The 140,501-nt window shown below is 38.0% G+C and overlaps 12 protein-coding genes, 1 long non-coding RNA gene and 3 pseudogenes across 28 annotated transcripts; 10 read left to right on the forward strand and 6 right to left on the reverse strand.

Moving 5' to 3' along the window:
* The first annotated feature begins 6,091 nt into the window (after nt 1-6,091).
* On the forward strand, nt 6,092-13,747 carry LOC133724415 (developmentally-regulated G-protein 3). Its single transcript, XM_062151135.1, has 10 exons — nt 6,092-6,270; nt 6,895-6,948; nt 7,038-7,211; nt 8,645-8,716; nt 9,772-9,831; nt 10,526-10,635; nt 11,448-11,747; nt 12,256-12,447; nt 13,237-13,288; nt 13,407-13,747. Exons 1-10 carry the CDS (start codon nt 6,229-6,231, stop codon nt 13,455-13,457), a joined length of 1,107 nt encoding a protein of 368 aa, XP_062007119.1. The 5' UTR covers nt 6,092-6,228; the 3' UTR covers nt 13,458-13,747.
* Nucleotides 13,748-15,738: 1,991 nt separating this feature from the next.
* Nucleotides 15,739-18,157, reverse strand: LOC133717751 (cytochrome P450 704C1-like; annotated as a pseudogene).
* A 6,717-nt stretch (nt 18,158-24,874) lies between these two features.
* LOC133724416 (uncharacterized) lies at nt 24,875-28,550 on the reverse strand. The gene is made up of 3 exons (XM_062151136.1): nt 28,354-28,550; nt 26,811-27,053; nt 24,875-25,330 (listed from the first exon to the last, which is right to left on the reverse strand). The coding sequence occupies exons 1-3, from the start codon at nt 28,369-28,371 to the stop codon at nt 25,283-25,285; spliced, it is 309 nt and encodes a 102-aa protein (XP_062007120.1). The 5' UTR covers nt 28,372-28,550; the 3' UTR covers nt 24,875-25,282.
* A 5,535-nt stretch (nt 28,551-34,085) lies between these two features.
* Nucleotides 34,086-39,498, forward strand: LOC133724418 (UBP1-associated protein 2A-like). 2 transcript variants are annotated; one of them, XM_062151139.1, is made up of 2 exons: nt 34,086-35,701; nt 36,724-39,498. In XM_062151139.1, exon 1 carries the CDS (start codon nt 34,218-34,220, stop codon nt 35,688-35,690), a length of 1,473 nt encoding a protein of 490 aa, XP_062007123.1. In that variant the 5' UTR covers nt 34,086-34,217; the 3' UTR covers nt 35,691-35,701; nt 36,724-39,498. The 2 variants fall into 2 exon arrangements, with proteins under 2 accessions (XP_062007123.1, XP_062007122.1); XM_062151138.1 differs by lacking the exon at nt 36,724-39,498 and adding an exon at nt 36,141-36,486 and having other exon boundaries at nt 34,089-35,701.
* A 1,108-nt stretch (nt 39,499-40,606) lies between these two features.
* On the forward strand, nt 40,607-45,973 carry LOC133724417 (ABC transporter F family member 5-like). Its single transcript, XM_062151137.1, has 9 exons — nt 40,607-41,721; nt 42,182-42,523; nt 43,048-43,188; nt 43,311-43,490; nt 43,627-43,782; nt 44,622-44,723; nt 44,824-44,952; nt 45,351-45,455; nt 45,558-45,973. The coding sequence occupies exons 1-9, from the start codon at nt 40,822-40,824 to the stop codon at nt 45,651-45,653; spliced, it is 2,151 nt and encodes a 716-aa protein (XP_062007121.1). The 5' UTR covers nt 40,607-40,821; the 3' UTR covers nt 45,654-45,973.
* A 997-nt stretch (nt 45,974-46,970) lies between these two features.
* LOC133725146 (polygalacturonase-like) lies at nt 46,971-52,967 on the reverse strand (annotated as a pseudogene).
* A 753-nt stretch (nt 52,968-53,720) lies between these two features.
* On the forward strand, nt 53,721-67,619 carry LOC133724419 (ABC transporter F family member 5-like). Of its 6 annotated transcripts, XM_062151140.1 has the most exons (11): nt 53,721-53,917; nt 53,978-54,019; nt 55,290-55,652; nt 63,768-64,109; nt 64,630-64,770; nt 64,896-65,075; nt 65,212-65,366; nt 66,171-66,273; nt 66,374-66,502; nt 66,976-67,080; nt 67,183-67,619. In XM_062151140.1, exons 1-11 carry the CDS (start codon nt 53,861-53,863, stop codon nt 67,276-67,278), a joined length of 1,713 nt encoding a protein of 570 aa, XP_062007124.1. In that variant the 5' UTR covers nt 53,721-53,860; the 3' UTR covers nt 67,279-67,619. The 6 variants fall into 6 exon arrangements, 4 of the variants coding, with proteins under 4 accessions (XP_062007124.1, XP_062007127.1, XP_062007125.1 ...); XM_062151143.1 differs by lacking the exons at nt 53,721-53,917; nt 53,978-54,019; nt 55,290-55,652 and adding exons at nt 60,252-60,390; nt 62,976-63,286; XM_062151141.1 differs by lacking the exons at nt 53,721-53,917; nt 53,978-54,019; nt 55,290-55,652 and adding exons at nt 62,713-62,854; nt 62,952-63,286.
* Nucleotides 57,569-59,704, forward strand: LOC133724420 (ABC transporter F family member 5-like). The gene is made up of 5 exons (XM_062151144.1): nt 57,569-57,708; nt 58,181-58,337; nt 58,438-58,563; nt 59,042-59,146; nt 59,249-59,704. The coding sequence occupies exons 2-5, from the start codon at nt 58,260-58,262 to the stop codon at nt 59,345-59,347; spliced, it is 408 nt and encodes a 135-aa protein (XP_062007128.1). The 5' UTR covers nt 57,569-57,708; nt 58,181-58,259; the 3' UTR covers nt 59,348-59,704.
* Nucleotides 67,620-69,039: 1,420 nt separating the features above from the next.
* Nucleotides 69,040-79,889, reverse strand: LOC133725157 (polygalacturonase-like; annotated as a pseudogene).
* Nucleotides 79,890-84,718: 4,829 nt separating this feature from the next.
* Nucleotides 84,719-90,185, forward strand: LOC133718711 (uncharacterized). Of its 2 annotated transcripts, none has more exons than XM_062145608.1 (10): nt 84,719-84,900; nt 85,252-85,308; nt 85,706-85,807; nt 86,203-86,256; nt 87,053-87,085; nt 87,162-87,194; nt 87,542-87,592; nt 89,076-89,129; nt 89,675-89,737; nt 90,030-90,185. In XM_062145608.1, exons 1-10 carry the CDS (start codon nt 84,780-84,782, stop codon nt 90,071-90,073), a joined length of 612 nt encoding a protein of 203 aa, XP_062001592.1. In that variant the 5' UTR covers nt 84,719-84,779; the 3' UTR covers nt 90,074-90,185. The 2 variants fall into 2 exon arrangements, with proteins under 2 accessions (XP_062001592.1, XP_062001659.1); XM_062145675.1 differs by having other exon boundaries at nt 84,720-84,870.
* A 1,890-nt stretch (nt 90,186-92,075) lies between these two features.
* LOC133718952 (uncharacterized) lies at nt 92,076-94,617 on the reverse strand. 2 transcript variants are annotated; one of them, XM_062145814.1, is made up of 5 exons: nt 94,497-94,617; nt 93,622-93,729; nt 93,074-93,211; nt 92,865-92,973; nt 92,076-92,460 (listed from the first exon to the last, which is right to left on the reverse strand). In XM_062145814.1, the coding sequence occupies exons 2-5, from the start codon at nt 93,723-93,725 to the stop codon at nt 92,317-92,319; spliced, it is 495 nt and encodes a 164-aa protein (XP_062001798.1). In that variant the 5' UTR covers nt 93,726-93,729; nt 94,497-94,617; the 3' UTR covers nt 92,076-92,316. The 2 variants fall into 2 exon arrangements, with proteins under 2 accessions (XP_062001798.1, XP_062001789.1); XM_062145805.1 differs by having other exon boundaries at nt 92,865-92,979.
* A 2,518-nt stretch (nt 94,618-97,135) lies between these two features.
* Nucleotides 97,136-99,488, forward strand: LOC133725166 (serine/threonine-protein kinase UCNL-like). The gene is made up of 2 exons (XM_062152301.1): nt 97,136-98,240; nt 98,862-99,488. Exons 1-2 carry the CDS (start codon nt 97,830-97,832, stop codon nt 99,486-99,488), a joined length of 1,038 nt encoding a protein of 345 aa, XP_062008285.1. The 5' UTR covers nt 97,136-97,829.
* Nucleotides 99,489-106,278: 6,790 nt separating this feature from the next.
* Nucleotides 106,279-109,711, forward strand: LOC133719679 (uncharacterized CRM domain-containing protein At3g25440, chloroplastic-like). 7 transcript variants are annotated; one of them, XR_009851505.1, is made up of 6 exons: nt 106,279-106,906; nt 107,239-107,470; nt 107,563-107,607; nt 108,209-108,337; nt 108,476-108,689; nt 109,341-109,711. XR_009851505.1 is itself a non-coding variant. In XM_062145924.1 (4 exons), the coding sequence occupies exons 3-4, from the start codon at nt 108,221-108,223 to the stop codon at nt 109,563-109,565; spliced, it is 342 nt and encodes a 113-aa protein (XP_062001908.1). In that variant the 5' UTR covers nt 106,279-106,906; nt 107,563-107,607; nt 108,209-108,220; the 3' UTR covers nt 109,566-109,711. The 7 variants fall into 7 exon arrangements, 2 of the variants coding, with proteins under 2 accessions (XP_062001908.1, XP_062001855.1); XR_009851527.1 differs by having other exon boundaries at nt 107,271-107,470; nt 108,449-108,689; XR_009851477.1 differs by having other exon boundaries at nt 107,271-107,470.
* A 3,070-nt stretch (nt 109,712-112,781) lies between these two features.
* On the forward strand, nt 112,782-114,882 carry LOC133720183 (uncharacterized). Its single transcript, XR_009851737.1, has 4 exons — nt 112,782-113,076; nt 113,257-113,298; nt 113,930-114,231; nt 114,624-114,882. It is a non-coding gene; the product is annotated as an uncharacterized LOC133720183 (long non-coding RNA).
* Nucleotides 114,883-130,727: 15,845 nt separating this feature from the next.
* LOC133720828 (brefeldin A-inhibited guanine nucleotide-exchange protein 5-like) lies at nt 130,728-133,778 on the forward strand. Of its 2 annotated transcripts, XM_062147335.1 has the most exons (8): nt 130,728-131,149; nt 131,550-131,656; nt 131,750-132,185; nt 132,466-132,596; nt 132,677-132,718; nt 133,017-133,113; nt 133,230-133,310; nt 133,433-133,778. In XM_062147335.1, exons 5-8 carry the CDS (start codon nt 132,678-132,680, stop codon nt 133,634-133,636), a joined length of 423 nt encoding a protein of 140 aa, XP_062003319.1. In that variant the 5' UTR covers nt 130,728-131,149; nt 131,550-131,656; nt 131,750-132,185; nt 132,466-132,596; nt 132,677; the 3' UTR covers nt 133,637-133,778. The 2 variants fall into 2 exon arrangements, with proteins under 2 accessions (XP_062003319.1, XP_062003390.1); XM_062147406.1 differs by lacking the exon at nt 130,728-131,149 and having other exon boundaries at nt 131,540-131,656.
* Nucleotides 133,779-135,993: 2,215 nt separating this feature from the next.
* LOC133740529 (uncharacterized) lies at nt 135,994-137,985 on the reverse strand. The gene is made up of 4 exons (XM_062168492.1): nt 137,782-137,985; nt 136,655-136,773; nt 136,454-136,555; nt 135,994-136,341 (listed from the first exon to the last, which is right to left on the reverse strand). The coding sequence occupies exons 1-4, from the start codon at nt 137,794-137,796 to the stop codon at nt 136,131-136,133; spliced, it is 447 nt and encodes a 148-aa protein (XP_062024476.1). The 5' UTR covers nt 137,797-137,985; the 3' UTR covers nt 135,994-136,130.
* Nucleotides 137,986-140,501: the final 2,516 nt, after the last annotated feature.

The raw sequence follows: 140,501 nt of genomic DNA on the forward strand, positions 1-140,501 counted from the left end.
TACGGTCTAGTTTGACAGAGAAAAGATTAGTGACTGTGGGAATAGCAGGTGAAGAAGAGGATGAGGAGGCCATGGTGGTAGTGTTGGGTTACTGAGGGGAAAGGTTGGAAAGAAAAAAAAAACAGAGGATCAATTGCTGTTTAGCGTTGTGGCTGTGATACCATGAAAGATAGGATAATAACAGAGAGAAGTCTGGGAAAAACTCACACACCGAGGATCCATTGTATTGCCGTATTTATATTACATCATACACAAGCTATAAGGTAAGTATTAAACATAAAGATTCACAAACAGATTTACAAAGAACTAAACGTAGGCAGCAAGTAGACTTTGCCTCTAAGCTTAGAATCAACTAGAAGATTTGGACTTGATCTGCAAGGAACGAAGACTCTGTTCATCACTTGCATCCGAACCAATATGTATGTGAGTATTCAAACTCTCTCTTATTTACATATAGTCGGCAATCTAAATCCATTATTTAAGAATTTAAAAGTTAAATAAATCATTAAAGATAATTTTTGCAAAAATTCATTGGAAACAAAAATCATTTACCATTCGATTGCATCAAACTAGTGGACGATTGTGATGAGAATGTTAACTTTCACCGTAGTTAATTGTTCATTTGTTGGATGTAATCAAATGAGTGAACGATTTTTGTTGACATTGAATTTTTGCAGAGATAATCTCTAAATGTTGGTTTAACGTAATGGATTTAGATTGCCGACTGTATGTAAATAAGAGAGATTTTTGATGCTCAAATACATACTAGTTCATATGCAAGTTTTTTTTTTTTTTTTTTTTTTTAAGACAGTAGATAATGGCTTCCATTGCATCCCAATAGCAAAATAATTACTTTAAATGCATGAGTTATAAAATATTAAGCCCACTACATAGTAAAATGGGTAAGCTAGACATGTAGTTCTATATATATATATATATATATATATATATTTATATTTTGGCTGTGTTGCAGCTCCCAGATGAAGATGGAGCAAAGGAGAAAGTCATGTATCTTGATTTCTCAAGAGCTTGTAGTCTTAGGCCAGACAAAATGCTTGTGATAGCAAAGAGTTTTCCCTTGTATGGAGACAATGTATTGAAGAATGTGACGTATGGTAGAATTTCTCATGCAGAAATTTTCAATGAACAAAATAAGTTTTTTTTTTTTTTAAAGTGTAAAAATTATAGTACTAACGTAATTCAGTCATTGAAATTAAGAGAGCGTAATCAAATCGATCTCCTGCAGTAATCTCAGAATCCAAACTCCAAATTATTACAATGCTTGAAATAAAAGTAGATAGAAATAAGCCATCCTGCTGCAGCTTGCTCCCTAGCTTCATCGCTTCATCATTCTCCCAAGGAATCTGGCTTCACAGCTGCAGAGGTCACTGATGCAGAGGCTGGGGCTGGCTGTCTTGCTGCTGGCTTCACAGCTGCAGAGGTCACTGATGCAGAGGCTGGGGCTGGCTGTCTTACTGCTGGCTTCACAGCTGCAGTGGTCAATGGTGCAGAGGCTGGGGCTGGCTGTCTTGCTGGCTTCACAGGGGCCGAGGTGACTGGTGCGGAGGAGGTCAGTGCGGGGGAGGTGACTGGTGCGGGGGCTGCAAGCTGTGGGGAGGTTGGCTGCAGTGGAGCAAGCCTATCCAAGGCAATTGAACAAAATAAGTTATATGTTGAAGCAATTGCAAAAATAAGTGATGATGGAAGGTTTGGTCTTCTGATATTGAATGTTGTTCCAATTAATGCTCCAAACTTCACTATAATAGCACTTCATGCTCTTGCAAGGGAAAAAGAGATTGTGTCATTGTGAACTAAAATGATGGTCAACCTCATGATGAAACTTAAGGGCAACATGATGACACAAAAAATGTTTATTTCAAGCTGTCCAAGGATGAAGTATAACAGTTGACATTTGAGATGTCTCACTTTCTCCTTAATAGTGATGAGGAAATAAACTTCCCAATAAAAGGAATGACAGGAGCAACAATTGCCAGAGCTATTAAAGAAATTTCCTTCTCAATTGGTTCACTTTGGTGTGCGCTAGATTATGGACACTTGCATCGAATTTTAGGACGATGTACAAGAAGAAAACCATTGGCCAAGATGAGATGATAACAGCCTTCACTCATCTGTTTTTGTACGCAACTGCTTTTATTCTAGAGCAATTGAAGGAGTTCAAATGACCAAACAGTAGGAGTTTAAGCATTGCTGGCCTTGTTATAGCTACTTTTCGAGCCTTGTTTTGGGATGCGAGATCACGAGTAAGTGGGCATCAAGAGAGCGCAAATGGTTCATGTGGCCATTCTTCCCTGCCACTGTGGGATTGATTGTAGAAGCAAACCAAGTGGCCGTCTACGTGACATGCATTGTTCATCCAGAAAAGTCTCTAAGAATGGTTTTCTCTGCCCTTCTTTTTCATGTTTTCTCTGCCCTACCTCAGAGCAGGATAGCATTTTTCGCCCACATGTTTGAATTTGAGTGTAAAAAATCTCTGAAAGAAACATTTGATAGTTACAGATTAAAACTCACTTATAATGCTATCAAATGTTGTTCAGATTCTCCAACATATCAATATCAAAAAATGAAACTTTTATGAAAAATATTAAGAAAATTTTGAATCGGTCAGTGTCAAGATAGAAACGGTCATAATTGTATAAAAAAAAAATGGAATGTGGAGAGCAGTTTCATTCCATACAAATTAAAACTCCTTCATAATGCTATCAAATGTTGCTCAAATTTCCAATCAGTAAATATGAATTGGTTTGCTTAAATTCCCCCTTCATAGTTGTTCTATTTTTAGCTAACTTTTTTGCAGAGATATTCTTTTTCATTTTTCTTGAAATGTGATATTTTCAAAAGCTTGTCCAGAATATTAACAAGTTTGTTGGCCATGGACACCACTAAGACTCTTTTTTTTTTTTTGAGAAAATAAGCCATCTATTAATAACCAAACAGGTTACATATCATCGGATCCAACGTTCCAGACCGTCAACGAGAGGGACAAACATGAGCTAAAAAAGCTCAACCCCAACCCAATTTAACCTATAACCAGACCTATGTATAACGATACAACCCTGCCACCTGCATTAAGATGAACTGTTTCCACCCGTTCGGACACCGCGTTCTAAAACAACCAGACCACGTGTAAGGGTGATTCACCATCACGCTGATAACCAGAAAGCACCGACAAACGACCAGAAACATCAAAACAACCAAGACACCAAACAAAGACAACGACACTACCTACTACCTAGAAACACCCAAACCCTCGCTCACAAGAGGAGGGACTTATTTTCAACAGTACAACCAAAACCAAACAAGGAAAAACTAAGCAAACCGAAAGCAAAAGACCACCAGAGAGACCCACGAACAAAGGCCCGGCCCAAACACCGGCCACCTCCTCCAGCAACAGCAAGCGCAGCAAGCAAACCAATCCCGCCTTCAGCGAGCCCCATCACCACCACGCTGCCGCCGGTGTTCCCCAGCACCACCAAAACACCGCCAAGCAGCAACAAGCCACCGCGCCGAAGCCTTCAGTCGCAGAAAGGCCTTGTCACGCCATAGCCAGCCCCAACACCAGGCAGACGACCACAAAACAAACCCAGACCAAAGCGAAGACAGATCCCATTCGAGATCTCCACTGCCTTGCTCCGATCTGAATCGCCACAGCCACAACCCACGCAGGATCGATGACGCCAGAAACCATCACCGGAAAGCCGAAGACCGTCGCTGCTGAACCACTGCCTCCGCCCCGGATCCGAGAAAGACAGATCGAGAACAATCCGTACCGCCCGAAACCGAGAAAAATCCACCCTCCCTGGACCACACCGGTGCCCTGAAGGCCCACAACAACTCTGAATCATCAATCCTCTCCCGGGCCAGAACACAGCGGTAGGGAACGCCGACCGTGTTCGGCCGGGAGAGAAACACACACCGTCGGGTTTTTTCCTTTTTTCCTAGGCGCGTGAGGCGCGTTCTAAGTGGCTAACCCCGTATGTTTTAGCACACCGGCCACTAAGACTCTAAGAGCACAATGTAGAGAATAAAAAAGTATACCTTCTGCGAGACGCTTCACCATAAGTATTTTACACCCTCTATTAGTAATTTACACTTTGAGTGCAAATATCTCAAAAAAAAAACGTTAATTTTTTAAGAATCTTTTAAAATATTCATGATAGAAGTTATATAGCAAGGTGGAAGAGAAACACTTGTAAGGTGGAAGAAAGATGTGGTGCCTCCGTTGATGCCACTACCTCTATTGCGTCTCGATTGAAATGGTGGGTTGCCTACCATATCATTAATTGAACAATGAGTCAGCATTGGGAATAGCTAGGTAGCTTATATTCTCTTGAAAGTGAAAGAATTGTGAGTGCCTAGAGTAATTTTTTTGAGCGCCTGAGGTAACATTTTGGTTACTCTGTATATATGCTCAATGTCCTTGGTTTGAAGTCAGAACTTGCTAATGTCCATTGTCTCTGCAATTCTGATCTTTGAATGATTTTTTTGAATTGATTCCTCTTGCTAGGTCTAATTCTAAAAAAAATTGGAAGTTGAAAGAAAAATGGAAAGAAATTTGGATGAAAGAAAGTGTGCAAACTACAAACACAATGTTTATGTATAAGATATATAAATTATGACTTGATAATTTCATTTAGCAAGTACTGATCTTTTAGTGTCTGAAGATATATACTGATAATTTCGTTAAGCTAATATCACTTGGTGTCTGAAGCTCTAGTTATGAGCTGAAGGCAAATCACTTATATTAATTATTAATTGCCATAGCAATCCAGCTTTTGATCCATTTCAACCAATTAAGTAGTTCATTCAGACAAGTAATCCTAGATATCAGATGGCACAAATGTGGCTATTGCTGCGTGCTCATCTATGTTTATGGAGTCCAAGCCACATTTATTTGCATATTCTGAGGACCTGACAAGCCAACAAACCCGAAATTTCATCTCAAAAAATTTTTGGGGAGGGATTTTGCATGCTTCTATACAATGGGAGAGGGTAGGGTGTTGCCCATGTTATTCTTACTCTCATTCATGTTTTTATTACTCCGATTCTGATGGAGTTGAAACAATAATTGAAGGACAGATATGCAGATTCTCTATGAAGTTTGAGTGGGTTGCTGCGGACTACAATCCTCCATTAGGTGCATCACTTGGTCCTAACGAAGCAAGTTCTCATGCTGCGGGGCTCACACAAGGTACTGTTAGTGGTGTAGAGAGACATGATCGTATTTTTATGGCATGGGTTGAGTATCAGATCACTTCAGTGAAGCACAAATAAGAGAATTGCTTCAATCATTTGGATCACCTCAACAAGAAAATCTAACGAAGAAGACAACAACACACTATATTTAGCAGACGACGTTATTTATGAAAATTTTAGACTAGATTGATGAAATTGGACTAGTAGAAGAGAGACTGCAATCTGGCGAAGAAAATAACAGTAAATTAGAGAGACTGTAAAAGTACTAAGGGAAAAAGATGACTTTATGAGTTTTTTTATTTTATTTTTTTTTCTTTTAATTAAAAGAGAATCAAAGTGTTTCACTATGCAATCATTAATAGGAATAATAAACAAAAAACCAATTGAAAACAAGATACATAAATTATTTTTTAACAATCCTAATTGAATACTCATAGACTTATGAATTATACAAGAATATTTAGAACACCATAGAATTCTAAATACAATACACCCCCTAATATTAATTCAATTATAATAAAACGATTTAATTCGATATTCTCTTAGTTTTTTCAAAGGACAAAACCGAAAATTTGCATTGAAATGATCGGTTTTAGTTAGTTCGGTTCGATCTTTGTTCTCCGCCTTGATGCGGTGAGATTTTGGCCAGTTTTCAATTTTTCGATATCTAAAAGTTCAACCTCTCAACAAATTGCAAATCAACATACAAGAAGCGTGTTAAGATGTTAATCTTTGTTTAGAAGAAAAAAGAAGAAAAAGAAAAGGGCTGTAATTACAAATAATAAACAGAAAAGGGTAACAAAAATATTTACCAAGATTTCGAGGGGTGTCGAGTGTAATTTAACCCTACAATATAACACCGCATTTCTTTTCTAGCGCCTTCTTCTTCGTCTCTCTCTCTCTCTCTCTCGCTCTCATAGAGCAGCACCACTTCTGCAAAATCTTTACTGTTCGATCACAACCCTTCCATACTCCTCTACTCTCTCTCTCTCTCTGAGCTAGTCTGTTTCAACAATGGCGACTGTTATGCAGAAAATCAAGGACATCGAAGATGAGGTACTTTTCCTTCACCGCAATCTCTCTTGTTCTTTATCTGCCAATTAGAAACCCTAGAACTCTAAGCTCCGTTTCGTTAGTGAAAATTCAAAGAAACTAGCACTGTTTAGGCGGCTTTAACCATTCTTTGTATTCGTGTTTGAGATTATGAGGCTTAATTCAGTTTTGTGTTTGCATAGCTTAGTTCAGATGGTTAAGAAATCAATTCGAATAACAAGTAGAATAGAATGGAAACTGTACAAATTTGCATACGCGGTGATACTTCTTAGGCTAGTTCGGATTTAATCTCCATCACTCAAATCTAATCAAGAAATTGAAATATTTGAGTGTGGCTTTTGTTTTCTTGTTGAATTAATGGCCCTGCTGATTGTTAAATTCAACATAAAACTTGAACAAACCAATTTTGGTTTCTTTGGTTTAGTTGTGAACCTACCTGATCTGTATTTCACATTTTTTAGTTCGATTATGAATATCTGTAACTCGAGTTTTTTTATTTGATTTATTTCTTTTCAATCAACTGTTGAAATGTGCTATGTTGTTTTCAATATGCTGCATCTGGATGTTGTAAATTCTCTATTGCGATTTAATTAGAATACTAATGTATTTCTTTTTTTTTAACTGCAGATGGCTAGGACTCAAAAGAACAAGGCTACTGCCCATCACTTGGGTTTGCTGAAGGTAAGTCTAATTGTCTTCTTTGCAGTGTCATTTGTCATTAATTGGCCTTTGAGAAGTGATCCTGATATGGTTCGTTGGTTTGTTGCTAGGCTAAACTTGCAAAGTTAAGGAGAGACCTACTTGAGCCCACAACGAAAGGCGGTGGTGGTGCTGGTGACGGTTTTGATGTCACTAAAAGTGGAGATGCAAGAGTTGGTTTGGTGGGTTTCCCTTCAGTTGGGAAATCTACTCTGCTGAATAAATTGACTGGGACTTTTTCAGAGGTAGAGTATCTCATTCTATACAAATCTGTTTGATACATTAATTTTCTTTTGTATGTAAAGTAGAAGCATATAGTCTTTGATTGAGATCACTTATTATGTTTAACTGCTGTGACATGTCTGATGTCTCTACTATTGGGCCAAATTCGGACTTCTAACTTTTTATGCAATATGCTGGGATTCTTTGCCTGGTGTTTGATGACCATATTGTACTTTTTCAAAGTCAGGTTCTGGTTCCAAAACTTTTGTTTTTTAGAAGCTGTAGCTGTCAGTCTAGGGATCTCCAGTGGAAGCAACTTCGTAAGAGACACATAGGTTTTTTTTTTTTTTTTTAATTAAATACTAGTGTTTTTACCACTTGAATTTTTTCTTCAAAAAGTGTTTTATATAAAGCACCTTTTAGCTCTTGTGCCAAACACTACCAAAAGTGCTTTTGATATTCTGAGATCGCGTTTGTCAATTCTAAAAGCAATGCCAAATGAGCCCTTAATGTGCATGAGGAACATGTCCTGTTCTTTCCTAAACTCCATCTCATCTTTTGAGTAGCCATGATCCATATTTGGATGGAAATGTGCATATTCTTAAACCCCTGTTAGATGTTTTATTATATGGTTAATTATTCTTTTATATTGAAAAGTTATTGATGCAAACATAGTGGACAATATGTCCACTCAAACATGTGTCTGACCTCCAACCAACCTGATGCCATAAACAACATAAAAAATGAATTTTAGAGACAATATTAAGTCAAAATAACATACTACATTATCTAAAGTAGACAGGTGAGGGATTAAGAGACTGCTGCCTTCCACTTTGCATGGGTCAGGAAATGACGTCCCAAAATTCACAGGAATATGTAGACCTCAGTGATGCTAAAGACATGCTTTATCTCACAAGCCCTTCACTTCCACTCTCACAAGCCCTCTTGTTTCATGCCATTCGCACAACCCATAAAATAGCCAGCATACAACAACTCCCCACATTTTTCTATTTCCCCTCCAAAAGCAAAATGCTTTACTACAAGCATGGGATGCAAAAGTTAGGAGTCATCCCTTTATATTAGTGTCAGTTTATGTCAAAGCTATTTTCCCAATGATAGAAAAAGGTGGTCAGTACATTCAGCCCCACTTCTTCACATACGTATTGATTTGAACAAAAATTAGGCCTCCTCCTGTGAGTTTCTTTGTAATTTGGGTCTTTTGCAACTTTCCTTCTATTTTAGAAATTGAGTTGGGGGGTTGGGGTTCTTTATTCCTCCATTTGAGACTAATGTGTATGCAAGTGATGAAACTTAAAAGCTTGCTTGCTGTGTGAGATTTGAATGATATTTTCATTCTTCACCCTTGGAATAAGATATTGGTAACCAAAGATTATGAAATATCCTATTTATTAAAATTCTTGATCTTCTAAAGTCTGTATGGTGTGTATGTTTACAGGTTGCTTCCTATGAATTCACTACCTTAACCTGCATTCCAGGTGTGATTGTCTATCGAGGTGCAAAGATTCAGGTAGTATTTCTATTATTTCTGGTTATATATGACCTATTACCATTTGGTTATAATAATCTAGATTCTAGAAAGAGAAACTAATTATGCAATATTTATAACTGTCTTATTGTCTTGTATATCAATTGTGTGTGTGTCAACTGTCAACATGCATATGACATTCACACCTATAATCATGCTTTTGTATATATAAATTTTCCCCAACATAAGCTTCCCAAATTCCCGTTCCTATAACATGATTTTTGGAACTCAAAAATCTTTGAGAGGTTTTGTTTCATGAATGACTGAGTCGGAAAATTAGAAAATTCAATAAAATATATCGGCTTTTGGTGTTCCACGAGCTGTATAAAGTGTTTTATGGTCTAAAAGTCAACAATTTTTGTAGTCTTTTTCGTCAGCTATATATGGCTCTTTTAGAGGAGATTTGACAATTGAAAAGAAATGTGCATATTCTCAATGTATTTCTGCTTGTATTTGGATTTTCAATTTAATTTTTGACTTCAAAAACAAAAGGAAATGATTTTGTGAATGGTGAACCACAATTGTAGGTAAAAGCTGAGGTGGGTGGCTGCTAATTAAGCTACTTGTTTTTCTAGATTTTTGTTACCTTTGCTTCTTTTTGTTATTCATGGTTATTATGTTGAGTTTTTCAGAAGTCATTTTCATTGTATTCTTGTAGCAAAACTATATGTACAACACTATTTATACCACATTCCTACACTCTAATAGACATGCAACCCACACATGTAGAATATAACAATTTTGTAGTTTATGAGTGGGCTGTGCCGTTCTTAGTAGCCACCACTTACAGCAGAATATATGTTAGGCTGCGATGTACATAATATATATACACACATATAAGTAATTATCTAGATTATGTTGGATCATGCCTTGACAATATATCTTTATCTTTCAAAATGTATGTCCTGGATTTCATGGGGGCCGAGTTTTTTGAAATCATGTCGCTCATTTTTCACTTGTTGATACAGGCTCATGGGGTTCCCCTATTGTTAGTTTTTGTTTTTTAACTGTTGCAATTCTCATTCTCTAATTTGCAGCTGTTGGATCTCCCTGGAATTATTGAGGGTGCAAAGGACGGAAAGGGTAGAGGAAGACAGGTAATGTGTGGAAATTTATCCCACATTTATTTTGAGAAGACCATATATGATAAATTTCAATGCATTTATTCATTATAACCACTTCAGTGTATGATATCTGCATTCCGCTGACCCCTATGATTTTTGTCCCCAGTAAAGAAGTAAAGGGGAGAGATGAGAGAAATGAGAAAAACAGAATTGTAGATGAAAGGGAGAGTGGAAGTAAATCAAAACTAAAATCCACTTAGATGAATTAAATGCTCCTATATGAAAGATCCCCTAATGTAATTCCATTGGGGGCTAACCGGAGCCCACTTGGGTCCCTTTAGCCCTCATTTGCTCATGCAAAAGAAGTACAGTTTGTGGTTAATGAATAGACTAAAAATTGCCAAACAAACAAATGTTGAACATTGTCTTCTTATATCATATCTTCATTGCTAACAGAAAGATTGGTTTTGGTTGTTTAAACCTATAGGCTAGCTTAAAAATGATGTCGATAGTTATGAAGATAGTAACCAATATATTTTGTAAAAACTGCCTGTGATACATGCAGCTTTCTTTATGAATGCCATTGATATGTTTAGTTAGATTTGCAATAACAAAGGCTTGAGGATTGAGATATGCCTGATATTGTATTGTTAGGATAGAAAACAAGTGTTTATCCTTTCTGAGTTTGTTTGTGTTCATTTGGCCTTTATGGCTTTATGTCATCCAGGTTATCAGCACTGCTAGGACATGCAATTGCATATTAATTGTTCTAGATGCAATAAAGCCAATAACTCACAAACGTCTAATTGAGAAAGAGCTTGAGGGATTTGGCATAAGGTAATCTTTGTTGTTCCCATTGTTTTTGTCTGTATAGGTTTAACTTTCATATAAGTTTGTAAATCTGTATAAGTTTGATGTTAACAATATTTGTCAGATCTTAAAAGCATCAATGCATTGTCAATGTTGTCCTTTCATACAAACAATAAGATAACATGTGTATGTGTACGTGACTTTCAGAAGTTGTCCTTTATCAGTCCTGAATCGAAATATGCTAGCTTTTAATAATGTGGTGTAGTATGGTACCTTTTGTTTACAATATAGAAATTTCATTTTCCAGTCTTTATGAAGTATTGATTTACCAATTGTCTCCCATTTTTTGAAAACAGAAGTTGTATATGAAACCTGCCTAGGACCTCATACCCGCTCTTCTGTTGAATACATATTCTTGAGAAAGTACCTAACTCTATCTGGTTTTGAAAACCGCTTCAGGTGTCTTCAAAAGGTTTAGAAGCTATAGTGCATACTGCTTTTCGAATGGCTTTTTCTTTCTTTTTTTTTTTCTCCGCGGGTTTGAACAACAGGAGCTTGTCACTTTTTCAGTCACTGAACATAGCATATTGCCATTACATTTTTCTTTTGGTGCATACGCCTTTGAGCTACTTAAACAAACAAACCCAAAAAAAAAAAAAAAAAAACAAAAAACTCAGTCGGTTGTCTCCATGCACACAAACACATGTAGGTAAATGCTCACTAAGATGCATGTACATGTATATGTAATCTTTGGTCAAGGTCTCTAGAGCCTTTTTTCTTCTAGATCCTCTTAGAGATTTTCTACTTCATATGATTGGCTAAATGCTTATTCTGAGCAGGTTAAACAAGGAACCACCTAATCTGACCTTCAGGAAGAAAGAGAAGGGTGGGATCAATTTCACTTCAACGGTTACCAACACACATTTGGATCTTGAAACCGTGAAGGCGATTTGTAGTGAATATAGAATTCACAATGCTGATATCACTCTTAGGTTTGATGCAACTGCCGATGACCTCATAGATGTAATTGAAGGCAGTAGGGTATACATGCCCTGCATCTATGCTGTGAACAAGATTGATCAGATTACTCTTGAAGAGCTTGAGATTTTGGATAAACTTCCTCACTACTCTCCAGTCAGGTAACTTTTTACGTATGACCAAATTTAATAATTCTGCAGTGAATTATTGTTGCTAATCTAATTATGAAAGTAAGAAAATATTGAATGTTCTATTTCTCCTTGAAGACTTAAGCTTAGTGTTGTGATTAGTATCTTGGAAACTTTAATGGCCTGCTGGAGAAAATGGCCCAGTTTCCAAAAATTTCTGCGAGAGAACTATTCCAAAGTATGACAATTCTACCATGTGTCAGTTATTAGAATTTTCTTTATCATTGTAAAGTATGTAGTGATTAAGAAACCTTGTTATGTTTATTATAACTACATTAAGCACCAGGTTTTGTGTTCAATCATACTGTTAGTATACAAAGCATGAAAATAAGGAATAAGTTGTTTTTAATGAGTTTAGTCAATAGTTCTAGCTTGTAATCATCTGTTAATTTCGACTTGAATTGTGCAGGTTCATATTTCTGGCATTACTATTTTAGTAGTTTCTTGACTTGTAATTGCATTTGCCATGACTCATCTGCAGTGCTCACCTAGAGTGGAACCTTGACGGTTTGCTGGAGAAGATATGGGAGTATCTCAATTTAACTCGCATATACACGAAACCTAAAGGGATGAATCCAGATTATGAAGACCCTGTGATCCTATCATCTAAGACAAGGACAGTTGAGGATTTCTGTGAGCGAATTCATAAAGATTTTATTAAACAATTCAAATAGTAAGTATCCTCTCCTAGAATTTCCTAGTTCCATTTTTTTTTTCGTTGATAATGCTCTGGCAATGGGAAAAGGTATTTTCTATAGTTGTCTCGTTATCTGTGCAAAACTACAGTTTCAAAGTTGACGATGTTAGGTTACTTCTTGGATATTAAGGGTTTTTCCATCTTTCCTTAATCTAAAAAAGTCAACAAAAACCTCTAGAAAGGAAATATTGTATTCTTGGCATCTTCTGTCAGCTTTGAGTTGGTTGATTTTCGTATTAAGGTTTCGATTTGATGGCTTTATGTTACTTCTTGGACATTGCAAGTTTTTCTCATCTCTTTTGTTCTGTTGATATGCACATCCTACAACTTTTTTAAACATTCCAAAATGTGGGATTGATATATTCTATGTCTTCAGTGGCATTAGCATTGTTTTCCTGTATGCTCTTTCTCCTTCTATTTGTTAGATTCAGTGCAGTTATGGTTTTCCCTTCTTCTTTTTTATCTTTTTTTTTCTTATGGTCTAACAAATAGAAGGAGAAAGAGCATACAGGAAAACCGCCCATTTTGCCGTACCAGATTACTGTTGAATACAATATCTGCTTAGACTACGGTAGTCAAACTTTTGTCTCTTAATTGATAAAATGATATTAAATAGAAGGTATAGTTCGAAGTCATTGAGGACTATCACTATTAGATATCCAAAATGGTAATGAGAACATTAAAACTGACAGAGTTTTGGATCAGGGGCTATCAATATACCCCATCTTTAGTCATGAAAGTTAACATTGCACTTTTTTGTTGCAGTGCTCTGGTTTGGGGGTCTAGCGCGAAACACAAGCCCCAAAGAGTTGGAAAGGTTGATTTTATCTCAATTCAGCATGTTATCTCTTCTGTTTGCTTGTACTTCATTTATTAAAATTAATAAATATTCCTTGTGTTAATCAAATGCATGTATTGTGTTGGTTTGGCAACAGGAGCATGTGCTTGAAGATGAGGATGTTGTTCAGATTATCAAAAAGGTGTGATTTGGCAGGTACTCAGAAATATGTGCAACCTTAGCATCAAGATGCCGTTTGTAGGACTAAAGCTTTCGAGTCCCATCGCTTGTACTTTGCAGAGTATACAGCACTCTTTTTGTCTGTTCTTTTAGTGGTAAGGGTAGTCAAAGTTTAAGGCAGCTTGTTAAGTGATATCAGGGAATCTTACTGCACCTTTTTGTGATCAAAGCTATTCTTGGTAGTGTGTTCTTTGTGATACTAATGAATATCATCTACTATGAGGTTGAAAGATTGCGCATATACGGAAGGAACTTTTTGACTTTTCTTGTTATGATATTTAGTTCTTTGCTATGAGTTAAGCAACAACTTGGCTCTTTTATTTTCTTGATGAGAAAAGTAAAAACTTGTTGCATTAGTTTTGAGTTGTCACTACTATCACAAGCTGGAGGTCCTCGTACTAATGTGTAATGACCAATACGGACCTAACGATCAAAGATTTTATTCCCTTATGTAAAAAGTAGATGGACAGTGATGTGCATTTTTTATTTTTTGTTTTTGGCAGGAGGGTGATGTGCAGTTAGGATGGGGCATTGAGGTTTTTTATTTTTTATTTTTTTTTTAGGAAAATCAAATATTTTAGAAGAACGAAAGGAACAAACCAAGCAAATTCGGCCTATAGAAGGCAAACAAACTAAACAGAAGCAACAAGCCTAAAACAAATCGAAAAACAACTTGCAAAATCCAAAGGGCAGAACACAAAACCGAAGCCTTCAAGAGGAGGTGTTGATTCTCCATTCCACGATAACAGCATGATTAGTTGAAGAATGCATTAGATTCAGGGATAATAATTTGCTTCTAACAGTGTTGATAATTGCCTCAAGAATATCCATAGAAGGCTTGCAATCATTTCTATAGATTCTCTTGGGGCATTGAGTTACCAGACAACAAGAGCCAAGTAAATATTTATCACCTTTATTTTATTTTTTTGGGCATAATAAAAGAATTACCCCACGTTCGGTAGCAACGCGTAGCATGACTTTTCCCTGTGTAAATGGGAGATTCCGACTTACCTAAAGTAGCTCGTCACCAACAATATCTACAGTGCAGGTCCCCAACATGTATCCGAGCAGGATTTTTAGCATAAACCCTTGCTGCTTGGCATCTTTAGAGAAAGATTCAAAATCACTCCTTGCTTGTTTCTTCACAATTAATCCATCTGATTTTGGATTCCTCCAGTTGGCTCAGAGTTGCTCAAGAAATTCCAGGTGGAAACAATCGAACTTGTTCTGGGGATTATTTGATATTTTTGAAGTTTCAGGGTTTTAGGATATCAAGCCTGTTGAACTAAAGCGGTAGCTTATAGCTGAGCAAAACGTGCAAGGTATTTGATGTCGAGTAGGTCAGATCATATCCCATCGTTCAAGACAACGCATGCATCAAATCCGCTCTTCCCATAGAATCTCAACAGTATGGAGGACTGTACCATGCAGTAATGTTGATAGCTCTGTTAAGATTCCACCAAGTGATGACGAGCTTCAGATTCGATTTGAATTCACCAAAGAAAACGAACACGCTTTTGGATCAGATAATGAAGACAGTGAAGTTCTTGAAAGTTTTTATCTCCCCCAAAGTGAAAAGGTCATTACCATCCATGCTTCTGAGTTATATGGCGAGGATACTACAAGTATTATGCAATCTCATTCGGTATGCTTGATTGTGGACTTTGTTAACACCCATTTCCCTCCATTAGATAAAGAAAAAATGCTTCCTATTATTGTGGACAAAATAATCAAGTTGGTTCATGACTCGATCGGCTCCTTTCCCTTACCTCCTAATCGTGTGATTGTTGTGAACCGATGTGATGTGGTTACGGTTTACCACTGTATAGATGGTCCCAGACGCCATTTTAAACGTACAAAACACGGGAAATGTTGCGTTTGTATGGATAAGTATGAGATTGAACTTGATGCTAGTCGACTGCCTTGCTTGCACGTTTTCCATGGAGCTTGCATTGTTCTTGTTGCCCCATTTGCCGAAATCCTATACCAGCTAAAATAGCAACATGGTATTAATAATTTGGCTCATCTGTGGATGTCGTATTTGAGCCCGTTTTCTTCTGTGCTTTGGAAATTTCTCTTTTCTAGCTGTGATTCTGGTTATTCCCAAAAACAATATCTAAACTGCAATTAGGTGCCGTATGTTTTTTCCAATTTGAAGCCCACCTCTTTTAATTTAAAAAAAAAAAAAAAATCATTGAAACATCAGCGACAAAAATCATTAAAAATGACATCTCTGATAAAAGTGGGAGCATAAAGAAGCTTTTATTGTCACAAGGACTCAAGGAGAAAGCAACAATACATGTTTATTGCACGATAAACATTATCTAATAGGCAATAGAGTTTTATTGCAGTGAAAGATGTGTGAAACAAAACATATAATCCAACTTTCTTCATGCTCAAACTCTTGGAGAGGCATTAACATGAAGACCTCCATCGATATGGAGGGTCATCGTTGTCTTGTAGTTGACCTCTTTTTTCTCATCACTCATCTCGAATTTGTAGCAACCTAAAAGCACAGCTGAAAAGATCTGCATCTGCATGTAACCATATTTTTTTCCTAAACAAATTCTTGGACCGGCCTACGTATTCATAAAATGTCATTAGTTAGTATCTGATAACTCAGCGATTATCTAGCAAATAACAAATTTGTTTTTATTTAGATTTCTTACATGGAAGGCTGTGAATTTGAAAGGGCTTTCTTCTTGAAAAATGCCATTTTCGTCAAGCCATCGGTCTGGCCGAAACTCTTCTGCATCATCACCCCATAGAAATTTCATCCGGCCCATTGCATAAGCTTGGTATACCACCAATTCTCGTTTTTTAATACTAAACCCATCTGGCAATGTATCATCAGAAAAACAAACTCTCGCATCCTATGAACGAATGAAAGCACATCAAAATTATTAACTAAGAAGTAATGGAGCAACTCAAATCCTAAACTGCAAAAAGAATATTAGCCGGCCTTGATATTATGCAGTACATTTATTCAATCTGTAAGTTACCATTGGAACAGCAGGCCGGATAGAGTCTTAGTGTCTCGGTCAAAGATGCATGGAGATATTGCATTTTGTTAAGCGATTCTTCAGTAAGGTTGGCTGCAATTTCGTCGGCGCTTGAAGTATTATTCAGACCTGTTGCTTCTCTAACTTCCTGTGCGATCTTTTCTTGTATTTGAAGATGCTTGCACATCATATAAAGAAACCATGAAAGACCACTAGCTGTTGTGTCTTTTCCGCCAATTATAAAAAAAAGGACCATGTCTCTCAAGTATTTTGGATCAGCTTCTCTGGTTTCCAATAGCCTTAAGATAAAGTCTCTTTTCTTTAACTGCCAATTAACCTCAACATATCAGCTACATTAATTAAATGCGCGCTATATCAATTCAATTTAGACGAGACAGATAGCCTGGAGGTAACTCACAGATGGCTCATCTTCTGAATTACCGATTGTTTCAATCTTGCTGTTTACTAGTTTGTATAAGAATTGATCCACCACTTTCATATTATTCCTTATCACTGCTTCCCTTCCAATGTTTAAGAATCGTTTGATCCTCCAAGAGATGTCAGCAATCCGATACAGGACAGCTTCGATGGCTCTTTCATAAGCCTTCGCAAACTGGATACTTTCTTCATTATTTATTCCACACATGGTGTCTAGATCGATACCAAGTAGAACCTTGACGATCGAGTCAAAGGTTGCTTTTGTAAACAAATCCTTCCAACAAACCGCACATTAATCTATCTGCATAACAAACAAAACAGCAGTGCTATGTAATTTTTTTGACACATATTGCAAACTCACTTGGATCTCTATTGCTGCATCGCGGGTTACAGCTTCAGAGATTATCATAGCAAGCTTTACTGCATTGGTTTTGAGGATTTCACTGCTGAAGTCTCTAAGTACTTTGGTTGAGAATTGAGAGCTTGCTGCCTTCCTCTGATGCCGCCATTTTTCTCCATCCACAGCGACGATCCCGTCACCCAAAACATCTGACAGAATGTTGTACAGGTACAATCCCTACAGAGAATGATCAAGAAGAAGTGAAGTAGCAAGAATGGTGTACGTGCAAAGTTAAATATTATTCAACTAGCTTCACCTTACTCAAGTGACTTCCTCTACTAGTTGAGAGTTCAATAACACTTATAAACACTCTAACACTGTTCTGTCTTCCAATGTGTGACACAAAAGACTATATTGAAAAATTCAAAATAGAATAGATTAATTTCTCCGATCCTTTACATACCTTGCCATAGTTTGCAAAGTTTGTTTTAAGAATGTATTCAACATTTGCAGATCCTGCAGTGTAGACAGCATATCTGAACAAGTCGAGCATCCTATAAGTTTTGTACTTGCATGCAAGCTCAGTCATGTAATGGTGCAGCCTTGGAACATTGATCAGTTGGTGTATGACAGTTCCGGCAACAGGAGGGTATTTCTTGTTGTTCTTCCGCAGAAAGATTACTGCCAAAACAAGTACTGCTAATAAACCTATTGCAATGGGAGGTAAAGGAGTGGAAAGAAAATCCATGGCCGGTCGACGTACTAATGGGATATTGAAGATTATAGAATACCTCTACGATGATGTAGTTAAAACCAGAATAGCAATATTGATTTATATTATCAAATCTACGTAGACTGCGCACTAGTGTTGAGAATGAGAACAAGAGAACAAAGAACTCAAACACAATAACTGGATTGAATGACTTGATTCTTTATTGAATAACAGTGGCTATTTTATAGCCTTACATGAATAAACAGAATAGCTAGAAAGCAGCCCACGTTTACAGAAACGTGGTAGATGCAACAAGGAAAAATCAAAACAGAAATCCCTGAAGAAAGTGTCAAAGCTGTGAACAACCTCCTGAAGACTAGGGACTTATTTAAACTGAAACTGAAACCCAATCATCAATAATCCCAAAACTACCAGGAAACCAAATAACCCTTCAATCCTTCCCTTAAACTTACTGGAAATTGCAGTCAGTTTACATCAGGAACTTTTCCAACACCCAGCAACTCTCTTAACTTCAGAAAAGCATCGAGCTTCAGTGGTTTGGTCATCAAATCTGCCACCTGATCCTGACTTCCACAATGAACCAAAGCAATCGTACCTTCCTTAGTAAGATTTCTCAAGAAATGATACCTCACATCGATATGCTTGCTACGCCCGTGCATCACCGGATTCTTAGACAGTTTGATAGTTGAGCTGTTGTCACATCTTACATGTGTGCACCCTCCATCAGAATGCCCCAATTCATTCAAAATCCTTTTTATCCAGAGAGCTTGACAAGCACACATTGCAGCTGCCACAAATTCTGCCTCTGTGGTTGATAAAGTCACTATTGGCTGCTTCTTTGAACTCCACAAAACTGCTCCAGAGCTCAGCAAAAATACATACCCACTTGTACTCTTCCTATCCTCCATATCTCCAGCATAGTCGCTATCTGTAAATGCAAGCAATTCACCATTTCCTCCTTTCTTGTAATGAATTCCAAAGTTTACAGTCCCTCTCAAATATCGAAGTGCCCTTTTTGCTACTTGTAGATGAAGCTCTGTAGGTTTAGACATGTATCTACTTATGAGGCAAGTGACAAACATCATATCCGGTCTTGTGGCCGTGAGATACATCAAACTGCCCACCAATTGCTTGTAGTACGTTTCATCCACCGTAATGCCGTCTTCATCTTTGTTGATTTTGCATCCAGGAACTATTGGATTATTAACTGAATTGCTCTCCATCATACCAAACCTCTTCAAAACTTCCAGTGCATATTTCTTTTGGCATATGTAGATACCATCTGACCTCTGTAACACTTCAATCCCAAGGAAAAAAAGCATCTTCCCCAAGTCCGACATGTCGAACTCTCTCATCATGGAACTCTTGAACTCAGACAACATAATTTCATCATCACCAGTAAATATTAAATCATCAACATAAACACTTACAATGATGATCTTTCCTTCTCTGCTTTTCTTAGTGAACAATGTCTGCTCGCTGTCACACCTTTGGAAACCTTCATTGATGAAGTGTGCTTCGATTCGGCTAAACCAAGCTCGTGGAGCTTGCTTTAATCCATACAAAGCTTTATGCAACTTGTAAACTAGATGTTCGCTGCCCCTTTTCTCATAACCCTTCGGTTGTTCAACATAGACATCTTCGTTCAGCTCACCATGAAGAAAGGCCGATTTGACATCCAACTGAAAGATTTTCCAGCTTTTCTGCGCTGCTAAAGCAATAATCATCCTCACCGTATCCAACCTTGCCACCGGTGCAAAAACCTCCGTGTAGTCTATGCCATACTTTTGTGAGTACCCTTTAGCAACTAGCCTTGCCTTGTGCTTATCAATGTCCCCATGCTCATTGTACTTCGTTTTGTACACCCACTTCACTCCGATTTTTTTTGCTCCAACCGGTAGCTCAGTGAGTGACCAAGTCTTGTTCTTCTCTATGGAATTGATTTCACAGTCCATAGCACATCTCCAATTTGCATTCTTTACTGCCTCTTCGAAATGAATAGGATCAGTTGACACAACTAATGCCATGTTTGCTTCATCTTCAGATAATCCTTCCCCAGTAACATAATCTTGCATCCACACCGGAGGACCCCTCTCTCTCCCTTCATCTTCCCCTACTTCATCTCTAGTTCTATCTCCCTCACCAATCTCTACACCACTGTTTCTCTCCTCACCATTATTAACATCTTCACCTCCACCATCACTCTCCCTATCTACCTCACTGTTTTCTTCATTCTCACCCCAATCCAAGTCTAAAAGAATTTGCTTCTCATAAGACACATCCCAATCCCACTGTTTTTCTTCTTCGAAAACCACATCCCTACTCACTACAATCTTCTTAGTGATAGGATCAAACAATCTATACCCCTTTGACTCCTTGCTAACTCCCAAAAATACACAAGGAAAACTTTTATTATCAAGCTTACCTCTTTTCACATCTGGAATGTGTACATGAGCCAAACAGCCAAAGACTCGGAAGTGATCTACTGAGGGTTTTATCCCGCTCCATGCTTCTTGTGGTGTAATATCTTTTACTGCCAATGTCGGACACCTGTTTAGAACATAGAATGTCCAAATCACTGCCTCCGGCCAAAATGTCTTCGGAATTCCTTTGTCAGAAAGCATCGATCGAACCATGTTCATCACTGTTCTATTTTTCCTTTCGGCTACACCATTGTGTTGTGGAGTGTATGCCGTGGTCAGCTGCCTCTTGATTCCCTTTCGCCTGCAGAACTCATTGAACTCGTTGGAAGTGAATTCTCCTCCCCTATCAGTCCGTAAACACTTCACAAGCATCCCTGTGTCCTTTTCCACCATTATTTTGAACCTTTTAAAGCAATTCAGTGCCTCCGACTTTTCAACCAATAAAAACACCCATGATTTCCGACTAAAATCATCAATGAAACACAATGTGTACCTCTTTCCACTATTAGACTCAGGTGAGATAGGACCGCAAATATCGGCGTGAATCAGCTCCAATTTCTGACTTGCTCTCCAAGTGCTTTTCTTCGGCATGGCATCTCTATGTTGCTTGCCATTGATACAATCCGTGCAGGTCATGCTTGAGGCAGGAAATTGGGGAAGTCCACGTACCATCTTCTTCCACTGCAGGGTTCTTAGTCCTTTATAGCTCAAATGGCCATATCGTCTATGCCAAAGGTAGGAGAGGTCTTGAGAGCTTGTGTGAAAACATCTCTCTGGTTGAGCTTGTGTAGGGACTTGAACTTGAGTCTGTGCTAGCAGGATGAACATTCTGTTGGCACTCATTAGGGTTTGAATGATTAAACCCTTCTCTGGATGGTAGATCTTACAGACTCCTCCCTGAATTAAGATTGCCAAACCTCTCTCTTGAAGTTGTCCTATGCTCAAGAGATTATTTTTGAGCTCTGGAACATAGTATACTTCATTGACAATATGATTAACTCCATTCAATAATAGCTTCACAATCCCTTTTCCAGCCACACTCATTCTACTATTGTTTCCCAACTTATCTGAATGTTGAAAACTTTCATCTAAATTGGTAAACATACCTCGATATCCACACATATGATTGGAGCACCCTGAGTCAAGAAACCACGCATCATCCCGTTTCACATCATGTAATTCAACATACGACATCAGTAGCATCTCATCCTCTTCATTCAGCTCTGCATAATTGGCTTCCTTGTTCAAACTTGGACATTCATATTGGAAATGTCCAAGTTTGTGGCACTTGAAGCATTCCACCGTGGCCCTATTAAACACTTGTCCTCTTCCACGACCTCTTCCTCTGTAATTGCTTCTTCCTCGGCCTCTTCCTCCAACTCTTTCATCATAGACCCTCAGTGCTTGGTCATCTCCTTCATTCTTTCGGAACTTTTGTTCATGAACAAGTAGTGAACTCTGCAACTCATCCACTGAAAGACGATTGATGTCTTTCGACTCCTCGATCGAACAAACTATGTAGTTGAACTTCTCAGTAAGTGTGCGCAAGATCTTCTCAACGATCTTCACATCAGGCATGTTCTCTCCAAGATTCCTCATATCGTTTGCCACCAGCATCACCCTTGCAAAGTAATCTGTGACAGATTCTCCAAGTTTCATCTCCAACACTTCAAAATTCCTGCGAAGGATTTGAAGTTGAGCACGCTGCACCCTAGCGTTTCCTTGGTACTTGACCTTCATGGAATCCCACAGCTGCTTTGCCGTCTCCTTCTGAGCAATTGTCTTCAGAATAGACTTGTCAATGGATTGGAAAAGATAATTCTTGGCCTTCAGATCCTTTAGCTTTGTCTCCTCCAAGGTTTTTCTCTGTGCACCAGTTAAAACTTCTCCAGTAGCAAGTTCTGCATACCCCGTCTCAATAACACTCCAAAACTCCTTTGAACGTAGGAGATTCTCCATTAGCATGTTCCAATGCTCATAATCCCCATCAAACTTTGGGATGCAAGGTTGCGCAAAGTTACTTGACTCTGCTGCCATTTTTCACTTCCTGACTCTGTGTTTTCGAAATCACTCGAAAAGACTGCAGCTTTTCTTTCAGGCCCAGTGGGGGCTCTGATACCAGTTTGTTGAGAATGAGAACAAGAGAACAAAGAACTCAAACACAATAACTGGATTGAATGACTTGATTCTTTATTGAATAACAGTGGCTATTTTATAGCCTTACATGAATAAACAGAATAGCTAGAAAGCAGCCCACGTTTACAGAAACGTGGTAGATGCAACAAGGAAAAATCAAAACAGAAATCCCTGAAGAAAGTGTCAAAGTTGTGAACAACCTCCTGAAGACTAGGGACTTATTTAAACTGAAACTGAAACCCAATCATCAATAATCCCAAAACTACCAGGAAACCAAATAACCCTTCAACTAGTTGGTCGGTGTATGGCAATTCTAATAACAGTACGTGGGAGGTGTCAGTTCTTCTCCCCCAAAGCAATTAGTGGTACAGGGAATTAATTGCAGCGAATCTGTTATTGATTTAAAATGGTCAAAACCTGATGTAGGATGGGTAAAACTCAATGTTGATGGAGCTAAATCCAATTCTGGTAACATTGGTGCTGGGGGTGTGCTTAGAGATCAGAATGGAACCTGGATAAAAGGGTTTTCTTCATACATGGGATATGGCAAAGTCATTGAGGCTGAGGCTTGGGGGATGCTTCTTGGTTTGCAGATGGCTTATCAATTGAATATCCCTAAAATTATAGTTGAATGCGATTCAGAATTTATTGTTCAGTTGTTGAACAATGGTGTTGATAACCTTCATCCTCTTAAGATTGTTATCGATTGCTGCCTACAAATGAAAGCTGGATTTGAAGAATGCATTGTGGCTCATGTGTATCGAGAAGTTAACATGGTTGCAGATGTGCTATCTAAGTGTAGTTTGGACACTGACATAGGCACTATCGACATGGAGCAACCTCCTCCTCAAGTTATCAATGTCTTCCTTGATGATTTGAGTGAAGTTCCTAGATCTAGGAAAGTTTGTAATGCCTTAAGTTAGTGTTCTTGTTTTTGGGTCTTTTTAGGCCCCCATCTTACCAAAAAAAAAAAAGCATTTAGTGGTACAGGGAATTAATTGCAGCGAAGCTTATGGGAACTCGAGCTTCCACAAAAAAAAAAAAAGCACTTATTAATTGCCACTGTACTGTCCTCCCCAATTCCTGATTAAGATATGCAATGAGGACCATGACACTAATGCTTGGGTCGACTAATGAAGAGTATAGAAATCTATAATAATAGGTTATTACCTTGTTGGACAACTTTCAATAATTCAAAAACTGTTATTACACTACGTCTTGCTCCGGCCACTTCATGAATTTCTATAATAGACCATATAACGATCCTTACAATGGTCAATTACAATGAAATAATTGAAATTCAAAATCCCAATAACATATGGATGAACGGAATTTCCATGATGGGCGAACAATTGGGTGAGGGATTGGGGCCATTCCCGCCCTCTGCCGAAAACTTTTGTATGCCCTTGCAAGTAATGGAGCAGGGAGCCTTTGCTCCCAATCCCAATCCTGGTTGGAGTAGGAAAAAAATTTCGGTAAACCTGAAAATCAAATTAAAGTTTGATTTTTCGTTATTTTCTTCACATTTTGAACTTTCATATCAAGTTAGAGGAAAGTTCACCCTCGAAAAACGTTCTTGTTTGGATTAAGAGAACTCATTTGATAATGCAGTGATGATGTTATCATGACATGGGACGTAAAAGAGAGTAATCCAGGTTATGAGATCACATCGGTGACCTTCTTGTTCGGCTTGGTGACGAAGACATACAAAACATCATTTAATCTCAGTCTGAGATTTGAAAATGGCGCCTGCAATGCCAATATGGTGTAGGCCTCGCATGTCCCCGCCCCCTTAAACCCGTGTGTCAATCCCTAGAGTGAGTCTTCCTATTTTCATCTAATTTATGAACAAACACACCATTATTATTGGCCCAAAGCCTAAAACATAGAGATTGGTAAATGAGATGGCCGGATGAAGATGTTCTTAACTACGCAGTACCTGTCAATTTTGAGGTTCTACATCAAAAAGAAGTCCACGGTATATTACCGCATCGGTACGTCAATGGTAAACTAAATTTCTACAACAGTGGACTAACTTCTTATAGTTATAAGCTCGAATCAAGCCGAGATAGTCTACCAATGCATATAATTAATCTAGCGTTGTACCCAATTAGTATGAGTACATTAATGTGATGCAGACGAACTATCTCAATATGTGATAATGGGACTTTGAGCTGTTTCAAGACCTATTTGAATAAGCGGACAAATCCAAACAATAGCTAAGCTGATCCAAACCATAACATTGAGTGACGTTGGCATTTACTTTCACTTGGTGCAAGTAAAAGTTAAATCCAAGTGTTAGGAGTTAGGATCTGTTGCAATGTGGAGCGACAAAATTGCTCCCTTAACATTAATGAACAAGAGTGTACATCAGGAATGTACAATTAGAGCACTTGGATAGCATGCTCTATTCAAAGATTAAGTCAATCATGCGACTAAACCTTTACCGTCAAACATTTAACATTGCTTTCAGCTGAAGTATTAAGCCAAATTTCAGGTTAACCTCTTATCTCTTGTACAAACCATTTACGTACAGGGTTTGTTGCAGAGAGCAGAAACACACAGGAAAACAAAATTTGAAAGATTGCTAATAACCAAATCCAGCAATACATTACATCCATTTTTCCTTATGAAATGAGAGGTTGGTGTGAGAAAAAGAAGAGATTAACAAGTAGAAACGGTGGAAGAGATACAAGGAGGAGTGTTATCTCCCAAACGTCATCAAGCTTTTATGCAACAGTTGAAGTAGCTGAATATGCTTCGTCGAGCCTGTTAAAAACAAAAAAAAACAAAAAAAAACGATCATATGAACAAAACCAGGTGAAGAACCGATCTTTTTTATCAATAAGTAGCTCAACATTAACTAAACAAGGAGAGTTCATCATCATTACTGGGCATAAAAAAGTTGACCACTATTAGTTAGATCATTATATTTTCTTCCAAAATGACATGAAGAGGAGCAATAAAGCTATTATTTACATGGACGCCATGAGAAACATTATGAAAAAGATTCCTGTATTATTTTATTTACTAAACTCTTATGGATGGTTACATAAATAGATCATCAATTACAAATCTTGTGTATTGACCCACAGACAATGATATCTCCTTTAAATAGCATTGCCTAAGAAAGCCGGTGCTGCATGTGCACCACTTGGTCTTGCATGTAGATATCTAGGATCACTCAATAAATTCTTATCCTAACATACACAGAATATCCTTCTCTTGTTTCTTTAATTGCCTATTATTTTTATGGCCTAGAACATCTTATGCATGTGCAACCACTTTTAAAATTCAGTGTGACCTTAATATATACACACGAACATTCTTAATCATTTCTATATGAAAATTTGATAACCTTATGATTCCCACCATAATGGGTTTCTTACAGGAACCTATCAAGAAATTTAAAAAAAAGAAAAAAAAAAGATTTTAGATTTCCTTTATGAGTATTAAAGATCAAATAGATATATTTGCATTATTTATGTCCATGACCTGAGATGATCTATACCCAGTATCTAAAGTTTTAAACCCCCAGAAACAGAGTGATAAATTCTTTTTGGCTTAATAATCATCCTGGGATTTGTATCAAAATCACAGAATGTTTTAAGTTAATAAATTTGGCTACACTTTTACAATTCTTTCTGTAAATGGTAATGAAATCATCAAGAGAGCACGACAAGCTGAGAGCACAAATGTATTCAATTGAAAACTTGGAATCATACTAAAAGCACATTACAAAAGTAATAAATGCAATAAAATCTATGACCAAATCAGGTGTTTTATGCTCTGACCTGTGCAACAGCAGCAATACTATGGTTTTCTCTATCTTATCCTTATTCTAATAAAACAGACAAAAGGCACAAAGTAAAAATGCTTGACAAAAACAGGAATCAATGGTCAACCATACCTGTAACCCACTGTTGCACTGAACTTGATTTGATTCTACAGCTACCTAATTATATAAGTACATGACCTACTTTAACTAGCTTGGTGAATAAAAAGAAAAACATCAATACTGTATAGATAGTTGCAACCTACTCACCTACATTGTCTAGTCAGCTTGTTAAATAAAGGGCTTTCCCCACCATCTACCAGAGCTACCACATGCATATCTCTCATAAATAATGTTCATAAAGACACCATCTCTCCATTTATAAGCAGACCAACTACTGCTTGTATAGTTGTATCCAATACATTATATAGATCACATCAAACTAGCACTGAAATGAAAGCAAAGGAATCTTACAGTTGGGGAGTGGGTGCTCTGATCGTAATGAGGGTGGTGAATGTCATTGTGGGCAGCACCCACATTGACAGTGTTTGAGGCAATGAGCTCTTCTTCATTTCCAAGACTTGCTCTGGACACATCTCTCTTGTTTTGCTTCCTCATTTCCCTGATCTTGGAGAAATCAAGGGAGTAGTCTGGCACTTGGCCGCCCTTCTGATCCCAATCCCCAAATTGTGGCACTGATAACCATGGGGCATTTTTCTACGTCAAGCAAAGTAATAAGTCAATTTAATTGATTACATCAAAAGACTAAAAATTTCAAATTACGATGTGCTTAACCATTTAGGATAGAATAAAACTATCCAGATGATATTTACAGACCACATTGGTAGCCACATCTCTCAAAGAAATTGGACCATCCACATGAGTTAGATATACACATGTAAGAGATGCAATGCCTGTATCTCATCCATATGTTATTAGTCTTTTTTATCTAATGTTACCAAATAACAGTTTGGGATGTGGGATTTGAACTTGGACCTTAAATATCAAGATAATTCTTATCGCTGAAGCTATAGCATTAGCTGCATTACCCAATAACATTACTCTATACAGTTTACAGTAAGACAAAGAACGGCCTTTTTCAAAGTCGGAACAAATGACTATTAGTAACTTCAAAAGCCACAAACTAAAATCCATGTTGGTGAAGTTAACATAAGATAGCCATCTTACATGGATGTTCAGGTAATGAAGAATTGAATACTCGATAACACAAGTTATAAAGAAGAGTCATGTAATGACAATTCATTACATGCCATTTTAAAACTTCCAACCACACAATTGAAAACTGCATGAAGTGATTGTAATTAAAAAATTTCACAGAAGACCAACCAGAAGAGAGTCAAATGGTAAGACCAAAAACTGTAGGATGTTGGTTTATGTGGTAAAGAATAAACAAAGAAACTTGATTGGTAATGACTCTATTTAAGAAACTTGATTGGTAATGACTATTTCTCAGGTTACATACTCTGACAACAAACCCCTGAATTTCAACTCTTAAACTCTTCAATAATCATTCTTCCCAATTGTTGAACTGATCCAAAACAGCCTAAACTGATCGTGACACCCATTGAAATTCAAAACACCCAAATCACATTAATAATAATAAAAAAAAGGTGTAATCTTTGACCGTTTCCAAGCTTTGAATGCATGAATGAGTACCCTCTATCTCACTGTACCAACAAAAGTCAAAATCAAAGCAACTTTAAGTATTCACACCAAAAATTCTCCAAAATTGACCAACAGATTAAACAAACAATCAAAACCACAAAAACTCCATTGAAAAAAAAAAGTGAAAATCCACACTGGTTTCTGAGTCCAAAGGCTCAAACTTTATGCGATTCAAGTAAGTTCCTCACTTGGGTTCCCTTTGTTTCTCTCACTTCAATCAAAACAACCCAGAAACACACATAAAACTAATAAACACAGACACAAAACTTCCCCAACTTTCCCCAGAAACCAAACAACAAAACCAAGAACTAGAATGAGATAAAGAACTCACCTCCTTTCGATCATCCATGAGATAAAGTCCTCAGATTCACAACAAGATTGCAGAGCTTGACTGTTAGCCCAAAACAAATACACAAATACAAGAAAAGAAAGAAAAGGTGTAGACTTTATAAGAGCTTTGGTGAGAGCGAGATGAGGAGGGAAGTGTGTGTGTTTTTGCTTTTGCTTTTACAGTAGCTATACAGCAAAGCGGACAAAGATGGTGCATATATAACTATTTGTTTACGGCAATGGCCCTGATGGTTGTGATGAATTACGCAAGTGCCACTATAGGGACACGGTTTGGTTACGTACTTTACTGGGGTGCCGTCTTTGTCTGGGTTTAGTTTGGATGATGGGTTGGAGTTAGGCTGAGGCGCTGAGCTGTGCTGCTTTTTTATCAGAGAGAATCTGACTCGACGACGACAGCGATGAAACGACGCACCCCAGATCAGCTTTGTCGACTCTACATAATCTTTTTCTTTGTTTTTATTTTTATTTTTTTCTCAATAAATAAAAATGAAATTTTCAATTAAGTTTTACAAAATAACGTCCTAAACGGAAAGTAGAGTAGTGCACCAAAGGGGTTTGGTTTAGCGGAATTTTGGTTGTGCAAGTTGGATGAATATGAACTGGATACTCAAAAGAGATTCAGCGTTCAATCATCCGCTTCTGCAAAACACATGTTTGAGAGAGTTTTATCCAAATCAGGTCCCGACTCAGAATGATAAAATAGTTTGCCACCATTTTTGTAACAAAAGAAAAAAAATTTAGTGCTGGCTGTTGCATCTTTTCTCTAGAAACAGTTAGCCCCTACATAGGATACGGATATCTTTGCGATAGTGTAATCCTTACTTAATTGGAGTTTCGCTTGTCCGGAGTTCAAACCTCGAATCACTCTATAGATCTTTTCTTTCCAAAGCTCTTGCCCCTCCCCCTCCATCTCCATTTCTTTCCTATGCAGGTTTTTTTCTTTTGTCTTTTTTCTTTTTTCTTTTTTTTTGATTCATAAACCTCACTCCAAAACCCAATTTTTTTTTCCCTCGGATTGGCTACAAGCTAGCCCTCACTTTCTACGCCTCAATCAGTGTAAAGTCCTCAAATTCAAAATTAGCCGGTCATATGGATGTTGTGTTGACTTAATCCTGATTGTGGATGGAGGAATTAGAACTTAATTAAGTACTAAGGAATCGTTGAGATCATACAACTCACAACTAACAACCATCATTAACCTATGAGACTCTCTCCAATAAGCATCTTTTAATATGGATTCATTGAGAACTTTCAAGTTCAATCTTTAAAATAATTAGACATCAATATTTAAAATATCATCATACTTGTCCAACGGTTGAACTTGAAAGTCCTCAATAAAGATAGTACTCATGGAGCATTTCTCATCAATCCTCAAGTGTAATCAGACACTATGAACAACTAATATTGATACAAATATCTTTATTTTCTCTGCATATAATTCTCGATTGAGGCATCAAAAATTATCTTGTGTGTAAATAGGTAGACTTTGATTGAAATTTCAATGTCATACTTGTATAGTAAATGCTGCTCGGGTAATTATGGAAGTACACATACACCTCAATGTATAATCAATATTTATCATTTTCCAGTAATTGTTAATGAAATGAGATATTATATATTAAGCGCATCTTTAGTAGACTCTTTATTTTGGCTTCTTAGCTATTTTGGATAGCATGTTTAGCTTTTTATCTATTTTAGCAGCAGCGCTAGACTTCTAAATGACTATCCATTATAACTTTTAGCTATCTCGCTCTCTATATTTTCGCTATCTCACTCCTAAATATAAAGAACAAGATGAAGCTCTCTATAATTTAAAGTTTTAAACATTCCTTTTAAATTATTTTATGTAATTTATAAATGCATTTAAACTATTTAATCTTCATTTGACATTTGATGGTACATGTATAATAGAAGAATCAGATCACATTGCAATTAAAGCTGTTGGCTCAAGATGTTATTAAAATGCTTATGTTTGTGGCACTGTGTTTGACTATGACCTTTTGCTTGCAAGTGCTATTGTGCTAGCTGGTCGTCCACCCATGTGGCCATGTGTGAAGGTAATTCGTTAATGGTGGTGGGGATTTGAATGATTTCTCGTCTATTTAATGGCCTGATTTCTCTCGATATTCTTGCTTCATGCCCATTTTGAGACATAGTGATTTTGCTGTAGTTCTTTTTTTTTCTTATGTATATTGTTACACTCTATGATAAGTCTCAACATAAGTGCATTAAGGACCACAGTTGCATGTTTAGGCAAGTAAATTTATGCTTCGACGATGCTAATATTGAACTGCCTGCAAAATTTTTACTTTCAATTGAAACAATTCACATTACTTTGATCCAGGGACCTTGTTATTGGTTATTATTTTTGAGATGTTGATGATTTGCCTTTGGCTTCTGTTGGAATTTACCTACCTGTCATACTTTCTCAAGTTCAAGTTCTACACTTCATTGTTATAGTCCAAATTGCTGGTAGAACACCGTTTTAAGTCTGTTTTACCTGCAAATTTAATTTCAAGTCGTATTCGGTTTGTATTTTTGAATCAAACCAAAAAGGCGGCAATATCATTCATCTCAATCCAGAATGATCATTACATACTTTTCCGCTGTCATCTCAAGTCATTTTCAGTTTGTGTTTACTCTCAATCTTATTCAAGATGACTTATCCATTATAGTCGACTCTTCTCTCTAAGGTTTCGGCTTTGAGAAACCCTAAGGTCGGCTTCTTCCTGTTTCTTAAGAACGATCTCGTCAGGCTGTGCCCAGATATCGGCACTAGCCTCCGGCATCGCTGATGTTATGTGGTATGTTGTCGAACGGGTGTCTTGTTGCTATTGCTCGGGAAGTTTCTCAGGAATGTTTCTTGCTCCAAGTATTGGCATGGTGGTCTTGGCAGTGGTCTTTGGTGCAAAGTCCCTGAGCGCAGTTGTTTAGTTCGTGGGGCGCCGGATTGTGGCGAAGTACGATTGTGGCCAGACGAGATCGGGGTGCTACGGGTAGTGGCAGCTATGGATCGTGGTGAGGCGAGATTGGGGTGCTACGGGTCATGGTGCTGGCTTAGGTCGAGACGATGTAGGTTTGAGCAGCACAGGGGCGATGTATTTCGGAGAGGCGCTGATCGTTTGCTGCGTGGTCAGGCGACACAGATTCGGTGCCGTTCATGCTACTGCTGGGTGAAGGCGATGGAGATTGGGCCATGTCGGGCCAGTTTTGTTGGGCTTGGACATTGGAGGCTTCTTTGGGCTGCTATGGTTTTTTAGATAGTTTTTTTTTTACTTATTTTTCCAATAATTTTCTATCTTTTTAGGGGGCTATGCACTTTGTTTTGTGCGCCCTAAATGTCTTGTGTAGATGTCCTAGCGAATCTTCTAGAGTACTAGATGGCAAATGAGTGGATCTATCCTATATACCACTATGGGTACTATTTCTTCTTGTCTGTCTATAGATGGCAGCAGAAGAGTACGTAATAGTCATAGACTTGGGATGAATGAAATTAAAACCCGGTTTAGGATAAATAAAAAATAAATAAAAAATCTTGAATGATAGTAAATTAGTAATTGCTTCAGTTATATAATTTAAGAGAATATGAGTTTCCTTCATTTTGTGATATTGTTTTTTTTTTAATTGAAGATATGAACATTATTTCTCTCCTTTTATCCCTCTCTCACTCCCTTAATGGTTATAGATCTTATTTGCAAATTTCTCATATTTAAGCCTCTATCGTCATCATAGTTCGAACGTCTCTTCTATATTATGATCACATCCTCATCTTAGATCGCGATCATCTTTCTTGTCACAATCGTACGACCTCAACATTGCAGTCAAACTCCCCACAGCCGTCTTACAAATTGTAGTCGTCTTCCGGTGCTCACGGGATCAAGCTATTTCCACAATCTTCAAAAGAGTTTAAGGTAAATTAAGTTTACGTACTACTCTTCTTTACTGTTTCTTAAAGTAAAGAACATAAAAAAAAAAAAGGGAAAAATATATAAACAGTACTCCAACTATTACCCATTCTAAATTTTCATACCCAACTTTTCGAAACTATCACATTAGTACCTGGAGTACCCAATCCAACCCAATTTTCGTACACGCCGTCCATGATGACGTTAACTCTTCTGACAGCTGGCATAATTTAAGGGATATTTTGGTCACTTCTCGTTTTAACTCAGAATTTTTTTTTTAATATTTTTTTTCCTCTCTATTTTTTAAACCCAGCAGCTTTTATCTTTAAAATAAAAAAAAAAAAAAAAAAAAACTTCTTCTCTATCTCTTCTTCTTCCCCGAATCCCCTGATAAAGTCTCCGCCATCTGGTACGGACTTGTGTTGATCTCGCTCACCGTGCTTGGGGTCATCAGCCAGAAATTCAAAACCCAAAATCGGGTACTGCCTCCTTTCGCCGATAACACGTTCTTCAAAAACGAGCTCCATGTATTTGAATATGGGTTTTTTGTCGGGCTCTGTTCTGTGTATCTTTGTAAAATTCGGGTTTGGATTCTGGGATTTGGTGATGGGTGCTAATTTATCGTGTGGTGTTTCGGACATGGAGGCAATCTTCAATCTTCTTCTGGTCTTCTGCTTTGAGCATGGAAGCAAAGAGAGAATCTCTCTCCCTTCAGTTGACTGGGTGTTCTCGACCCATTCTTCACTCCGGCTTCGAACCCAAGTCAGAGCTCACTCCAAGTGCGAGGCCTGAATAGCTGGAGCAATTCCCTCACCGGCATCACCCTTCCATCTCGACGGGAGCTTCACCGGCAGTAAGCTCAAACTGATTTGGGCTGCCCCCAAATCTTCTCTTTACACCCTAAACGGATCGCCTGCAATTCTTTCCTTTTTCCCTCTAATTAACCACATTTATGGGAATCAAGTTGGCCTCCAGCTTCATTTCAATGAATCACCACGACAGTGGTCAAGACCGGCGGACTTCGATCTTCTTTTGGGATGTATCAACTCCATAGAAATGAGTTCACGCGCCCACGCGCCACCACTACAGACAATCAATTGAAGTCCCAGACTTGGGTTCTCCAACAAGACCTCAAGAAATCCTGGAAGTGCAAAATGAGACTCGGGCTCTCATTTCACCCACGGTATGCAACAAATCGAAGAGAGAAAATCAGCGACCAAAGAGGCCACGAGAGGAGGGAGATGAGATTTGCGACTCTGCTTTGGTGGAGGAGATAGATAAGGAAATGACCCAAATACCCCTCTAAAATTAGCAAGTTAACGCTGTCATGGACGGCGGGTACGTATGTTGGGTCAGACTGGCTATTTGAGGTACCAATGTGATAGATTCGGAAAGTTAGATATGAAAATTTAGAATGAGCCATAGTTGGAGTACTGTTTATATTTTTTTCCCAAAAAAAAAAAACAAAATTTCGAAATGTTAGAACTGGGAAAATAGTACTTAAAAGAAAAATCTGGCACAAATAATGATTGTGGTATCCAGATCAAGCTGACTCGATGGTATTCTTCTCTATAATAATGGATGTGGTCTTAAAATTGAGTCCCTCTATTGGAAAGATGGAAGAAGCAAAAAAGAAAAAAATTCGTAAATTATTATTATTATAAAAATTTTTAATTGGTCCCGTGTACTGATGGATCACTAGTGAAAGATGAACCACACACAAAAACTACTCTTTATAGCCATAGAGGCAGAGGCCCGTGACCATTTAAAGGTTATTATTTCTCCTTTGAATTACCAAATTACCCCCGACATACTAACAAGTATATCATAACCCTGCCGTCTCAATCATCTGCTATTTCTATTCGGCTGCCGTCACCACTCACCCCCTCCACCCAAAACCAAACCCTAATCTCTCTGTGACGCCACCACCACGATCTCCATGGCCAGAAAGCGAAAGCTCGATTCCAACTCCACCGAGGCCTCCGAGCCCGCCAAGAAGCAGCAGCAGCAGCAGCAGCAGCCGGAGGTCGTCGAGGAGCCGAAGCCCCAGAACGAACCGGCCGAGGAGGTAGAAGAAGAGGTCGAGGAGGAAGAAGAGGCTGAGGAGGAAGAGGAGGAGGAGGAGGAGGAGTACGAGGAGGAAGAAGAGGTTGAGGAAGAGCCTGGCGTTGAGTACATGCAGAACACCGAGACTGTAACCGTGACGACGACGACCAACACGTCGGTGGATCCAGTTCAACCCGTGGCCGGCGGCGAGGAGAACGGCGGCGGTGAGGATGATGAGGACGAGCCGATTCAGGATCTTCTGGAGCCGTTTAGTAAGGACCAGCTGGTGAGTCTGCTGAGGGAGGCGGCGGAGAGCCACCGTGATGTGTCGGATCGGATCCGGAAGGTTGCGGATGAGGATCCGATCCACCGGAAGATCTTTGTCCACGGGCTTGGGTGGGACACCACCGCCGAAACCCTAACCAGCGTGTTCACGGAGTACGGTGAGATTGAGGATTGCAAGGCTGTGTGTGATAAGGTCTCTGGAAAGTCCAAGGGTTATGGTTTCATTCTCTTCAAGACGCGGTCCGGGGCTCGGAAAGCTTTGAAGCTGCCGCAGAAGAAGATCGGAAATCGGATGACTGCCTGCCAGCTGGCCTCGTTGGGCCCGGCCGCCACGCCGAGTGCCCCTGGCCCTGCTGCGGTGGCCCCGGCCCAGCCGGTTTCGGAGTACACATTGAGGAAGATTTATGTGAGCAATGTTGGGGCGGATTTAGATCCTCAGAAGCTGCTTATGTTCTTTTCGAGGTTTGGAGAAATTGAAGAAGGGCCGTTGGGGTTGGATAAGGCGACTGGAAGGCCGAAAGGGTTTTGCTTGTTTGTGTACAAGTCGGCAGAGAGTGCAAAGAGGGCTCTGGAGGAGCCGCACAAGAATTTCGATGGGCACATTTTGCACTGCCAGAAGGCAATTGACGGTCCGAAGCCGGTTAAGTCTCAGCATGGGAACCAGCACCACCACAATAGGAATAAGAATTCTGGTTTTGGTGGTGGAGCACCAGCGGGACCTGGCCATATGATGGCCCCAGGAGGTGCTGGAATTGGGTTTAACCAGGGGGCTGCATCAACCCAGGCGTTGAACCCGGCGCTTGGACAGGCCCTGGCTTTGCTTGCTACACAGGGGGCTGGCCTAAATCTTTTTGGGACTTTGGGAGCTCAAGGTGTGAACCCTGGTGTGCCTGGTGGAGCACATGGAATACAAAGTGGGTATGGCAATCAGCCAAGTATAAGTCCTGGAATGATGGGAACCTATGGAAATCAAGGGGCATTGCAGGGAGGCTACCCCAACCCACAGTTGGGCCAAGGTGGATCAGGAAGAGGGCCACATGGTCTTGGGCAATATGGTGGTGCTCCATACACGGGGCACTAGATGCCCCTGAGGTATGGCAAAGTTACTCTTTTTCTTAGTGATTTTAGTCAATCGCCCACTTGAGCACAAAAATAAAGCAGTCTTTTTTGCACTGTATAGTTTAACATAATTTTTAGGAAAATGGTGGAGTTTTTAGAAATTTGAAGGGTAGAAGGCACTGATTTCAATCTATTGCGTAGTGTTGATTGATGCTTTGAGAATTTCCGTAATTGCGTTTACTTAATATGTTCTTGTTTTGTCCTGCTCTTACTAGGATAGTTTCTCTTGAAAGTTGTCTACCATTTTTGCAGCCATTTGATAGTGTTGTGTCAAATATAAATAAATGAATATTGAAACTAGTTCTTTCTTTGAATTTGAACTCAATCTTGTATTCTCTTTAAAGGGATTTTGGGTTCAAAACCTTTCATCTCTTTTAAAATGTTTTTCACATTTTTCTTATTAAATGTGCAGATTCAACATAGGTGCATCAGTGTTTTTTACTGGTCTGGTGATTCTTCTGAAGTTTAAAAGGAGCTGATGGTTGCTACAAAGAGCAGAATCTTAAAATTGTCAAATGAAATTTCCGTTTTATCCTCTTTTTTTGCCTTCCTCTTCTAGCTCTTCAAAGTACTGTAGGTTTTTTTTTTTAATTTGTTTAAAAGCTCAAGAGTTTGAGAAATTGACTTATAAACCTGTCTGTATTTCATGGAGTCAGTGAGGTTGAACAAAATGCTTTTTAGATTTCCAATCCTATGGATTAAATGAACTTGGTATGTAGTTTTATTTCTATAATGCTTATTGGTTTGTATTAATGCTCTTTCAGTGATTTTTTTCTTGGTTTTGAATAATTGTTTGTGATTTATCACCACAATTTTTAATCAAATTAATCTATACCATCTTTGATTGATATTTCGAAAATATGTCTTTGTTGGAAACTGGCACTGATTGGTGATGTAGTGTGAAATTGTTGAGTACCATCAGATTTCAAACAAGCCTCTCTCTATATGACAACATGATCTTATGGTTTACTACAATATTGCATCCCCATTGGCAGGTAATTTAATGCAGGTTGAGCGGCCATAATTACTACTATGGCTTTATTTGCCATCTGTAATGATGGAAAAAGTTGGTCAGATCTTCATCTACTTTTGAAATTCTGATTCACAAAGATTAGTGATAAACTAAGAAGTATTCCTTGGTAGGAAAAATTGTAAAAATCTTGAAGGTCTCTAATAGAAGATTGATGCATTGTGATATGGGATTCCCTGGTGTTATATGGTGGTTTTTGTTATTGAATTGCAAAAGTATTTCCCCCATATTAATAAGCCACGACTCATCTATATATTGGCCATTTTTCTTTTTTAAACAAAATGGATTTTTTTTTTGATAATTCAATGTTGAAAGGTTTTTTTTTTTTCCCAAAAAATTAGTTTGTCATTGCAGCTGGTATGGAGTCTTCTAGATAGAATAATGTTGTTAGCAGCTGGCCTTTGAGTTTTCCCATTTAAATCATCACCATCATCTTGATTGATGAGACCCATTTGCAAGTTGATAGATGACAGACTTATTGACTGTTCTGAGCAACTAGTTTGTTGATGACTTTTATGGAATGAAGATTAGAATATGACCTTATTAGATGGTTCATGAGATTCCCCCATCTTGTCATCCCTCTGTCCTTTGCTTCATTACTCATAGTTTCTATATGCTTTTGGTTGCTCTGGTCAGGGCATACACCTGAACCACTCAAAGCATATTCTTTAATCAAGGTGACTGTTTTGAACAAGCGTTTTTTAGGCACGTCTGGGGTATTGTTTTGCCTTAAACCAACGACCACCCATCTGTCCACCACTTGTGCCAGAAAAGCTTGAGTCTCCATTTAGTATTACATTTTTGATTTTGTCATTGTACTGATTTGGACGGTTTGTTGAATGTGAATTAAGAGTGGTTTTACTTATTTGACATGGTGGTTTTAAACTTTTTATACTCATTTCTTTTTAAACTTTTTCTACTCATTTCAAGTCTTTTGGTCAGTTGTTGGGAAAGTGTTGGGGATTTAGTGGCTTATTACTCAGGTGAATACTACCGTAATTAAGTAGTTGCACATGTCTATCTTCACGTCTTTTTGACAACTTGTATTTATAGAGAATCACTTGTGATCTTTTAGAAAGGAAAATTATCTTTTCAACTGTATCTGTCCCTAGAAGAGAAGAAAAACTCTTTTTGGGGACAACTTGTATTTATAGAGAATCACTTGTGATCTTTTAGAAAGAAAAATTATCTTTTCAACTGTATCTGTCCCTAGAAGAGAAGAAAAACTTATTCTTCTCTTACCTGACTGTTGCTGCATGCTGTTAATTGTAGCATCTTTTGTGTCATTCCTGACCTCCCTCACTCCTGTTGATAGAATAAATATCAAGTATGCAGATTCAGTTGTCTGGTATCTCCTTGATTTGCTCTGTCCATTTGTTTTGTCTTGACACTCGGATTTAGGGGTGTCAAATAAAAAAATGCCTCCCGGGTTTGGGTCTCCGGCATAGGGTTTGCTTCCATCTATTGAGTTCAGGATAGGCTTGGATTTCAGCATATGCGCTGTAAGTGGAGTAGTTTGCTCTATGCTAGGCTCCTAGCAAAATTTAAAAACTTGAAGAGATAACTTTTTGCTGCTTTCAATCTTATTTCAATTTTGGCATCCTAGCCTTCATAAAGTTATGAAGCACTAAACTTGAATGTTTTGTAAACTCCCTACTGTAGGTGGAATAGTTTGTTTTATGCTTGTTGGGATTTATTAAAAGATTGCAGCTACGATCTAAGTGAAATTCATTTGAACAAAATTGTTTTCTTTGTTTGTTGTGGAATTTTCTTTGTGATTTTTGTTTGGGTACTTAAAGCTACTTAATCTTTGTGTCCTATTAGTAATCACTGTTGATCTTTGGTTACTGGTCTAAGTTCCTATTGTAATAGGCCGAAAGAAGAGTCATTGCATGTTTCCAGGTGTGGAAATGTAAATTGCACATCTTTGGTGGGTCATCAAGGAATTTGGTTGCATGGAAGGAGTAACAAACGGGCTGTTAAGGTCGGTCCAAGGTCGGCAAATAATACATTTAAATTGAATAATTGAAACAAGGAAAACAAGCGGGAAGAGAGTAGAATGGAAAAGAAACAGAGTATTGCCAAGAATGAAGGCTTCAAAAGGTATTGGTTTTATGTTTTAACAGTCACAAATATCTCGTCAAAATGAACTTGTGGATCGGGTTTGAGAATTGGCAGAGGTACGTCCAAACCCTCATTTTAAAGGTCCTCCGTAGAGTTGGTGAAAGTACTGCCAAAGCGGTTGGAATAGAATCGGGAAATGAGGTCCTCCGTAGGGTTGGCAGCGGTTGGAATAGAATCGGGAAATGAGGTCCTCCGTAGGGTTGGCAGAAGTGCTAAATGAAAGCTTCTTTCAGAGCAATTGCAATAGAATCCCGATATGAGGTTCTCCACAGAGTTTGCAGTTGCAAAGTCTCTAGGGATATTGGTCAGTATATATTTTCAAGTCGCGCATGGATATCCTCAAAATGAACGCCGTTGCAAGCAGAAGAATCGGGTAAATGAGGTCCCCCTACGTTTTCAACCGTCAGAGAGATATCCTTACATGAACTTAGAGCGGTTGCAAGAGATTCGGGCAACGAGGTCTTCCATAGAGCTTACAGAAGTGCCACCAAACCCTGAGATGCAATAGAATCCGGACGGATGACCAGCCAAGGCAACTGTTTGATCAGTAATCGTGCAATGCCATGTGTTCAACTGTAAATTCAGATACGGTGTTTGATATGAGAAAGTGGAGTTTTAGGGTATATGATTTAGGTTGATCAGCAAGTTTTGAAATGAAAAGAGAAAAGAGATTGTAATCAAGCTGCCGTAAAATTTGGAATGAATCGTTTTAACAATGTCCTTGTTCTTTTACAGTTTTTTAAAGCGTCTCTTTAGTGAGCTGTTAAATATTTGACTTAAATAAAAGAATAATTATGGAGCAAAAAAAAATTTCTTTTTTATTTACAGTATTAGGGCAAAACTGGAAAACAAAAGTCTGTGGGAGTGTCTGTCTCGTTTTGTATAAACGTGGTTCGAGGAGACTCACAGGTTGAATAACACGTGGCACTAAATGACAGGACGGTCTCAAATTCTTAAAATCTTTGCTGCAGAATGTGCACCACGAAATCTGGTATTTGATGCTGAGGGCGTTATCGTTATGTTGTAGTTTCTCTTGGCGCCAATTTATTCAGACTATTCTTCTTTCACTCTCTTCTTTTGTTGCCTTACGGAATAATATTAGATTTGAAGAAAACTACAACAATGAGTCCTTGTCAATGACCTTTCTCTTGGTTCATCTGTTTACAAGAACACAAGTGTATGGTGTAGTTAATCCTCCCTCACCATACATTCGACACACGCACCGAGTATATGCCCTAACATGAAATCATATGCTTCACTAGAAATCACAGAAAAGTATGTTAATACAATAGAAATTTTCGATAACATACCCATTCATAACCCAACCGATAAAACACATAGTTAATTTTAAGACTTTGACATTTAGGAGATTTTACTAAACACTTAATTATCGATAAACACACAAATATTGTTGAAACATAAGAGTTATTTAAACGATATATCTCGCATGAATGATATGACAATTTTACAAATCTACTCTACTCTACTATAATATTATTCTCCTCTGTATAAATTTTAGAAACAATATACCACAATTTTGCACGTCCACAAAATAGGCTCCAAAACCATGCTTTACATAAATTTCAGAAAATAAATTTTGGTTATGTGATAGGGACCCTAAAACCCCCAAAACGTAAAACATCTCCATTTTCTCGCCATCTCTATCCTGTAAATTTCGCCCTTTTTGTCTCTACTGTTCTCCTATGGCTTTAAACCTCCACACATTTCACCACTATCTTCAACCTCTCTACTCCTTCATCCCCAGAGAGTAGTTTCTCTCTCTCACACAACACCACCACCACCACCACCACCACCAGAGAGAGACGCTCTATCTTCTCCACCATCCCCAAATCCATATCCACACGCCAAAAAAAAAAAAAAAAGACTCCACCTTTCTCTTCTCCCTCAACTTTCCCTCCCTTTTTCTCACAGACCCACCATGGATTTAGCCTCCAAGCTCCACCGCCTCGACCTCCGCTCCTCCTTCCTCGCCGGCTCCGCCCCCTTCGACGCCCGCACCACCTCTCTCCCTTCTCGCCTCCGCTCCCTTTCGCAACGAATCTCCGCCCAATCCACTAAAGCTAACTCCAACTCCATCAAAACCACTACTTTATTCAAACCCAGAACACCCACTTCTCAGATACGAACATGGTTGCCGGCTTTGGCCGTCGAAACTCCGGTGGCCACGGCGGAGGAGAACGACATTGAGTCTTTGTTCTCGGACGATTCCGGGACTGGGAGTAATGAACGTAAACGTGGCAAGAAGAACTCGAATTCTGGGGCTTCCGGGATTTCTTCTGGTGTTAAGCTTGAAAATGTGAGGAAGAGCTATAAGGGTGTGACTGTGTTGAAGGATGTGACGTGGGAAGTGAAGAAGGGGGAGAAGGTTGGATTGGTGGGGGTGAATGGGGCAGGGAAGACAACCCAGATGAGGATTATTGCTGGTTTGGAAGAACCGGATTCGGGGAATGTGATAAAGGCGAAATCGAATATGAAGATTGCGTTTTTGAGTCAAGAATTCGAGGTTTCGATGAGTAAAACAGTGAGGGAGGAGTTTATGACTGCTTTTAAGGAGGAGATGGAGGTGTCAGAGAGGCTGGAGAAGGTGCAGAAGGCGTTGGAGAGTGCTGTGGAGGATATGGACTTGATGGGAAGGCTTTTGGATGAGCTTGATAAGCTTCAGAATCGGGCGCAGGAGTGTGACTTGAGTATGGTGGATGCGAAGATTAGTAAGTTGATGCCGGAACTTGGGTTTGCGCCGGAGGATGGAGATAGGTTGGTGGCTTCGTTTAGTAGTGGTTGGCAGATGAGGATGTCACTTGGGAAGATTTTGCTTCAGGTATAGAGTTTGTGTTTTCAGATGAAAAATGTAGTTGTTGGAATGTGAGTTATAGCTTGGAGTTTTGCTTGATTTGTTTCGACATGCTTTCTGTGCTTGTTATTGTAGTTTGCTGTAGTGTGTTATTGCCAAAAAGGTGTCATGGAAAATTGTTATTTGTGGTCAACAAGGAAATTGCTTGCTTGGTTTCTGATAATGGAGATGCTATTTCAAGTGATATTTGCTTCTTTAGCCATATGATGCATGCTTAGTCTGAAGTTGGTTACTCTTTATCATGATTGCATTTGGGCTAGCTTGTTGTCATTTTTAATCTGTGAGATTTATTAATCATTGTGTGGAAGTGGCTATCAACTGTATGTTCAACACTATTCCTGTAAGATATGCTGATGTGCGGAGCACATGTATCTTAAAATGTATATTGGTTTAGTTGTTGATCAGAGTATAATGGCTTTATCTTCAGGACCCTGATTTACTACTGCTGGATGAGCCTACAAATCACCTTGACCTTGACACCATTGAGTGGCTTGAAGATTATCTCAATCAGCAAGATGTGCCAATGGTTATCATATCTCATGACCGAGCTTTTCTCGATCAATTGTGTACAAAAATAGTGGAAACTGATATGGGTGTCTCCAGAACGTATGAGGGAAATTATTCTGAGTATTATATTGCAAAAGCAGCATGGATCGAAAGTCAAAATGCTGCTTGGGAGAAGCAGCAGAAGGAAATTGAGCACACAAAAGATTTGATACATAGGTTGGGCGCTGGAGCAAATTCTGGCCGTGCGTCTTCTGCTGGAAAGGTACATTGAGATTTATCTGTGTAGCAAATTGATTTACTTAAAATTCTAAAAGAAACAAAAATACCAATCTAATCTGGACAATTGGTTAGCATTGAGTTTTGTTGTTTGACTTTCTCAAGGTACTAAAATACAACTAAGCTGCTATGCTCTACATTCTTCTCTCTCTGTTGTGGAACTTAAGGGCGGGTACAATATTCTTTTCAAAACAAAAGCACTTCTTGGATTTTTTTCTAATCATGCTTGCTTATATTAAATGTAGTCTCTCATTCAATCATTCTTGTACAACTGCATTAAGATTGTTGCTAACAAACTGCATCTGCTAAATTCTTTTTATTTTTTCCATACCCATTAATTGATAATACAATACCAAACATATGATTCTTGCTTTATCTCTCTGACGTTTGGTCAAGTCTGTATGCATTAACAAGATTGATTATCTACTCACCAGGTATTTACATAGATCATTTTACTGGCCACCTGCAATTCTTTATTTAACATTTTTAATTTTTTCTTGGGAAGAACAGAAGCTGGAGAAACTTCAGGAAGAGGATCTTGTTGAAAGGCCATTTCAGAGGAAACAGATGAAGATCAGGTTTCCTGAACGGGGAAGAAGTGGAAGATTTGTTGCAACACTTAAGAATCTGGAAGCTGGCTTTGGAGATAAGGTGGGTTTACATATTTTGATCACCAGTAAAAGTGCTACAAGCCATTTTTTTTTTTCATCTTAAAAAGATACATTCATCTGCAAAGTGTGTGGTTAAATTGCAACCATATCTGTTGTGTACAGGTTCTGTTTAGCAGAGCAAATCTCACAATTGAAAGAGGAGAGAAACTGGCCATTATCGGCCCAAATGGATGTGGCAAGAGTACTTTGCTGAAACTAATGCTGGGTTTACAGAAGCCAATTGCAGGTGAAGTTCTGCTTGGGGAGCATAATGTCCTACCAAACTATTTTGAGCAAAATCAGGTGTGTACTGCCATTACTATTTGCTACTTTGGAATAACTAATAGCATGGGGTTTCATCTTAGTAAAAGAGGAACTGGATTTGTAAATTTCCTTGTCAGACTATATTGTTGGTTGACCCATGTTCATGTCTTTTTAGGCTGAGGCACTTGATTTAAATAAAACAGTGCTTGAGACAGTAGAAGAAGCAGCAGAGGATTGGAGACTTGATGATATAAAGGGTCTCCTTGGTCGTTGTAATTTCAAAGCAGATATGCTTGATAGAAAGGTTTCCCTCTTAAGTGGTGGTGAGAAGGTAAGTTGAAGATGTTTTATTTATTATTCTCTATAAAATTCTTATTAATGACTTAGCTTTTATGGGATACGTGTAACATGCTTTGTTCAGAATTTTTTGTTCAGAACTACTAATGTTGACTCTGCATCTAGTTCAGTGATTTTAATTTATATAGAGATCTTTTGTGTTAACTGTCAGTTTTTCAGAGTCCTATTGAGCACGGTAATTTTATTTAATCATTCATGATTCTCATTGGCATGCCTTTGCCTCTCAAAGAAATTGTGACTTTTGACCAGGCCAAGATGATACAAGTAACATTTTAAGAAAAAAAAAAACAATGTAAATGAGGCACAATGATTTCATAGACATGAGTCTAGGTCATAATTATTGCTCACAAAGATGAAGTTAGATGTAGGACTTACTGACACTTTATCCCATCCTAGTAACATTTATGGTTTCTTTCAAACTAGTTTCTCACAAGCATGTGGTTTATATAATATATGAGCTTTTCACTTTAACCAGCTTCATCACTGTCATAACAGGCTTTATACTTGTTGTAATATGATTACAGTCCTGCAAATGATATTCATCAGTTCTTTGTGAATAAGTGTTTTTATTACATTGTCAATTTTGTATAATCTTTTTCTCCTTCCATTGAGGCTAAACTTTTCTGCTGTCTAATGCTTTGAACTTCCTTGCATTTTCCTTTGTTTCTGCCACTTTTTTATTTAAATACAACATGCCTTCACTATACATGGAAGCAAATGTGTCAATACTTCAAAAGAATCTGTCTCTCACTTGAGAATCAATTAAGGCTGAATTACTGTCAGGTTTAACAGTTTGTCTTTCACTTTTGTTAGGCACGCCTTGCCTTCTGCAAGTTCATGGTAAAGCCATCTACTCTGCTAGTTCTGGATGAACCCACAAATCACTTGGACATTCCTTCAAAAGAGATGCTTGAGGTATTTCCCACCTTTTTCTTTTCATTCTGTTTTCCACAATAAATGGTTTATAGTACTTTAGTATCACTTACCTGCAATTTGGTTCCTATTGTTCTTTCAGGAGGCAATAAATGAGTACAAAGGCACTGTTATCACAGTTTCTCATGACCGATACTTTATAAAGCAAATAGTTAATAGAGTAGTGGAGGTTAAAGACAGAAGACTGCAAGATTATGCAGGCAATTACAATGTAAGTAGTCTGTACTCTCAGCTTACTTGGGCCTGAAAGTGTGTGATGTCTGGATAATCTTTTCGTTTTTTATTTTATTTTAAAAAGTTGTTATAAAAACGAACCAAGCTAAAATTGGTGATTATATAACAGCTTTTTGCATATGGAACGCAGCCAACACCAGGCATTATTGAAATATTTCAATTTGAGAGTTAGCAGAACTAAGAGATTGCGATGTGGGAAGCATGGGATCTGTTTATTTAATCCAATCTTTTATCTGCAATCTCAGTAGAGGAAAATATTCCTATAGAGTAGCAGTTCTGTTCAATTTGGAGTCTGGAGTTCATTCAAAATTGAAATAAATTATGCAGTTGCTTATTAAATCCGTGATTGTGACCATGAAATTTCATGATGTGCAGTACTATCTAGAGAAGAATCTAGATGCTAGGGAAAGAGAGCTTGAGCGTGAGGCAGAGATTGAGGAGAAGGCTCCTAAAGTCAAAGCGAAATCAAAGATGTCTAAGGTAAGAATGCTTCCATCATGAAACCAAAAGAAATTTCTATGTTTTGTTTTGTGCAGTAATCTGTGCCAATCCGATATTAACTTGCTTAGGTTATCATTGTAGGCTGAAAAGGAAGCTCGGAAGAAGCAAAAGATGCAGGCATTCCAGCAAGCAAAGGCAAAATCGAAAGGAATAAAGAACGCTAAGAGATGGAATTAAAGTAGTTTATTTTGAAGAGGCCCACTTTACCAGCTAGTCGATCATGTATGTATATACCAGTTAGTACATTAATAGATTTCCAGGAACAAGTGAGGCTGCACCAGAAATCCTGTACCTGAAGCATCTGCTTTTTGGCTCATTAATCGCAGAATATGAAACACAAGTACGTGCTTGTAAAATCTAACCCACATGAGAGCAGGAATACAGGGTTTGATTGTATTGCATAGAATCTGTAAATTTATTGGCCACAATTAGTAGACTCTATTCACATTTGAAAAACTGGTTGCGCAGTCTTCGTTTATTACAAGATTTTTCAGATCCTCTTGTGAGCAATATGAAGCAATCCTTATTAGAATTTTTTTTTTGGGGCAAAAAAAACTTATTAGATGAAAAAGAGGAAAAAGATCTTTTTAAAAGAGATACTGAACATAGATTAGTACTTTGTTATGATGTTCCAATTAGTTCAGTTCTTTTATCCAGTGCAGTTAAACTTGGTGTTTGTATTTCAGGGATACAAAATTAAATCCCAACTTTTACCACATTATAACAAAACCAGTCTATAAAGTCGGTTAATTGAAATAGAAAATTGATCAAGAATTCATTTTGTGAACTACACTGAAGCATTAAAAGATTGATTTATAAAAAATGTGATGCTACCCACCTTTATCAAGTGGGGTTGCCCTTCTAACCCGATGGCCTTAGGGGCGTCTTCACCGAAATGAAGAAACCAAGCCAACAACTGCATCATTTCACACAATAATCACTTAAAATGCCATGCTTACATGCTTAGGCAATAAAAACATTGTTGTAATTTCTTATAATATTAACATAATAGAACTTTTTTTCAATGAGAAAATTACACCATAAGAAGTTAGAAACTAATGCACAGTCACTTATACTGGAATTATCCTAACTAACTGTTTTTCACAGACCAATTGGATTCACGACACGTGGCCATCTATGCTTGATAAGCTTGATGAAGAGTAATACTCATATTACCAGAACCATTGACTCTCAACGTTCCCTCAAACACAGCTGGAATTTTCAAATCTGAGTTTGCCAAATGTTCTTTGAACTAAGGACCATGAAGACCTGCTGGGTTCTAGTCAAATTTCAGATTTGATTTGTTTGTAACAAACAACTTTCTAAAGCCATCCACCAGAAAATATCAGCACTAGCTGTCTACACTATTAGGCATCCTCTTATCTGCTAAAGCAAATGCTAAAGGCTATAATGTCCACACTGATCCGAGAAATACATTAGATTACCGTTAACTTTATTATTGTTTGTATACAAAGAATAATATAATGTATATGTTATCTGTGGAAATAATCAATTCTGCATAACAGACATACAGACTTAAAGAGACCCCCTCTAGTGTGTTGCAATATGCATCTGCATATATATGCACACGTCCTATCTACTCCATGTCTAATTCCCTTCCGAACTTTACAAACAACTGCTTGGTTGCACAGTGCCAACACTCTTTCCATTTACATTGGTACAATCTGATTGTACCACTTGCTTCCGGCAAGTCAAATTCACGTTGTCGAGTTTCACTCAACTGCATGGATTTTCTGCACTAAAATCAAATTTTATTGCGACTGCTGTTGCTGATGTCCCCCGAATGTTCTGGTACAACACGTCGTTAACTTTGACACCTGATACCTATTGATATAAGATGCATGGCAAAGTGCTTTAGTTCTTATATTCAACACTTTTAGCAAAGTTACAGATTGGAGCATTATCAAGTTAGTTAACTTCTTACCTGACCAGGACAGTTGAGGTTGTGCGGGCAGTAATTCTGGTCAATTACAATGGGGTTTTGGACATTAATCATTTCAACATCAAGGGATCGGACGCCTTGCACAAACCCGGTGCTGGGTCTTACCCAGGACTTTATCCTGAGACCATTTGTAGTATCCTTGAAAATCGCATTTTTCAGTGTTACATTTTGGACTCCTTCCTCTTCCAAGTCTTTGGCCAGGCTCCCTATATATGCTGCATTCACCACAGACACAGACACAACAAATTAGCCAACATTAACAGTAAGGGTTTTAATCAGGAGCTACCATTATATTCACTCTCAAAAAGTCATTCAACAATTAAAATACAATGCCTTAGTATCTTCACACAGAATAGATTGGTTGAAAATCCGAATACTGCTTTAAGAAAAATAACTTCAATGAATATGAACATAATGTTTACATGTATACGCATGCGGACTTTAACTTACCTAATGCCATGGCCAGGTCCGCATGTATGCGTTCCATCCACAATTCCTTGGTGCCGGGGCCAATAGAGACACAATCGTCCCCAGTTTTGATGGAGGTGTCGAAGATTGCAACATTTCTGGAAAACTGGATATGGTTGCCATCAGTGTTTGGGCTATTTCCAGCGGCAATGACTTTGACGCTTTGAATGAGTACATCTTGGCAGCCGTTTATCACAATGTGAAACATTTGGCTGTTCAGTGACATTAGTCCTTCAACTCTAATGTCCTTGGAGTTTGTAAAACTCAAAGTCTGCAATTATATACACTTAATCTAATTAGTACCGATATCAACACTGAAAACATAAGCAATTATTTACTGATGTATATTTACTCACCGTGGCTCCATTAGGGCAATTGCTGCTTTCGCTACTTAATTTGCAAGCCCACAAGGCAGAGCCCTTGGCATCGAGTGCTCCTCCAACAATGGTTACCCCGCTAACTCCTTCAAAACTCAACCAGTTGTTAGTTTGGCCTAGTACTCGGTAATCAGGTGAAGCCACAAGTGTTCCATCAATCCGAAAAGTGATGTGAGCTTTTGCACTCGCCTTTAAATTAATAGCGCCGAACAAATACCTCCCCTTTGGCTCATCTATCTCAGTGGTATCTGCGGCAGAGCCACAGGCTGCAGACCAAGCATCAAGAAAAGCTTGGGTTGAATCGGTTACACCATTGCGCTTAGCTCCAAACTTCAGTACATCTTAAGTCCTTGTAGTCGTCTCATCACCAGAAGCAGATGAGTACGTGGTATATATAGAATATGTAGAAAAATGAATACAACAGTGGGAAAAAAAACTTGTAAGCTTAATTAGTCATTTTCATTGATTTGATTTCTTTTATGCCTAAGAGGGAGTAAGATCGAGGAAGAGTTAGTAAAGAACTAGGAGAGAATGAGATTAAATTAGATCAGAAGGGAGTAGAATTGATGTTGGTGCATGGAAGGAGTTGAAGAAAGATAGGGCTTATGGGAATTTATATGCAGGTTTATGCATGCTAGGTTTGATATATATGCAAGGGATGTATGCTTATACGTACATTATATGTAAAAATATGGTATCGTAGGTTTTAAGAAACTAATATATATGCATAAATGGATGCATATACATGGAAAGCATATTAAGAAATTATGGTATCGTAGGTTTTAAGAAACTAATATATATGCATAAATGGATGCATATACATGGAAAGCATATTAAGAAAGCAGCTGCGCCGGAAATAGACTAACTAATTTGATGTTCACTCCTCTTTTTTGTGGTATTAATTATATGTGAAACACTAGTCCAGGGAGTCTCCCAGTACCCAAATTCGTGCATAGAGATTTGTGAGCGCCCATCATTTGATTGCTTGTTGTTTAAGAAATGACTTTATGTCTTATATGTAATACTGATCGATCATTAATAGTTAAATAGATATTGGAAGAATGTATTGAGCCGCTGAGTTGGGTGTGAATCAATTCATCCCACAGGCACCAAGTTGAGTTTGATCATTCGGTCGCTTCAAGTTCAAGGACACACCAAAAGGGCGCTGCCTGCTAGCTCGTTGGTGGTGGTCGTGATTATTAAGATGGCATTGATTAACTAGAAAAATCCAGTTTGAATAGTAATTTAGGAGTGCATGATTGACAATGGATTCAAGAGATAAAAACACCATTTGTTGCTGTATGAGTAACGAAGTTGGGAGATGTTTAATGGCGATCGGACGTACCGCAAATGAAATTTTCTTTTTTTATTCGGAGTTATTAGGTCAATTTGGGCACCCAACATGTTTGATGAGTTGTCTCTTAGCCATCATATAAGAAATGGAGTTGCAACTCTTGTGAGGCAGAGACTACTGGATAGTTCTCTGAGTTCTCTTCAATTTATTTATTGTTTAGTTAATTTGAAGATCACACCTGCCTTTTCTCATATTTTGCTTCCACCACTGAATTGATAGGTTTAAGAAAAGATCACACCTGTCAATGTAATTTTTTTTTTTTTTTGGCGGGGGCTAGTCAATGAGCTATGATTGGTAAGTGATGAAGCCTTTGTATCAGCTTCTCACAGATGGCGCTAATGTTAACATTTAGATGAGAGAGAGAGAGAGAGATAGTCGTTATATAGTGGTTCGTCTACCACCTTAGCGGAGACTACGTCCACTTTCATACTTGCACTATATATATGAGTTTTGGGCCTTGAGGCCCAAATGGATTACAAAGTATGTAATTGGATGATTACCTAAGTGGGAGGAGGTCCCTTTTATAAGTAAGGGAGCCTCCCCTCTTACACTTGTTTTCCAATATGGGACTCAAAGTCCCCTTTCTAGTCTACAAAGGCTTATTGTTAATCATCTTGGCAAGACCGGGAAGGTGGCTTCTCGGTGAGATCTTGGCCACTTCTGACTACCACGGGCTAGCTTGAATGTCAGGCTACGAGCTGCATGTATATCGCGGTCGGATCCCACCATGGTTCATGGGCCCACTAAGAGAGTGTTAATTATGCTCGGTTACATAGCAAATTCCCCATACTAGTGGAGGTATGTACATTGGGTAACTAAGCTGGCATGGGTTCGTGATTGGAAGCACATATGACTTAAAGTTGACCATTCTCTTATTTTGGATTTTATCAAGTCTCATTTGTTATTAGCTGGCTCAATTGCTTGTACCAGATTTCTCAAATGATTTTTCGTGTATCACACTTTTACTAAGTTAATAAGGTTTGGTATGGCTTCTCCTAATATGGTGTGGTAGGATGCTCCTCCATCTTTATTTTATCACATTATAATAGTGACTAATTGAGTATTCCTCAATTTCGGTTATGATAAGTTGTTTCTTTTTGTTGGCTTTGTAAGGAGTTTTGGTTTGGCCCCTTCCTAAAGTTGCTATTTTTCTTCTTATTTTTTAATAAGTGTAGTGGTCATCTCTCTTTGGGGAAGGTGGGAGCTAGTCAGAATGATTGCTAATGAAAATCTAAAATCTAATATCTCTCTTCAGTCATTATACAGATCTATTGAATTAGATAACTAAAACAAAAATACTAGGACCTTAACCTCTAGAATTAGTGTCATTCAATATCAGGACCTTCATTAAGTTTTCTTCCTTTTCCCTCCATGCAAATCAAACAAAATGCTTTTTGCTATATGCTTGTCATCTACTCGAGGTATATATATAGCTTACTGCTTTTTGTTTGGGTGACTTGAATGAATGGACTTCATGTATGTTGCTTCATTCACTTGGATAGTAGAAGATACCTAATTAATCAAATTAAGCATTGAATCTGGCCACGTAGAGTTGCTATATAAGTTTCCCCTGTTTTCCATTTATCAACATACATCAATTACTACTTCTTTGAATAAACTCTGTCTCTTTCTTTCATCCAAATCATCATGGAGTTCGTGTACGGCATTGCAGAGAACGTCTTGGATAGGCTAGCTTCACATGCTTCCCAAGAGATCTCCTTGGCATGGGGTGCCCAACTTGAGCTCACCAAGCTCAACAATACCTTATCTACCATCAAACTAGTGCTCGAGGATGCAGAGAAAAGGCAAGTGAGGACTCCCCTAATCAGTCGTTGGTTGGGAAAGCTCAAAGATGTTTGTCATGACGTTGATGATGTCTTGGACGAACTGGACTTCCAAAAGTTGCGGCTAAAAGTGGAGGTTGACAACTGTGGGAAGATCAAAGGAAAGGTACGCCAATTTTTTTCCTGTTGGAATCCAGTAGTGTTTAACTTCAGAATGGGACATAAAGTGAAAGAGATCAGAGAAAGACTGGTTGAAATTGATAATGAAAAGAGACAATTTGGTCTCCTTAAGTTTGCTAAGATAGCTGAGGGTCCTTGTGTGCTCCAAGGGATGCACGATGATAAAAGAGAGACTGACTCTTTCGTGGAGGCTTCAGATGTTATTGGAAGAGATGATGATAAAAAACAGATTATTAGTCATCTCTTAAATAACACTGATATCTCTAGTGGGGAGAATGTTTCTATTATTTCCATCCTTGGGTTAGGAGGGTTGGGAAAGACAACTCTCGCTAAATTGGTGTATAATGATAGCATGTTGGAGGAGAAATTTGAGATGAAAATGTGGATATGCGTCTCAGACAACTTTGATATCCAAACATTAATTCGTGGCATTATCAATGCTGCAATTAAACAAAAATGTGAGGATGAAAGTTTGGACCTTATGAAAAGAAGATTGCAAGATACTTTGCGAGGTAGAAGATTTTTGTTAGTGTTGGATGATGTCTGGGATACGGAGTTGATTGGAATAACGATTGAAAAATGGAATGATCTAAAAGGCTTGTTAAATGTGGGAGCTAGTGGAAGTAAAATCATCATAACAACACGAAATAGATCAGTTGCTTCACTAGTGAATCCCTTGTACATGCATTCTTTAGAAGGTCTTCCTCACCAAGACTGCATGTCCTTGTTTATCAAAAGGGCATTTAAGAAAGGAGAGGAGCAGCGCTATCAACATTTGCTAAAAATTGGAGAAGATATTGTGAAGAAGTGTGGAGGAGTTCCTTTAGCAGTTGCTACTGTTGGGAGCATGCTTTATTTGAATACAGATGAACGCCAATGGTCTGGTGTCAGAGATGATGACATGTGGAGTATAGGGAATGACAATATTCTACCTGCACTAAGATTGAGCTATGATGCATTGCCACAACACTTGAAACCATGTTTTGCCTTTTGTTCACTTTTCCCAAAGGATTATGAATTCAATAGTGGAGTGTTGGTTCCATTGTGGATGGCACAAGGCTACCTCAAGACATCTAAGAAAAATGAAGATTTTGAACAGATGGTTGTAGACTATATAAGGGAGTTTTGCTCTAGATCTTTGTTTCAAGTCGAGAAAGATGTCAAAACAGTCATAAGTTTTAAAATACATGATTTAGTTCATGATTTAGCAATTTCAGTGGCACAAGTAGAGTACTCCACAGTCAATTGTCGTCCCTCTAGTGCTTTGGAAATGGTTCGACATGTGTCAATATCCAAAAAAGACTTGCTTGGAGAAGAGGCACAAGTTCCTGATTTCATACTCAAATCAAAGAAATTGCGAACCATTCTAATTCCTGAAGATGGCCAGATGAGTCAACGTTTTGTAAAGACATGCATCTTGAGATTCAAATATATGCGGGTGCTAGATCTCAGTGGGTCGCCTCTTGAGGAGCTACCAAGTTCCATTGGTAGTTTGTTTCATTTGAGATTCCTCAACTTGTCTTCTAATGAGAAGATAAAAAGGCTTCCTAATTCCATCAGTAAGCTGCTGAATTTGGAGAGCTTGTACCTTGGGAATTGCGACGCACTTGAGGAGATACCCAAAGACATAGGGAACTTGATCAACCTACGAAGCTTGACGATAACAACACAGCAGACGTATTTGCCAAAAGGAATTAGGCACCTCACCTTACTTCAATATTTATATTTTGAGGGATGTGTCAATCTTAAATCTTTGGGCGAAGAGATCCAATTCCTCAACAACCTTCGTAAACTGGTGATTAGCAGTTGTAATAATTTGGAATGCTTGCCACCAAATATGAAACACATGACTGCTTTAGATACTTTGGCTGTCGGTGATTGCGAGAAGCTTCAGTTGGTGATGAGATCAGGGGAAGGTCCTCAACGTCTTCGATCATTGATGATCGTGAATTCAAGTTTGGAGGCTTTGCCCCCTTGGCTCATTGAAGATTCTGCACACACTCTACAGAGCATATGGCTTGGTGTATGTCATAATCTCACGGCACTTCCGGAGTTGATGAACTTCACATTCCTCGAGCAACTACGCATTGGCGGATGCTCCAAATTGTCGGCTTTGCCTGAAGAACTGCATTGCCTTACTGAGTTGAGAGGATTGGAGATTGAAGAGTGTCCTGAATTGAGCAAAAGCTGCAAAAGGCAATTAAAAGGTGAGGAGTGGTCAAAGATGGCACGTCAGGTGAAGATTACACTCGACGCTGATGATGAAGAAGATGAAGCCGACAATCGCTTGGCCGACGGTAGGATCGCGTACCACACGCGACGACGCCGTTAGGGAGTCCGCCTCCAATCGGTCGCGTACCTCACAACGCGCCACCCGCGACGACGCCGTTAGTCACCTCCCAATTCGTCGTCTCCAGGTAACGAATCAGAATTCAATGAATTAGAGTGATCTGGAGTATTGTGATTTGTGTGCTGATTGATGTAATTGCTTGGTGAAGCTGGAGTAGGGGACGGAGCACTTAGAGGCGCAGAGGTGAGTGCTCTGTTCAGTTTCTCATGAGGTTTATGGGCATTTGAAAATTGGGTGAGGTTTATGGGCATTTGAAAATTGGGTGAGGTTTATGGGCATTTGAAAATTGGGTGAGGTTTATGGTGTTAGGAGTACAATTACGGCTTCTACTGAAGTGTATGTTACTGTTCTATATCAGCAGAACCTTAGATCACCACTTCTTTCCTTGAGTCAACTGTAACTTTCAGAAGAAATTAATACAGGATTTGGCTTCCTGAAACTGCATAAAGCAGAACGCAGAAAGTACTATATGAGTAGGTATACGAGAATCTGAGTATTGGTCCCGGCAAGTTATTATTTGTGAATTGTTATGTGGTTTAATCATATAAAGAAATTTCTCTAGCATAATATTTCTATTAATCGAATTGGTAAAATTTTGTCAAGTTCTAAAAACACAGATTTTGGTTCAAGATAGGTAGCGAATATAAATCACACATGTACTCATCTAGATTGACATTTGGGTCCAGTTAAGATACTTAGTGATCGCGGCCTTGAGATTGACAATGGGGAAAAACTGGGGATATCTCTGTTCCGTACTAATAATTGTTAATTTTTGAGTTTATTAGGTTGCTTGATTTAATTTTACAAATTCCTACTTAGTCTCCAATGAGTTCATAGTCTGTGTTTTGGGATCTATGAACAAGTACCAGCAATACATATTCATACTGGGGCCTAATAGGTCTAGCCTACTCCCTAATGAACACAGCATAAAGAATCTTTAAACTGATTACAGTCTACATATTTAGAATGCGCAATCTTTCTATTTAAACTATACTTACCATGTCCTCTGTGCTCCAAATCAATGTTACTATCTTAATTCTTGGGGTCTGTTTGCTTTATTTTAAGGGGAGTCAAATATTTGTTGTACTTATCCCATTTGCTCTGTGCGCTGTACTTCATACATTTTGGTTATGTTAACTTTAAAGAAAAACTGTACAGATGTCTGATACTCCTAGTTGTGCAATTAGATCAGTTTGCATAGCTTTATAGTCCACTTCTGATCTTGTGTAAACTTCTCCATGTCTATCTGCAAAAGTTTGCCTAATTTGTCATCATGCTATCTGTCTTATTAAGCTACTTGTTCTTATTTTTAGTATCCCTGCTGGATTTGGAATCAGGTCAGAGGAAGAAGAGGGTTGCTAGCTACAAGGTGTACACTGTGGAGGGAAGCTGAAAGGGACTCTCAGGAAGAGCTAATATGGACTGCTTTTAAGGAGGAGATGGAGGTGTCAGAGAGGCTGGAGAGGGTGCAAAAGGCGTTGGAGAGTGCTGTGGAGGATATGGACTTGATGGGGAGGCTTTTGGATGAGCTTGGTAAGCTTCAGAATCAGGCGCAGGAGTGTGACTTGAGTATGGTGGATGCAAAGATTAGTAAGTTGATGCCGGAACTTGGGTTTGTGCCCGAGGATGGGGATAGGTTGGTGGCTTCATTTAGTAGTGGTTGGCAGATGAGGATGTCACTTGGGAAGATTTTGCTTCAGGTATATAGTTTATGTTTTAGATGAAAAATGTAGTTGTTGGAATGTGAGTTATAGCTTGAGTTTTGCTTGATGGCTAGATTAATAACTTTTGGCATGCTTTCTGTGGTTGTTATTGTAGTTTTCTGTAGCGTGTTACCGCCGAAAAGTTGTCATGGTGAATTGTTATTAGTGGTTAACAAGGAAATTGCTTGCTTGGTTTCTGATTAGGGAGATGCTATTTCAAGTAATATTTGCTTCTTTAGCCATACCATACATGCTTAATCTGAAGCTGGTTACTCTAAATAGCAGTGTTATCATGATTGCATTTGGGCTAGCTTGTTGTTATTTTTAATCTGTGAGATTTAATCATCATTGTGTGGAAGTGGCTAGCAACTGTATGTTCAACTCTATTCCTGTAAGATATGCTAATGTGCAGAGCACATGTATCTTAGAAGGTATATTGGTTTAGCTGTTGATCAGAGTATAATGGCTTTATCTTCAGCACCCTGATTTACTACTGCTGGACGAGCGTACAAATCACCTTGACCTTGACACAATCGAGTGGCTCGAAGATTATCTCAATCAGCAGGATGTGCCAATGGGTATCATATCTCATGACCGAGCTTTTCTTGATCAATTGTGTACAAAAATAGTGGAAACTGATATGGGTGTCTCCAGGATGTATGAGGGAAATTATTCTGAGTATTATATTGCAAAGGCAGCATGGATTGAAAGTCAAAATGCTGCTTGGGAGAAGCAGCAGAAGGAAATTGAGCACACAAAAGACTTGATACACAGGTTGGGCGCTGGAGCCTTCTGCTGGAAAGGTACATTGAGATTTATCTGTGTAGCAAATTGATTTGCTTGAGATTCTAAGAGAAACAAAAATACCAATCTAATCTGGACAATTAGTTAGCATTGAGTTTTGTTGTTTCACTTTCTCAAGGTAATAAAATACAACTAAGCTGCTTTACATTCTTTTCTCTCTGTTGTGAAAACTAAAGGGCGGGTACAATATTCTTTTCAAAACAAAAGCATTTCTTGGATTGTTCTCTAATCGGGCTTGCTTATATTAAATGTAGTTTCTCATTCAATCATTCTTGTACTACTGCATTAAGATTGTTGCTAACAAACTGCATCTGCTAAATTATTTTTCTTTTTTCCATACCCATTAATTGAGAATACTAAAACAAATGATTTTTGCTTTACCTCTCTGATGTTCGGTCAAGTCTGTATGCATTAACAAGATTGATTATCTATTCACCAGGTATTTACATAGATCATCTTACTGGCCACCTCCAATTCTTTATCTAACTTTTTAATTTTTTTTCTTGGCAAGAACAGAAGCTGGAGAAACTTCAGGAAGAGGATCTTGTTGAAAGGCCGTTCCAGAGGAAACAGATGAGGATCAGGTTTCCTGAACGGGGAAGAAGTGGAAGATTTGTTGCAACACTTAAGAATCTGGAAGCTGGCTTTGGAGATAAGGTGGGTTTACATATTTTGATCACAAATAAAAGTGCTACAAGCCATTTTTTTTCAGCTTAAAAAGATCTATTCATCTGCAAATTGTGTGTATTAATTGCAACCATATCTGTTGTCTACCAGGTGCTGTTTAGCAGAGCAAATCTCACAATTGAAAGAGGAGAGAAACTGGCCATTATTGGCCCAAATGGATGTGGCAAGAGTACTTTTCTGAAACTAATAATGGGTTTACAAAAGCCAATGGCAGGTGAAGTTCTGCTTGGGGAGCATAATGTCCTAACAAACTTTTTTGAGCAAAATCAGGTGCTTACTGCCATTACTATTTGCTACTTTGGAATAACTAATAGCATGTGGTTTCTTCTGAGTAAAAGAGGAACCAGATTTGTAAATTTCCTTGTCAGAATATATTGTTGGTTGACCCATGTTCATGTCTTTTTAGGCTGAGGCACTTGATTTAAATAAAACAGTGCCTGAGACAGTAGAAGAAGCAGCAGGGGATTGGAGACTTGATGATATAAAGGGCCTCCTTGGTTGTTGTAATTTCAAAGCAGATATGCTTGATAGAAAGGTTTCCCTCTTAAGTGGTGGTGAGAAGGTAAGTAAAAGATGTTTTATTTATTATTTTGTATTAAATTCTTATTAATGACTTAGCTTTTATGGGATACATGTAACATGCTTTGTTCAGAATTTTCTGTTCAAAACTACTAATGTTGATTCCGCATCTAGTTCAGTGATTTTAATTTATATAGAGATCTTTTGTGTTAACTGTCAGTTTTTCAGTGTCCTAATTATTGAGCATGGTAATTTTATTTAACCATTCATGATTCTCAGTGGCATCACCGTCATAACAGGCTTATACTTGTTGTAATATGATAACAGTCCTGCAAACGATATTCATCAATTCTTTGTGAATAAGTGTTTTTATTATATTGTCAATTTTGTATAATCTTTTCCTCTTTCCATTGAGGCTAAACTTTTCTGCTGTCTAATGCTTTGAACTTCCTTGCATTTTCCGTTGTTTCTGCTACTTCTTTTTTCTAAATACAAGAATCTGTCTCTCACTTCAGAATCAATTAAGGCTGAATTAGTGTCCGGTTTAACAGTTTGTCTCCCTTTTGTTGGGCACGCCTTGCCTTCTGCAAGTTCATGGTAAAGCCATCTACTCTGCTAGTTCTGGATGAACCGACAAATCACTTGGACATTCCTTCAAAAGAGATGCTTGTGGTATTCCCACCTTTTCCTTTCCATTCTGTGTTCCACAATAAATGGTTTATGGTACTTTAGTATCAATTACCTGTAAGTTGGTTCCTATTTGTTCTTTCAGGGAATAAATGAGTACAAAGGCACTGTTATCACAGTTTCTCATGACCGATACATTATAAAGCAAATAGTTAATAGAGTAGTGGAAGTTAAAGACAAAAGATTGCAAGATTATGAAGGCAATTACAATGTAAGTAGTCTTTTCTCTCAGCTTACTTGGGCCCGAAAGGGTGTGATGTCTGGATAATCTTTTTTTTTTTTTTTTTTTTTTTGGTTTTTGAAAAATTGTTATCTAATTGAACGAAGCTAAAATTGGAGATTATATAACAGCTTCTTGCATATGGAACTCAGCCAACACCAGACATTATTGAAATATTTTAATTTGAGAGTTAGCAGAACTAAGAGATTGATGACTCGCCCTTAATTATAGTCATAGGATGATCATAGACTTTTCTCTTTGCTTAATATTGAAGTGAACATTTCAATGTGGAAGGCGTGGAATCTGTTTATTTAATCCAGTCTTTATCTGCAATCTCAGCAGACAAAAATATTCCTATAGAGTAGCAGTTCTGTTCAATTTGGAGTCTGGAGTTCATTCAAAACTGAAATCAATTATGCAGTTGCTTATTAAATCCGTGATTGTGACCACGAAATTTCATGATGTGCAGTACTATCTAGAGAAGAATCTAGATGCTAGGGAAAGAGAGCTCGAGCGTGAGGCAGAGATTGAGGAGAAGGCTCCTAAAGTCAAAGCCAAATCAAAGATGTCTAAGGTAAGAATGCTTCCATCATGAAACCAAAAGAAATTTCTATGTCTTGTTTAGTGCAGTAATCTGTGCCAATCCGATATTAACTTGCTTAGGTTATCATTGTAGGCTGAAAAGGAAGCTCGGAAGAAGCAAAAGATGCAGGCAATCCAGCAAGCAAAGGCAAAATCGAAAGGAATTACAAAGAACGCTAAGAGATGGAATTAAAGTAGTTTATTTCAAAGAGGCGCACTTTACCAGCTAGTCGATCATGTATGTATATACCAGTTAGTACATTAATAGATTTCCGGGAACAAGCGAGGCTGCACCAGAAATCCTGTACTTGAAGCATCTGCTTTTTGCTCATTAATCGCAGAATATGGAACACAAGTACGTGCTTCTAAAATCTAACCCACATGAGAGCAGGAATATAGGGTTCGATTGTATTGCATAGAATCTGTAAATTCATTGGCCACAATTAATAGACTCTATTCACATTTGAAAAACTGGTTGCGCCGTCTTCGTTTATTACAAGATTTGTCAGATCCTCTTGTGAGCAATATGAAGCAATCCTTATTAGATGTTCTTTCCTTTATTCTTTAAAAAACCAAAGCAAAAACAAAACAGATGTTCTCACGCGTGACGGCGTGAGTAAACCGGTACTACGGGTTGTGGAATCGACAACTCCATCACGTGCAATGCACGTGATATACAGTGACCACGCTGCATCACAGCGACACAGGATTGGCATACCCTTCAAAAAGAAGTGCAAATTAATTGATGCCTGTCTTTGTGGTTGTCATCCATTTAATAATTGAGTGAAGACTTGGTTGACTGGACTTCATTCACTCGTTATAATCGAGTCTGGGTTAAGTTGTTATATAGTATATACATTATTTCCTACTTCACAAACCTCAGAATTCCTTGTCATCAAAAATAAAACCTCAGAATTCCTACTTTCTCCCTTCATGGAGTTTGCGAGCAGCATTGCTGATAACGTCTTGTGTAGGCTAGCTTCACATGCTTCCCAAGAGATCTCTTTGGCATGGGGTGCCCAACTTCAGCTCACCAAGCTCAACAAGACCTTATCTACCATCAAACTAGTGCTTGAAGATGCAGAGAAGAAGCAAGTGAGGAATCCACTAATCACTCGTTGGTTGGGAAATCTCAAAGATGTTTGCCATGACGTTGATGATGTCTTGGACGAACTGGAGTTCCAAAAGTTGCGTTTGAAAGTGGAGGTCGACAACTGCAGGAAGATCAAAGGAAAGGTACGCCAATTTTTTTCCCGATGGAATCCAGTAGTGTTTAACTTCAAAATGGGACATAAAGTGAAAGAGATTAGAGAAAGACTAGCTGAAATTGATAATGAAAGGAGAGAGTTTGCTCTCTTTGAGGTTGCTAAGATAGCTGAAGATCATCGTGCGCCCCAAGGGATGCACGATAATAAAAGAGAGACTGACTCTTTAGTGGAGGCTTTAGATGTTATTGGGAGAGATGATGATAAAAAACAGATTATCAGCCATCTCTTAAATAACACTGATATCTCTAGTGAGGAGAATATTTCTGTTATTTCCATCCTTGGGTTAGGAGGGTTGGGAAAGACAACTCTTGCTAAATTAGTGTATAATGATAGGATGGTAGAGGAGAATTTTCAGATAAAAATGTGGATATGCGTCTCAGAAAACTTTGATATCCAAACATTAATTCGTGGCATTATCAGTGCTGCAATTAAACAAAAATGTGAGGATGAAAGTTTGGACCTTATGAAAAGAAGATTGCAAGATACTTTGCGAGGTAGAAGATTTTTGTTAGTGTTGGATGATGTCTGGGATACGGAGCTGATTGGAATAACGATTGAAAAATGGAATGATCTAAAAGGCTTGTTAAATGTGGGAGCTAATGGAAGTAAAATTATCATAACAACACGAAATAGATCAGTTGCTTTACTTGTGAATCCCTTATACATGCATTCTTTAGAATGTCTTCCCCACAAAGACTGCATGTCATTGTTTATCAAAAGGGCATTTAAGAAAGGAGAGGAACAACACTATCAACATTTGATAGAAATTGGAGAAGATATTGTGAAGAAGTGTGGAGGAGTTCCTTTAGCGGTAACTACTGTAGGGAGCATGCTCTATTTGAATAGAGAGCGACACCATTGGTTGCGTGTCAGAGATGATGACATGTGGAGTATAGGGAATGACAATATTTTACCTGCACTCAAATTAAGCTATGATGCATTGCCACAACACTTAAAACCGTGTTTTGCATTTTGTTCACTTTTCCCAAAGGATTATGTATTCAATAGTCAACTGTTGGTTTCATTGTGGATGGCACAAGGCTACCTCAAGACATCTATGAAAAATAAAGATTTTGAACATATAGGAGGAGAGTATATAAGGCAGTTTTGCTCTAGATCTTTGTTTCAAGTCGAGATAGATGTCAAAACAGCCATAGCTTTTAAAATACATGATCTAGTTCATGATCTAGTAATTTCAGTGGCACAAATAGAGTACTCCACAGTCAATTTTCGTCCCTCTAATGCTTTTGAAATGGTTCAACATGTTTCAATATCTGAAAAGGACTTGCTTGGAGAAGAGGCACAAGTTCCCGAATTCATGCTAAAGTCAAAGAAATTGCGAACCATTCTAGTTCCTACAGATGGTCAAATGAGTCAACGTTTTGTGAAGACATGCATCTCGAGATTCAAATATATGCGGGTGCTAGATCTCAGTTGGTCGCCTCAGGAGGAGCTACCAAGTTCCGTTGGTAGTTTATTTCATTTGAGATTTCTCAACTTGTCTTCTAATGGGAAGATAAAAAGGCTTCCCAATTCCATCAGTAAGCTGCTGAATTTGGAGACCTTGTGGTTTGGGGATTGTGATGCACTTGAGGAGATACCCAAAGACATAGGGAACCTGATCAACCTCCGAAGTTTGGGGATAACTACACAACAGACGTATTTGCCAAAAGGAATTAGACGCCTCACCTTACTTCAATCTCTAAGTTTTGTCGGATGTGTCAATCTTAAATCTTTGGGCGAAGAGATCCAATTCCTCAACAACCTTCGTACACTGGCGATTGGCAGGTGTAATAATTTGGAATCGCTGCCACCAAATATGAAACACATGACCGCTTTACATAGTTTGGGTGTCGGTGGTGGTTGCGAGAAGCTTCAGTTGATGATGAGATCAGGGGAAGGTCCTCAAGGTATTCGATCATTGATTATCAGGAATTCAAGTTTGGAGGCTTTGCCCCCTTGGCTCATTGAAGATTCTGCAGACACTCTACAGAGCATATGGTTTGCTGAATGTCATAATCTCACGGCACTTCCGGAGTTGATAAAGTTCAGATTCCTCGAGCAACTACGCATTGAAGAATGCTCCAAATTGACGGCTTTGCCGCAAGGGTTGCATTGCCTTACTGAGTTGAGAGAATTGAAGATTATTGGTTGTCCTGAATTGAGCAAAAGCTGCAAAAGGCAATTAAAAGGTGAGGACTGGTCAAAGATGGCACGTCAGGCAAAGATTACACTCGACAATCACTTGGCCGACGGTAGGATCGCGTACCTCACAATTCCTCGAGGAAGGACGGGAGGACGAATCAGAATTCAATGAATTAGAGTGATCTGGAGTATTGAATTGTTGAAATTTGAGATAATTTTGATTGAATTGGGAAGTTTTGATTGTGATTTGTGTGCTGATTGATGTAATTGCTTGGTGAAGTGCAGAGGTGAGTGCTCTGTTCAGTTTCTCATGAAATCTTTCCTGCGTTTGAAAATTGTTCATCATATTATCTGTCTTATTAAGCTGCTTGTTCTTATTTTTAGTATCCCTGCTGGGTTTGGAATCAGGTCAGAGGAAGAAGAGGGTCGCTAGCTACAAGTTGTACACTGTGGAGGAGATGGAGGTGTCAGAGAGGCTGGAGAGGGTGCAAAAGGCGTTGGAGAGTGCTGTGGAGGATATGGACTTGATGGGGAGGCTTTTGGATGAGCTTGATAAGCTTCAGAATCGGGCGCAGGAATGTGACTTGAGTATGGTGGATGCGAAGATTAGTAAGTTGATGCCGGATCTTGGGTTTGCGCCCAAGGATGGGGACAGGTTGATGGCTTCGTTTAGTAGTGGTTGGCAGATGAGGATGTCACTTGGCAAGATTTTGCTTCAGGTATATAGTTTATGTTTTAGATGAAAAATGTAGTTGTTGGAATTCGAGTTATAGCTTGAGTTTTGCTTGATCGCTGGATGAACAACTTTCGACATGCTTTCTGTGCTTGTTATTGTAGTTTGTTGTAGCGTGTTATTGCCGAAAAGTTGTCATGGTGAATTATTATTAGTGGTTAACAAGGAAATTGCTTGCTTGGTTTCTGATTAGGGAGATGCTATTTCAAGTAATATTTGCTTCTTCAGCCATACGATACATGCTTAATCTGAAGCTAGTTACTCTAAATAGCAGTGTTATCATGGTTGCATTTGGGCTAGCTTCTTGTTATTTTTAATCTGTGAGATTTAATCATTATTGTGTGGAAGTGGCTATCAACTGTATGTTCAACACTATTCCTGTAAGATATGCTAATGTGCAGAGCACGTGTATCTTAGAATGTATATTGGTTTATCTGTTGATCAGAGTATAATGGCTTTATCTTCAGGACCCTGATTTACTACTGCTGGATGAGCCTACAAATCACCTTGACCTTGACACAATCGAGTGGCTCGAAGATTATCTCAATCAGCAGGATGTACCCATGGTTATCATATCTCATGACCGAGCTTTTCTCGATCAATTGTGTACAAAAATAGTGGAAACTGATATGGGTGTCTCCAGGACGTATGAGGGAAATTATTCTGAGTATTATATTGCAAAGGCAGCATGGATTGAAAGTCAAAATGCTGCTTGCGAGAAGCAGCAGAAGGAAATTGAGCACACACAAGACTTGATACACAGGTTGGGCGCTGGAGCAAATTCTGGCCGTGTGTCTTCTGCTGGAAAGGTACGTTGAGATTTATCTGTGTAGCAAATTGATTTGCTTGAAATTCTATAAGAAACAAAAATACCAATCTAATCTGGACAATTGTTAGCATTGAGTTTTGTTGTTTCACTTTCTCAAGGTAATAAAATACAACTAAGTTGCTTTACTCTACATTCTTTTCTCTCTGTTGTGAAAACTTAAGGGCGGGTACAATATTCTTTTCAAAACAAAAGCAATTCTTCGATTCTTCTCTAATCGGGCTTGCTTATATTAAATGTAGTCTCTCATTCTATCATTGTTGTACTACTGCATTAAGATTGTTGCTAACAAACTGCATCTGCTAAATTATTTTTCTTTTTTCCATACCCATTAATTGATAATACTAAAACAAATGATTTTTGCTTTACCTCTCCGACGTTCGGTCAAGTCTGTATGCATTAACAAGATTGATTATCTATTCATCAGGTATTTACATAGATCATCTTACTGGCCACCTCCAATTCTTTATCTAACTTTTTAATTTTTTTCTTGGGAAGAACAGAAGCTGGAGAAACTTCAGGAAGAGGATCTTGTTGAAAGGCCGTTCGAGAGGAAACAGATCAGGAGCAGGTTTCCTGAATGGGGAAGAAGTGGGAGATTTGCTGCAACACTTAAGAATCTGGAAGCTGGCTTTGGAGATAAGGTGGGTTTGCATATTTTGATCACAACTAAAAGTGCTACAAGCCATTTTTTTTTTTCACCTTAAAAAGATCTATTCATCTGCAAATTGTGTGTATTAATTGCAACCATATCTGTTGTGTACACGAGGTGCTGTTTAGCAGAGCAAATCTCACAATTGAAAGAGGAGAGAAACTGGCCATTATTCGCCCAAATGGATGCGGCAAGAGTACTTTGCTGAAACTAATAATGGGTTTTCAAAAGCCAATAGCAGGTGAAGTTCTGCTTGGGGAGTATAATGTCCTGCCACACTATTTTGAGCAAAATCAGGTGTGTACTGCCATTACTATTTGCTACTTTGAAATAACTAATAGCATGGGGTTTCTTCTTAGTAAAAGTGGAATCGGATTTGTAAATTTCCTTGTCAGACTATATTGTTGGTTGACCCATGTTCATGTCTTTTTAGGCTGAGGCACTTGATTTAGATAAAACAGTGCTTGAGACAGTAGAAGGAGCAGCTGAGGATTGGAGACTTGATGATACAAAGGGTCTCCTTAGTCGTTGTAATTTCAAAGCAGTTATGCTTGATAGAAAGGTTTCCCTCTTAAGTGTTGGTGGGAAGGTAAGTAAAAGATGTTTTATTTATTATTTTTTTATTAAATTCTTTTTAATGACTTAGCTTTTATGGGATACATGTAACATGCTTTGTTCAGAATTTTCTGTTCAAAACTACTAATGTTGACTCCGCATCTAGTTCAGTGATTTTAATTTATATAGAGATCTTTTGTGTTAACCAGTCAGTTTTTCAGAGTCCTAATTATTGAGCATGGTAATTTTATTTAACCATTCATGATTCTCAGTGGCGTGCTGTTGCCTCTCAAAGAAATTGTGACTTTTGACCACGCCAAATAACACAAGTAACGTTTCAAAAAGAAAGAACAATGCAAACGAGGCACAATGATTTCATAGACATGAGTCTAGGTCAAAAAAATTGCACACAACGATGAAGTTAGATGGAGGACTTATTGACACTTATCCCATCCTAGTAACATGCTAACATCTATGGTTTCTTTCAAACTAGTTTCTTACAAGCATGTGGTTTATATAATATATGAGCTTTTCACTTTAACCAGCTGGTCATCTCCGTCATAACAGGCTTATACTTGTTGTAATATGATAACAGTCCTGCAAATGATATTCATCAATTCTTTGTGAATAAGTGTTTTTATTATATTGTCAATTTTGTATAATCTTTTCCTCCTTTCATTGAGGCTAAACTTTTCTGCTGTCTAATGCTTTGAACTTCCTTGCATTTTCCGTTGTTTCTGCTACTTCTTTTTTCTAAATACAAGAATCTGTCTCTCACTTCAGAATCAATTAAGGCTGAATTAGTGTCCGGTTTAACAGTTTGTCTCCCTTTTGTTGGGCACGCCTTGCCTTCTGCAAGTTCATGGTAAAGCCATCTACTCTGCTAGTTCTGGATGAACCGACAAATCACTTGGACATTCCTTCCAAAGAGATGCTTGTGGTATTCCCACCTTTTCCTTTCCATTCTGTGTTCCACAATAAATGGTTTATAGTACTTTAGTATCAATTACCTGTAAGTTGGTTCCTAATTGTTCTTTCAGGAGGAAATAAATGAGTACAAAGGCACTGTTATCACAGTTTCTCATGACCCATACTTTATAAAGAAAATAGTTAATAGAGTAGTGGAAGTTAAAGACAGAAGATTGCAAGATTATGCAGGCAATTACAATGTAAGTAGTCTGTACTCTCAGCTTACTGGGGCCTGACAGTGTGTGATGTCTGGATAATCTTTTTGTTTTTTATTTTTTGGTTTTTAAAAAATTGTTATCTAAATGAACGAAGCTAAAATTGGAGATTATATAACAGCTTCTTGCATATGGAACTCAGCCAACACCAGACATTATTGAAATATTTTAATTTGAGAGTTAGCAAAACTAAGAGATTGATGACTCGCCCTTCATTATAGTCATAGGATGATCGTAGACTTTTCTCTTTGCTTAATATTGAGGTGAAAATTTCAATGTGGAAAGCGTGGAATCTGTTTATTTAATCCAGTCTGTATCTGCAATCTCGGCAGACGAAAATATTCCTATGGAGTAGCAGTTCAGTTCACTTTGGAGTCTGGAGTCATTCAAAATTGAAATCAATTATGCAGTTGCTTATTTAATCCGTGATTGTAACCATGAAATTTCATGATGTGCAGTACTATTTAGAGAAGAATCTAGATGCTAGGGAAAGAGAGCTCGAGCGTGAGGCAGAGATTGAGGAGAAGGCTCCTAAAATCAAAGCCAAATCAAATATGTCTAAGGTAAGAATGCTTCCATCATGAAAGCAATAGAAATTTCTATGTTTTGTTTAGTACAGTAATCTGTGCCAATCCGATATTAACTTGCCTAGATTATCATTGTAGGCTGAAAAGGAAGCTCGGAAGAAGCAAAAGATGCAGGCATTCCAGCAAGCAAAGGCAAAATCGAAAGGAACAAAGAACGCTAAGAGATGGAATTAAAGTAGTTTATTTCGAAGAGGCCCACTTTACCAGCTAGTCGAACATGTATGTATATACCGGTTAGTACATTAATAGATTTCCAGGAACAAGTGAGGCTGCACCAGAAATCCTGTACCTGAAGCATCTGCTTTTTGCTCATTAATTGCAGAATATGGTACACAAGTACGTGCTTATAAAATCTAACCCACATGAGAGCACGAATACAGGGTTTGATATTGCATAGAATCTGTAAATTTATTGGCCACAATTAATACTCTATTCACATTTGAAAAACTGGCAGTCTTCGTTTATTACAAGATTTGTCAGATCCTCTTGTGAGCAATATGAAGTAAACCTTATTCGATGGTTTTTTTTTTTTTTTTTTTTGGGGGCAAAAAAACTTATTAGATGAAGAGGAAAAAGATCTATCAAAAAGAGATGCTGAACATAGATTAGTGCTTTTGTTATGCTGTTCCAATTAGTTCAGTTCTTTTATCCAGGTGCAGTTAAACTTGGTGTTTGTGTTTCAGGGATACCAAATTAAGTCCCAACTTTGACCACACCATAAAAAACCAGTCTATAAGTACTGGATACTTAACAGCAAACTTGTTCAAAACTTCAGTACAGAACAAGAAACTCAGAAAATCTACGAGAGCAAGCACCCCTTCCCTCTCTCTTCACCCTCAGAAGACACACTAGATTTCGCATTAAAGTTAGCGATACCAAAAAGGGTGGCTTGGTTGTGTTCACCAGTAAAGATGATATTAATAATTTATGGGTTTAAGAGATAATATATTAAGAAATGATGTACAGAGAGATGTTTGAATGGAAATTTAAAAAAAATAACCCATTTTAAGTTATCTCAATTTTTAGGTTATGAAATCCGGGTATAACTTTATTTAAAGAGATAAATTATTAGACCATCGATCTAAGTCTTGGAATATCGGTTTAGGTTATGAAATCCGAGTATAACTATATTATGAAATCCGAGTATAATATAAAATTATTAGAGCATCTAAGTCTTGGAATATCGGGTTGCCCTTCTAACCCAAAGGGCTTAGGGGTGTCTTCACCAAAGTGAAGAAACCGTTTCCAACTGCATCATTTCACACAACAATCACTTTAAATGTCATGCCTACATGCTTAGTCAATAAAAATATTGTTGTAAATCCTTATAAATATTAACATAATAGAACTTTTTTTCAATGTGAGATTCCAATGTTTCTTAAGTTCTTGGAAGAAACAAAGTGAAATTGAAGCAGATGAGAAAATTACACCATACGAAGTTAGAAACTAATGAAATAGTCACTTATACTGTAATAGTCCTAACTAACTGTTCTTCACAGACCAATTGGATCCACGACACGTGGCCATCTATGCTTAATAAGCTTGATGAAGAGTAATATTCATATTACCAGAACCATTGACTCTCAACGTTCCCTCAAACACAGCTGGAATTTCCCAATCCGAGTTTGCCAAATGTTCTTTGAACTCAGGACCATGAAGACCTGTGGGTTCTAGCCAAATTTCAGATTACAAAAACAACTTTCTAAAGCCATCCACCAGAAAATATCATATCTGCTAGCTCTCATTGCTAATTAAAGCAAATGCTAATTAAAGGCTATAATTAATTTCCACACTGGTCCGAGACATACAATAGATTACCGTTAACTTTATTATTATTTGTATACAAAGAATGATATAATGTATACGTTATCTGTCGAAATAATCAATTCTGCATAACCTACAGACATACAGACTTGAAGAAACCCCCTCCAGTATGTTGCAATATGCATCTGCATATATATGTACACTTCGATCCTATCTACTCCATGTCTAATTCCCTTCCGAACTTTATAAACAACTGCTTGGTTGCACAGTGCCAACACTCTTTCCATTTACATTGGTACAATATGATTGAACTACTTGCTTCCGGTTCCGGCAAGTCAAATTCACGTTTTCGAGTTTTAATCCACTGCATGGATTTGCTGCACTACAAATTACAATCAAATTTTATTGCGACTGCTGTTGCCAGTGGCGTAGCCAAAAATATCACTTAGGAGGGTCAAACTTTATTAACTAACAAATATACTCATTTCCAGTCGTCTTCTAAAAATAATACAATCTTTTGCCCAAAAAAATAATAATATTAGTATAATTAAGAAAATTTAGGTGTAATATTTCTTATACTAATGCTGAAATTGAAAGATCCTTAAATCATGTTGAATAAATTTTGGGATCAAAGTATAGAAAAAATTATGTGTTACTTCAATTTAGCATATTAACAAAGAATCGTAAATATGCGCATATGGGCATATATCGATCAATAGGGTAAGAAAACCTTGAAAAGATTCGTATTAATTAGATATATATAGTGTAAAATATTATTACATTCCATTAAAGTTCAATGATAATTAAAACTAATTAAGATAAATTTGTATTGAATTTTGAAAATTGAGACTAGTTAAGGATTTTTCAAAAATTGAGAAGGGGTCAATTTTATTTCATTTCATTAAAAGGTACATAGATCATTAACACTAATTAAGGATTTTTTTTTAATTGAGAAGGGTCAATTGACCCTTCTCGCCCTAGGCTAGCTACGCCCTTGGCTGTTGCTGACGTCCCTCGAATGTTCTGGTACAACACGTCGCTAAATTTGACACCTGATACCTATCGATATAAGATGGCAAAGTGCTTTAGTTCTTATATTCAACACTTTTAGCAAAGTTACAGATTGGAGCATAATCAAGTTAGTTAACTTCTTACCTGACCAGGACAGTTGAGGTTGGGTGGACAGTAATTCTGGTCAATTACAATGGGGTTTTGGACTTTAATCATTTCAACATCAAGGAATCGGACATCTTGCACAAACCCCGTGCTGGGTCTTGCCCACGACTTTATCCTGAGACCATTTGTGGTACCCTTGAAAATCGCATTTTTGAGTGTTACATTTTGGACACCTTCCTCTTCCAAGTCTTTGGCCAGGCTCCCTATGCTGCATTCACCAGAGACACAGACACAGACGCATAACAAATTAGCCAACATTAACCGTAAGGGTCTTAATCAGGAGCTACCATTATATTCACTCTCAAAAAGTCATTCAACAATTAAAATACAATGCCTTCGTATTTTCACACAGAGTAGATCGACTGAAAATCCGAATAACACTGCTTTAAGAAAAATAACTTCAATGAATATGAACATAGTGTTTAATTACATGTATACACATACGGACTTTTACTTACCTAATGCCATGCCCAGGTCCGCATGATATGCGTTCCATCCACAAGTCCTTGGTGCCGGGGCCAATAGAGACGCAATCGTCCCCAGTTTTGATGGAGGTGTCGAAGATTGCAACAGTTCTGGAAAACTGGACATACCATCAGTGTTTGGGCTATTTCCAGCGGCAATAACTTTGACGCCTTGAATCAGTACATCTTGGCAGCCGTTTATCACAATGTGAAACATTGGGCTGTTCAGTGACATTAGTCCTTCAACTCTAATGTCCTTGGAGTTTGTAAAACTCAAAGTCTGCAATTATATGTGCAGTAATTCAATTAGCTTCAATATAAACACTAAAATAATTAGAAGATATACGATGAATTAATTGAAGTATAGATACTAACCGTGGCTCCATCAGGACAACTGGTGGTTTTGGTACTTAATTTGCAAGCCCATAAGGCGCAACCTTTGGCATCAAGTGCTCCTCCGACAATGGTTATCCCGCTAACTCCTTCAAAGCTGAACCATGCCAGTTGTTAGCTTGGCCTAGTACTCGGTAATCAGGTGAAGCCACACGAGTGTTCCATCAATCCAAAAAGTGATGTGTGAGCTTTTGCAGTCGCCTTTAAAGGCCATAGCGCCGAGCAAATACCTCCCCTTTGGTACATATATCTCGGTGGAATCTGCGGAGGAACCACAGGCTACTAACCAAGCATTGAGAAAAGCTTGGGTTGAATCGGTTACACCGTTGCTCTTAGCTCCAAACTCCAAAACATTATAAGTACTTGTAGTCGTCCCATCACCAGAAGCAGATGATTGGCATAGAATATGTATAAAAATGAATAAAACTGTGGCAAAATAACTTGTAAGCTTAGTCATTTCCCTTGATTTGATTCTTTTATGCCTAAGACTCTAAGGTAAGATCGAGGAAGAGTTAGTAAACACTTTGGAGAGATTAAATAAGAGAAGCAAGTAGAATATATTGATGTTGGTGGAAGGAGTTGAAGAAGCTAGCTATTGGCTTTTGGGTATTTATATGCAGGTTTATCTGTACATATACATGCATGCTAGGTTTGATACATCTGCAAGGGACATATTCTTATACATTATATGTGAAATATGGTATTGTGGGTTTTAAGACATGCTAAGAACGCGGCTGCGCCGGAAATAGACTAATAATTTGATGTACACTTCTCTTTAATTTTCTGTGGTATTATATGTGAAACACTAGTCCAGGGAGATCTCCGTACCCAAATTCGTACAAAGAGATTTGTGCGCGCCCATCATTTGATTGCTTGTTGTTTAAGAAATGACTTATAGAATCTTATATATTATACTGATTAATCATATATTTATAGTTAAATAGATAATTCAAGTTTTGAGCCGTTGACTTGGGTGTGAATCAATTCATCCCACAGGAATCATGCAAGTTGAGTTTGATCACTTGGTTGCTTCAAGTTCAAGAACATACCAAAAGGGTTGCCTGGTTTGTTGGTGATGGTCATTAAATTAAGATGATATTATCAATTAATTTCTGGGTCGAAAAGATAATTAAGAAATCCTGTTTGACTAGAAATAATTAAGAAATCCTGTTTGAATAGAAATTTAGGAGTGATCATGCTGCAATGGTTTTAAGAGATAAAAACTGCATGTTGTGGTCTACAATTAACAAAGGCGGAGACGTTTAATTTTATGCAGTTCCAGAGACTGCAATATAATAACTTCAACATGCAATAGATACTGCTCCAATTTTCTAGAAATTAAAGTTTCTTTTTTTTTTTTTTTTTTTTTTTTTGATGATTAAAGGAATCTCACCCGTGATTCTCAAATTTTGCAGCCGCCACGGAATTGATGGCTTTAAGATGGGCTGCTCAGAGAATTCAGGGAGGTGACACAAATCCACATTTGAAACCTTTAGTACATTTAATAATTTGAGCGCTCATGTTTGAATTTTTTTTTTAAATTAATTTTGAATCAAGCCCCTGGGTGGAAATAGCATATTCATCACAAGCTAGAATAGGCCATTACATACCCTTTAGCTGTAATTTAAGAACATAAACACTTAGACAGGCAAGAAGATAGTGGTAGTACCCACAGTGGTACATAGAAATAGACATACTTATTATACATTCAAATACGTAGAGATAGCAGGGATCCTCTTTTGACACTACGCCGGAGGCGCTAGAGATCTAGGTTCCTAATACAAGGAAATTATTGTAATTGAGAGTTGGGCCAAAGGCCAAAACCCTAGCCCAATTAAAGGCCCAAAAGGTTAGCCCAAAAAGGAGAAGCCCAAAACTACAAGGCCCAGCAGGGTTTGAAGCAGGCCCAAACTTCATCTCCTACATGCGCCCGTGCAGCGCCGTCTGCTCCCACCACCTGTTCGCTGTAACTTGTTGCGCTGACCAGGCTCAACCAAGCCGCGCCGGCCCGACCCAGCATACAACGACCACTGCTTGGCCTCGCCAAGCACCCCACCAGAATCACAAGCCACCCAGATTCTACATATTTAGAATGAACAATCCTTCTATTTAAACTTACTTACCATGTGCTTTGTACTCCAAATCAATGTTACTATCTTAAGTCTTGGGGTCTGTTTGCTTTATTTTAAGGGGAGTCAAATATTTATTGTACTTATCTCATTTGCAAAGTGAGCTGTACTCCATACATTTTGGTTATGTTAACTTGTCTCGTTTGGTTGCCGGAAAGGAAATTGGTTCCTTGGTCTTTCCCATGAGCATGGAAAAGTAAATTTCCCACTAGTTTCCCTGCCAATGTTTGGAAACACCATTAAAAAGTAAATTTAGTTAGCTTAAATATCATCATTAAAAAGTTAGTAGAGATACGATGAACTACTTGAAATACAATAGATACTAACCGTGGCTCCATTAGGACAACTGGTGGTTTCAGTACGTAATTTGCAAGCCCAGAAGTTGGAACCCTTAGCATCAAGCGCCCCTCTGACAATGTTTACCCCAGTAACTCCTTCAAATTAAGCTAAACTAGTTGTTTGCTTGGCCTAGTGCTCGGTAATCAGGAGAAGCCACGAGTGTTCCATCAATCCTGAAAGTGACATGTGAGCTTTTGCAGTCACCTTTAAAGGCCATAGCGCCAAGCAAATACCTCCCCTTGGGTACATATATCTCAGAAGAATCCGCGGAGGCTCCACAGGCAGCAGCCCAAGCATCAAGAAAAGCTTGGGTGGAGTCCGTTACACCATTATTTCGATTAGCTCCAACAAGAAGTTATTGTAGTGTCGTCAGCAGCAGACGACTGTTGTATCAGTGTAAGAAATAGGAATACAACTGTGGCAAAACACCTTGTAAGCTGAGTCATTTTGCTTAATATGAGGGAGTGAGAGGAAATGTCAATAATAAAGGCCAAGCTAGGAGGGATTAAATTACAAAATGAAGTAGAATTGATGTTGGTGGAAAGAGTTGATGAAGATGCTAGCTAGCAATAGGCTTCTGGTATTTAATATTTATAAGCTGGTTTATGTATACATATACATGCATGCTAGGTTTAGGCCCCGTTTGGGATTGCTTCGCTTTTAAAAAAATCAGCTTTTGTTCAAAATTTTAGGTTTTATTGTGTTTGGTAAATAAATAAAAAACAGCTTTAATTGAAAGTTATAGGTCACTGGCAGCAGATTTTAGAAGCAGCCCAGAGGTTGCTTTTAGAAGCTGCTGTGGATCAAAACATGTTCTGCAGTTGTTTTATGTACTGACAGCACTGTTAAAAATATTAGGACTAATTTCAGTTTACCCCCCTGAGGTTAGGGGTCGTCATCATGTTAGTCCCTCTAGTTTCAATTTAATCAGTAACACCCTTATACTCTCCAAATTCATCAGCCGTGTCCAATTTTTGGACCTCCGTCCAAATTGGACGTTAAATCTGTTATGCGGGCCCCTTTTAGGGGGCAAAATGGTAATTTTGAGCTCCAAATTATATAAAAAAAAATATGTTTCCTTTTTTTTTTTTTTTTTTTTTCTGTTTCTTCGCTTATTATTATTATTTTATAATTTTGTCTTCAACCTATACACCACAAGTTATAATAGGTTTATAAAAACAAAAAAAATACTCTAGGTGGTTAAAAAGTCGCTCGCTGGTCTACGATATTTGTGATATATCTCCGATAAAGCGAAGAATTTTAGGATATATCCTCAATAAAGTGAAGAATTTTAGGATATATCCCCAATAAAGTGAAGAAATATCTGTATTTATTTTTTTAATCATATTTTACAGATATTTCTTCACTTTATTGGGGATATATTCTAAACAGATTTGCTCACCTAAGGGACAGTTTTAAGGGACTGTGAGAGACAAGTGAATCTTAACCACATGTATTAAATATAAAACCAGAAATTATAATAACTTAAAACTGTGCATTTATTTTCAGCCGTCAGATTCACTTGTCCCTCACAGTCCCTTAAAAACTGTCCCTTAGGTGAGCGGGCCTTTTGGTTTGAGATAAATAACAAGAAACATAATGCTTTAACTCTATCTAGTTACCTATTGAGAATGTATATCTCTTAATAGGAGTTAGAAGTTCAAGTTAACTCTACCTGGTTAACATCAAGTTAATGTGATACACTTAAGTCTCATAATCGATAAGCTTAGGCAGATAACCTGGACTCTTTTATGGAAAGAGGACTCTTTGGATTTATGCCTATATATTAGCAGGAGAAGTCCCTGCCTCTACTACGAGTAACAAACAGTTCATTTTCCATAGAGTGAGGTTAAACAGTAGTAGAAGGTAGAAGACTCTTCTTTAGTAAGGTTGCTGTGATCATCGATCATCTGCGAAAATGGATGTAAACATGGTCTCTTGTTCATATGTTTATGCTTTTGGTATGTGTTTGTGTAATTGTGAATTGATCTTCATGTCGGGATGATTAAGTTACTGCATCATGTTTTGACATATACATGGAAAGCATATAAAGATAGCAGCTGCGTCGGACATGAACTCCCTGGTTTGGAGGCCACTCTACTCGTTTTGTGTTATTATATATTTCTTACATTATTCACTGAATTAATCACTGGAGTCTGCCAGTACCCAAATTAGTACAAAGAGATTTCTATGCGCCCCTCATTTGATTACTTGCTGTCTAAGAAATTACTTTATAAGTAATACAGGAGTCTTGTATATAATACTCAGATCAGAGTATAGTACATGTTTTGACCAGTTGACTTGTTTGTGAATCAATTCATTCCACAGGTGCTAATTGAGTTGAGTTTGATAACTAGCTAGCTAAGTTGCTTCAAGTTCAAGGAGATACGAAAAAGGGTGGCTTGGTTGTGTTGGCCATTAGAGATGATCGATATTAATTAATTTCTCAGTTTAAGAGATAAAGAAATGACGTACAGAGACGTTTGATAGAAGTTTATAAAAATTTCCGAGTTTAGGGAGATATAAGTCAAATAAGACACGATTGAGAGAATGAATTTTTCTGATATCTAATTACACCCATTCTGTGGTGTATATAAATAGATTACAATCGTACTACAACTATTGTGTACTACTGTACTACACAACATATACAAGGTAAGTAGTTACAACAATATATTCCCTTGTTAGTCTATTCCTAATAGGGAACTATGACTCACACTAACACTCCCCCTCAAGTTGGCGCATATACATCAACCATGCCCAACTTGCTTAGTGAGTCATAAAACGCCTTCCTGGAAACTCCTTTGGTAAGTACATCTGCAAGTTGCTCTTCAGTTGGAACAAAAGAAAAACTAATAATTTTGGCATCTAGCTTCTCCTTTATAAAGTGACGATCAACCTCCACATGCTTAGTACGATCATACTGTACTGGATTCTGTGATATGTCAATGGCTGCCTTGTTGTCACAATACAACTGCATGGTACTCTTGAGTTTGAAACCCAAATCTCGTAACAAATTTCTCAGTGACAGCAATTCACACACTCCGTGAGCCATACCCCTATACTCAGCCTCAGCACTAGATCGTGCCACAACTTTCTGTTTCTTACTCTTCCATGTAACCAAATTACCTCCCACAAAGGTAAAGTAACCCGATGTTGACCTCCTGTCTGTAATGTTTCCAGCCCAATCTGCATCTGTGAAGCCACAAACCTCAAGAATGTTGTTGTGTTTAGAAAACAGTACTCCCCTTCCTGGAGCTGACTTTAAGTACTTCAAAATTCGCATAACAGCATCCATGTGACTCTCACTCGGGTTATGCATGAACTGACTCACCACACTCACTGCATATGCAACATCTGGTCTAGTATGAGCCAAGTAAATCAAGCGCCCAACCAACCTCTGATAGCGAGCTCGATCAGTAGGTACATGATCTGGATACTCAGCTAAACAATGGTTCTGCTCAATAGGAGTATCAACAGGTCTGCAATCTAACAAACCTGTCTCTGTCAGCAAGTCAAGAACGTACTTCCTCTGGCACAGATAGATTCCTTCTCTCCCCCTGGCTACCTCAATTCCTAAGAAGTACTTAAGTTCACCCAAGTCCTTCATCTTAAACTCAGAGGCTAGCTGTCTCTGCAGTCTATCTATCTCAACAGTATCATTGCCAGTGATTACCATATCATCCACATAAATAATTAGAGCTGTTACCTTCCCTTGTTGATGCTTAAGGAACAAGGTATGGTCTGAGTTGCTCTGTCTGTAACCAACCTTCCGCATGAACTGTGAAAATCTTCCAAACCAAGCACGAGGTGACTGTTTAAGACCATACAGAGATTTTCTCAATCTGCATACAAAATCACCAGGAGAAGCAACTACATACCCAAGTGGAAGGCTCATGTACACTTCCTCGGCTAACTCTCCATGAAGAAATGCATTCTTGACATCAAACTGTCGGAGTGGCCAGTTTAAACTAGCAGCAAATGAGAGCAGAACCCGAATAGTGTTCATCTTGGCAACAGGAGCAAACGTTTCATCGTAGTCTATACCATAAGTCTGAGTAAACCCCTTTGCTACAAGGCGTGCTTTGTACTGACTCACTGATCCATCTGCATTATGCTTCACGGTAAACACCCAACGACAACCTACAGCCTTCTTGCCTTGTGGTGGAGGCACAAGTTGCCAAGTATTGCTCTTCTGCAACGCCTCCATCTCTTCCTCCATTGCCTTCCTCCACTTTGGATCCCCCAATGCATCCTGCACTTTGTTAGGTACTGATACAGCAGATATTTGATTCACAAAAGATTCATATGACTTAGACAACCTCCTAGTGGACATATAATTGGCTACTGGGTATTTTGATTTGGCAGTAAGAGTAGGTTCATATCTTTTGGCTGATTGACCCCGAGTGGTCCTATTTGGTAACACATATTGCCCAACATTAGACTCATTACTACTAGTACTAGTGGGTGGACATACCTCAAATGAGTGATCTTCAGTACCAGGAAGCTGTGGGTCAGGGGTAGAAGCAATGGTAGGAGGGACAGTTGTGTCTTCAACATCATTTTCGGCCATAGAGACTGGTGCTTGGATGTTTGGAGTTGTATTTTCAACATCATTTTCGGCCATAGAAACTGGTGCTTGGATGTTTGGAGCTTCTGCTTCTGGAGGCGGCGAGCTAATGGTCTCAACTGGATCCGTCAAAATACCACCTGCTTCTTCTCCTCCTTCTGATTCCTCCCCCTCTCCATGATACAGCTCTTCAAAAAATGAATTCTCCCCCTGAAGAGCTGTATCTGAAGAGGAAAAATAACTCATGTCCTCAAAGAAAGTAACATCCATAGTGACATAGTACTTCCTGGTAGGTGGATGAAAGTACTTGTACCCTTTCTGATACCCTCCGTAGCCAACACACACTTAAGTGCCCGGGCATCCAATTTAGACCTCTGGTTCTTAGGAACATGGACAAAAGCAACACAACCAAAGACACGAGTTGGAAGATTATGAAATGAAGGTAAGGAGACATGAGATGCAAGAACCTCAAATGGAATTTTTCCCTGAAGGACACTAGAGGGAAGACGATTGATAAGATGGGAGGAAGCATATACAACATCGCCCCAAAGATACTTAGGCATATGGGCACTAAAGAGAAGGGCACGAGCCATATCAAGTAAATGACGGTTTTTCCTTTCAGACACTCCATTTTGTTCAGGTGTTTGTGGACATGTGGTTTGGTGAACAATCCCATGGGTGTTAAAAAACTCTTGGAAAACATGATTAACATATTCCCCTCCATTGTCAGAACGAAGGACTTTAATGGTGCTATGGTACTGTGTTTGAACAAGAGTACGAAAAGTTTGGAAAGCTGGAAAGACTTCATCTTTGGTTTTAAGAAGGGCAACCCATGACAATCTCGTACAATCATCAATAAACAACACAAAATATCTCATACCCGATACAGTGGGCTCTCTAGAAGGTCCCCAAACATCAGAATGAATCAACTCAAAAGGAATAACACTTTTATTAGACACTCTAGGAGAATAAGTAGCACGATGACTCTTGGCCAAAACACATGTTTCACAACGTAAAACAGACTCATTCACACCAATAAACAGAGTAGGCATGGTTGTTCCATCTGGATCAGACATACGCAGGAGAGAAACCAGGAGCACAGTCCCAAGTCGCTTTGACTTCGAATTCTGATAAGATAAGTGAAATTTGGTTGTGGCATCGCCGTTTAGGGCCCCTCAGATACCCCCGACCGACTATCTCCCTGGTGAGAAGATCCTGAAAAATCACATACATAGGATAAAAGGTTACGGAGCATTTAGACTCAGTATTCAACTGTGGAACAGATATCAAGTGATGAGACAAGTCAGGTACATATAACACATTATGAAGCTCTAAAGTGGGAGTAATATGCACTGACCCTGACCCTAACACAGGAAAAGCCTCACCATTGGCATTGGTGACATAGGACACTGGTGGGGAAGACAAGTCAGTAAAATACGATTTATCATAAGTCATATGATCGGAGGCACCAGAATCAATAATCCATGTATCAGAACCAACAAAATTAGAAACCTTTAAAGCCATACCAATCTTACCACAACCAGCTATAGAGGCCGTAGGAGCAGCCCTACCTGCAGTATGATGATCATGTCCTGCTACGCCATAGAAGTCGGGTTCTTGAATTAACTGAACCGCAGCTGCCTTTGCCTTAGGATGATAACCTTTCTTTTTGGGGTACCCATTCAGCTTCCAACAAGTCTCCCGAACATGTCCAAGGTCATTGCAATAAGAGCATTGAGGACGAAGGCGGTTGGTGAAGCCTGGTAGAGGACCTGGCTGATGCAGGGGGAGTGAACTCTGCTGCTGAAGGAAAGGTGTAGGCAACTTGGCCTTTGTACCATTGAGTTCCGTATCCCCAAAAGAACCTCCATCTGAACTTCGCACAGACACCTCAACCTTCTGGACATCATTGACCTTGGAACTCTGACCTTTACTGTCATCACCACCCATTGCAATAATACAAATAGAGAAAAAACACACAAATCTCAAGGTACGCAGCGGAAATAAGAAGAACAGGTGACTCCAATTTTTTTTTTTTTTTTTTTTTGGAACCTGTTAGAGTTAACTAGGCAGGTTGACTGCTGACCGAGTTGACTCGCTGACCGAGTTGTAGCGAGTTGACTCACTGACTGAGTTCGATCTCTGGTCGGGAACTTATACCTGAGAACTGAAGGCTTGATCTAGGTTCTCTTAACAGAGAGCAATTGATGGCCTGAAGATGGAGAATGAGGCTGAGGTCGACGGGTCCGGTCTGCAGAGGGACCAAATGGATGAGATTGAATCGATCTTTGGGTGGGTGCCCAAAGTAAATCTCAAATCGCTGGGTCTGGTGAAACGAAGGCGATCTGGTCTGGGCGGAGGACGAGAACTGATGTCAGCGACTGGGATTGAGGAGCTCGACGACGGAGCAGAGCAAATAGCAGTCGATCGTGGGTCGGGTCTGAATCGACTAGGATTGGAGCGGCTTGGTTGGATGACGTTGCCTTGAGTCTGGGGCTGAGGAGCTCGACGACGGAGCAGAGCAAATAGCAGTCGATCTGATGATGATGTCACCGAACAGAGGAGAAGTTGATTTGATGACGTCGAAGTCCAAGAAGAAGACGATCTGGTCGTTCTTAGACGAACGTCAATGCTAGAGGGATAACGACGGGAGAGTATCGCCGTTAAGAGAACAATAACCCTAACAATGAGGTTTTTCGAAATAATTCAGAAAAATAAAAGTAGAAACTAAGAGACAAAGTCCTCTCGGATCTTCGCTCTGATACCAAGTCAAATAAGACACGATTGAGAGAATGAATTTTTCTGATATCTAATTACACCCATTCTGTGGTGTATATAAACAGATTACAATCGTACTACAACTATTGTGTACTACTGTACTACACGTACAACATATACAAGGTAAGTAGTTACAACAATATATTCCCTTGTTAGTCTATTCCTAATAGGGAACTATGACTCACACTAACAATATAATATTAGTCTATTAGACCATCTAGTCTTGATATTGATTGTATGAGGCTATGAGCTAAATCGGACAGCTAAAATATTGATTATTGATCTTATGAGTTCTAGAAATGATGGCCGCGAAGTAGTATTTCAAAGTCTACTAATTAGAAGTGTGTAACATATTCAATACTTGATTAAGACGTTTAAATGTCACAACCTTCAATCTGATCGAAGACTAGAGCACCGACGTGTTCCGGTAAGTTGTGGATTTGCCATTGTATGAATCAGTTCATTTGTCTTACACGAATCTAGTTAAGTTCAATGAATAGCAAATTTTGGCCTCAAAGCTAAAAAATTGTTTTATATTGAGTGACTCCTAAAATCTCAAAGCCGATCATGATCTTTCTAGTTTCAAAGATGTTCTGAACCCCCTTAATCTTGAGAATTTGTTCGGGCTAGTAGGCTGAACCATGCTTTGAATGAATTGTTATTGGTTCTAGTTTTTGGAATTTGGAAACATTCCCCCTCCTGTCAATCAACATTTACCTTAACCCTAAATATTAGAGTTCAAACATGTATTTCCTTTTCCTAGTCCTTGTACCAAAAATAAAAGCATGCATATATGTCTGGGGAACCCTCTCCACTATATATACACACATGTAAAAGTAAAATGGAATTGGAATTGGTCTACTCATTTCATTTCATAGTCTATTTATATAGGGAGAGAATTACAACGGAAATATCAATTACAATGATGACATTAAATGCTGATTGATCTGTAATCCTTGCTGATTGATGGTAATCGCTAATTCCTTGATTCCCTCTCCGTCAGTCACTTTGACGAAGGCACATAATGTGTTTTTTCTTTAACAACACAATTAAATATTTTTCTTTATATCGTTTTTTTTTTTAGTAGATTTGAAGAATAATTGAATCACACCGGTCTTTTTTCATATTTTGCTTCTGCCACTGAATTGGTAGGTTTTTTTTTTTTTTTTGGTAATGGAGAATCATTTAAGCTGCCCCAAAGCAAGCCCAAAGGGCTGAAAATAGAACCACAACATAAAGTTCGATGGACAAGCCCAATCGAACTAATAATAAAAGGAAACTTAATTTCCACCTATGCTCAAATAAAGAGCTAGTATAAGGAAATTAAACCTTAAAAAACTAAAAACTAGAACAGAGGCCCAATACAATACAGAAACCCTAGCTATTGTAATCCCTGCACCGTCAACTGCAAGTTGTCTTTGAAATACAGCCGGAAGCAGAAAAGCCTTGAGTACTGTACTGATTGTCCGATGCTAATTGAATCCCAAAACACAGACCATGTGAAACCCAACATCCAAGGGGAGAAGATCCCTCAAAACAAAATCATTCCCTCCACCACAGAGACACATCTCAAGAAAGAACCATGGCTGCATAGATGGAACCGAGAACCAGCATGTAGAACAAGAACAAGAACAAGAACGATGGAGAATGGGGGGTGGAAAACCCATGCGTGAGCACCCATACTCGCCGAGGTAAGTGACTTGCACTTTAGAATCGCAGCCATACGAATCGTCTTGGAGGTTTAAGGTAGAGAGAGATGTCATGTTAGGAGGTCGAGTGATCTTAGATCTGGAAACATATGAGAACAGTTGGCAATGTGAAAAAAGGAAAAGAAAATTCGAGGAACAAGGTCCTCCTGATCTGGACATAGCCAGGAATTCACCACAAAGGGTACAAAATATCACCACAAGACCACAAGGGTGAGAAAGGATCTGAAAAAGTTTGGAAAATGGAGATGGAAGGAACCTGTGATAAAGCCTTAACAATAGACCCGCCCCCAACTTTGAAGCCGTCGATCTAGATCCGGATGGATCAAGATCTGGGCAAGAGAAAAGGGTGAGGGGAAAGTAGTTCTCAAATCTGTTTTCTCTCTCTAAAACCTGAATTGGTAGGTTTAAGAAAAGACGAGCAGAGCAGGGCCGACTTTGAGAATTTAGGAGCTTAAGGTGAGGTAAAGTCATAACTTTAGAGACCTTTTAGTAAATTTGGGACTTAAATTTGAACCTTTTTTTTTTTTGGAGGAAACTGCAAATCATGGGTTGGGGACCTCAACGTCAAAGTTCAAGGGTGGGGTGACGATGTTGTACGTTTGGTATGCTTAAACATTAGAGGAGATTTGGCATAATATGGATAATTAATTATTTAAGTGCTGGGTACATTTGGATATTTGTTGGGTCCAATTAGCACAACCCTGCTATAAAATGGTGGGTTTATTCATTAAACTTTTTAATTTTACTTTTTGTTGAAAGCAGAAAATAGATTTGCTTTTATTTTAGAAAAATTGTTCTATACAATGGCGGTTCAAGTGAAACAGCAAATTTAACATATCTCAACCGTTGATATATATATGCAATCTTTTTTCTAGTAATAAAAAAGATAATTGATGTTATCTAATATTCTATTTCCGTTTGTATAAGTGAACATCTGTGTACTAAATACTTTTATTATTATTTTAGGCTTTTAAGATGATTTTTATGACGAGAACGCCGCCCTGATGGGTGGACGTTTATGCAATTTTCTCCATCTCCTATGGAGATCAATGTCGGCTCCTCATTTGGTGTTGTATACCTCGAGTGCGGTGCAAACCGTCTCTTCTATCCTTCTAGTTTGCTTTTCAAAGGCATGGTTTTCGACTCCTCCTGCGGCGGCGGATTGCGATGTGTTCCTTTTCTCTCAGATCTCTACAACTTGGGATTCCAGGCTGTGGTCGATCTGGACCTATGGTCGGCGACCTTCCACCTGGAAATCGGAGGTGTTGGATTGGATCCGGATCTGGGATCCAGGGACTATGAAGACGTCTTGGAACCTTGGCCGTGCCTTCTTGGACTTTCTGGTAGTAGGGCTGTGGGAGGGGCTCGAGATGGGAAGGTTCACGCCTCAGCCTTCCGGCGGAGTGCAGCTGTCAGGTTTTTTTCTGGTTTCTGGTTCCCATATCAGATCAGAGGGAGTTCGAGGCAGGAGACGACGGTGTTGCAGTCCGTGGGTGATGGTGACGCGACGTTTTGGCTCAGAAGTGGGACGTGCAGGCTTGGGGCTCCAAGGGTGGAACGACCGCGGATGGGGCTGTAAGACTGGTGGTCTGGGTGGTGGCGCTTGGAGTCATGTGGACGGAACCAGGACTTGTGTTTTCCGGAGTTGCAGATCTGGTAGGGTGGTCGGACGGCGGGCTGAAGCCAGGGTGCCCAGATCCGATTGAGTTGGGCTTGGGCGTTTGTCAAGGTTGACCCGTCAGCCTTGATTTTGGATTTGGGCCGGATTTGGATCCGGGTCATATTCAAATCCGGATCTTGGATCCGAGACGGCTGCTCATATTGATCTGGTATTTGTTCTGGTTTTTGGGAGTTTGTTTGCTAATTTTCGAGTTTCTGACACCCTCGGTTACTTTCGAACTCTCGGTGAGCGAATCATCTCTCCTAGGTGATCATATCACCAGTTACGGTTACCATTATGTTTACACTGCTCTCGTGACATATGCAGTGCATCGATGTCGTTCGGCATTAAGTCACATGGTTACCTTTCATTCTAGATGCGTCTATGCATCTTGTTATCTTTTATTGTTTTCCTACACTTTAGATGCTTTTGATGCTTTATTGTTTTTATTTCGATGTTTTTGCATCGCTCCATGTACTTAAGCAAGGGCTTTTTGGGCAATTCAAATTTTGGTGAATCTCTTTAGCATAAATGGATATTTCTAATTACTATTTAGTCCCTGAGCTATCAAGGTTTCTGTGAAAGGTTTTGGACAAATCGGACATAAAAAATAAAGAAACCGGCTACTACACTAGTTATATAAACTGAGAGAGAGAGAGTAAAAGCAGGCGAAACGAAACAATTAGTGTTAGAATGCTAAATTTCGCAGCGATGTTCGGCAGAAGAAGACATCGTGCTCCCAAATCTCCGGCGGCGGTCGGTAAAAAGAAGGATAAGTGTGGGGGTATGCTTTATCATCTACTCTGCGGTTTAGGTAGTACAATTTCGTCTTCAATTTTTGATTTCTGTTTTGAATTTGCTGGTGTGTTTCTGATTTTTGTTTTAGGGTTTGTGTGGAGCATTGTCTGCAATTTCCTTGTGTGTAGAGTATACTATTTCTTGTGTAGAGTTATACTAGTTCTTGCGTAGAGTGTACTATTTCTTGCTGCGATGATCATATATAGGTCAATTTGCGTTGCATGCAGCTGCTCATGTTTGTTTCATCAAACATTGATTTTTGCTCTTTTTATGCTAGTATTTGAATGTAATGTAGTCATCGAACTGTTTTTTTATTTTTATTTTTTTTATAAGTTTGGTTTTACTCTGACAATATTAACACAAACAGGAAGCAAGGTGAGACCAGAACCAGATAGCAAGGCCAGAGGATCAAAGCATTCACATGGTAAGATTTTTGGATTTTTTGTTTTTTACGTTTGTGAGGAATGTTTCTGCCAATTTCATTGGGCTCTGTTTTTTTTTAATCAAAGAGGATGTTTTTGGTAATTAGACGAAATACTGAGAGACCAATATTGTGTATAGCTAGAAATAGAATATTGGTTATCATAGTTTTAAGATAACTTGTCCAACCAAATAATCTTGGTCTATCGGGTGATTCTGGTCTATGTGACAGTGAATGTAGGAGATCAAGGATTTTGGATCTCATTGCATCTGCAGTCTTATGTAATCAGACATTCATTATTGCTTTTCTTATGACACAACATCAATATATCTGTTACTGTCTGATGTCATGTAGTCAGAGTCGTGATGTTTCTGGTTTTGACATATACTCACATTGACAGGTAGTGGTGCTGGAGGACCAAATAACACTTCTGCTCGTAGGTCATGGAAAACAGGCACCAAGTCTGAAGAAAGAAAGATTGCCACTTCCCCTCCCCACGATGGTATGCTTTATTTTTGTTTTAGAGTTTGTGAGTAACGTTATATTGGATCTGCTTCCGCAGTGTGTTTTTTGGGAGAAAAAAATGTGTTGATTTTATATTATGTAATTAGAGCAAGTCCTGGGACAAACGTCGATTAATATGGCTTATGGAGATAACTTCTCCAGCCAAGTCATTTCAGTCCTGGTGCATGATGCATAGCTAATTAAGTATACTATTTTTTGATGGGATCTGTTTGCATTCTAGCTGTTCATGTTTCATTGAACATTCATGTTTGCTCTTCTTACGGTAGCATTCAGTGGTCATAGTACTTATTATTATTATTATTTTATTTATTTATTTATTTATTTTTGGTTCTTTTGCCTTTTATATTTTGTCTGACAATATAACCACAACAGGTGCTGCGTGTCCTGTTCGATTTTTCATTGTTGTCCGGGATGATTCTAAAGATGGTAAGCTTTTGATTTTTTTTTTGTTCAAGGTTTTTGAATATCTTCAGGCTCTGTGCTTTGAAGAACGTGATTGTTTTTGTCATTGTTTACTGAAATGAGGTGAAATACTCTGTGCTCAATTTGGTTTTTAAGCTCCACAAGCCAGGTGTTTTTGGTTTCTAGGTATAGGTGACTTGGAATAAAGAGTTAATTGTAGTTTTGAAATATAACTTGCTCCAGTTAAATCATGTTGATCTATGGTCCATGCCCGATCCATAGCAGACAGTTTATATACTGCAAACATTTGTTGATGGGATTATAGATCTCATTGCCTCTGCAGTACTTATAATAGTTATGTGGAATATTTTCACCTAATCATTCTGGTTTAACGTTTTCAAAAACCTACAAACTACCACTAACGTCAGCCTGATTGCCTTTGGATGTTGAATGCATAGGTGACAATTGTGAGTCCAATTGTACATGATGTGCACCGTGTGAATGGAGTTGTAGATTAAAAATGTCGTTAAATACTTGAGATATTAGGGCGAGTTGCGGTTTTTTACTCTACAGTCTTGCACCTTTATTTCCAATCAAATGAAACTGCCCCCTATCCTTTTTGCATTTTGTTGCTATCCTTGGTATTGCTAGAGAATCCATCTGTAGTTTCTGTTGCGTGCTGAGGAGTCCATTTGTTTTCAAATAAATCACTAAGTCTCATTTCTTTAGTAAGCCATTGGGACTTGCGAAGCACATGTCAAAGGACTTGCTGTTGTTGTTGTTGTGATTATTTGATTTTAACAATGTACGTGCAAAACAGGTACCTTGGCAAAAGAATCAAAGATCAACACAGGTATGCATTTGTATATGCTTTTGAGTTTACGTTGTTGTTGTGATTATTTGATTTTAACAATGTAAGTGAAAAACAGGTACCTTGCCCAAAGAATCAAAGATCAACAGAGGTATGCATTTATATATGCTTTTGAGTTTGCGAGTAAAGTTGTGTTCGATTAGTTTGGGCACCAAGTTTTGAAAGGCAAAAATTTTATATCTTGTATTATGTAGTTAGAGGAAATTTTGGATCAATAGGCTTTACTTGCGGCTCCTCATGTTTCGTCAACCATTCATTTTTCACTTCTTATATATCTATTCAGTGTTTGTATTTTACTGGTTTCTTGATTTTGATATTGTCACTTAGTCTGTTTTCTTTCTCCTTTTATTTTTGTCTGACAGTACATCCATTTTCTTTTTTGGTTTCTGCATCACACTTATTCATGTTCTTTTTCTTTTTATTTGTTGTATGAAACAGTTGATGAGTCTTCTTTATGTTCCAGCGATCTGGAGGTGGACTTTCCTAATGGTAAGCTTTAGATTTTGTTTTGAGGTTTGTGAGGAATATTATATGAGAATTTGTTGAGGAAAATAAATTTATTTTTAATTTTAATTTTTTTAAACAATGCTGTGCCAAGAAGTTGGTTTTTGAAAATATTTTTCAGTTTCTTCACTAGCCTAGTCCTCTTGGTTTTCACATTGTGTATGCTTACGTGGAATAATTATAGTGTTTAAGTATGGCTTCTTCAGCCAAATCATGTAGAGTAACTATCTGTTTTTGGGATCATAGATCTCATTGCATCTGCAGTCATTTTTATCAATCTGAGATTCATTATTGCTTTTCTTCTGACATAACATTGATACAGCTGCTACTATCTAATAGTCCTGATATTTTTGTCGTCATATATATTTGGTATTTAACAATATATATGATGTCATGCGATCTTCGGGTGCTTCTCAGTTCTCACTTTGGTTTCAATTAGCTGGAATTTGCTTGTGGTGTGTGTTTTACGAGGAAAAGAAGTGTTCTTCTACATTACTACCCCATATTTTTGTGGGTATATCCACATAACTACCCTGCCTAACACTTATGAAAACCTACAAACTAGTCCTGCCGTTAGCTTGATTGACTTGGGTGTGAACGGAGTTAAAGTAAATTAAAAATGTCTCTAAACACTTCAAATATTAGGGAAAATTTCAGTTCAGTACCTGTTAGTTTACCACTTTTATATCCAATCTGATCCCCCCTTCCCCCTCTGCTTTGCAATGCAGTCCTGGTATCGTTAGAGAATCCATCTTGTCTCCAATGGATGCTGATGTGGCTAATATGCAGCTCCTCTTTTACTGGCTTCTTAATATTGAAATGCATTAAATATTAAAAGAATTAGTTAACTGTTCAAACAAGAAATATAAATGGGAAGAAAAGTAATATAAGCATTTAGGTAACTCCTTCCCCGCCCACTCTGGCTTGGGGGATCTCTCACCCTTCGCCTCCTCTTACCTTCTTTTCATCCAAACTTGGCATTTGCAGCTTCTTCATTTGAGGTTGTTGCTCCCTTTGTTGTGCTTTCGACTTTTGTTTTTGGTTTTGTGAGGAATATTATCCGGAATTTTTTGGCTTGTGCTATGAAGAAATTAAGTGTAGTTAATTTTTTAAGATAGCCAAATATTTTGGATCCATTTGGGTTTTCTGGATAATTGTCCTTCCAAAACATACTGGTTTGTGGCTCTGTGCATGGAGTCACGTTGATAACTTACATAGAACAATATGACTAATTGTTATTTTTGATCTCTGCTTGAGCCGTAGCTGATAGTCTGATACACTTGTAAGTAATACTATTTTTTGATGGGAGCATAGATCATTTTGTATTGCAGCTCCTCATATTTCATTATAGATTCATTTTTTGCTATTGTTATGGTATTGAATATCATGTACGTGGTCATAGTTTGATTTTTGGGTTTTGACATCGTCACTTATTCGTGTTTTTTTTTTGGTCCGACAATATAACCAGAAACAGATTATCCGGATCTGTCTGGAATCTTCACCGATGGTTATCCCTCTGATGGTAAGCTTTTGATATTTGTTTAAAATATTAATTTGTGGTCACAGTGTTTTGATGTAAATAAATGCCGGTCTTGTTGGTATGGTTGTTTTTTTTTTCCTGTTTTTTTTTTTTTTTTTTTTTTTTTTTTTTCCTGTTTTGATTTGACAAAATATTTTGTTTTTAAAGTAAACTTCACCAGGCAAGCCATTTTGATTTTTACATTATGTATAGCTGACCTAGAATAATATTTTCAAAGATTACTTCTCCAGCCAAATAATTTTGGTCTATCTGGTCTTTGCATCATGCACAGCTGACAGGTAGTGTATAGTAACTTTCTGTTGATGGGATCATATATCTCATTGACTCATTACCTCTGCCGTCTGATGTTTATAATACTCATAATCAGCATTCTTGCTTTTCTTATGACACAACATTGATTTCTGTCTTGTGTTTTGACATCATTTATACACGTGTGTGTATATATGTATCTATATTTTGTATGTATATGTTATATATATGTACACACACACTTGGTATCTAACATTCTAACAATATATGTTAAACAGGTAGTAGCGAAGAGGTCACTTCAAACAGCTCCCCTAAGTGGATCCCACTTGACAGTAGATTTGGTAATGCTTCTGTTTTTTTTTTTTTTTCCCTGGAATTTGTTCGGGTGTGTGTGCTATGTAGAAGTGTTTTCTATTGGGTAAACTGCACAAAATCAAAAACCTACAATGTACACCTACTTTGGACATGTCATCAGAACTTGCTGCTTACTTGAATTGCCAAATGTGTGCAAATGGAGTTAAAGTAAATTAAAAAAGTCTTCTAAACTATTGAAAAAGAATATAACTTGGCTGTATTACACCTTTTCTCTTTCTTTCTTTTTTGGCTAACTGTCTTACACTTTTCTATTTGCAGATTTGCGCAATGCTCGTCCTTGTCCCCCCCACGGCATCATCTAGATCTTCCTGGAACTTGTTAGGATTTCCCTCGGATGTTGGATTTTAAGAGAATAATAGAATAGTTTAAATGTTTTTGTAAAAAGCTCTCTGGGTAGATATCTGATATATGAATTTTTGGATTTTTGGTTAATGCAATAGAATTAACATCCGGATCCTACTTTTTTACTTTGAAATTATGTTTAAGAAATATGTGAAGATAATTTTTTTTTTTTGGTTCTGATAAAAAAAAAAATTTGTTACATGTGGTTGATTCACTTGATTATGTAACATATTTCCAATGTCTTCCACTTCCCATTTTGTTGGCATTGTGTCCCCATAACTTTTTTTTTTTTTCCTCCCATCTTTCTATTCTCTAGCCTCTAGGTCTTCTATTAAATCTTCATCTTTTTGTATTCTCTTAGAGAAGGCATACCTAGATCGATAACTGGAAATCTGGAATACTGGCCCTTCAACTTCAATATAAAATCTGAAACCCCTCTTATTGAATTTAAACACCAGATCTTTGCACTCTGTTTCTGTTTGAACTTTCCTGGTTCATCCATTATGGGTTGTTGATCTGGTGAATTGCCGAATTCTGGTTCTTTGATATAATTGATATGGCTTAAAAAAAAACAAGTAATTTTTTTTTTCCTTTCTGGTTACATAGAGCCTTAAACAGAAAAAAGAAATAGAAAAAGTTGAATGCTTATAAGTGAAGGCCTGAAAACAGAAAAAGACCTAGATTTTACACAAAGCTCTTCCATAAGATCCTCCAAATAAGCTGGGAACATAGGTGGGAGCGTCATCAAGAACTACCACGCCCACATCATAATTACAAAATCATGTGATTTTCCCCTTGATAAACTACAAAATTGGTGGGAGTGCTCAAAATTTGGGTAAGTTTTGATCCTTTTGTAGTTCCACTGCTAGCCAAATAAACTAAACCTCACAATAAGAAGGCTTCATGTTTTTAGAGAATGATTTGTTGATCTCAGATTCCAATAACTTTGAGAATAACAGAATACAGAAATTACATGCCTTTTCCTTACTAGAGCACTTTACAAGCAACAGGGCACTTTTTTTTTTTTTTGGTAATAGCCTAATACAGAACAGTCTTATTTGATGCAAAATATTTGCTAACCCTTTTAGTAATCATCTTGCTGGGTACAATCAAGCATGCAAAGCATTGAGTATTACAATACGACTCCTAAATGCCCTGTGAGCTGCCACCATATCAATGAAGCCCAGAATCCAGACCATCATTATGCCGTTGCCAAAATCTCCAAGGCAGTCTTTAAATGGATTTGCATTAGCAACTCCAATTACATGTGCATCCCTGACATCTCGCAGCTGGTTCCAAACTTCAAATCTAACTCTCTTCTCATTCTCAATGTTGTACTCCAGATTTCTGATTACCAATAAAAGCATATTCTTCAAACCACTAACTTCGGGATGCCAGAAAGTTTCCAGTTGCTGCTGATAGTCACCCAAGCATTTGATTACATGATCATGCATGGGAAATATTTCCCTGTCCCCTCGACGAGACAATCTTAGCACTGTAATCCTACCACCCGTAGAAGGACTATGCAAACTGGAAAGTGTGACTGATTGCCTGACAAGGTGAACAAAATCAAACTTGGTAAAATCATCTCTCCACGTCTGTGAACCCAGATAGTTTTCAGCCCAGCTACTACCAGCCCCACATGCCATGACTCTTCCCAACTCTGTTGCCATTTGGTTGCGGAATCCAACAAATATTATAACAGCCTGCTGCCCTTCCCAGCTATAGAGCCCAATAGTTGAAGGGAAATGTTCATCCTTATTTTCCTCTTTCTTCTTTCTCTTCCACTCATCAATATACCTCTCACATGCTGCTTTCACAGTGTATATATTATCCTCAATCTCCACTTCATTTTGTACCGTCCATAACAAATCCTGACATATAGTAGCATTACCAGCTACTGCTGCCACAACACGCTCATTGAGTTCATAGATTTTTTGTGTTGTGGCAGCAGTAGCTGGTAATGCTGCTATATGTCAGGATTTGTTATGGACGGTACAAAATGAAGTGGAGATTGAGGATAATATATACACTGTGAAAGCAGCATGTGAGAGGTATATTGATGAGTGGAAGAGAAAGAAGAAAGAGGAAAATAAGGATGAACATTTCCCTTCAACTATTGGGCTCTATAGCTGGGAAGGGCAGCAGGCTGTTATAATATTTGTTGGATTCCGCAACCAAATGGCAACAGAGTTGGGAAGAGTCATGGCATGTGGGGCTGGTAGTAGCTAGGCTGATCGAGGTCATCTTGGTGCCCGGAAACAACAAGACTGTCTGAGCCAATATAGATTGCATCACGTCCAATAAGAGCTACTATTGTGGTACCTTTGCCGCTAAAGGAATTGTCCTAGCAAAAGAAGGAAACCAAAGGAGAAAAAATAAAAAGGGATGAAGCATCTTACTTTCTAATAAAAGATTACAGATCACTATCATAGCATACATATATAATTACAAGGGCATACATCGTGTAAGCACCAATTCAGTGCTTAACCTTTGCAAAATATAAATGCTACCTGCATTAACTTACTGATTGGTTTAAACATGTGTATATTCCACGGATCATATATTAGAAATTTGAGGTGTCTTTCTAGAATTTGGGGCACGAATAGAAAGCTTTAGATTGTCCTTTCCTGTAGGTACTAATGATCATATGCAAATCCTGATTTTCTCTATGATTCAAGTGAAGTTATTTTCAGAGTTTCAATCCTTAAATTTTTTTGCACAAACAAGCCACAAGAATAGTTTACTCACACCTTTAAGCGCCTTGGTATATGCTTCAGCCTTTTCAGCATTTCCATCAGTTTCCTTTGCTGAAGGAATTTCAAGTTCCATGACATTCACCATACAAGGTCTACGAAGTCTACAGCTGTAGAATATCAGATATCAGTAAAATCAAGAGGCTGATCGGAAAACTTCTAGAGAGTAACTGAAAAGAGAAAAGAATATTAAATGCATCATACTTGGAAACTTTCCGGGTAGAGATGGTTTTCTTTGAGTTACTCAGTAGCTGCACACTTGGGAGACTGGGCTTAGGATTTATACTCTGAATACTAGGTAGTCTTGTCTTCTCAGTTGAGCTGGAAGGACTCACTTGTACACTGCAATAAAGTCACACATGGACAGAAAGCTTACATCAACAATCAGATATTTCCCTGGAAAGCCTAGTGGACAAATCATGCACGTTGCAATACTCATAAAAATGAGTTATCATGGCCCTGAAGAAGATGAGCAAACTCCAACTTTTGAATTACGTTATAATTAAAACCCCAATTTTCATGCAAAGTTTACGGAAGATCTAATTGATCAGTCTCATATTCATCTCAAAGACAACAATATTTAAAGAGCACAGAAAAAAAAAAAATATCAGGCTGTAAAAGTGCGGTTCAACTTATGAATACTTCTAGAGTTATATCATATAACAAGAACTAAAGAAGACCAACTTCCTATGACAGGAGACTCGGTTTCAACTTGCAACAGTAAAATATAAGATGGAAGAGGATTATCTCACCTGACATCTTTAAGAATTTTTCCCTGCTCACTTACTCCGACAGGTTCTCTTTCTGTTACTTCTTTGTTAGACAGCTGCAAGTTCCCAACTAGATTGAAATCCATATCCCTGTACAGAAAGCTCGTAAGTGTTGTTTTGAATTTGCATTTTCTTTAGAATACATGTAGCAAATAAAAAAAAATTGGGATAGGCATGTATGAATCCGAAATTCTGTCCTCTTTTCAAAACAGATTTTCACAGACCAAACCAATTTTCCTCATCTGTTATAAAAGCAACACGGAATTAGACTCCGTCATTCATTTAGAATGAAAACTTGAAAAATGGTAATCTGAGAAATTTTTACAACCAAGCTTTGATGACCCAACCTTCCAAAGAAAGTACATAACAGACAAAACTAATGAGAAATATGGAGTTAAAACCAAGAACTGAAATATTGAACCCAGGTTTCAGCATCAAATCAGTATAAAAATTTGTTAAGTGCTCTGCATTTTCATTATTTGAGAAAAGCCTCTGATATATCCAAAGCTGAAAAAGAGCAACAATCCAATCGATACAAATTAAACCCTAACGTCCTTTCGAGCTTTCAAACTAACAATTTAGGAATAGAACACAACGCGCATTAGAAAATAGAAAGCACGAAATCTGAAAATGAAAAGTAACAAACTGATCCAGCGAGCTAGTAGATAGAGATTTCACACTAACATCAAACTCTAAACCATAATCTACAAAACGGAGATAGCCAAATCAAGCACTTGTGCTACTAACAAGACGGAGGAATCGGTTAACATTACGTCTAGCTCTACTCGTATGAAAAATTAAAACAAAAATAATCAAATTTTCCAGAAATTTCATCGTAAAAGAGAGAAGAAATTCACCAGAAAGAGAGAGAGGTCGTCCAAGCACGAACTCAGTGTGTGCGACTCGGTATTTAAAGTGAGGGAAGGACGCTCTCGCTTGGGATTAGCGCGCTCTTTTAAAGTTAATCAGACCCCTCCCTTGGGTTAACCTCTTGGGCTTCTCTAAATGGGCCAAACAGTTTGATCCCATATTGGTAACCCAATCTACATTAGTGAACGGGTGGTTCTTTTCTACGGGCAGGAGAAATTAAATTTCCCACAAAACCAATGTTCAGTAGCGCTATAAAACTGATCAGAAAATTACGTCTCATTCCGATGTTTGCAACTTTTTTTTTTTTTTTTTTCACTACAAAACATAGTCATATCATTACCGACATTACGTTGACCAAATAAAGTCCACACGGTAATTAGTGCGCGGGTGGTCGGAAAGGAAATCAATTTTTAATCTTCTCATTCCAATGTGGCAATGTTGTTAACTCTACGAAAGTGATCAGAAAATTACTTGTCATTCCAATATTTGCCCATTTTTTTTCCTTCTTCTATAGATTTTCTTTCCTAAATCTTCAAATTCGGAAACAAAATAAGGTCTTAAAGTTAATCGACCTCAAGCTAAATGGGCGATCTGTTCGGGCCAAAATATTAATGTAAGGAAGTGTTACAATCAGAAAAAGGTATTGTGAACAGTATCTAAAGTTTAATTTTCGGCCTATAAAGTATACCCCGCTCCATGCCCCTTTCGCGCCAATTCTCAACAACCAATCACATCAACCCCCACTGACCGCTTTATAAATTTGAACTTTGAAGAACCAATAGCGCCAACCACCGAATAAAACCTCCGAAACCCGATCCCGAATTCCAAAATGCAACTCAAAATTCGGGTTGAGCTTCAAGACCGAGCTATTGGAGCAATACGGGTTGAGCTTCACCACTTTCGAAGCTTTGGGTACTTATCTATGGCGAGCCAATTGCAAGTGTCTGGTTTTTCAAATTGGCCTTTATCAAACTCTATTTTTTTTGTTTGTGATAATGGATGAAATTTTAAACATGGTCAAATTAATTGTCTGAAATTCTAATGGACGAAACGGTGATGTTTGCTTATGCACTGAATGTTCGGAAGCCACTAAACCCTCACTTACCAGTGGGGTATGGGGAAATGGTTGCATTGCTATGTACGTAAAGCTGAGCGCCAAGGGCTTGATCGAATAGCCAACTTACGTGGGAAGTTGCGGATCGGATAAATAAGAGCAACAGCAATGCCATGCACGGATGAGTATGTGCGGTCGTTCATCGACTCTCAGGAGCTGCATTACGATGAGGGAATCAGGGCCGGAAAAGAAGTGAGCGGGTTCACGGATTGGAGGCACTTGCGGCACTCGACAGTTGATTTTAGGTGGGGGGGGGGGGGTCCTGTGACTGTTTTGCCGCTTTCGAGGAACTTGGAGTGTTGAGCGTTGCTTTTTCTTGCCTTGTTCTGGAAGCAATGGAAAGAAAGATGGGTTCAAGATTAATCATGGTGAATCTGAGAGAGTGCTATGCCTGGTTTTAGAAAGGATCGGAGATGGACAAGTTTAGCAGCCAAGAATTTGGGTTTTGTCCTTTTGTAATTAAGAAATAGGCCTCTCAATTTCTTGTCTCATGACTATCATCTCTTCTCTGCGTTGAGAAAAAAAAAAAAAAAAAAAAAAGAGGATTAAGATACAACTATAAGCCTGTTGAATACAAAATAATTTAATGTAACCACATACTATCTTACAGCATTTTCATCAATTTGAAGGGGATGGAAAAAGCTGAAGAAACTTTCAAGTTTCTTTCGCCAAGCAGTACATTTTCAGGATACCGAACCATTCAATTTCCACCCTGCAGAGCACAAAGCATAGCCAAATTATAGTCCAACAACCATGCCTTAAGGTACAAGCCAACCAAACGACAAAAAAAGAAGAAGTACCGAGTCAAACTTACTCAGATCAGAGCATAGTACATGTTTTGAGCGGTTGACTTGTTTGTGAATCAATTCACTCCACAGGTACTGTCGATGTTTGATCACTAGCTAGCTAAGTTGCTTCAAGTTCAAGGAGATACCAAAAAGGGTGGCTTGGTTGTGTTGGCCATTAAAGATGATATTAATTAATTTCTGGGGTTCAAATGATAATATATTAAGAGAAATGACATACATAAATTTAGAAAAATCGCTGATTTTAAGTAATCTCAATTTTTAGGTTATGAGATCCGAGTATAACTGTATTTGAAGAGAAAAATCATTAGATCATATGAGTCTTGGAATATCGATAAGAGGAGCGAAGCAACTTGAGCATCGAGAGGGAGCTGAAACCCGTTTGTTTCTCAAAGCACGGAAAGACCAAACAAAACTAATTTTAGTAATTAAGAGTCGGTTCATCGAAATAGAAAATTGATCAAGAATTCATTTTGTGAGCTACACAAGACCATTAAATGATTGATTAATGATTTCAGAGAAAATTAGATATAAACCCAAAAATATAAGCTTCTATTGGAAAAAACCCATATATATTTTTCTTTCAATTTACACCCACTCTACATAAGCAAACCTTCCATATCAAGTATATGTATATAATTAATAGTTGGGTTAAATACTGTTTACTCCTTGAACTTTTGCCCGAAAAACACTTCAGTCCCTCGCTTTTTAATTTCACACGTTTAGTCCTTGTACTCTCAAATTTTGGACCAATAGGTCCATTCCGTTAGTCTCCATCTAAACTCTCTGTTAACTTGCTGATGTGGCAGTCATTCTGTGAGAAAATGTCCATTATACCCTCACTTTTTTTATTATTTAAATTTTATTCTTTTCTCCTTTTTTTTTTCTTTTTTTTCTTTTTTTCTTTTTTCGGTTTATCTCTTCTTCCCTCTCCCCTGCAGAAACCTCAGCAATCAGCACAACGCCTCCGTCGATCTCCTCAGCAACCTTCCTCTCCTCCTTCAAATAAACAAAAACCCATTGTCAAATGCTTCTCTCTCCCATTGACAAAAACCCTAGAGGAGACGGAGCTCCATGCCCCAATCATCTACAATCCATGAGCTCCATCCAAACCATGCAAAAACCCAGTACCATCAAATCTCAATTCAAGGCCAAACAACTCCATGCCCCAATCCCCACCGCCATCACCAATGCCACTGCTCCGCCGCCCAAAACCATATCCGAAATGAAAATCTCCCTCTTCTCTAATGGAGACCTGCAAAACCTTAGTCCATACTCTTCTCAATGTCTGCTTCCTGTACTCTCTTCGACATAGGCCATCAGAAAAACTTCAAATTACACTTCCAAAATCAACGAACAAAAATTGATCAAAACACCTAACTTCTAACCAAGATCAAAACATGACCACTCAAATCGAACACACATGCAGATCGGACTCACTTGGGGTTGGGCTTGGAATGGGAAAGATTGGCATACATGTTCTTGGCCTTGAAGCTCTGCTGTCAAGCAAGAATCGAGCAGAGAAGAGAGCGATTTCCCGTTCCGGCGGCGACCTCAACGTCCTCCGCTACCGCCAAAACGACCACATTTTCTCCCAAACGGTGATCCGTTTCTATCTGGCGAAGATCGTCTGCGCGCTGGAGCACCTCCACAGCATGGGGATCGCTTACCGGGATTTGAAACCGGAGAACATGCTGATCCAACAGTCGGGTCACGTGACCCTCACGAACTTCGACCTTTCCAGAAGCCTCAAGCACCTCCACAGCCAGAGATCCGCCACAAACACCGCAGGAACCTCACGCGCTGGATCAGCATTATCAAAGAGAACAACAAGGCCGGGTTGAAGAAGTCCAAGTCAACCCGGTCAGCCGCCGCTGTTTGTACCTATTTTTGGTAAACTGGCCCGTAAATCAATTGGCTGATAGATGAGGAAAATATAGTGCTTTTCTTGTTGATACTCGATAAATTTCATATTTATGAGATTTTATTAGATATTAACTTTTGGAGAAGAAATGAAAATGGAAGGAAATAACGGTGATAATTATTCTTTGGAATAATTAATGCCGAGATTTTATTGAGTTTGAAGGCATTAGAGAGAATATTGCATATTTAAGAACAAATCAATATAATGGCGCCGCAAGAAGAATGCAATTATGGTGCGATTAAGGAATTTATCACGCCTAATTGTATTTTCTTTCCTAAATGTTATGTTTGTAATAGTATAAAGAGGAGGCATTTAGCTCATTGTAAATGGTCCCCGACCAACACAACTCAAAATTAATACATCAAATTCTCTACAATATCAATCTTTTCATTCTTTCTCTAGCCTACTTTAATTTTTATCGCTTTCTTTACCTTCCGCACTTTATCTTTCCTGCAATATACTCTTTAGTCTCTTTAAATTTCATGCAATTTAATTAATTCGCATTTAGATTCTTGCTCTTTCACTTTTCGCACTTTACTTTCTGCAATCTATATCAAAAAATAAAAAAGAGAAGCAACATAAGACGCCGAAAGTCCTTGCAACAAAGGCAAGAGAACCCAGCAGCCGAGACGGTTCCTTCCTCAGCCCACAATCACTTAAAAGAAGTCAGATCAAGCGCAAATCTTATCAAAACCTCGCTCGGCCAATTGGCCGCGAGTTGGCACGCCTGCGTATCAAGAAGGACAATTGGACTTCAAATCCATCGGCTACTAATTTGGGCCGAGACGATTTTGAGGCAAACAGCCGCAAGCCGAGCTTCTCCGACAACGGCGAGCGGGCCAACTCATTCGTCGGCACCGAGGAGTATGTGTCCCCCGAGGTCGTCCGCGGCGAGGGTCATGAGTTCACCGTGGACTGGTGGGCCCTAGGGATTCTCACCTATGAGTGCCTCTACGGGACGACACCGTTTAAGGGGAAGAGCAGGAAGGAGACGTTCCGGAACGTGCTGACGAAGACGCCGGAGTTGGAAGATGAGGTTGTGGGCCGGAGAGTAGGGTCAGAGTACTTGGAGTGGAATCAGACACAAAAAAAGAAAGAAAAGGGAATTTTTTTATGGAGAGAGAAGAAGAGATAAACCAGATAAAGAAAAAAAGACATTTTGATTAAATTTTGGATGAAGAGAGGAAAAAGACATTTTTACTCTTGATTTAACGTCAAAATTAAACAGATGGACCTATTGGTCAAAAATTGAAAGATGAAGGAGTAAACGTGTGAAATTAAAAAGCGAGGGACTGAAGTGTTTTTCAGGCAAAAGTACAAGGAGTAAACAGTATTTAATAGGGTTGTCAATTCCGACACGACCCGATAACACGACTCGAAACCCGCACGAAATAAAGCGGGTTGAACCTGCACGATTAAAAAGCGGGTCAGCCGTGGGTGAACCCGCCATGACCTATTTAATAAATGGGTCGGCCACGGGTCAACCCGCCAATACGAAGTGAACCCGAATAACCCGATTATGCTATATTTCTTCTTAAAATTTTAGACGCTGGGAGTATTTGATCATATGATCAGACAATTTGAAATATTTTGCTTTATAGTTATTGGATTTAATTATTTATAAATTATATATAATTATTTATATTTTTCGTCTTGTAGAGTTTTTAGTGAATTTAATCAATTTATGCATTTTTTTAGTTAAATGGGTCGCATTGTTAACCCTTAAATGTGTCATTTTGTCTAACACGACACAACTTATTTATTAAATGGGTTAAGCGGGTTGGAAACGGATAACCCGTTTAATAAATAGGTTGGGTTTGAGTTTACATTTTTGACACGATTATTAAATGGGTTGGGTTTGGATTCGTATCTTGAGACACGACAAATATCTTGACCCGACACGACCCATTGACAGCCCTAGTATTTAACCCTTAATAGTTTTTCTCATTTTTTTGATATATCTAATTTGCCCTTCTGATTGTAGAGAATTAAATTAAGTATCTTCCTTAATCTTATCATCCATTTGAATTTGAAATATTAAGCTGAAAAATCAATTCATTTTGACTTTATCATAATCAAGTGAGGCTTAAATACCATAAACCTTCAAGCTAAAAAAGGATAGTATCTTCTACGATCATAGGTATAATATAGTAGAAAACCTAACAAAGAGGTATATGATACCAAAAAAAAAATGATTCTAATATAGAGGTGTCATACAAAAAGAAACAAAAAATAAACCTCTTATATATTAGATACATACTTGAAATCAAATTAACTAGAAAAAGTGTTTTGATGATCAGGTACCTTATTGTATAGATATATGCATATAGGTATAATATAGAGACTTTCAACCTAATAAACATGGTCAACTTGCAATGATAGAATACCTAAGAAAGAGGTTGATGTGAAAAATGATTCTAATAAAAAGGTTGATATGAAAATTCTTAGAATTCAGGTTAGCTAAACATATATGTCTAATCTTTAGGTTGTAATTAAAAAAAAAACAATATATATATTAGTTGGGTTAAAAACTTTAAACCTCTACCTTTAAGTTAGATTGCAAGTAAAACATAAAGTTACCTTTAAAATAAAAAGTTTTAATTACCGAAAAGTAAATTTAGGAAATTATATAAAGAAAAACGTACTCCACAATTCTAGCAATCATGATGGGACCAATAAAAAAATTTACAATTAAGGTATTTAAAGATGACGTTAATCTTGCTAGTTAACTTATGTTTATCAGATTTAGATTATGGCAATTTGTGTAATTCTTCGAAAAACGAAATCCAATATTTTATCTTAGTTGGCAATAATTGGGTGTAGATTGAAAAGAAATAATAGGATTATAATGAATTGCCCCTTGATTTCATGGGTTCAAGAAATGATGGTTGTGCGAAGTAGTAGTACAAAGTCTACTGAAACGATGCTTTTAATGGGTTTTGAGATTAAACAAAAAGTGATGCTACCCACCTTTGTCAAGTGGGGTTTGCCCTATCCTTCTAATTCAAAGGGCTTCACCAAGTTTATGATGCTACCCACCTTTATCAGGTGGGGGTGCCCTTCTAACCTGAAGGGCTTAGGGGCATCTTCACCAAAGTGAAGAAACCAAACCAACGACTGTAACATTTCACACAACAATCGCTTTAAATGCCATGCTTACATGCTTAGGCAATAAAAACATTGTTGTAAATCCTTATAAATATTAACATAATAGAACTTTTTTTCAATGTGGGATTCCAATGTTTCTTAAGTTCTTGGATGAAACAAAGTGAAATTGAAGCAGATGAGGTATTTGCCTTTCAGTTAGAGAATATTCTGATTCCCAACAATCATGCAAACAATTGTGGTAGGATATGGAGAAATTCAACTATGTATGATCTCATTCTGATGTTTGCAACTTTTTTTTTCATTACAAAATCATTACCGACATTACGTTTACCAAATACTAGCCTTGGGCCTGTGTATCCGCATGGTAATTAGTGCGCGGGTGGTTGGAAAGGAAATCAATGTATAATCTTTATGGGCATACATGAGAAATCAAATTGTTCTCATTCCGATGTTGTCTTTTTTTTTCTTTTTTTTTTCGGAACTGAATTATTCCAATGTTGTTAACTCTACGAAAGTGATCAGAAAATTACTTCTCATTCCAATAGTTGCCCAACTTTTTTCATTCTTCTATAGATTTTCTTTCCTAAATCTTTAAATCCGGAAACAAAATAAGGTCTTGAAGTTAATCGACCTCAAGCTAAATGGGCCCAAAATTGGAAACCCTGCTGCGTGTCCCTTTCGCGCCAATTCTCAACAACCAATCACATCAACCCCCACCGACCGCTTTATAAATTTGAACTTTGAAGAACCAATAGCACCAACCACCGAATCAAACCTCCGAAACCCGACCCGAATTCCAAAATGCAACTCAAAATTCGGGTTGAGCTTCAAGACCGAGCTAATGGATCAATACGGGTTGAGCTTCACTACTTTTGAAGCTTTGGGTGCTTATCTATGGCGACCCAAGTAAGTGTCTGTTTTTTCAAATTGGCCTTTATATATCTCTCAACTCGGAAAGTTCTATAGTACATACCAGTATGTCATACTCACATTTACAAATGTAACAACAAATTTATTGTCATTTTGGTAACTTAAGTCCTATTTTGTGTAATCTTAGTTCTATTAATGGTAATTACACCACCTACGACTTTGTTACAAAATTTTGAACAAATTTGTTGTCAATATTGTAATTTTGGTTTAACTACATGTAAATAGTGTAAACGAATGTAGTAACTTTGTTCTCAATATTGTAATTTTGATTCATATAAATTGTAATTTTTGTTCAAATAGATGTAAAATCAGTGTATGATAAACATCACAGTATCATAGCTTGTCTCATCAAACTTTCTATTTTTTTTTTTTTGTGATAATGGATGAAATTTTAAACATGGTCAAATTGTCTGAAATTCTAATGGACGAAACTAAACCCTCAATTACCAGTGGGGTATGGGGAAATGGTTGCATTGCTATATATACGTGAAGCTGAGCACCAAGGGCTTGATCGAAAAGCCAACGTACGTGGGTAGTTGAGGATCGGATAAATAAGAGCAACAGCAATATCCCTTGATTTGATTTCTTTTATTTGCCTAAGAGGAAGTAAGATCGAGGAAGAGTTAGTAAACACCTTAGAAAGATTAAATAAAAGAAGCAAGTAGAATATAATCAATATATTGATGTTGGTGGAAGGAGTACTTGAAGAAGCTAGCTATTGGCTTCTGGGTATTTATATCACTGCTAGAATAAAGTTCATAGACTAATGTCTAAAAAAAAAATTTCCGATGTCTTAGTGAGTGATGTTAAAGATCATGAAAACTTAGACATCGGTTGTTAGTCGATGTTAAAAATGCATTTACACATCGCTTCCTTTTAAGAAACTGATGTTAAAAATGCCTCAACACATTGGTTTCTTTTAGACAACCGATGTTTAAAATACCTCTACACATCGCTTCTTTTTAAGGAACCGATGTAGAAATTTAGTCTTCACATTAGTTTTCTATTAAAAACCGATTTCTTTTCTCATTATGACATCGTTTTATCATTTTAATCGATTTACAATATCCCTATTTGACATCGCTTCCTTTTAAGGAACTGATGTACTTTTCCTTTTCTAACATTAGTTTACAATCTCTTATTATAGAACTGATGTTCTTAGTCATTTATAACATCAGTTTGTTATTTCACGTTGTTGTCTTTTTGGTTCAATTTCTAGTTTAAAAGTGGTTTGCTCCCTATGTGCATAAAGCGGTTTCTTTGCTAGAAAAATTTCACAATAAAAATACAAGTGTAACCAAAAGAAAATTCTCATTAATATTATTTTTGATAAAACGAGTACCAAGGAGTAGGGAGAAGGGGAAATATGGCCTAAACTTCTCCATATACAATAACAATTGAAGTCTCCTAAATAAAGTAAAATACTTGTAACTTGAGGTTCCAGTCCTTACTGTACGTATCTGCCAATGGACCTAGCAAAAACATGTGCCAAAGAGTTGATCGAGAACTAGTATCATAGAGAAAAGACATTACTTTCTGTAATTTTCTATTTAAGAGAAAATTATATGCAGGTTATTTATCTGTACATATACATGCATGCTAGGTTTGATACATCTGCAAGGGACATATTCTTATACATTATATGTGAAATATGGTATTGTGGGTTTTAAGAAACTTATATATGGATGCATATACATGGACAACGTACTAAGAAAGCAGCTACTCCGGAAATAGACTAATAATTTGATGTACACTCTTCTCTTTAATTTTTTGTGGTATTATATGTGAAACACTAGTCCAGGGAGTATCTCCGTACCCAAATTCGTACAAAGAGATTTGTGCGTGCCCATCATTTGATTGCTTGTTGTTTAAGAAATGACTTTATAAGTAATACATGAGTCTTATATGTAATACTGATCGATCATTAATTGTTAAATAGATATTGGAAGAATGTTTTGAGCCGTTGACTTGGGTGTGAATCAATTTATCCCACAGGAATCAAGTTGAGTTTGTTCACTCGGTTGCTTCAAGTTCAAGGACATACCAAAAGGGTTGCCTGATCGTGATGGTCATTAAATTAAGATGATATTGATAAGTTTCTGGGTTGAAAAGATAATTAAGAAATCCTGTTTGAATAGAAATTTAGGAGTGACCATGCTGCAATGGTTTTAAGAGATAAAAACTGCATGTTCTGGTCTATAATTAACAAAGGCGGGAGATGTTTAATTTTATGCAGTTCCAGAGACTGCAATATAGTTCGATAATAACTTCAACATGCAATAAATACTGCTCCAATTTTCTAGAAATTAAAGTTTTTATTTTTTTATTTTTTTTTATGATTAAATGAATCTCACCCGTGATTTCTCAAATTTTGCAGCCGCTATGGAATTGATGGCTTTAAGATGGGCTCCTCTCAGAATTCAGGGAGGTGACACAAATCCACAGCACTTGAAACCTTCAGTACATTTAATAATTCGAGGGCTCATGTTTGAACTTTTTTTTTTTTTTAACTAATTGATATTAGAAAGAATTATTAAATGTTGTCAGTTCTTTTCGGGTAGTACTGATGAACAACGTAAAATCCATTGGAGGTCTTGGGAGAGAATATGTCTTCCAAAAGAACAAGGCGGTATGGGTTTTAAACATCTTCATGCTCATAATCTTGCTATGCTAGCAAAACTGGGATGGCGATTACTTACTCATCCAAATTCTCTTGTGGCCCAAGTCTTCAAGGCAGTGTACTATCCTCACGGTTCGTTTCTTTCTGCTGACATGGATGAGAGACCTTCGTACTCCTGGAGGAGTATTATGGAAGCTAGGCTAGTGTTGCAGGCTGGTTTATCTTGGAGGCCAATCGTTTCGGTTAATATTTGGGATCACGATTGGAACCCCTCTATTTCTCATCATTCCTTATTTAAACCTCCGGATACTGTTTTTGAGAGAGTGGCTTATTTAATCAACATGGACATTTGGACTTGGGATGAAGCAGCTGTTCATGTGTGCTTCGAACCTCAAGTGGCATCTCAGGTTTTGTCTATTCCCCTTAGTCGACGCTATGGTCAGGATAGAGTGGCCTGGAAGCTGCACAAGAAAGGCTTCTTTTCGGTGAAATATACTTACACTACTAGCAAAATAACAATACACACGGATTTACTGTAGTTAAAAGCCACAGAAATCCGTGTGAAATAGAAAAAGCCACAGAAATCCGTGTGAAATGAGCATAATCGGGCCCACAATAATTTATACAATAACAATATCAACGGAAATCCGTGTGCATAAACAACAGTCACAGATATCTGTGTAAAAACTAAAACATTTTCACACGGATATCTGTGTGAAAATCAATTCACACTGATTTCTGTACGTATTATAAATTAGTCACTACTACAAAAATTGAATCAGACGACGCATTATAGTTTTCCGTCGTCTGATTGATTTTTATTTTTTTGGACGTCAGTTTTATAAAATGCGTCGTCTGATATGGAATTTTGAATTAGTTCAGAAGACGTTTAAGGACAAAACCGTTGTATGACCCTAAAAAACTTGAGCGGAAAATTTCCCACCATGTCTGTGGTGCCAAACCCCATCTCAAACCCTAAATTTTCTTCTAACATGTATTAATCATACGACGAGAAACAATAAAACTGTGGTCTGATTAATATGTTTGGCAAAAAGGAGGGAGATTTCCCACCATCATTTTTTTCTAACTCCCCAAAGAGGGAAGTCAAATTGATAGGAGACAAATTCAAATTTAAAATAGCTGCATTCAGACCACATTTTTATAAAATTCTATTGTGTGAGTCATTGTCTAAATGACTAAATTGATAGGGCTTGTCCAAATTGATATAGGCGGGGCTTGAAATCCCAACACTAAAGTGAAAAAAAAAACTAACAAAATACTCGAAGCTCATTCCTCATTCTCTCAAGTTTCGACAGCGCCTTACTCTCTCTCGACACAGACACAGACACAGACACAGAACCCAAAACTCCTCACTCTCTCGACAACGTCTCCCCAAAACCAAAACTTCACTCTCCCAAACCCGCACTCCTCGCTCGTGCCTTACCTTCAAACCAAAATCAGTCTCTCTAACCAATTGACGGCTTGATATCATCATGGCAAAGGCTGTTCTCCCTCACCATCTTCGGTACCAGCCCCTCAAGGCCATCACCGGCCATAATCCAAGCGGTCGTCATCCTCTCCGTCGATCTGAGGGCATGCCCGGCAACCGCTACTACACCGCCGTGTTCCAGCCCCACGACCGCATCATGGGCTCCCCTCCGGCTGTCACTTGACCCATGGTTACTACACCTCCGGCAGGAAGAAGATCTCGGCCACCTCGATCTACTTTGATAGTCTACCCTACAAGGTGAGTTCCTCCACTGGGTCATTGATTACGACAAGCTGAAAAGAAGGCCTTGGATTGGTACACATTCACGAGCTCCAGCTCCAGTTCCGCCAGAAGACCCACAATCTCAATCGACTCGAGGCCCAGCGGATTGAGCTCAATTCCAGAGGTGCGCTTCTATTTCTAATTGAAAGTTCAATTTTTTGAATCCCTAACCCTAACCCAAGTAATTGGTTCTGGAAATTTCAATTCGACTGTTCTGGGGTTTGTTTCGATTGGTACTGGGTTCTCAATTGAGGCGAATTTTAGGTTTGTTTGTTTTAATTTAGGTTGGGTTACTGATATCTGGGGTAAAATTTATATCTTGCTGAATAAGATGAGTAAACAAGTGCACTAGAGTTGTTCGAGAAGATGTTGGAACCTTTTGTGATCTTTGTTTATCTAGATTTTTTTTTTTTGGTTTATTTAGTATATTTAGTGTATTACTTAACTGAGTTGCAGGTTTGCTTGTTCAATGTTTATGTTTTGAACAGTGAGAATTGGTAAGAATGCAGAGCATTGGTAATTGCAACTGCTTTAGCATACTCCCATTGTGACATTACATGTAGATGATAAGAATATTAACGCATAGGCAATTGCAACTGCTTTGGCATACTTGTATGGCCACCACCCCAAGCTCAGTGATACCAATGCCTTTCGTGTTCTAGCTGCTGCTTCTTTTCTTGATCTTCAGGTATCACATTCTTGTTATGAGTGTGCTTCCTGATGAGTAATGGCTTGACTTTGTGTGTAATTGGATTATGTGTTGCTATACTTTGGATGCAGGTTTGCAGATCCGTGAAATTTCTAGTTGGTGGTGCTTCCTTGAAGGTATACTCCTTGCAACTTTTAACTTTGAAATTTCAGAGATAAAGGCTGAAATAAGTACATTAGACTAATCTTATTAGGCACGATGTTTGATGTATGATATCTTCCTTTTTGGCTTCTGTTGGTTTAGAATGACATACATATAGAGTTTTAACCGAGATTTCTGAATTTTAGTTTGACTTATTTAGTCACACTATCATATCATAAAATATTTAGTCACGTTACTTCAAGGCTGAGAAATTATGCCCATTTAGCTTCCTTTATATGTCAAAAGAATTCCTGCTTTCTTTAATGTGTTTGCTACTTAGAGATGATAGTCCATACAATGCTTGCTGATAGAACTTTTACTTTCTACATCTCAATTGCAATTCTAGCATCTGCCTTTTTCTTTTATTCATTTATTTATTTATCTTTTTCTGGGCTATAATTTCATTTTGTTCAATCTTTGTTTTGATGTTTGTAATTACATTTTTCCTTTACAGCTTTGGTAACTAATGAGTCCTCAGTCGGTGAATTGTTTCTATTGAATATGCCTGGAATATAATCTCTGTATCTTATTTTGAGTCGCCCATTTTATTATAGCTATGTTTTCTTCCTCTCCCAGGTCTTCCATGAGATGGTTAGTGCTGGAGTAGAACCAAATGTTCACACATATGGGGCACTGATTAATGGTTGTGGCAGAGCTGCGGAAGTGGCAAAGGCATTTGGTGCTTATGGGATATTGAGGTCTAAGGTACTATTACACTGACAAACTTTACAATCACTTTTAGTAGTTATTGATACCACATAATCATATTTTTGGTTTTCTGAGCAAGTGGTTTCTTGTATCTTTCTGCATTGCAAGTTCATGCTGATGAAATGTTACATGCAGTAGAAAGTGAAGCCAGTCTGAGTTGTATTCAATGCACTTATTACTGCATATGGTCAATCAGGAGCAGTTGACCGCGCTTTTATTGTCTTAGAAGAAATGAAGGCAGAGTACAGCCTATAGAACCTGATCACACAACTGGGATAATGAAGATGAGCTCGACAAGATTGAAAATTTCACTTTATCTTCTTCTTCAGCTAATCTGGGCTCTGTGGAGGTAAATGTTTTCTTATATTTTTGTTAAATTGAAGTCAGCTTATTCATCTTTACTTTTACCGTGGCTTCTTGCTGTATGCTTAAATGCATTGACTAATTTGGTTTCCCATGTGCACACTATAATCATCTTTTGTATTATTAATTTTTATGGCTTTTGATGAACTTGCAAACATATACTGCTACGAGATGAATATGCCCATAAGTATACATGTAGAAGCACACATGATATTTTGACGGGATATAGTATATATTAGATTCTGAACATGCAATTCCTTTGTTGTTTCTTCCTACATGAGGAGCTCATCTCCAGGACCTTCAGACCTTCCAATACCAAAGTTTTTGGTCATTTTGTCAGCATGGGATTTTCTCAAAAAATGGTTGCCAAAGCTATTTAGGAACATTATTCTGAGTGATATGTTTTTAAGTACTGTCATGTTATCCGCCACATTAGATTCTGAAATGACCTTCCTTCGTAGGGTTATTAGTGTTTTTGTCCACTTTGCATAGTTGAAACTAGATATCTTGATCACTGAACACTGGTCAAATGCTTACTGATGTTGAAATTAAAACTAGAGCCCTTAATTATAGACTTGAGACTCTGTCCATCATTAATTCTCATTTTTCTCCTTTTGTTCTCTCCTGCCCCTTACAGGCTTTGGATAAATCGAAGTATATGGATGGCCTTCGAGCAGTAAGGAAGCACATTCAGAAGCTGGAACATGACCTTGAGTTGCTTAAAGCACATGCTAAAACAAAAGTTGAATTTAGTTCTAATGCTATTGAAGAAACTCCTGAAGATATTGAGAGCGTTGAGTCTGGGAGCTCCTCAAACCCCAATGAGGCCATGAGAACAGCAAAGCTAGACACTCTTAAGTAAATTTCTGGATGTATTTTACTAGGAGAGTACTACTAGATATACTCCTTTTGTGGATAAAAGATTATCTTTGCACAATCCATTTTGGTGTATGATGTGGATTATAACAATTTCTTCTATATATATATATTGATAAGTTAATTTGGTCATTTTTGATTCCACATCCAGCAAATATAATGCATTGAATCATTCTATTAGGACAACAATAACCACATAAAAAACTGTCGTATGTACACAATATTCACAACAATCTCAAAATAAAAACTGTCGTCTGAACTCAAAACAGATAACGGATGTTATGAAAAAACAGTTGTGTGAATAAAACTCACACAACGGCCATAAAATAAAGCGACATCTGAATCGCAATCACACAACAGTTTCTAAAGTCGCCCGTTGTCTGAAGAACAGTCACACAACAGCTAATGCTGTCGACAGGCTGCCGGCATGCTGCCGACATGCTGCCGCCATGCTGCCGATCCATTCACACGACGGTTCCCTACAATCGACCTTCATCAGACGGCGCCTCGATATACGACGGTCAGGCTCCATATCAGACGACAGTTTTTGCCCGTCGTCTGTTTCAATTTCTGTAGTAGTGAGTTTATTTCGAAATAATTAATTTTTTATGTTATGTGAATTATGGAGGGACGGATTTCCGTTACAATAAGTATTTGATACAGATATCTGTGTGAAAAGAACATAATTGATACATATTTGATTTATACAATAACAATATCGACGGAAATCCGTGTGAATAAACAATAGTAACAGATGTCTGTGTAAATGATAAAATATTTTTACACGGATATCTGTGTGCAAATCAATTCACACTGATTTCTGTGTGAAAATCCGAAATTAGTTTATTTCGGGATCATTAATTTTGTTTGTTATGTGAATTACGGAGGGACAGATTTCCGTTATAATAAGTATTTGATACAGATTTCTGTGTGAAATGACTAACACACACGGATTTCCGTGTGAAAAACAATGAGCTACACAATTCCGTGTGAAAAAGGAGACTACACACAGAAATCCGTGTGAATAAACAACAGTAACTGATGTCTGTGTAAAAACTAAAACCTTTTCACACGGATATCCGTGTGAAAAGAACAATTACCTACAAAATTCCGTGTGAAAAAGTATAGGTATATATAAGGTTTACCACTTATTTGATATCGAAATAACGGCGGATTGAGTTAATTTTTTTACACAATACCTATTAATACACTATAAATAGATGGGTAATGTCAAATTTATTGATTTTCAATTTTTATTTTTTGGTTCGCACAAAATTCTTATATGTCTACTAATGTGGTATAACTAGTTTATTAGTTGTAAATAAAAGTATACCTTCCATGAGCAACAATGCGTAGGAAATAGACTTTATCAAAATCGACCGTAGGATGTTATTATGATAAGAATAAATGGTTGTGTTCAAAATTTCAGCTATTTTCGTCGTCGTTTGGGTTTCGATCTAGTAGGTCAACCCTAAACTTTAAATACTACATAAAACTAATATGCTCATAACCGCTCACTCGTAACTTATTTTTTTGATCTGTAAACTCTCATGCTCTCACGGGTAGAAGCTATATCTAATGTAAAAATTTCTGAAATTTTATCTCCTCAAGGGTCGGCTCCCCTTTGGGAAGTAGAAGCGTTTAAAGGGTTGACAGGTTTTTGGTACAGATATCTGTGTGAAATGAGTAACACACACGGATATCTGTGTGAAATGTTAACACGGAAATCCGTGTGAAAAGAACCATTAGCTACAGAATTCCGTGTGAAAAACTCTATTAGCTACAGAATTCCGTTACAATAAGTTTTTAGTAAAGAAAAGTATACCTTCCATGAGCAACAATGTGGAGGAAATAGACTTTATCAAAATCGACCGTTGGATGTTGTCATGATTAGAATAAATAGTTATGGTCAAAATTTCTGCTATTTTTGTTATCGTTTAGGTCTCGATCTACTAGATCAACCCTGAACACTAAATACCACATAAAACTAATATGCTCATAACCGCTCATTCGCAACTTATTTTTTCGATCTGTCAGCTCTCATACTCTCATGAATATGAGGTATACCAAATAATGTAAAAATTTTGAAAAGTTTATCTCCTCGTGGTTTTACTCCCCTTAGGGAAGTATAGGTGTATATAAGGTTAACCACTTTATTTGATACTGAAATAACGATGGATTGAGTTAATTTTTTTACACTATACCTATTAATACGCTATAAATATATGGGTAATGTCAAATTTATCAATTTTCAATTTTTATTTTTTGGATTGCACAAAATTCTTATATGTCTACTAATGTGGTATAACTAGTTTATTAGTTATAATCAAAAGTATACATTCCATAAGCAACAATGCATAGGAAATAGACTTTATCAAAATCGATCGTAGGATGTTATCATGATAAGAATAAATGGTTGTGTTCAAAATTTCAGCTATTTTCGTCGTCGTTTGGGTTTCGATCTAGTAGGTCAACCTTAAACCTTAAATACTACATAAAACTAATATGCTCATAACCGATCGCTCGTAACTTATTTTTTTTATCTGTAAACTCTCATGCTCTCATGGGTAGAAGCTATATCAACTAATGTAAAAATTTCTGAAATTTTATCTCCTCAAGGGTCGGCTCCCCTTAGGGAAGTAGAAGCGTTTAAAGGGTTGACCGGTTTCTGGTACAGATATCTGTGTGAAATGAGTAACACACACGGATATCTGTGTGAAACGTTAACACGGAAATCCGTGTGAAAAGAACCATTAGCTACAGAATTCCGTGTGAAAAAATATATTAGCTACAGAATTCCGTGTGAAAAAATAGAATAGAGACAGAATTATGTGTAAACAATAATTAACATGACTAGTTATATATTACCGAGATAAATACACACGAATATCAGTGGTAAATATATATGTATCTCACACGGATTTTTCGTGGTAAATTTTTTCCCGCTCATTTTTTTGGAACAAATTCAATTTCCCTCCCCTAGTAGTATTACACACGGATTTCCGTGGATTACTGAGGTACATACACACGGATATCAGTGGTAAAGGTAAATGTATTTCACACGGATTTCTGTGTGAAATATTATAAACACACTGATTTCCGTGCATCACTGCTGCTTAAAACCAGATTACCCAGCCTCCTCCGAATTCTCCTCTGTCTCCCTCTCTCTCATCTCCTCCACCCACTGCCCCCTCCCCCACCCTCTTCTCCGCCTCCCCCTCTCTCTGCTCCCCCTCTCTCTCATATCCCAGCTCCTCTTCTCTGCCTCCCTCTCTCTCATCTTCAAATTGTTTTGGTTTAATGGAGGACAGAGGAACTAGATCTGTTTTCTCTCTCCTCCGACACCCACTTCCGGTCACCACCGTGACTCACCTCCACCATCACAGACCTCACCGACCTCTGACGAGTTTAACGCAGCCTCCTTGACTTCCGGCAACAACCCGTGAAGGACCCTGTGCTTTTTCTCAAACCGACGTCGTCTTACTTGGAAAACGGAGGTGAGCATCGATATATTCTGTTTTCATTTTGTTCTTCCATTTATGTCGAAATCAGTCATTCTGTTTTGTAATCATTCTTTTCTGTAATTGTGTTACTAGTTTGGATTTCATCTATTTCTGAATTTGAGTGTCTTATGGATTGAATTTTGGATTTGGTTTTCGCCTTTTGGGTGTTTATAGGCAGTACTCCTGGGCTCGATATCGAAGTACTCCCTGAATCAGGTATAATTTTCGTTATTATCTTTGGGTTTTATACTTTTGGTTCTCTTCAGTTGATTTGATGATTGAATTGGGTTGTAGAAGTTTATAAATCCACGGAATGGATATTAAGTCTGATCATGCAGATTTTGTAGTATTATGTGATCTAAGTTTGGAATTGGGGGATAGCAGTTTGAGCATCAAGTAAATATAACTGATAACACTGCCGGGATTCTTGCCGATTATTAGACTTTATAGGTAACTTTGTATGATTATACATTATATTGTGTAAATCTTAGCCAAAATATCCATCTAAAGACAATAAAAGAATGAACTAAAGAAAATGTACCAGTGCAACATAAGACTTTTTATTTTCTGATGAAAGGGAAGTATATGGACATATAAGATGCCTGTGAATCCCTCATTTTGCTGCTTTAGATTTAGTGAAGATATATGATCTATCTGTAAGTAGGGAATTGTGAGTACAAATGACCAATAGAACACTAGAACAGTAACTATGCATAACAAAATAATATTATGCAGATAACCATTTCTTCGGGCAGAAATATTTCCTGGATTTCAGTGCTATAATTGTGTCATTTCCTTCATGTATTCCTATCTCGGTATGATTCCTGTTAATTCATTTCATTGCCAGGTATCAAAGACATATCGAGAAGAAAAAATGTTACAAGAAGCATATGTATAATGTATTCATTGTAAAGGCTAAAGTCGGACTGAGTGCTTTTGTACAGGCAGTAGGAATCGGTAAAGGGAAGCAAGATCTAACAGGCATTTCCATGGAGTCTTCAAACTAAAATCAAGTTCTTCCTGTTTTTGTTGCTTCTTGTTGCTTACCTACTTCTGCTTTCTACTGCAGTGCTTCGGAAAAGACCGGCTCCTTTAGCTCACGGTACCCCTTTGGCGAATTCCGTGGTTTAGTTTCTCCAGAGTTGAAGGGTAAGAATAAGCTCTGAACTCTGTTAGGTGTCTTTTCTCTATTGGTGGTGCTGACCCTTCATACTTGGATTTTGATTTTTCATCTGTTTAATTGTTTAGATAGAACTAACTTATCTACATCAAGCATTGGAACTAACTTATCAATTATTCATTTTAGAGGTTATGAGTGCGATGCAATGCCGCTAGGCACAGGAACTTTGCAAGGGATAATATTGCAGCATCTTTTTTTTTTTTTTTTTTCTGAAAATATGGGTTGCAATTTGGTTGTTAAGTTGCAATGAAGTTGTGCTATTAATTTATGGATGGTTGATTGTAGTGGGCAGCTATATACATCTTTATCTTTATTAGTCATAACGTTTGATTCCATTCTTCATGGAATTTTTATGGTGCAGATGGAATCTCAATTGTCACCAACTTGATGAGGAAAAAGATTATGAAAGCGAAGTTCAGACTTCCTCCACTCTCAGATGCAACACCAGCACCTCAACACACCCGCTCATTGTTTTTAGGAAGTTTCTTTTGCACATGTGGTGAAGGAACTAATGTCCATAAATAGCTTCTAGGATATTGTATTTCCTTTTCGATTTGCAATTAAGAAACTATTTGTATATGATGACTCTATGAATATAAGTTCGCATATTCTTTTCTTAATTTATTGTTATTTTATGAGTTATTGAACTGATTGTGTCAACTTTAATTAAGTAAAACAGAACATAAAGCATAATAAGAAAATTAACGAAATTGGTTCCTAATTAATTAGCAGATTTTTTTTTGTATTTTTTTTTTTATAAATGCTATCACTTTTACACACAGAAATCAGTGAGAGTTAGGGTAAAAGAATTTGACACAGAAATCCGTGTGAGATAGGTACATATTTGACACAGAAATCCGTGTGAGATAGGAAGTTATTCACACGGATTAATCATGGAAAGACAGTGGGGCCCACGTCTAATATTCACACGGAAAAAATAATCCGTGTGAGATAAGTACATATTTGACACAGAAATCCGTGTGAGATAGGTAAACATTTGCTACAGAAATCCGTGTGAAATAGAGTTGTTCACACGGATTTCGTTCCATTCTGGTAATTTATATTTATGGAATTATAGTGGGGCCCACGTTAGTATTTCGCACGGACAACATAATCCGTGTGAGATGAGCATTACCCCCCCCCTCCAAACCGCACGGTAACACCAGTCTGTGCGTGCACTGTGTGTAAAAGCTATCACACACTGAAATCAGTGTGAGATAGTCTTATTACCCACAGATTAAAATCCGTGGGTAATTGTTGTTTTGCTAGTAGTGTTATATACCATAGCTCATGACTTCTCTATTGGCAATATCTTTGCCTCATCTTCTAATGGAGATCCGTATGGCCCGATTTGGAGAGCGTTGTGGAAGGCAAAAGTTCCCAGCAAGATGGCCATCTTTGGGTGGAGAGCAGTACACAATCTTCTTCCTACTCGTGCTGCCATTTCAACTAAAGGGTATTCTGGTGATCTCCGTTGTGTGGTTTGTTCTTCTGCTGTGGAACATTTATTCTGTCAGTGCAACTTGACTCGAGAGATCATAGGAGCTTCCCCTTCTTTCATCCAACCTTCTTCTTTATCATGGAAAGAATGGTTTTTGGAAAGAGTCACTTCTATGACATCGATCGGAGTCCTTTGATAAACTGCTTGTGTTGCTATGGAGTATTTGGAAAAATAGGAATGGCAAGCTGTGGAGGCCGGGACCGGTCTCAAACGGGGCCTAGAATTGTGGCCTCTACTATGGCATGGTTCGATGAGTATTCCCTAGCTAATCGAGTTTCTGAGGCCACGGATCGGAGTGAACCTGTAAGCCAGAAAAAGTGGACTGCACCAGTGGAGGACGTCCTCAAATTGAATGTTGATGGAGCCTTCCTTCCTTCTATTCCATATGGGGGTACATGTGGAGTTATTAGCAATGCTCAGGGTCTTTTCATTGCTGAATATTCTTACAGGTCTGCTTTTGTAAGCTCTCCTTTGCATATTGAGTTACTAGCTGTGAAGCATGGTTTGGAGCTTTTGCTAGCTATGAACATCACAAAGGCAGTGGTAGAAAGTGACTGCTTAGTCGCGGTACAGGCCACAAAGTCTCTGGCTGATGACTTGTCCGACTTGGGAGCTTTGATATCAGAAATTAAAGCTTAGTGGCAGCAGTAGGGGAAGTTACAGTTTGCTTCGCGAATAGGCAAGCAAACATGGTTGCACACCGCTTAGCTAGCCATAGTTTTGATTCAAATATCCGTTTGGATTGGTTTACTAATGCTCCAGAGTTTATACTGGATGGCCTTATGTACGATCATCATCGTATTTAGTTAATAAAATCTTCCTTAACTTCAAAAAAAAAAAAAAAAAGTCTTCTTATTCATAAAAAGAAAAAAAAAGTCTTCTAATCTTTTGATTTTTTTTTTCTGCAATTGAAAACCAAAACTGAATTAAGAAAGTCCAAGTAATAGAAATCTGTTGAAGGATGTCGACATAATGTGTGCCTCTACAAACTAGGGTTTAGAGTTGTAATAGGAAAGTGTTCTAGGTATTCAATTGTATTCGGATTCTATTACCTATTGTGTACCTTGTAACTCCCTATATAAAGGGCTCCTATTATCAATAATAAACACAATTACAATTCTCCTACAACACGTTATCAGCATGAGCCCTAACCCTAGCCGAAAAAAAAAAAAAAAAAAAAAAAACCCTAAACACCAAATCTGCCGCAGCCTCCCTACCAGTCCATCTCACCGGCCTCAGTCCACGATCTCCATCTTTCCCGGCGGCCTCCACTCGATCCCAGCCCACCTGCCAGCGCATCTGCGCAGATCGTCCTCCACACCTAATTGCTGCAGACAGCCAATCCCGCCGCCAGAGGACCAACGCTGTCAACCTCACCGTAAATCCCGACGTCTGTGATCGACTCTCAAGGCGAAACAGATCCGAGTTCGACTCGTATCTACCTGAAAATTGAAAAGCCCAATCACCGCCGATTCCGCGCCGGACACCAGAGCCTTCGCCTCCACCAAAGCCTGCGCAGATCGTCCTCCTCACCGGCCAGCCGGCCTCAAGCGTTGTTGCACCTGCAAGCACGGCCCCCGCGCCTGTGCCGCCCACCTAGAGTCCGCGCAGCCCACCCAATCTCACTGCAGCACTCACCCACTGGCTGACAAAGCCTGATCGATATCCAGCCACCCACCTGCAGATTAGGAGGAGGAAGAACAGAGAAAAGAAAGAAGAAGAAGACGCGAAGGAAAAGAGAAAAAAAAAAGAAAAAAAAAAAAAAAAGAAGGGACCCAGCCCAGAAAAGAAAAAAAAGGAAAGCCCAAAGAACAGACGGCCCAGAAAAAAAAAACGAACCTGCTTGCTGCTACCCCGCGCACCTGCTGCCACTGCAAATTGCTGCTGCTGCCACTTGTTGCTGCTGCCCCAAAACACGCCTGCTCCAACACGCGCGTGTCTTCAAGCCAAGAACCATCACGTAAGATTTTGTGAATTAAAGTTGTTGCTTTCATGTATTTTAAATTCTTTTATTTTCTGCAGAATATTGGAATATATGTTGCCAAATGGTTTTGAGTATTTAACAAAGCAGAATTGTGGGGATTCGCGCTTAACGAACTAAGAGTGTTCGTATGAACTAAGAGTGTTCATAATTAAATGAACTAAGAGCGTTCGTATGAACTAAGAGTGTTCATAATGCTTGGACTAAGAGCGTCCATAAGCATTAAATTGTGACCATATTAAAAACATCATTGTTTGGTCTAATCCAAAAGAGATTCTTGGAAATTGATTTCTTGGTAGCATAGCTCAGAAATCTTATTTTTTTAGTTTTCGTGGAAGTTTAGCTCCGAAACTAATATATCTTCTCTTCTTATTTTTAGGATGTCGAATGAACCTAGACTCGACTTTCCCATGCTTGACTCAACAGGCTCGGAGTACCATAGTTGGGTAACCGATGTTGAGAACCATCTCACTTCAAAGGGAATATTGCCCATAATCCAGGCACCTAACCCGGATCTTGTGTTCGTCCGATCACCTGCAAAACATGCTCAAGCAGTCATCTTGATGCGACGTCATATGGACAAAGCACTCAGATTAGAGTATATGTCGATCAAGGATGCAAGAGAGCTATGGGTAGCGCTAGAAGAGCGCTTTGGCAATGTCCAAGATTCCCTCCTACCTGACTTGAAGGTTCAATGGAACAATCTGCGCTTTGCTGACTTCAAGTCTGTTGCTGAATATAATTCAGAAGCTCTTCGCATACAATCCATGTTGAGATTTTGTGGAAAACCTATCACAGAGCAAGAGCTAATTGAGAAGACTCTCTCCACCTTCCCCATTTCAGCCATTGTGATATCAAAGCAATATCGTACTGAAGTCAATGCTGGACGGATCACGAGGTTTCATCAGCTTATCAATATCATATCTGTAGCTGAGAAACATGATAACATACTCGTGAGGAATTATAATTCAAGGCCCATTGGAACTAAGAGCGTTCATAAGGCGAATTATAATGCACCCAAAGGAGGGCGCAAGGAGTGGCACCCTAGGAATAAGGGATATGAGGGACGTATGGGTCCATATAACCGCCCTAATCAGGAAGGAAACCGCAAGTTTGGAGCGGATACACGTGGTGGCAATGCCACACGTGGGAGAGGAGGTCGTGGCATCCCTAGCCGTGGTGGTGGAGCCATAGCCCGTGGTGGTGGCGCCATGGGTCGTGGTGGTGGTGCCAACCCACCTAGGGAACGACCACAACGTGCACCTCAATTGAGGGGAGGTAACCACAATGACATGTGTCATCGATGTGGGTCAAGTGAGCATTGGTTCAAGCAATGCAAGGCAAGCGAGCAACTAGCTGCAAGATACAGGGCATACAGGGACCTGAGGGAGCAAGAAGTGTACCTTGCAGAAGAAGGAGAAGAAGATGGTGGAGATGTCAACCTCACCATAGAGGACTTCAAAGCTGAAGATGAAGTGCACAAGGATGCTGCAGACTTTGATTAGAATAGTCCTTTTTATTTTCCAAGAATTTTTGTAATGGCAAATAAGCCTTAGTCAATAAATGACAATTGTATCAACTCTTTCTTATGTGGCGCACCCAATAAAATATGATGTCTAGGAAAGTCATTGAGATAATTGGTACTTAAGCGAGCCTCGCTCCACCAACATCTCTCTCTACTTTCCTGGTCATATTTGATTGGAGTTACCAAACGGATAGAGTGGCTACAATGTGTCTCAGTTTGATTTTCTTTATTTTGGATTAGATTTTTTGGAACCTTTGATGTAATCATTGGCTATTTTTATTAATAAAGTATCGTATTATTATTCAATGTCATGGACATGTTTTAATTCCGAACTTTATTATTTTTCAGTATGTTTCCTGGAGAGTTGGAATGCCTTGTTGATAGTGGCACCACACATACTATATTGCGACATAGGCAACTATTTCTATGGATGAAGCCTAGTCGATCTTCTGTGACTACGATGGCTGGACCATCACAATTGATTCATGGTCGAGGACCAGCTCAATTTATGTTGCCAAATGGCACAAGTATTAATGTCACTGAAGCTCTATATGCTCCTAGAGCTGGAAGAACCCTATTGAGTTTTAAAGATATAAGAGCCAATGGTTTTCATGTGGAAACACATTGTGAGAATGGACAAGAGTTCCTTTGCATCACCTCTAATGACTACGGACATAAACGAGTATTAGAGAAACTTATGTGTCGCTCTAGTGGGTTGTATGCAACCACTATTCGAGTCGTTGAATCTAACCATGTCATGAGAGATGACTTATGGGATTCTGACACATGTAGGCTTTGGCACGATCGTCTGGGACACCCAGGTCGTGATATGATGATCCGTATACTAAAGACTTCACACGGACATCCATTTTTCAAAACGAAAAGAAGTCAAAACCAAAATTTGGTCCAAGGTAGAGCCAAAGCCGCCTACCCCCTGCGGCCCAGAAGTGGTATTGACACCACTAATGCCTCCTTGGTTCCCTTTTCTACTTCTAAAGTCAATTGTGACTTCGTGGTACAACCAAATTCTTCCTTGGTTGCTTCCAAAGCCCATCATTCGTTTTGCAAAGCCTGCTCATTAGCAAAGTTAGGATCTAAACCATCCTATGCAAAGGACACCAAAGAAAATATACCATTCTTACAAAGAATCCAAGGTGATATTTGTGGACCTATCCAACCAACTTGCGGACCATTTAGATATTTTATGGTGTTGGTTGATGCATCGACACGCTGGTCACATGTCATGCTTTTGTCCACACGAAATGCTGCATTTGCTAAACTCCTAGCATAAATCATTAAGTTAAGGGCTCACCACCCTGATCATCCCATTAAGTCAATTCGTCTTGACAATGCTGGAGAGTTTACATCAAAAACTTTTGATGACTATTGCATGTCCATTGGGATTGAGGTTGAACACCCTGTTCCTCACGTTCACACCCAAAATGGTCTAGCAGAAGCTGCCATTAAAAGACTTCAAATGGTTGCTAGAGCATTGGTTATGCGCACCAATCTCCCTGTTTCTGCTTGGGGATATGCAATATTGCATGCAGCTGTGCTTATTCGTCTGAGGCCTACTGCCACTCAACCCTTTTCTGCGTCCCAGTTGGTTACTGGATATGAGCCTGACGTCTCACACTTACGCATATTTGGGTGTGCAGTTTATGTGCCAATTGCGCCGCCACAGCGCACCAAAATGGGTCCTCAAAGACGATTAGGCATTTATGTCGGATATGACTCTCCAACTATTATCCGCTACTTAGAACCCTTGATAGGCGATCTATTTACCGCTAGATTTGCAGATTGTCACTTTGATGAGACAGTCTTCCCATCGTTAGGGGGAGATAAGAACAATAATGTTCAACAGAAACGACAGGAATTGTCATGGTCTGTCCCCACTTTATCTCATCTTGATCCCCGAACCGCACAGTCCGAAATTGAAGTGCGGAGAATTCTCGATCTTCAGAACGTAGCAGACTCTATGCCTGACGAGTTTTCTGATATCGCTAAAGTGACAAGATCACATATACCTGCTGCAAACGTGCCTGCAAGGATTGATGTCCCTAAAAATCATGGACATGACGCCACCCCTAGAGGAATTGGGCATGGCGCCGCCACCACTAATGGTGATGGCAATGTGGCCCAGGCCAGCCTCCCAGCAAGGAAACGTGGGAGGCCCAAAGGTTCGATGGATTCTCGCCCAAGAAAGAAAGCGAGTTTGGCACAAAGAGATCCATTAATCATCGACATAAATAACCCGTCTCATGAAGATATTCCGGATTATGGTTATGTCCAAGAGACATCATTGGGGGACGCTCCAATGGTAGAACCAATTCCAAGGAATAGGGAGATCTCCAATAATTACACTAGTGTACATGAGACGTTGAATCGAGATTCTATTATCCTTGATGATGTATTTGCATATTCTATCGCTCAAGGAATTATAGAACACGATGATATCGAACCTCGCTCCGTTGAAGAATGTCAACGAAGAGCAGATTGGCCTAAATGGAAAGATGCGATCCAGGTTGAATTGGATTCACTAACAAAGAGACAGGTATTTGGGCCTATAACGCTGACACCCCCAAATATAAAGCCTGTTGGCCATAAATGGGTCTTTGTTAGAAAGCGTAATGAGAAAAATGAGGTTGTTAGATACAAAGCCCGCCTTGTGGCGCAAGGTTTCTCACAACGCCCTGGAATCGACTACGAGGAGACATATTCTCCCGTAATGGACGTTATAACGTTCCGCTACCTTGTCAGTTTGGTAGTTTCCGAAAAACTTGACATGCAGCTTATGGATGTGGTTACAGAATATCTCTATGGGGATCTAGATTCAGAGATATATATGAAGGTTCCAGATGGACTTCAATTACCCAAGTCAAGTGGCTCTAAACCACGGAGCGCGTTTTCAATAAGATTGAAACGCTCACTATATGGATTGAAACAATCCGAACGGATGTGGTATAACCGTCTAAGTGACTACTTGATTGGGAAGGGATATGTCAACAATGAAATATGCCCATGCGTGTTTATAAAAAGGACAAGTTCCGGATTTGCAATTGTAGCAGTGTATGTCGATGACATGAACCTAATTGGAACTCTAGATGAGTTAAAGGAAACTGCTAAATACTTGAAATCCGAATTTGAGATGAAAGATCTTGGGAAAACACGGTTTTGTCTCGGACTAGAGCTCGAGCACCGTAGTGATGGGATTATGATCCATCAGTCAGCATATACTCAAAAATTATTAAGGCGCTTTGACGAAGATAAAGCAAAGCCTGTGAGTACCCCCATGATCGGCCGTAGTCTTGAGCCCGGAAAAGATCCATTTCGTCCAACGGATGAGGACGAAGACTTATTAGAGGCTGAAGTGCCCTATCTACGTGCAATAGGCGCATTATTGTACTTAGCTCAATGCACAAGACCGGATATCTCATTTGCAGTGAACTTGTTAACTCGACACAGTTCTGCGCCAACACGCCGCCATTGGATTGGTGTAAAGACAATCTTTCGATACTTGAGAGGTACGATTGATATGGGTTTGTTTTATCCCTACAGAGAGAAAAGAAATAACGGAAGTGTGAGATCGGACTCCACAAGGCAAAACGCCACCTTCCGTGCTCCTCCTCCCCTCCATCAAAATGACAACGATGTCTTGATGGGTTTACTGATGAAGGGTATCTCTTTGACCCTCACAAAGGTCGCTCCCAAACGGGTTATGTCTTTACCATGGGAAGCACTGCGATATCTTGGAGGTCTACAAAGCAGACCCTTGTTGCTACTTCCTCAAATCATGCAGAGATTATTGCTCTGCATGAAGCTGTGCGAGAATGCATATGGCTAAGGTCTATAGTTAGACATATTCGAGGAACTTGTGGTTTGAAGTCTACCACAAATGAACCTACATGCATTTATGAGGATAATGCAGCTTGTATTGAACAAATGAAATTAGGTTTCATCAAGGGCGACAACACCAAGCATATATCGCCTAAGTTCTTTTACAATCAGCAACAACAAGCGCTTCTAAATATTGAAGTGAACCAAATCCGATCTGAGGATAATGTAGCGGACTTATTTACTAAGTCGTTACCAAAATCCACCTTTGAGAAACATGTGAAGAGCATCGGATTAAGGAAGTTATCCGAACTCCCATGATTGTAGCAATCAGGGGGAGATATGGACATCAGGGGGAGGTATGATGTCTACATGTTAGATCTCGAAGAGTGAAGGACGTGTTGTGCTCTTTTTGTCCTTCGACCAGGGTTATTTTTGTCCCACAGGGTTTTTGTTACCTGGCAAGGTTTTTAACGAGGCAACAATCAAAGCGTCATCACCAAGTTTGAGCGGCACAAGGGGGAGTGTTGAAGGATGTCGACATAATGTGTGCCTCTACAAACTAGGGTTTAGAGTTGTAATAGGAAAGTGTTCTAGGTATTCAATTGTATTCGGATTCTATTACCTATTGTGTACCTTGTAACTCCCTATATAAATGGCTCCTATTATCAATAACAAACACAATTACAATTCTCCTACAACAAAATCTAAGTATATATCTATAGAATTACCTATAAAAACTTCAATATCAACTAAGAAAGAAGATAGAAATCGAGTTGAAACTAAGAGTTGCTTCTATCATTCTCTTGCATTTATGAATTTTACCTTTCAGCAGCGAGAAAAATGGGAGCATCCTAAAACGTGAAAAATTGGGCTGGAGTTGAAACTACAAGTGTACGTTGCTAGGCTAAGTGTTGGAGTAACTCGTTCGTTGGAGTGCTGCACCCTATATGATGAGTGTTCGTCCCTTAAATATTTTTTTATGGGTGGCTTTTGATGATGGATTATTTGTCAACAAATGTGCATCTCTTTTTATTTTCCTTTATGAGAGGCTTTTACCAATGAATTATTTGTTGAAAAAGTGAGTCCATTTTTAAATTTTATATGCTTGACTTTTGCCACGAAACATCTTCTTTATACTCTTAACGCTTTCATGCCATGGTTTTTCAAAGAACACATGAGTGTCGTTCATATCAATCACATGACAAGTAACATCTTCTTTATAAAATTTTCCCATGGAGATAGAAACTTTACAAACATCCGTCACTCGTTTATATTCTTCCTACCCGAATGGAATCCAGTATGGATCAGTCTGCTTCTCCATCAATAATTCAAAATAATCCACAACTTTCTTTGCCACAAAGTTCTCACGTATACCACTGTCAATTATCATCGAGCATACATTTTCATTGATGATACATGTGGTTTGAAAGTCATCGTAGTTCGGAGATGTGAATATCCAACGTTCCATATCTCTTTTTTTGTTTTTTTCTTTATTTTGATGAGGTTTTCCTAGAGCAAATCCCCCAGCACGTTCATCTTCAATGAATTTTTTTTTATAGTAACTCTACAACCAGCGTCGTTGAGGTTGATGGTGGTAAACTTCTCCCTTGGATCGTTGTTTGCCATGGAGCGGGCAAATCCTGCTTTGGTACCAAATGATATCAGAAGTGAGTCACGGTCAAAACTTGATTTCGTCAAGCGTTGAAATCAAATGAAATAAGTTAGAATTCACTAGAAAAATAGGCTAGAATCCACTAGCGAATACGGACACAGTCGTAAGAAAAAAGAGAAAACGTTCTCTAATTAGGGTTTTTATAATTCAATATCTCAAGACTTAAAATTACAATATAATAAGGTGCTTATATATAGCACAAATCCTAAATCTAAGAGAACTACAAAACATAAATAACAATTCCTTATAGACGCAGACAATGAAAATTAGGTTATCTAAAACCAGAAATAAAATACTGGATTTTAGAAGAATACTAAACTTGCCAAATAACGTCAATTTGTATCTAGGGTCCCAGCCGAGATTTTGCTCGAGAAACCTGATATATCCAAAAGTGTAGTTTACGAGTAATTCCATCTTTTAAAGTCTACTCGAATACCAATTTCCAATCTTCAAATCATTCTTCTTGATATGACGATGCTTCTTTCTTTTTTATCTTCTTTGTTGAATTTGGCTAGAATCTCGTTCTACATCACCTTGAATGACTTCTATGCATCAGGTATTATATATAGTGAGCTAGCAATAGCATGCCTATATCCTTTTCTAGTATCATTTCAATAAAGAAAGGGAAGACAGAAGAACTATATCTTTAACTTCACAAGTACAAAACATTAATTTCCCTTTGTTTTTGGCTAGCTAATAGGCTAATAGGCTAATATAGAACATTTGTGGTTGATGCAAAATATTTGCTCACTCTTTTAGTAATCATCTCCTGGCTGGGTACAATTAAGCCTGCTTTGGCATCGGGTATTACGATAAGATTCCTAAAAGCCCTGTGAGCTGCCACCCTATCAGTGAAGTCCAGAATCCAAACAATCAATATGACTTTGCCAAAATCTCCAAGGAAACCTTTAAAGGGATTCACATTAGCAACTCCAATAACATGTGCATCGCGAACATCTCTCAGCTGCTTCCAAATCTTAAATTAACACTCTTCTCATTCTCAATGTTGTACTCTAGATTTCGAGGTACCAGTAAATGCATATTACTCAAATCACTCACTTCAGGATGATGGAAAATTTCTTGTTGCTGATAGTAAACATCCAAACATTTTATGACATGATCATCCACAACTAGGAAGAGTACTTTTAATGACATTTTTTTTATGGCATTTTATGAAAAACGTCATGAAAAGTACATTCAATGACGTTTTTTTTACTGAAACGTCATTGTTTATTTGATACCAAAATTTTATCTTATGGTTGTGGCGTTTAGCAAACGCCATAGAAGTTTAAAAATTTTAAAGGCGTTTTAGAAACGCCATTAAAATCTATGGCGTTTTCCTAATCGTCACCAAAAGTTTTTTTAATGGCGTTTGGAAACGTCATAAAAATTATTTGAGCCCATGACGTTCAGAAACGTCCTAAAAGCCATGCCCAATTGTTTTTAATATGCCGCTCTCGGTCTTTTCGTTTCGCGCCTTTAGCCCATCTCATTTTATTAAGGATTTTTTTATTCTTTTCAACACTTTACTTTTTTCTTCTCGTTCTCTCTCTCTCTCTCTCGCACAGCTCTGCCTCCTCGTTATCCCTATGCTAGCTACTTGAAGAAAAACTCTGAGCTCAAGACTCAATGTTTCAATCTATCGTCTAAAAGCTTTGAGGTAACAATACCATCTCTTATTATCTTGGTTCAACTCAATTTCCATTTCACTTCTTCATGTTTGAGGTTTAGAACATTGAGAAATCATCTCCTTAGTCTAAGAACAATTGATTTCTCAGGTTGGAGTCCGATTTTTCTCTTGGGTATTACTCATATTGTTTATTTCCTGTGAAAGCATCTATTTGATTGAAGATTTTTGACAAATTGTATTTAGTTTTTGGGTTTAGGTTTATGGATATCAATTGTGAAATTGGGGTTAATAGTTTGATTTTCTTACTTAGATTACAGTTACGGATTGCAAATTTCATTTGGGTTTATCTCATAATAGCATCTATGTGATTGAAAATTTCCTCATATGTTTTAGGGTAAGACTCCAAGTCGTGTCCACCACTTAGTATTTTGCTGAATTTTGTATCCATTGGTAACATTCTAGTTGGTTTAGATGGTCTAGTAATTTGGTGTTTGCAATTATCTGTAGAGGGATTGAGAAGTTTGGAAGTAGCACAGCTATAATTGCAGTACTGGATCGTTTTTCAACTACCCCTGCTGCAAGGGCAAGTTTTTGCAAAGCCTCCCGAAAAGTGCCATTTGAGGACCCTGATCCTAATTTAGCTATTAACTATCAATTCTTTTCTACTCAGTTCCTTGCCTTGGCAGTTTATGCTTCTGAGCCACAAGTTCATGATATCGCCAAAGGATGACTTGTAGCCAATCTTGGTCTTGCCTCATTTTTGTTTTGGTGGTATGGAAGTTTCAACTGAACTATCCAAATGCCCATGGTCTCATAACAGAGGATCCTAAAGTTTTGTTTTATTTCATCTATTATCTGTAGCATTATACTCTTGCAAGATTCCAAGGCTTCTCTTTGTTTGAAAGATTGTTTCCATTCCCTTTACTGGCATACGAATGATATACTGACAAGGAAAAAAAAAAGCCAAAGACCATAGTAGAATAATCTGGGTTCTTTTTGTTTCATTTCAGTGTTTTGCTTTTCCTTTTGACGAATGTTGCTTTCTCAGTTTGTCAATACAATTGTAATGTCTGACATGTTCATTTACCCATAATCCTTCATACTGCTATATTTTTTAATGAACTAAAGTTTGGTACCTATAATTCATTTATCTTTGGAGCTTTACTGATTATTAAATATATGGCAGGTCGTTTGTGGCATCTTTGAAGAAAAGAATCAATCAATCGCATTTCTCAATTCAAGGTGAGCAACCCATTTTCACTACTCTCTCAGAGTAGCTTCAACCATGTTCATTATGATTTCTATTTTTCTCTTAATGGAACTTGATTTAGAATTTGTTATAGGGTGTTTTTGGTTTTTTTAAAAGGACAGAACTGTTGTTGGCAAGTGGACTAAGCAATTTCCAGGTATGCTCTATTCTACAATGCAACACACACACACACACACACACACACACACACACACACATATATATATATATATTCCTATCAAGCTAACAACCATAAGTGAATAAGCATATATTCCTAAGTGAAACCTCAATCCTAATAAATAAATGTAATGAATGAGAAAAACATTATTAAAACTTTGATTTGTTAAATAGTTACGTATCCTAATAAACTGGATACTTACTTATCTTCTGTACTCTCTACTGGTGTATTTTCAAGTTTGGTAATTGTGTGGTTAAAGTATTGTTCTGCTGCAGTTTCTAGGTATATCTTGAGTCATTGATTACCAGTTTCGATCTAGGTATTGTTCTGCTGCAGTTTCTAGGTATACCTCTTTCTGTTAAATCTCTATTCTTAAATCTATTCAAGGTTGTTGTGGAATGCACTTTTGATTATTATCTAGCTATGGTGACTCCATTAGGATGATTAGGACTGGGAAGGATCGAGTTCAATTACTGCACACCATGTGTTTGAAGTTATGCCTCAAAGACAGCACCCAAGCTGAACCAGTGGGCTATTCCATGATTTCCGAAAAACCTATACTTCTTGTTTTACTCTCAGTTTTTGACAGCTTAAAATAGACTCTTCAATGATCATTTTGAGCTTGGTTTCATGAAAAACGGAGTTAAAATGAAATACTTATGCCATTTTGAAATTACTGCACTGTTTCAGGATTTCTGCAGAAATCAGTATTTTCTGCTACTTTGGATTCTTATTTGACCACTCATTTGAACTGTGAATGACGTGAAATTTTGCAAAATAGTAGCTTTACATTTCTACTTCAAATCTGGAGAGTTTAGCATGAAATCACTGAAAGAGTAGTTGTTGATGAACTTTTCTTTCACTATCAGTCTTCTGAAAACTTCTCAAATTTGCAGCAACCTTGTTACGAAACAATCTGTTTGAAAGGCTTTCACACCTTTGTCAGTCCTTGAATTTTAGTATGTTAAAATAGACTGAATATTAACATTCTTATCTGGATTTCTTGTTAACACTTGAGCAGGTTTGTAGAGAAAACAACAACCATGGGCCATATGATATACATATTTGCTTGTTACTTATATGATGATTTTGATATGAAATCATACAATTCTGTGTAGTCGAGGAATAGAAGTGTATAATGAAATAATGCATTTAATCTTTTTGTTGGGTGACTAACTCTGCATTTTTCTTGATACAGGTTGTTGATGATGTACATCCTTTAACAATATATGATTCCTGAAGATTGTCTGAGGTTGGCTCTGATCATTTTTGTTACTGGTATTCATTATTAACACTTAGAAATATTCTGGACATATACTTTTAAGACAATACTTTGGACTTATGAAATAGCAGTGCATGTTACCTCTTATTTAGCTTTACTTTTAACATTGACAGGTTCTGTAATTCTTCTCTTTTATCATTTTTGCAATTCAGAGAATGACTTGCCTGCAGCCATGATGGAATTGATATGGATAATAACGCAGCAGTTGCTAATCTCCATCACTTCCATATACTGTGGTTTAGCTACCCTTCTGTAATCTTTGTCTTTTCTTTATCTTAGCTAACATATGCGTGAATTTGTAGAGGAACAATAAAATTTGCATTATGGAGTATTGTAGAGTGGGTATTTTATCTTTTATTAATTCAAATGTACATAGCATTAGAATTTTGTCATTGTAATGTGTAATATTTTTTGCCAATAGGACAATTAATTTTTTGCAATTAATCAAAAAATCAATATATATAATTTTTTTTTTAAAAACTGAAAAAAATTTGATGGCGTTTCTAAAATGCCATGGAATACATTTGATGGCGTTTTCAAAATGTCATGGAATACATTTGATGGCGTTTTCAAAACGCCATGGAATAAAATTTGATGGCGTTTTGAAAACGCCATGAAATACGTACATTTGATGACGTTTTCAAAACGCCATGGAATACATTTGATGGCGTTTTGGAAACGCCATGGAATTAATTTTAATGGCGTTTTAGAAACGCCATCAATCTGTTTAGGAAAAGACGGCACCGGTATTTACGGCGTCTGGGGATGGCGTTGAAAAACGCCATGAAATACATTTAATGACGTTTTTCAAACGCCATTAATCTATTTCTGTGTAGTAGTGATCCATGACAAGAGTAAGCAGACTTATAAAATCTTTAGATTTCCATAGATTTTAAAAGACAAATATTTATGGATTTGTAAAGACAAAATATCAACTTGTATGGCCTCTGATAGAATTTTTATGATTCATCACTTCATCAACATAAACATGTAACAAAGTCTAATAAACATAAGTTTAACATGAAAACTTTCCAGTTAATTTATATTTTTATATATATCAAACTTTAGACATATCATGGATAAGAGGGAAGAAATCATTCTTATTCATAAGAGATCAATTACTTTTTCATCAAATTCATGATTTACTTACAACCAACTTATTTTCTCACTTTATTTAACTTCATGATTTCAACTTCTAGATATATAAGCCCACTGAATTGTAGAATTGAATTTGAAATGAGTCTTTTTCTAATATATATTTTCTATGTTTCTTTGGTGATAGAAAGAATATTAGAGGAAAAAAAAAAAAAGATGAACGAAAACGTGAGTAGCTACAATGAATCTTAGGGAAATGATATAAAAGGTTATATTAGAGTGTGAAATGATAAAAAGATCACCTAGTTTCCCACTTGATAAAATGGTCTATTATAAATTGTTAATAATATTAATTTAGTCCTTATGAATAATGAGGTAATGTTAAGAAAGGTTAGTTTTCCATTTTTTTGATACCGATTCTACCCTTAAAGCTTTTTTTTTTTTTTTTTTTTTTGAGAGCCCTTAAAGCCTGATACACGTTTATAACTTTATATTGAAGAATCACATAGCTCAAATCTTCTTCGTTTTGATCAGAAATCTCAAATAGAGCTCCGATTAGAAATCCAAAAGATAGAAGACGATTATCTGATCAAAACCTAAAACCTTGGTTCGATTTTGATCGGAACTATTTTTTATCCCAACTCTCTCTGTCTCTCTCTCTCTCCAATGGCATGCTTCTTCTTCTTCTCTGTTTCTCTGCCCTCGCTTCGCATCCAGAGCAAGACGATGTTGTTTGGATTTGAAATCGATTTCGAACTTGGAAAATGTTGAAAATGGAGCACGCGGTCGTTCCCCTGAGGAGGTGCTGGAGCACGTGTTCTCGTTCCTGCAGTCGGACGGCGACCGAAGCTCGACCTCGCTGGTGTGCAAGTGGGGGTAGATTATCGAGCGGTGATCTGAAAATTCAGAGCTTTGGTTTTTGCATTATCGGTAATTTGTGAGTGCTTCTTATCCTTTCTTCAATCGCATCGAAAATTTTTGTTTTCGTTTTTACTATTCTCGTTGTTCCTTCGTGTTTTGTATGATTATTGGTAACTTCTCTGTGAAAGAGGAAAATGAAGCAACATGTTTGATCTGGAAGAATTTGTCTAGATGATTTAGCGTCATGCGATTTTCTTTGGTTTGAGTAGTTTTGAATCATGAACACTTCGATGAAGCAATCCGATGAAGAATATGGCCGGAGGTTGTAGGAGTTTCAGGCCGAATTAATTAATTAGGCATAGATTTTTGTGCAGATAAGGTGTTTGATGAGATGCTTGTGAGAAAAAGTAGTGACCGCGATTGTAGATTGACTCTGTTTTTCAGTTTCTGATTGTGTTTGTTTTGGTTTGGTGAAGGTTAGTTACCTTCAGTATGATTATACTATGCTGGAGAACAAGCAAAAAGAGCTGAAGGGATACATAGCTTACTTCAGTCTGTGGAAACTTCCGTGAATGCTTATGAGGTTTGTGTTTGTGTTTGGGTGCCGATTATTAATGCCTGTCAGTTTATGTATGTAGTTCAGGAACTTAATGTGTGAAGTGTATGTAAACCCTAGGCTACTTTTGGAAGGAATAAAGTTCAAACAAATGCTCAATGGCCATGAATGTGGGAGCCAATCACAAAGCTGTTCATCATGAAGATGGCAAAAAGATAACCAGGTTTGGATATGATATTATACGTTGAGATCTCTCTTTTGCATTCCTAACAAACCCAGTCTTTCACATTTATTTGTAATGCTTCTAACTGATGCGCTATTTTAAAAGAAGGAATCGAATGACTTGGAGAGTATGACCATAGTTCAATGTGATGCTTTACTGGTTTTCTGAAACCTGTGGTTTGTGTTTTTGTACACTGTCTTCTAATTGTTGAGTTATTTAAGCAACTTGAAGCCTCCTATATGAATTTCAAAACTTGGTCTGCAGATGGGCATGAAGGAAGATAACAATGAAGTCACTTTGAAGACGAGGATTTTATCTCTTGAGCTTCTGCAGGTTATATTAAAGATTATTTGTGATTTTAAGTGCATGCTTTTATGGATAGATGCTTACATACAAAGTAGCTAATACTGTTAAATAACTTGAAAGTTTTATTTAAAAGTAATTTCTTGAACTTATTAAGTATGAGCTTCCTCTTTCTAAGACTATGGATGCAGAAAGGAAGATATGTATAATCCATGAAGAGACTTCCTATTCATTGACTTATATAAGGAGCTTTCCTTTCACTTATTTTCAGTGTTTTTTGAATAATATGATTTATTACTTGGTCTTTCAGGGTTTGTTGGAAGGAGTTGGTCATCCATTTACTAGGAACTTCCATTTTATTGATTCACTGAAAGCATACCTATCAATCTATCATATGCTTTGTTGCTAGCTTCAATTTCGCCGTCCCCTATCATATTACAGGTTTACATATATTCTTTATCGGATTTAGGTAGAATATTCTATGAGATTTTTGCCTCTGATCATTAGTTTCCTTCCTGCAGTATGCAACTAGAATTTTGTTGCGGTTCAGAGAAAGTCTCAAGGTGAGTCTATGATCTATACAAATAGTTACAAAAATTACCTTGACATACTATGTTCTTTACGCCAACAATTTTTATTCAAGGTGAAATATGCATCTTCTTTCCTTTGATAGTTTTCCGGTCCCTGGATGGCTTGGATTTACCCATGAACCAAAAAAATGAGTGTCCTTAGGTATTGCCTTTTCTGGTTATCACATTGCTAGTATCTTGAACATGTCACTCTCAGTTTTCACATGGCTAATGTGATCACTATGATTTTGAATTTCTTTTTCTGGTCGTCTAATGAGGTGCGGGATTGCAGGATGGTTGAAAAGGTTTGCAAGGATCATCAGATGCTTGTTGACATATTTGTGAACTATGACTGCGATCTTGAGGCACTGAACTTGTTTGAGCGGATGGTATAATTTACCTACTGTTTCCCAATGATGTTCTTCATACTTTCCAAATATGGTATTCTTGTACATCTAATACTGCAAGGTATTCTGACTCTTCATTTGGTTACAACTCTATCCAGAATATCTCAAGGGATGCAAAATGCAGATCCAATATGGCTGTTGTGTCCCAGACTACTTCAATAAAGGGTTCGTCTCTTCTGGTAAGTTTAACGATTTACTCCTTCTCAGTATTGGCTAGTTCATCATATACTTTCTTGTTGCTATATATTCATTGATGGTAGCACAGGTTGCTGGATGACCTCTTTTTCCTTGACCTTGCCAGTGTCTTGTGAATGTGCTTAAATCACTCGTAGATTGGGAAAAGTCATGTGGAGAATCAGATAGAATAAAAACATTCAGTCTTTGGAAGGAGATGCTTCAACTAAAGAGTGTTGATGTGAAAAGCAGGCAAGATGCAACCATTAACTTTGAGAAGGCAAAAGCTCATAAGTCTACAGTGGAATCTGCCATATTTGAGGTGGAATAAAGTGATGTTGTATTACTAATACTTTTGTATCTCAAGTGCATTTTTATAAATGGAATAAAGAGAGAAAACACCATAATTTTGTTGGTGGTTATATACTTTTTTGTTTGACGTACAATGAATGTAATGCAGTTGTTAGAACATATGTCTTACAGTATTTGTCCAACTTTATGTGAGAAATTCTTAGAAGAGGTTCATAGTCTGATGGTTAGACAATACAACAAGTTATTAGTCTGATGACTAATAACTTCACTGGCCAGTGAATTGGTCAGTGACATGTGTATAACAGTGACATGGTAAGTGACGCATTTCACACAACTAATGTGACATAGATATAACAGTGACATGGTAAGTGACAGTGATTTTGAGAGTTACATGATTACTGACATGGTCAGTAACTTGGCCAGTGGCATGACCAGTAACTTGGTCAGGAATTGACAGTTACATGGTCAGTGACGTATATAACAATGACATGGTAAGTGACATGTCAGTAACTTGACCAATGACATAGTCATTGACATGGCCAGTAACCTGACCAAGAATTAACAGCGACATGGTCAATGACTTTGCCCGTGACTTGAGGTTAACAATGACTTTGCCAAGGGTTTACAGTGACATAGTAAGTGACATGCAACTTTGCAAATGACTTGAGGTTAACAGTGACTTGACCATGTAATTGATCATGTAACTGACTATGTAACTGATTATGTAACTGATCATGTAACTGACCATGTAACTGATCATGTAACTTTCCATATAACTTACCATGTATGTAACTGATCATGTAACTTTCCATGTAACTGAACATGTAACTGACCATGTCACTTACAATGTATGTAACTGACCAAGTAATTGAACATGTAACTGATCATGTCACTGACTTTGTCATTGACATGGGCAGTGACTTCGCCGGTGACTTGAGCTTAACAGTGACTTAGACAACGATTGACAGTGACATGGCCAATGACATAGCCAATAACTTGGGCAGTGACCTCACTAACAGTGACTTGGTAAGTGACAGTGATTTTGAGAGTTACATGATTACTGACATGGTCAGTGACATGACCAGTAACTTGGTCAGGAATTGATAGTGACATGGTCAGTGACGTGTATAACAATGACATGGTAAGTGACATGTCAGTGACTTTGTCAGTAACTTGACCAATGACATAGCCATTGACATGACCAGTAACTTGACCAAGAATTAACAGCGACATGGTCAATGACTTTGTCCGTGACTTAAGGTTAACAATGACTTTGCCAAGAGTTTACAGTGACATGCAACTTGGCCAGTGACTTTATCAGTGACTTGGCCGGGGATTGCCATTCACATAATTAGTGACATGTTCATGACTATGACATGGCCAGTGACATAACTTGGCCAATGACTTGAGATTAACAGTGACTTGACCATGTAACTGATCATGTAACTGACCATGTAACTTACCATGTATGTAACTGATCATGTAACTGACCATGTCACTTACAATGTATGTAATTGCCCAAGTAATTGAAATGTAACTGATCATGTCACTGACTTTGTCATTGGTTCAATTCTTGCTCCTCACCCAGATTCCTCTCGAGGAGATTTCTACTCACCTAGATTCACCTCGAGAGGATTATTCCTCACCCATATTAGTTTTGAGGTGATTTCTCCTCACACCCATAGTAGCCTTGAGAGGATTTCTTCTCACACATATTCGTCTTTAGGGAATTACTTTACTCCTTACCCAAATTTTCTTTAAGAGGATATCTCCTCACCCATATTAGCTTTGAGAGGATTTATTCTCACACATATTAGCCTTTAGGGAATTACTTTACTCTTCACCCAAATTTTCTTTAAGGGGATATCTCCTCACCCAGATTTCCCTTGAGAAGATTACTCCTCACCCATATTAGCCTTGAGAGGATTTCTTCTCACACAAATTAGCATTTAGGGAATTATTTTACTCCTCACCCAAATTTTCCTTGAGGGGATATCTCATCATTTAGATTTTCCTTAAGGAGATTACTCCTCACTCATATTGGTCTTGAGGGGATATCTCCTCATCAAGATTTCCCTTGAGGAGATTACTATGAATAAATGCAACATGACTTGGCTAGTAACTTGGTCAGTGACAAGTGTATAACAGTGACATGGTCAATGATGCAATGTGACTTGGCCAGTGACTTGTATTGCAGTGAAATGCAATGTGACCTGACCAGTGACATGAATATAACAATAACTTGGCAAGTGATATGCAATTGCCAATGACATGTTTAGTGACTTGTCTACTAACTTGTGATCAAACTTGGACACGGTCAGTGACATTGACTTGTTGAATTCAAAAGATGCCAAAAATTAGAATGTGCTGTAAAACATCTATAAAAGTAATGTTTTATTAAGGAAAACTAAACATAACAGTGACATCATAAAAAGATACAAAAAGCTAATTTATTTAATAAACTGGAGTTTACAATTCACCAATGACTTGCATCCTAAGCCCTAGGCAAATTTCTAAAACTCTAAATCTGCAGAGATCCAATTGTGCCTATGTTCCACAAATATCTTGATTATATGAGCTTTATATTGCAAAATATCCTTGCTGAGTTTCTTCTGAATCCCCTCATCTTTTGAAAGTTTCTCCATGTAGTTCACCTCTGTCTTGAAAAAATCAAGTGCCGGTTGTGATATTTCAAGCCCTTCCTTTCGAACAATGGACACATACCTAGAAGTGTTGTAGAAGAAGAACAATTTAGAGCTTGAGCAACAGACTTTTACAGTAGTTCAAATGCAAGCAAGCATCCTAACTTTGCTAAAAGGAAATGCAGCTACAGTACCGTTGAGGATTGAAATTGTCAACTCCAAGGTCCTCATCCCGTAGAAGAATGCGACTATATTGATCAACTATATCACGATGTAAGAAACGCTTTGCGAACCACCTAGGCATCAAGAAAGCTATCACTAAGAAACGCATCTAAAATAAGCCAACTTCTAATACAAATGAAATGAATGAAGGCATAAAGATAAGTCCTGTGTACCATTTTGTTTGATTGACTGCAGACACATAAATGACAAGATCATTCCATTGAAATTGCATCCACTCCTCAACGTTACCATCATAATGAAAAAGCATCACAACAAAACCACTTGACAAAAACTGCATTACGGTGTATAAGATCAAACACAAAGCCAATTCAATAGAATGTCAATGCAATATAATCTATTAAATATCACATTCCAACTATGAAAAAGGCATGAAACATCAAATAACATAATTATAAAAATTTCAAATCAGCAACAGTAGTTCATTAGTTCAAGAACCTGGAAACTTTGAAACGTTATTTATGAGTTTTCATGCCAAAGCCAATGAGTCTAGAAGAAAAAAAAGCTTAGAAATGGATCGAGTTTGGATTAATATTTTGAAGAGATTGAGAGAGTCGGAGCCTTTACTAAATTTGGGATATTGGAGGGATTGGAATCGAAGAGCCAATGGATCTGCATGAGGCATTTTTTGTGAGAGAGGAGTTGGTTTCTTTATCTTCATATTACTTAAATATCTGCTAGCCTAGATGATCCTACTTGGTGATCAATAGCTAATGTAAGTCCAAAAGGCAAACATTGAAAAAGCTTTTGGAACAATATTCTTATAGATAGAAAAAGGCAACAAACCAATCGTTCACACGGTTTGAAAGAACCACATACATATTTTAACATTTTTGAATTCAAGCTTCAAACTCGGATTCATAGAAAAAGGCAACAAACCAATCAACTTCAAATTCCAAGCATATTTAATGAAGTTCATAGAATTCAATCTCGGATTCAAAACAAAACAGATATTCAACTCCAAAATGATCAAATTCAAAGCTCGATTATAAGGAGAGATTCAACTTCGATTTCATTTAGAGAAATCGAGCAAGTAAGAATCGAAAATCAAAATCGCTTAAGCTATACGAGATTGAAATTTACCAATCGACAAGGCCGACTTGATCTTCGTAAAGCGAAAGAGTGAGATTTTTGAGAAATATCACATAAACAATAACAATCAAGCAAGGATAGTGCCGAAGGGGCTTTCATCAAATTTCAACAATCAAAGCACCACAGATAGTCAAATTCATTGCTAAATTACCATCAAAATTGAGAGAGCCAAAATCAGAAAGAGCCTTACATGTGCTTCGAGCATGGTTGCGAATCGAACCGATGGACGATCAGCTGGATTATCACCTCAGCAAAGTACCAGATTCGACACAATGAGCAAAATGGTCTCCGGCGAGTACTTGCGAGCGGAGGTATGATCTTGTGGAAGAGAGAGACATTCCTCTGTGGCAAGTTGAGCCTGGACTCGTCGTGGCCCCAGCGGTGACAATGCAGAGGTCGGAGACGTACTGGACGCCATTGGAGAGAGAAAGAGAGCGATTTTGGTTCAGATAAGGGCTCAGATGGGCTTGGATAACCAGAGGGGATAGAGAGAGAGCTGACAATGGCAGTTTTTGTAATTAAATTTAACTCTAGTGGTAGGTTGTAAAGAGCTGACCTTAATTATCATAGGGATATTTATGTATTCTGAATTATAATAAGACACTTTAAAATGACCTATTTTATCATTAGCCCATGAATCTTTTACATTTCATAGATTTTTTTAATATACCTAAATTTCCTTGGACTCATTAAAAGTTAATATAATTGAATACTCTCATACTTTCATGGATTTGAAATATGCTTTTAAAAATCTATATTGAATACACCTAAACTTTTAGCGTTTAAAAAAATCTTTTAGAGATTTTTAAAAGATTCATACTCCTAGATTTCTGAATTCCATAGAAATAAAGCACCATAGAAATTCAAATACAATACACCCCCCTAAAGTTTGGTTTTCAGCACTCATACCTATTGTTGCATATGCTCTAATGGAACGTTATTGCAGCATGCTCCATGTCGCCCCTTTTGCACTAATTCTCAACAACCAATAACATCAACTCACCACTGACTGCTTTATAAATTTGAATTTTGAAGAACCAAAATCAACCACCAAATCAAACCTAAGAAACCCGACCCAAAATTCGAAATGTAAGTCACAATCTCTGACATGACCGTCGTCGTTCTGTCTAAACCCCCATTTGACGATGACCTCCTCCTCCCACTCACCCACCTTGACAACGACACCAACCTCCGTGTCACCTTCCATTATGTCCGCGCTTAAGTCACCACCCCCACCAACTCATCACCACCCCCACCAACTCATCTGACCCCTTCCACGTCATCTCCGCCGCGCTCGTCCACTACTACCCTTTCACCACAGCTCTCCACCACAGCCACGACAACCACTTCGAGTTTTTCTACTCTAAGGGCCTCCTTCGAGTCCACTCTCGACTCAGTGAGTCAACTCTATGACGCGGACACTCAATTTATTGAATAGTTGTACCCGACCAGACCCGAATGAAGCCATAGTAAATCTGTGTATGTTGCAAGTCGCGATGTCTAAATATGGCGGATACGAGTAAGTGACATCGCGACTCGTAACACACACAGATTTACCAAGTAAGTGTCTGATTTTTCAAATTGGTCTTTATCAAACTCTCTATTTTTCTTGTTTGTGATAATGGATGAAATTTTAAACAGGGCCAAATTGTCTGAAATTCTAATGGACGAAAGGGTGGGGTTTGCTTATGCACTGAATGTTGGGAAGCTACTTTCCATTACTAGTGGTATTGGGGAAATGGTTGCATGTGAAGCTGAGCGCCAAGGACTTGATCGAAAAGCCAACGTGGAAAGTTGCGGATTTGATAAATAAGAGCAAAAGCAATGCCACAGATGAGATATGTGCGGTCGTTCATCGACTTTCAGGGAGCTGCATTACAATGAGGGAATCATGGCCGAAAAAGAAGTGAGCAGGTTCACGGATTGGAGCCACTAGCAGCACTTGACAGTTGATTTTGGGTGGGGAGGTCATGTGACTCTTTTGCCGCTTTTGAGGAACTTGCTTAGGATTGTTGAGCCTTGCTTTTTCTTGCCTTGTTCTGGAAGCAAGGGAAAGAAAGATGGGTTCAAGATTACAGTGAATCTAAGAGAGTGCTATGCCTAGTTTTAGAAAGGAGATGAAGAAGTTTAGCAGCCAATAATTTGGGTTGTCCTTTTGTAACTAATAAATAGGCCTCTCAAATTAATTGTACTCGCTTAATAAACAAGGGGACTAAAATTCACACACAACTATCCATTTTACAATCCACACTCTATGTTTTCTTTTTGAGTATCTGAAGTTTTGTCTTTTTGTAGTGTGTGTGAAAAAATGTTAGTATACTAAAAAAGAAAACATAGGATGTGGATTGTAAAATAGAGAGTATAGATTTCACTACCCATGAACAATTTCTTGTCTCATGACTCTCATCTCTTCTCTGCGTTGAGAAAGGAAAAAAAAAAAAGAGGATTAAGATACAACTATAATCTTGTTGACTACAAAATAATTTAATGTGGTTAGCATACGGTCTTACTGTATTTTCATCAATTTGAAGGGGATGAAAAAAAAGCTCAAGAATCTTTCACGTTTCTTTCGTCAAGCAGTTTTCAGGATACCATTCAATTTCCACCCAGCAGAGCACAAAGCACAGCCAAATTATAGTCACATAGTACCAACAGTCCAACAACCATGCCTTATGGTAAAAGCCAACCAAACAAAAAAAAGGAAAGAAAAAAGTACCGAGTCAAACTTACCCTGTTACTTTGTGTAGAATGGTTTCATCTTCATTAAGAAACTGATGTGTCTTGGTTTAGACTGTGTTTTTAAAGAACTTATTTTTTTTAAAGCAGAACTCAAGTGTGAACCCTTTAGAGCCCTCTTTCCTCAATCACTTGATGTCTTTTAGATACTTGAGAGCTTCATCCTCCCTATTA

This window comes from Rosa rugosa, chromosome 1 (genome assembly GCF_958449725.1).
Source record: "Rosa rugosa chromosome 1, drRosRugo1.1, whole genome shotgun sequence".
NCBI classification, from domain to species: Eukaryota; Viridiplantae; Streptophyta; class Magnoliopsida; order Rosales; family Rosaceae; genus Rosa; species Rosa rugosa.

What these genes read in the sequence shown, in the direction of transcription:
- LOC133724415 (XM_062151135.1), top strand. Translation starts at nt 6,229, where the DNA reads ATGGCGACTGTTATGCAGAAAATCAAGGACATCGAAGATGAG. An exon ending in TGACTGGGACTTTTTCAGAG is followed by an intron (nt 7,212 to 8,644) that starts GTAGAGTATCTC and finishes GTATGTTTACAG; the next exon opens with GTTGCTTCCTATGAATTCAC. An exon ending in ATCGAGGTGCAAAGATTCAG is followed by an intron (nt 8,717 to 9,771) that starts GTAGTATTTCTA and finishes TCTAATTTGCAG; the next exon opens with CTGTTGGATCTCCCTGGAAT.
- LOC133724416 (XM_062151136.1), bottom strand. An exon ending in AGAGCACCCACTCCCCAACT is followed by an intron (nt 25,331 to 26,810) that starts GTAAGATTCCTT and finishes TGTTTTTAACAG; the next exon opens with GCTCGACGAAGCATATTCAG.
- LOC133724418 (XM_062151139.1), top strand. Translation starts at nt 34,218, where the DNA reads ATGGCCAGAAAGCGAAAGCTCGATTCCAACTCCACCGAGGCCTCCGAG.
- LOC133724417 (XM_062151137.1), top strand. Translation starts at nt 40,822, where the DNA reads ATGGATTTAGCCTCCAAGCTCCACCGCCTCGACCTCCGCTCCTCCTTC. An exon ending in TCTTAAGTGGTGGTGAGAAG is followed by an intron (nt 43,783 to 44,621) that starts GTAAGTTGAAGA and finishes CACTTTTGTTAG; the next exon opens with GCACGCCTTGCCTTCTGCAA. An exon ending in ATTATGCAGGCAATTACAAT is followed by an intron (nt 44,953 to 45,350) that starts GTAAGTAGTCTG and finishes CATGATGTGCAG; the next exon opens with TACTATCTAGAGAAGAATCT.
- LOC133724419 (XM_062151140.1), top strand. Translation starts at nt 53,861, where the DNA reads ATGATGAAGAAGATGAAGCCGACAATCGCTTGGCCGACGGTAGGATCG. An exon ending in CGGTAGGATCGCGTACCACA is followed by an intron (nt 53,918 to 53,977) that starts CGCGACGACGCC and finishes CAACGCGCCACC; the next exon opens with CGCGACGACGCCGTTAGTCA. An exon ending in CTCTTAAGTGTTGGTGGGAA is followed by an intron (nt 65,367 to 66,170) that starts GGTAAGTAAAAG and finishes TCCCTTTTGTTG; the next exon opens with GGCACGCCTTGCCTTCTGCA.
- LOC133724420 (XM_062151144.1), top strand. Translation starts at nt 58,260, where the DNA reads ATGGTAAAGCCATCTACTCTGCTAGTTCTGGATGAACCGACAAATCAC. An exon ending in ATTATGAAGGCAATTACAAT is followed by an intron (nt 58,564 to 59,041) that starts GTAAGTAGTCTT and finishes CATGATGTGCAG; the next exon opens with TACTATCTAGAGAAGAATCT. An exon ending in CCAAATCAAAGATGTCTAAG is followed by an intron (nt 59,147 to 59,248) that starts GTAAGAATGCTT and finishes TTATCATTGTAG; the next exon opens with GCTGAAAAGGAAGCTCGGAA.
- LOC133718711 (XM_062145608.1), top strand. Translation starts at nt 84,780, where the DNA reads ATGCTAAATTTCGCAGCGATGTTCGGCAGAAGAAGACATCGTGCTCCC. An exon ending in CCGGGATGATTCTAAAGATG is followed by an intron (nt 86,257 to 87,052) that starts GTAAGCTTTTGA and finishes CGTGCAAAACAG; the next exon opens with GTACCTTGGCAAAAGAATCA. An exon ending in AGAATCAAAGATCAACAGAG is followed by an intron (nt 87,195 to 87,541) that starts GTATGCATTTAT and finishes TGTATGAAACAG; the next exon opens with TTGATGAGTCTTCTTTATGT.
- LOC133718952 (XM_062145805.1), bottom strand. Translation starts at nt 93,725, where the DNA reads ATGGATTTCAATCTAGTTGGGAACTTGCAGCTGTCTAACAAAGAAGTA. An exon ending in AAAATTCTTAAAGATGTCAG is followed by an intron (nt 93,212 to 93,621) that starts GTGAGATAATCC and finishes ACTTTATTGCAG; the next exon opens with TGTACAAGTGAGTCCTTCCA. An exon ending in ATACCAAGGCGCTTAAAGGT is followed by an intron (nt 92,461 to 92,864) that starts GTGAGTAAACTA and finishes TTCTTTTGCTAG; the next exon opens with GACAATTCCTTTAGCGGCAA.
- LOC133725166 (XM_062152301.1), top strand. Translation starts at nt 97,830, where the DNA reads ATGACCACTCAAATCGAACACACATGCAGATCGGACTCACTTGGGGTT. An exon ending in GAACCTCACGCGCTGGATCA is followed by an intron (nt 98,241 to 98,861) that starts GCATTATCAAAG and finishes ATTCGCATTTAG; the next exon opens with ATTCTTGCTCTTTCACTTTT.
- LOC133719679 (XM_062145871.1), top strand. Translation starts at nt 107,503, where the DNA reads ATGAGTAATGGCTTGACTTTGTGTGTAATTGGATTATGTGTTGCTATA. An exon ending in TTGGTGGTGCTTCCTTGAAG is followed by an intron (nt 107,608 to 108,208) that starts GTATACTCCTTG and finishes TTCCTCTCCCAG; the next exon opens with GTCTTCCATGAGATGGTTAG. An exon ending in ATGGGATATTGAGGTCTAAG is followed by an intron (nt 108,338 to 109,340) that starts GTACTATTACAC and finishes TGCCCCTTACAG; the next exon opens with GCTTTGGATAAATCGAAGTA.
- LOC133720828 (XM_062147335.1), top strand. Translation starts at nt 132,678, where the DNA reads ATGCAACTAGAATTTTGTTGCGGTTCAGAGAAAGTCTCAAG. An exon ending in GGTTCAGAGAAAGTCTCAAG is followed by an intron (nt 132,719 to 133,016) that starts GTGAGTCTATGA and finishes GCGGGATTGCAG; the next exon opens with GATGGTTGAAAAGGTTTGCA. An exon ending in TGAACTTGTTTGAGCGGATG is followed by an intron (nt 133,114 to 133,229) that starts GTATAATTTACC and finishes AACTCTATCCAG; the next exon opens with AATATCTCAAGGGATGCAAA.
- LOC133740529 (XM_062168492.1), bottom strand. An exon ending in GCAGTCAATCAAACAAAATG is followed by an intron (nt 136,556 to 136,654) that starts GTACACAGGACT and finishes CTTGATGCCTAG; the next exon opens with GTGGTTCGCAAAGCGTTTCT. An exon ending in GACAATTTCAATCCTCAACG is followed by an intron (nt 136,342 to 136,453) that starts GTACTGTAGCTG and finishes CAACACTTCTAG; the next exon opens with GTATGTGTCCATTGTTCGAA.